Raw genomic sequence first — 119,428 nt, 5'->3', positions numbered from 1 at the left:
GAATGATGGGGGGATAATGCAATTACTACTTTTAATCAGTCTGCTTTCCATTATAATCATGAAGCTGATTCTTTTGATTGTATGAAATGAGCATTGACTAATACTCAGCATGTATTGTGAGATTGCATAGTAGATGGTTTTAATGAATTAGTTGTCTGAATTTTGTAATTTAATTATTAGAAGAGAAAATGTATTTAATTAGAATTATTGTCTCAGATCTCATAAAATGAGTACACTTCACTGGCTCCAGCATTATGTCCATTATGCATCTTCAAAAGTGTTTAGCAAGGATTAACTCTGCTTCCATTGAAGACAATGAGAGATTTATCATTGACTTCAGTGGGAACAAAATCAAGCTAATCTCCATCTCCATATATAGGGAATCCTGGAACCCGTATTACTGAAACTTAAGGTGTGACACTAGCGTAACATCTCAGCAATTTGAAAGGCTCGTGCATGACTTGCCAGACAGGAACTCAGTCATAGTAGAGATGGGCCTGAAACACAATCCCAGATCTGAACACCAATGAACATTGGGGAAGTTCTGATCAGACCTTTGCAGGTTGGATTTCCCTTCTGAGTAGCTCAAGCATACACTACTGTTGGTATATAGTACTGAAGAATTAGCACTGGGAAGGAGGACAGTTATTAATAACGTAATTATCAAGAATATGATATGTTTGAACTTTCAAATTGAGCACACTGATAGAAGTTATGCAGTTAATAGTCTGACTGGTATCATCATCCTTTCCTTTTCCCTATTAATTATTTATATATGTCTTGTCAAGCTAGAGTGTAAGCTCCTGGGACCAGGAATTTTGTCTGTATAGCACCTAGGAAACCCTAACTGGACCCCCAAAGCTCTATTGGAATATAAATTTTGTGGGTTCAGAGGTTCAGGAAACTTTCATGAGATGCAGAAAGAAAGGTACGAAGGGAAGGGGGTTAAATTGAAGCCATAAAACTTTCTGTAAAGTCTAATTTTAAAACCAGTTGTGACTATTCTTCTTATTAATCACTCTAATAAACCTCATGATGCAACAGACCAGAATGCCACAATGAATGGAGTTAGACCTGGAACCACTTTGTCCAATACGCTGTCCTGGAATTCTTTTGTGCTCATCAGGATGTGCTCTTTTAATGGTTAATTTCAAAGATCAGAGTTTGCTTTTTGATCTGCTTAATCACTACCTTTTTCCATCTGCCAAAGGGACAACTAATTTCTGACAAAACCTTGCTTTGAGTGGCTCTTTCCTGTCATAACAGGTGGCAGTCACACTCCTTATGGAAGATGTTAATATCAATGTGATCAGTATTATCACTTATGTATTATGTGCTTCTGGTAAGCCTCGTAGGCATCTATCTGCATACTTAGGCACCTAAATACCTTTGAAAATCTGGCCCCAGGTCCTACAAGTTTTTAGCAGAATAGATCTCATCCTTTCCCACTTAGTTTTTCATCACAAATTGAAAGTTGAAAGAAAACATGTTTCCTTGCTTTTTCAGCTCCCAATTGGTTTCTCAACTTTGAAAGAACTAGTGCAAATGAAGAAAATATTGTCTGTACACTGCTAGATAAACTGAAGCCAAAAGTAATTAAGCCAAATGCTTTTCTGCAGAACAGAAACTGAAATGCTTACATTTGGAAAAATGTAAGTACTACCATTTACTCCATTGTACAGACTGAAAAAAGAGAGTTATCTTTTCCATAACTCGTGTTCTTCAAGATGTGTTGCTCATGTCTATTCCACAATAGGTGTGCATGCTCGCCATGTGCACCGGTGCCGGAAGTTTTTCCCCTAGCAGTACCCATATGGAAGTGCCCCCAGCAACCCCTAGAGTGGTGCCTCCATGGTGCGCGCCCCCCACCCCCCACTGTTCCTTCTTGCCAGACAACTCCGACAGAGGAGAAGGAGGGCAGGATATGGAATAGACATGAGCAACACATCTCGAAGATCACCAGTTATGGAAAAGGTTACTGTCTTTTCTTCTTCGAGTGATTGTTCATGTGTATTCCACAATAGGTGATTCCAAGCTATATCTGTTGGAGATGGGTAGGAGTTCACAAACTCTCGGGATGGAGCACAGCCCTGCCAAACCTGGTGTCTTCTCTGGTTTGGGAGATGATCGCATAATGCGAGGAGAATGTGTGAACTGAAGACCATGTGGCAGCCCTGCAAATGTCCTGAATGGGGACATGGGCTAAAAAGAGAGTCAATGAGGCCTGTGCCCTAGTCGAGTGTGCTCTCACAATCAATGGCGGGCCCTGGCTCTAAAGTGAAGGAAGTAGTCCAAAATGAGCTGGATTGGGGCAGCCCCAGGGGAAATGCCTCGCTCAACCGCCCACCGGGAAAACCAAGACCACTTAGCCAAGTAGGCTCAGCACATGGAGGGTTGCCTGCTTTCCAAGAGGACACACAGAACCCCTTCCAAGCACGTCCTTTCCTCCTGGCCTAACCATTTAGCAGCCATGCTGTGAGGTGGAATGCCGCTAGGTTGGGGTGGAGAAGGCAGCCCTGGTCCTGGGAGAACAGGTCTGGGTGGGACAGTCACGGCCATGGTGGGGCGACCGTCAGGCTCATGGGGATCCCATACCAATGCTGCCTGGGCCATGCTGGGGCAATCAGGAGGATTTGGGCCCTGTCCATCTTTACCTTTTCCAGGACCTTGCCAATCAGAGGGAACAGGGGGAAGGCATAGAGAAACTGGCCTGACCAGGATAGGAGGAAGGCATCTGAGATAGTCCCCCCCCAGTCCCTTCCCTGTTGCAGAACCGAGGATAGTGACGGTTCTGTCGAGCAGTGAACAGGTCCACCTGGGGAGATTCCCACTCTTGGAAAAGTCTGTGCACCACCTCTGAGTGAAGAGACCACTCTTACTGAGAGGAGAAGTCCTTGCTCAAGCGATCCACCCGTGAGTTCTGGGCGCCCAGTAGGTGATAGGCCTGTAGGCAAATGTCATGAGCTATATACAAGTCCGACAGCTTGAGGGCTTCCAGGCAGAGGGCAGAGGATCAGGCTCCGCCTCGCCTGTTGATGTAAAACATCAATGCTGTGTTGTCTGTGAGAACCCAGACCACCCTGCCCTCCAGGTGCAAGCAGAAGGCCACGCATGCCAGCTGGACTTCCCTGAGCTCCCTGACATTTATGTGGAGGACCAGGTCCTGTGCAGACCACAGATCTTGGGTCTTAACAGCTTCCACGTGGGCTCCCCACCCCAGGTCCGATGCGTCTGACACCAGTTCCATTGACGGGGGCCTGCTTCTGAACAGGACCCCACAGAGCATGCTCCCCGAGGAGGACCACCATTGTAGGGAGGGGATCACCGGCTCAGGCACAGTGAGGACCTTGTCCATCCTGTCTCTGGCCAGGGAGAACACTGAGGCCAACCAGAGTTGGAGGGGCCTCATTCTGAGTCTGGCATGGTGAACCACATATCTGCACGCCGACATGTGGCCCAAGAGCTGGAGACGTGCTCTGGCTGGTGTCACTGGAAACCTTGTGACTGTGCCGATGAGTCCTTTCAGGGTCTCAAACCTGTCTGGTGGGAAGGAGGCTCTGGCTGATGTGGCGTCCAGGACTGACAAAACTCTATGTGCTGTACCGGAATTAATGTGGACTTGGTGTCATTCACCAACAGGCCCAGAGTGGCACACGTCAACTGAAGGAGCACCACATGATCGCACACCTGCAACCGGGAGCTGCCTTTGACCAGCCAGTTGTCCAGGTAGGAGAAGATCTGGACCCTACGGCGCCTGAGGTAGACCGCCACCACAGACATACACTTTGTAAATATCCCGGGTACAGTGAGCAGGCCAAATTGGTAATGTTCCTGTCCAACCATGAAACCAAGGAAGCACCTGTGCCCCTCAGATATATGGATGTGGAAGTACACATCCTGTAGATCGAGGGAGGTGTACCAGTCCACAGGATCCAGGGAAGGAACAATGGAGGTCAGGGAGACCATGGAGAACTTGAGCTTCACCATGTACTGGTTCAGGCCTCAGCCCCCCTTTGGCCTTTGGGATAAGGAAATAGTGGGAGTAATGCCCCTTGCGTTTGAACTCCACTGGCACCACTTCCATCACTCCTAGGCTAAGGAGCTGCCCCACCTCCTGCTTGAGCAGGGCCTCATGAAAGGGGTCCCCCAGTAAGGACAGTGGTGGAGGGTGGTTGGGCGGAGTAGAGGTAAATTGGAGGGTGTAGCCCCAGAAGATGGTGCTGAGGACCCATCGGTCCAAGGGTAGCTGTGACCATTCCAGGAGAAAAGCTCACAACCAGCTGGAGAAGGGAAGCTTTATTGTGGGTGGATCCCTGATGTGAATTGGTAGGTCGCCCCAGGGCATCCCGTCAAAACTGCTGTTTCCCTGCTTGTTTGCTCTTGAAGAACCCAGGCTGGAGGCAGACTGAGACTGCCTCTGTGGACTTTTCCTATAGTCCCACAACTTTTTATAAGGGGGCTCATTTTTAGCTTGGGTGGCCTGGGTGGGAGCCTGCTGTGGCTTAAATTTAGGTTTAGCCGGAGCCGGAACATGGAGGTCAAGAGTCTTAAGAGTAGTGCAGGTATCTTTCAGGCCATGCAGTTTTATATCCGTCTGTTCCGCAAATAGAGCCTTGCCGTCAAACAGGAGGTCCTGCAAGGAGCTCTGTGCCTCACTGGACAGCCCAGACAGCAGGAGCCACGAAACCCTTCTCATGGACACCGTGGAGGCCATGGACTGCGTGGCCACGTCCGTTGCATCCAATGCTGCCTGCAGGGTCTCCCTGGCAGTTGCTGTACCCTCCTCCACCAGAGCTTTGAACTCCTTCCTGTCACACTCCTGGAGGGAGTCCTTGAACTTCCTGGTGGGCTTTAGAGTCCTCCTGAGGGACGGAGGGAGGAGGTGTCATAATCGCTTCATCAGGAGAGGGCAAGGAGGTGGGCACGGTACTTTGCTTGTCCACCGGCATTGGAGGATCCACCAGCTCATCGCACTCCAGACACGGTGCCGATGATCCACGTCCCAACCACTCCTTCCTCGGAAGCCGGGAGAGGGAGGCCAATGGCCATTCCAAGGCTCCAGCCACTGAGCAAATGCAGTGGCACCGGTGGAGCAGGCTGTTCGGCCTGACTGGCCTGACCCATCTATGGATGACTACAAAGGGAGGCTGGGCTGAGGTACGACCTGCCACTGTCCCTGGACCAGGAGGAGCAGCGGCACCTGCAGTGGTGCCGACCATGAGACCGTGATCACAATGTTAAGGAACAGTACCGCCGGTAGCAGCTGCTCTGAGATTAGCTTCTGCAGGCAGATCCGCGATGGTGAGGCCCTGGCGATCAACACCCAGGGCTGTGGAAGCAGTGCCGTAGCGGGGTCCTGGAGCGAGACAACGTTTGTGTTGCGACTGGCTACGACAGCCTCTTTTAGACGAGGGCCTTCGGCAGCGTCTGCCTCGGTCCCATCGGTGTCTGCTCCTTGAGGTGGAGCGGTGCCTGGAGTCTCTGTCAGCCAGAACCCAGCCAGACCACCTAGTGGGGGTCGACGGCGACCTGCATGGACTATGCATGGGATGGTCGCTGAGCAGCAAACAGCGTCAGGAACATTCCCTTGACCATGACCGGTACCGAGCTGGGGGCAACTGCGCAGATCCCAGCAGCAGCTTGTCTCTGGACTGCAGGGCCAACATATGCGGTGTTCCTGGTACCAGTATGGATGTAACGTCCCGGGCCACTTGCAGGGGCCACGGCGTGGAGAGCATCCAGACACCTGGGGAAGTCTGCTCCAAATGGGCTGGGCTACTCCGCTCGACCTGAGTAGGAGGCCTAGAGGCCGATAGGGACCGAGGACTTGCCCAACATGGGTCTAGCCTCTCCCTCAGTCTTGCTCCGGTGCCACAGTGGCGAAGGCCTCTTCTTAGCCGTCTTGGCATGCCCCACAGATGGAGATTGGTGCCGACGGGTAGATGGTGCCGGGAGGTCGCTGCACACCGACACCACGGTACCTGGTGCCGACTCGGAGCAGCGCACCAGAGTCGGGGTCAGCCCTGACTCCATCAGGATGGCCTGGAGCCTAATGTCTCTCTCTCTTGGTCCAAGGCTTAAACGACTTGCAAATCTTGCAGTGATCGCCGAGATGGGTTTCACCCAAACAGTGTAAACAGTCCACGTGCAGATCACTTACTGGCATTGATCGCCTGCAAGAGTCGCATGACTTAAAACCCGGGGCACGGGGCACACCTCGGCCCGGGCGCACTAACTAAACTAAACTAATCAAACTACTAACTACAGGTCCTACTACACTGAACAAACGAGAGTTATGGGGAAAGCTGCAGCAAAGCTGGAGCAGGGCAGTTCTGAAGCACCTTCACTAGCGGCAAGAAGGAACTGAGGGTGGTGGGAGCACGCAGCGCCCCTTATACAGCGCCATGGAGGCGCCACTCCAGGGTCGCTGGGCACTCTCCTACAAGTACTGCCAGGGGAAAAACTTCCGACACTGGCGCACATGGTGAGCACACACACCTATTGTGGAACACACATGAGCAATCACTCGAAGAAGAATAATATTTAATGCAATACATGACATCGTGACACTGATAAAGCTTGAGCTGACCTCAAAAGTCGGAGATATTTTTAACCAGGAATCTGTATATAATTTAGAAAATAGCATCCTTTACCTTAACATTTGAGGGTTCAATGACACAGGCTTTTTAAAAATTTATTTTAATAAATTATAGTAAGTCTAGTCCTTTACATAAGTTATTATGATTTCAAATTTAATTTTAAACAGGTTTAATTTGAAAAATAAATGTATTTAAATAAAAGAGCCAATTTATATAAAATCCATTTTTTTTACTTTAAAAAAAATCATCAATTGTTATCGACCCTGATATAGGACGTTGGAAGTCCCTGTCTTCCAAAATATTAATACTACACTAATTAACCTTGAAGCTGGCAGTCGCACATGCACTAGTGATGCAAGAGACCATGGAAATAATAAATAAATAACAACACTCCAGATAAAGAAAAAAGCAGATTCTTAGGGCAGTGTTGGGGAATCTTGTGCTACTGTTGTCAGTACCGTGCCTGTGCCACACAAAGAATTTTTCAGTCTCGAGAGCTCACACTCACTCCTCTAAATTCACTTAAACTATAAAGGTGCAATTACTTTACTTCTGGAGGAATTCTGCACCCCCAAATCCAAAATTTTGCAGCCAAAATGCAAAATTTTGCATATTTTATTTATCAAAATAATCACACCAGTTTCACTTATTTTGGTAATTTATTTAAACTGCCATACAGAAAAAAAAATCACAATTACTGTTCAGCATTTCCTAAACACATGAAAGTTAAGTTACAAATACTTGATAACCAAGACCCCGCATTCAAGTTATAATCCTGGATTTTCATTTAAATTACATTACTTTTATTTTGGTGATTGATGTTCTGTAAAGCAGAATATCGCTTTAAATTGCTCAGACTTTCACACAAGAAAGTCATACAGTTTTACTAATCATTGTCTCGGATTTTTTTTTAAATGGGTAAGTAAAATAGATCCTGAGCTGTAATCTAACCCCATTGTGCCTCTCTGGCACAGGAATAAAAGAAAGAACACACATAGACCTTCCTAGTCGAGGATTATATTACTGTCATTTACAATAAGGCTCCTTTACACCACTCTGGCAAGGTAAAGAAGCTTTAACTGACTAAGAATGAGACCAATTAATGAATATTAGCAGCCTGCCTGCTTAGTTATTACATTTCTGCTCTGCCTCAGGAACAGAGCCTGCTTCACACAGCCCTACGCCTTCAAGCCCAGGATGCAGCAACAGCGAAGAGAGGGACAGAATGAATCTCTCTCACTCTTTCACACACATGCAGGCTCCCAGCCCCACCCCCTTAATGTCTCTCCATGGACACACTCAGCCTCCATTTTTTTTTTTTGCAGAGGAGCCAAGAAATCTGCACAAGGTAGGAATTCTGCGCCCCCCTCCAGGCACAGAATTCCCCCAGGAGTAACTACTTAGACTAGTGGTACTCAGACTGCGGCTCACATGCCACAAGTGGCTCTTTAATAAGTCTCTCTGTTGCACATGATATTAAAACACTGAGAGATTTAATTATTAACCAATCAGGATACTTTTATTATGTTATTAACCAATTAAGTTATCAACTTGCACTAAGGTTTTAACTTATTTACTGTGAGAATATATATACACACGCAAATATTTCCCGTCGCACTGTTTAAGTATGAATAGTACTACAGCAAATGAAACAGTGAATTCGCACTACTGTGGCTCTTTTGGGTAATGCTGATTGCTAATTTGGCTTGTAAACCACTGAGGTCTCTGTATCACTGACTTAGACTATGTCTACACTACAGCTTATGCTGGCATAATGTATGTTGCTCAGGGTGTAAATAAACATTGGCATTGACGCTCATATGCACACCGCTATGTCCGCAGGAGAGCTTCTCCCGCCAAAATAGCTTCTGCCATTCATGGAAGTGGGGTTTTTATGCCAGTGGGAGAGCTCTCCCCCATCGGCATAGAATGCCTTCACTAGATGGGGGAGCTGTACTGGTACAGCTGCATCGCTGCAGCGCTGTACGTATAGACATGGCCTTAGAGAGTAAAAACAGGTATTTAGCTGGCTGAAGCTCATTTGAGTTACTGCATCTAAAGCTTCCGCCCTATCTAATGAGCAAGGGCTCAGCTCAGCAGTAAACATTCATCCATACCACATCATTTCCCAATTAAGTTTAATCATCTAATTTCTCTGGAGTCAAAATATTTACAGGCTTCTAACAAATCAGCAAATATAAAAGGCAAAATAATTATAATAATTACTATGAATCACCTTCTGAAGTTTCTCCCTACTGTTACTCACACCTTCTTGTCAACTGTCTAATGGGCCACTCTCTTACCACTTCAAAAGCTATTTTTCCTCCCTTGATATTCTGCTGTTAATTATTTATCTTCTTAGACTGACCTTACACTTGGCAAAGCAACCCCCATCCTTTCATGTATTTATACCTGCTCCTGTATTTTTCACTCCATGCATCTTATGAAGTGGGTTCTAGCCCACGAAACCTTATGCCCAAATTAATTTGTTAGTCTCTAAGGTGCCACAAGGACTCCTCGTTTTTTCTCCTGAAGTTGTTCTTTTTAAAAATAAATAACAGGTTGCCCTCAGTAGCTACAGTGATGGGCCAAGGCCAGATGGCTACAGTAAAGTAGTGAGAAACAGGTATGTTAGCCCCAGGCCCTGAGGTAAGGGTGAAGTGGAGCATGAGGAAGTGGGGGCTGCTGTGGGGAAGTAGCCCAGGGAATTGTACGTGTCCTGTTCCTAAAAGGTCAGCTACCATAGCTGATACTATTAGGGCCCCTGGGCTGGAGCCCGGAGTAGAGGGTGGGCCTGGGCTCCTCCCTCCCCTCCCTGATTAATCACTGAGACAGGGGGACAACAGAGACTGTGCGAGGAAAGGTTGCTTCTCCTCACCTCCCTTGTTGGCTTATGATGAAAATGGCTCAGTAAGCTGTGACCCTTGTCTCTAGAAAGAGAAGGGCTACGTGGACAGTCACAGTGAGCCTCTGAGGCTAGCAAAATCCACCAGGAAACACAGGACCCACGGAGTCAAGGACAGAACTTTGTCACACTACATATATATGCTTAGGATTTTAAATACTGAAATGAATATTTATATCTCTAAATATTATCTGTCCAATATTTCCACTTACAAATCAATTGGTGACTAAGACTAAACCCAAAGTTTTCAGTTCAGATGAACTGACTGCACAATAGAAATTTAGAAGATGGATAAAGTACAAGGGAAAAGCCAAATTGTAAATGAAGAAAGCATACAGTTGATGGATAATGTATGAACAAAAAAATTACTTATTAGAAATTTTAGGGTAATAAGGCATGCACAGACACTAGAGCTACTGGACCTAAACACAATCCAAATATCAAGTAAATTGGATGCTAACAAAAAATGTTTGAAAAGAACATGTTGCATAAACTTGTTTAATTTTGCATATGGAGAGAGCCTAAAACAGTTTTATGACACAAGGCTTATATTCCACAAAGGTTAACTGATAGCCAAAAGACTTTGTATCCAGACTCTGAGAAGAGATGCTTCTAAATCAGTTTAACAAAAAAATCCTAAATTATACCGAGTGGTGACCAAGTCACTGGCATCCTAGATGATCACCACCAAACATAAAAACTGAATCCAGTGCAAATGATGCACAAGACCTTGTGGCAACAAGCCATAGGGGAAAATGGATGAAAGGAGTGTGGAACAAATCCAGACAGGTCAATATTTGGTGCATGGGCATTTCTTAAGAGGTTATGATGATCAATGCTCTCATGCAACACTATGCTAGAAATCTAAAACCAGAGAGCTGCTGTATTTTACCACCAAAGCACTTCTCTGACACCAAAAAAGGAGCAAATGTAAGGGTTAAAATAGAATGGAAACCTTAAAGATAGTTGCCAATATAGAACCAGATTAACACATGTACTGCATGTATCAGTAATAAAATATTTGGTGATATGCATATGAATATTAAAATTATGAATACAACTTTTCCTTTTAAGAATGAGCAGACAGTAGAAGGTGATTTGAAGTATAAAATGGAGCAGGAGGAAACTTATTCCATAGTACATCTCGCACATGGTTTCTGATGGCACAATCAATTAGATATTGAGTAAGTGATGTAGACACTCTATCATGGTAATATCACCTGGAGACATCAAGTGCATTAATCCACCCTCAAGATGATAAGGAGGGAAATCCATAACTGTTTGTTCTTGAGCTCTACAGTGGCATCCCATGCACGTTACTTGAATTACAGTGAATACACTGACTTAGTATCTGGAAGACAGATTTCCTCCTGTGTACACTTTATAATTCATTTTCTTGAGTACACAATTCCAAAGAAGGCCATGTAGCTAGTCAAGTTCTAGCCAATATACCTATCCTTTGATGCCCACACAAGTTGGAAATATCATTTAGATCACTCCCCTTCAACCTCGCCCCAAGCTCCTTCTATAAAACACCATTTAAATCCCATTTGGCTCTTTGGAATCTTGATTGGTTTGTACTAATTTATAAATTGTACTAATTTATAAATTGTACTAATTTATACAAATACATGTCTCAATACTTACACAAATGTTGCTACTAGCAAAATAAGGGAGGTGACATTTTAAATATGTGATATGATGTGCTGCAGCAAATGACCTTTCAATGTATCAAATTAAGTCTATTACTGGTGTAGTTACTTCTACTAATTCATTCATTTTCAAATATTAAACTTCATTAATCACACAGACAGAAACTGGATGATTTCTAGTGCAAACACAGGATGAGAAATTCTATTGAAGGTCATCTACACATGCATTTGATCCTGGATGAATTATAAATTGTTTGAAAAAGTTTCTTAGTTCTCCAACTCACTTTATACAGCTGACATTTAAAAACAAAAACACAAAATTCAATTCAAACTCCAGTACCTCCTTCACTTCCCTGAATTATGGAAATATTTATGGCCCTTGATAGAAAATGACAGTGCTGCTTAACTAGAGATTGGGCTCCAAGTCTTCCAAAGCCTTAAGCAAAACAACTTGTGTGGTCCACCAAGCTCACACCCTGTCTCACAGCTTTCCTTCCCATACTCCTATCTGTCTGAAGCCAATCTCCACCCCTTAAGATTGGGCTAACCTCCCCCTTCACCCTTGCTGAGTCATCACAATCACCAGCAAAATCCTAAAATGGACCAAGAAACCAGGTTGTGCAGCCAAAGTACAATTTTCTACCTGAAAGTATAACAGAGAGGGCAATTAAGTATTTGAGCATATGCTGGGGTGAGCCCACTAGCACTAGCCAAAAAGGACTGTGGCTAGGGAATTTAGAATGAGGAGCTACTAAACCAGGCCCCCTGCGACTGCTGCTAATTAATTATTACAGTTTAGCTAACAAACATGTTATGGGTGGATCTGAAAAAATATCTGCTGACAGCTGAGTCTAAGTAATTAAATTTAAAATCTCTATCAGGTGTCTGTCCTATTCTTGAGAAAACAGACTCGATGGAAGATACAGGCAGTGTGTCCCGTGAACAGGGCATTATACTAAGAATCAGAGACCTGCATTCTATTCCTGTCTCTACCACAAATTCATTATGTGATCTTGGGATGATCACAGCTCCTCTGTGCCATAGTCTACCCATCTGTACAAAAGAGAATTATAATGACCTTCCTTTGTAGACCACTAAGATCTACAGAGAGGGAAGTGTTACGTAAAAGCTACATTAAAAATGGTCAACTCAAAAGCACAAAAAATACAGGTTTTCCAAATCCCGACTTAGGCACCTAAGTACCTTTGTGGATCCCACCTAATATTTCTAGTTTGCATGTAGCAGCCTTCCTAGGAGTTGCCTGGATTCTTCTGCAAAGACAATAGTCTTAGATGAGCAGAGAAACTCTGCATGTATTATACTGCTCATGTATCCTCAGCTCTCCAAAAACCAAATGGAAAACAGAGAAAATACGTGCAACACTCAAACTGAGATACAGACCAAATAGAAATATGGAACAATGCAGAATTACATTAACAGTTTTCTATACCTTAATGTGAGTTATCATTGCTAACAATTTTCAATATCCAACAATCACCACTAGGTTTCCAAAATGCCAGTTTAATTTAGGTCTAAAACTAGTGTGATACTTTTATCAAGTTCAGGCGTGACACTCAAAACTTACCAAGTTATCTCATCTCCCCCTTTCAATATTTGTATTGATCGCAGTGCTCTCCAACTCTTATGCACTGTATTTTTCATAATTTTGTTGTACTGTAAAAAATAGCATAAATAAAAACCTACCCTCAAATAAAACAAAAATATTTCATTATTGTGATAAAACCTTAACATGTATTTTTAATCACACAAAGAGTTGCCTTTCACAATGTCTGTTTCTTACAAGCATTAGGGGACTTGGCAACTCAGGGAATTAGAAATGGGTTATGGACATTTACCTCTAGGTTTGAACAGAGCCAAGGTTCATTATCTGCAGAAACCATTGTGCCAATGTTTTCTGTTACGCCAGCACAAATCCATAGTTTTCCTTTGACATCCAGTTTCATTCTGTTATCCAGATTGAGTAACTTCATTTCAAGTCAAGGAGCAGAATTCGGCCTGATTCCCTGACAATAATTTAGAAGCGGATGTAAAATAAACTGTTGATCTTAGTCCCATTCCTAGTGGACAAGAATCCACACCACAGACATTGGCACCCTTGTTGGTAGTGTATCCAGAAAGGATAAGGAACTGCTAATCACCAAAAGTGAGTCATGAATGATATAGTTGAGGCACCTTGGTTCAGTAGTGTGGGGCAGCATCCCATTGGATGGATATGGGGCCTTTAAAAAAAAATACAAGTACAGTAGAACCTCAGCATTACGAAGTTCTGAACTGACCAGTCACACACACGCACAGCAAATGCAGTACAGTACTGTGTTAAACATTGAAAGTTTAAAAAAAATTGACAAGGTAAGGAAACTGTTTCTGTGCTTGTTTCATTTAAATTAAGATGGTTAAAAGCAGCATTTTTCTTCTGTGCAGTAAAGTTTCAAAGCTGATTTAAATCAATGTCCAGTTGTAAACTTTTGAAAGAACAACTAGAATGTTTTGTTCAGAGTTCCAAACAACCTCCATTTCTGAGGTGTTTGTAATTCTGAGGTTCTACTGAAGTAAATTCACCTTTAAAATTAAAAATTAATTTAAAAGCCATTTTCTTATACTCTGAGGCAGACATCTCCAGCAACATTCCTTAACTCTAGTTCACAAACCTGCAACAAGGATTAAAAACAAAAGCTTCTTAAAACTTGTATACGGTGTATGAGATGATACAAAGTAACAACACTGTAGTGTTCACCAGTTTTATAAAAATCTGTTCATTACTAGGGCTGTGTTAACATAGGATCAGAAAAGCACTTGAACACAAATTACTTTGTGATGAATTGGTAACACTTATTTTGTTAAGCTAATAAACTGGAAGCAAACATATGGAAGCTATGGCACTTTAATATGGGTTTAGAAATATACAATTTACATTATGAAATATGCTAAATATTTTTTTAAATTTTTCAGTTGACAAAATTTTTGAATTAGCCAAAAATTAAAAACCTCAGACACTAATTACTGTTAACATGTATCAGAGGGGTAGCTGTGTTAGTCTGGATCTGTAAAAGCTGCAAAGAGTCCTGTGGCACCTTATAGACTAACAGATGTATTGGAGCATGAGCTCTCGTGGGTGAATACATGCATCCGACGAAGTGGGTATTCACCCACGAAAGCTCATGCTCCAATACGTCTGTTAGACTGTAAGGTGCCACAGGACTCTTTGCTGTCAAGGTTTTTTTCCCACTCTGAACTTTAGGCTACAGATATGGGGGACCTGCATGGACCCTTCTAAGCTTAATTACTAGCTTAGATCTGGTACGCTGCCACCAGCCAGAATTTAGTGTCTGGCATACTTTCTGTTCCCCCAAAACCTTCCCTGGGAAACACAGATCCAAACCCCTTGGATCTTAAAACAAGGAGAAATTAACCATCCCCCTTCTTTCCCCCCAGACTTTCCCCTCCCTAGGTTGCCTTGAGAGGCTTCACACAGATCCAAACTCCTTGGATCTTAAAACAAGGAAAATCAATCAGATTCTTAAAAAGAAAGCTTTTAATTAAAGAAAGAAAAAAGTAAAAATTATCTCTGTAAAATCAGGATGGAAAATGCTTTACAGGGTACTTAGATTCATATAGACCAGAGGGACCACCACCCCTAGCCTTAGATTCAAAGTTACAGCAAACAGAGGTAAAAATCCTTCCAGCAAAAAGAAACCTTTACAAGTTGAGAAAACAAACATAAGACTAATCCTCCTTGCCTGGCTATTACTTACAATTTTGAAACATGAAAGACTGATTCAGAAAGATTTGGAGAGCCTGGATGTACGTCTGGTCTCTCTTAGTCCCAGGAGCGAACAACGAACAAAACAAAAAGCACAAACAAAGACTTCCCTCCACCAAGATTTGAAAGTATCTTGTCCCCCTATTGGTCCTCTGGTCAGGTGTCAGCCAGGTTTACTGAGCTTTTTAACCCTTTACAGGTAAAAGAGACATTAACCCTTAACCATCTGTTTATGACAACTTCTGTTAGTCTATAAGGTGTCACAGGACACTTTGCTATTATTAACACAAAATTTGAGATTTAGAGATCATTTCAGAAACATGTATTTCATAATCACTTTCTCATTAATTGGTACACAGAAGTGCCATCAATAGAAGGCACCTGCTGTCAGTAAACACAAAATATGGCCCTATACTTGTACAGGAAAATAGGACTCTGTATAGCAGATCTCTTTGGAGGACTGGTGCTTATATTTTAGCTTTTCCTCCATAGAAAATGGATTAATGATAAAGGAAAGGGTTTTTGGGTGAAGGGAGAAATAGGTTAGACATTCATAATAAATGTTGTTTGTAGTGTTGCTGGATATTAGAGAGACACAGTGGGTGAGGTCATATCTTTTACTAGACAAGTTCCGACAGTAAATGAGACAAGCTTTCAAGCTCCACAGACCTGAAGAAAAGCTTGGTGAAGCTCAAAAGCTTGTCTGTTTCACCAACAGAAATTGATCCAATAAAGAATACTATCTCACCTACCTTGTCTTCCTAGTTGCAATAAATGGCATTTGGGAGTAAACATTCTGCAATTAGATTTTTAAGATTCCCTGGCCCTTTTCTTTCAGATAGAACAGGTATTTTTCCAAGATTGAAGGGGGATGTCTTTTTGGAACTCATGTATTTACTTACAGGAGTAACTTCTGTGTGCCAATGGAAGAGTGAATTACCCTCCAACTAAAGGTATTTAAGACAGGAGAATAAAGTAGAAAAAAGCATTTAACATTGTTATCTAAGCTTCTTTCTGCTCACAGAGTACAACAATTTCGATCTTTTACTACTCTCTTCAAAAGGAAGGGAGATTCTGACATCACCAGTATATTTCAAATGTTGTCCAGCCACTTCATTTTTGTAAGTGAAGGCAACCTACCGTTGTCTTTGATAAGAGCATCAAAAAATTGAGCTTCCATTGTTTATTACATCTCATGTCACCCATCAATATATTACATATCAAGAAAGGAATATCTTCATTTTAAAAAGTCTTAAAAAAACCCAACAAAATGAAGTCTCATCCATAGGGGAGGAATTCATTTAAAACAGAGTTCTATCCCCCCCGGGAACATCCCTCTCACCTTGCTGAACAATCTAAGTAATATAGACTGCATTCAAGTACTGTGAGAACATCTCAGACTTTAATTAAACCTACATTACCAATCTATTGTGCTACAGGATCCTGAGCCAAAGTGCCCCTGGTATCACAAATGTATTGTGCTGATATGGCACAACAGTCATTACAGCTATTCAATCTGCTTGTCACTGTGTGTCTTGGTGCCCTACAAGGATGTACTGGTTTGTCACTTTAACATGCTTACATTTCAGACTATCATGTTACAAAATATAATTCAGGGAGGAATAAATTATGACAAATAAATTAAACTCACAAAACTGTAGATAAATTTTAATTCACTATTTTTTTTGTTTTAAACCAAGTAAACCAAAGGAACACAGTATATACTGAAATGTTGTTGCTTCTGCAATACTTATGCTAAAAATCTCATGACTGAAAACACCTTGTTAGACCCAGGTGTGAATGTAGCACCCATTCCCATTTACATCATCCATTTTACATTATACTGTAATGATGTGGTAGATATACATGTGGGAAACAGACTCAGCAGCATTCATTTCATGTAAAAAAAAAAAGAGTATCAATTCTGAGGTGCCTTACTCCTCCTTTACTTCATGGTTTGGGTAAAACTTTTAACCACTCTGGAAGAGGTTTATTAAAATAGCAGCTATGTGATTTTCTTCAATAAGAACTAATTCCAGGGTATTTCCCCTCAGAGTTTATATAACAGAGATGAGAGGCAATGTACCATAACTTCGTTTCAACTGGCAGCCTTATAATGAAAAGCCTCAAAAGGACAATTATATTAAACAATATGTGTATTGGATTTGATAAAAATTTGTTAACATTTTTACCTTGTCTTCAGAAATCTAGAACATAAAGGCACAACATATCTTTCAAGACTAAGGCCTGGCGTACACTACAAAGTTAGGTCAACATATGCAGCATTAAGTCGAATTAATAATTTATGTGTCTACCCTGCCGAGTCCCATCTGCCAACCTAAAGGGCTTGTAGTCAACTTCTGTTCTCCACCTCCGTGAGAGGCGTAGTGCTTCAGTCAACATTCATGTGTCAATATGGGGATAGTGTAGACACTGCAACATTCAATTAGAATGAATTGGCCTTCACGAGGTGTTCCACAGTGCTCTGCTGTGACCGCTCTGGAGAGCACTTTCAACTCCATTGCACTTCAGCCAGTACACAGGAAACAAACGCCCCCTGTTAAAGCCCCGGGAACTTTTGAATTTTCATTTCCTGTTTGATAGGCATGGAGAGCTCGCCAGCACAGCTGTCAATGGATGCTGGAGGCCACAGGAGGTAGTGGATCTTATTGTTGTGTGGGGAGAAGAATCTGTGCAGGCAGAGCTCCAAACCAACAGAAGAAACGCTAACATCTATGCCAAAATCACACAGGGCACGGGGGAGAGAGGCTACACCAGGGACACACAGCAGCAGAGCCGCTTTAGGAGGTGTGGGGCCCAATTCAAACAGTTTCGATGGGGCCCTGGCAGGGATGACTTAAAAAAACACGTGGGGCTTGTACTCACCGGGCAGTGTTCCAAGTCTTTGGCAGCACTTCGGCAGTGAGTCCTTCACTCACTCCAGGTCTTCAGAGGCACTGAAGGACCCACCGCTGAAGTGCCGCCAAAGACCTGGAGTGCCGCCAGGTGAGTAAAAATTAAAAAGGCACCTCTAGCCAGGGAAGGGATTCTCACTGAGCGCGGTGCCTAATTCGGGGGAATTGGTGGAATAGGCCTAAAGCCGGCCCTGCACAGCAGTGCCGCATGAAAATAAAGGAGCTTCGACAAGCGTACCAGAAGACAAGGGAGGCAAACAGACATGCCACTTCTATGACGAGCTGCATGTGATTCTAGGCGGTAACCCCACCACTACCTCAGAATGCTCCGTGGATAGCTCCCAGGAGCCCCAGGTGACCTCAGGCAACAATAAGGAGGACACTATTGACAAGGAAGAGGAGGAGAATGCATGGCAGGCAAGCAGAGGATCCATTCTCCCCAACAGCCAAGAATTTTTTTTAACTCTGGAGCCCATCCCCTCACAGGACCAATTGTCAGCAGACTGTGATGCCAGGGGAACGCACTCTGGTGAGTACACTTTTTCAATCAGACTGTAGGGGTTACATGCTATTATTTTTAATGTTGAATCTGAACTTAAAAATGGGATACAAGTTATTGGTGGCCACTCTAGCTATGTAGAGGGTGCTCTCTAGAAAAAAATGTTTGTGTGTCTGGGGATGGCCCAGGAATCCTCCCTGGAGATCTCTAGGAAGCTTTCATGGGTACTCTGCAATCCTTTGCAGAAAGTTTCTGGAAAGGGCTGCCTTGTTTCCTCCACCACGGTAGGACACTTTCCTAAATCACTCCAGTATTAACTCTTCTGGCATTATTGCACTATAGCGTAAGTACCCAGACACTTGCTGCATCTGCTCCCTTTCCACTTTTGTTACCCTCAGGAAAGTGATATCACTTGTGGTCACATAGGGGAAGGTTTTAAATGCTAGTCCTTAAACTGCAAGCAATTCAATAAATAATCCACCCGTTTGGTGAATTCTGGATCACACAACCATACTTTCCCAAGAGTGGCCTCTTGTGTGCTTGGAAAAGATCACCATGTATTACAGACAGCCTTTAAAAAGGGGAGGGAAGGGCAATGCTTCCTGTTTGTCTCCCTTCCACCCCAACCCGAAGCTGCTTTTGTAACAATCAAACTATTTGTGGGTCTTTATGCTGGTGCCTGTCTTCTAGCACCATCCAGGTTGCTACGGGAAAGGGGGTTGTGCTGAGGTTGCAACCACTGATCCCAAGGATGTCTTAACAAACGTTGCAGCACAAGACCTCTTGCCCTCGCCTTGTGGCCTTACTTACCATGGCTGTAGCAGCAAACTGACTCTTGCTGTAGCCAGTGGTTCTCCTTAAGTTTCGGCTTGCAGGGAAGTGCATTGAGGGATGTTTCTTTTATTAAAAGATTTAACCTTGCACCAGAAACAATGTATGCACTGTCAATGCAACCCCTGTGCTTTGTATTCTTTGCAGCTGAAACCTTGTCCGTAAGTGCATCCTCCACGCCGGGACAGATTTTTCCAAATTAGAAGATGAAAAAAGAAGACTTGGGAGACAAGTTCAATGAGTTAATGCGTACCTCTGAGAGTGACAAAACAGAGCTCAGCGCATGGAGGACTGCACTGTTGGAAAGCCTGCACAACGACCATGAGGACAGAAGAGCATGCAGGGAAGAGAGGTGTGACATGCAGGACGAGATGGTGTGGATTATGAGAGAGCAAACAGACATGTTGAGGCGTCTGGCTGAGGTTCAAGAAAGGCAGCTGAACGCTAGAATCCTGCTGCAGCCTATGGTGAACCAGCTGCTGTCTTCACCAAATTCCACATATCCCTTGCACTCAACTGCAGGGGAGGGTACAAGGACCAGAAGGTGCCCATTCCCACACTTTTGATTGTTGTTGCAGTGCAAATGTAAGCAAGCTGTCCTTGTTTCTCCTCCCGCCCCCATGTTATCAGCCCTTTTGCCCCAGGTTATCTTACTTTTCTTGCTGTCTCTCAGTGTTTGTGAGCATAATAAAAATCAATGGATTGAGTAGAAAAGGCTCTTTATTCATTAAGCACACAGCGGTTAACATGGTTGTAGTTTACAGGGGAGTACATGCAATGAAGGGGACAGCTAGGTAAGTAACAACATTGAGTGTCACATTACTGTGGGTCATTGATGAAACTAGTTTTCAAAGCCTCACGGAGATGCAGTGCGCCTCAATGTGCTCTCCTTATTCCCCTGGTGTCTGACTGCTCAAAATTGGCTGCCAAAGGATATGCCTCCACCCACCATCTTGTCAGAAACTTTCCTCCCTTTGTTTCACAGATATTATGGAGCACACAGCAACAGCAATGGGGAAATTCCTTTCACTGAGGTCTAACCTAGTAAGCAAACTTCACCAGTGGGCTTTTAAACATCCAAAGGCACATTCACCACCATTCTGCACTTGCTCAGCCTATGGTTGAACCGCTCCTTATTGCTGTCTAGGCTGCCTGTGTACAGCTTTATGAGACAGGGGAGCAAGGGATAGGCTGGGTCTCCCAGGATCATGATTGGCATTTTAACATCACCAATGGTTATTTTGAAGTCTGGAAAGAAAGTTTCTGCTTGCAGCTTTCTGAACAGCGTGGAGTTCCTAAAGATGCACACATCATGCACCTTTTCTTACCATCCCACGTTGATGTCGGTGAAATGGCCCCTGTGATGCACCGGTGCTTGCAACACCATTGAGAAGTACACCTTTTGATTTACGTACTCTTTGGCAAGGTGGTGCCAAGATAGACAGAATGCATATCCCTATCGCCCCACCGCAGTTAGGGAACCCCATCGTGGCAAAACCATCCACTATGTCCTGCACATTTCCCAGAGTCGCTACCCTTCTTAGCAGAAATCTATTGATTGCCCTGGCAACTTGGATCACAACAGACCCCATGGTAGATTTACCCACTCCAAATTGATTCCCCATTGACTGGTAGCAGTCTGATGTTGCAAGTTTCCACAGAGCTATTGCCACTCCCTTCTCAACTGTCAGAGCAGCTCTCATTTTAGTATCAATGCACTTCAGGGCTGGGGAAAGCTCTTCGCACAGTTCCATGAAAGTGGCCTTGCACATTCAAAAGTTCTCCATCCACTGCTTGTCATCCCATAGCTGCATAACTATGTGGTCCCACCAGTTAGTGCTTGTTTCCCGGGCCCAGAAGCAGCACTCCACCGTGTCAAGATGATACACAACTGTCACCAGCAGCTGCGAATTGCTCCATTCCATGGCTTCAAGCAGGGCTGCTTGAGTGACATCACGTTGTTCTGCACGGCGGCTCCTGCTTTGGCTGAGCAAATACTGCAGGATAAGGCATGAAGTGTTTGTAATACTCACAACAGTGTACAGCTCAGTGGGGTCCATGCTTGCTGTGCTATGGAGTCTGCACAGGTAACTCAGGCTTAGGAAAAAAGGCTTGATTTGTTTGCTATTGATTTCAGGGAGGGAGGTAAGTGCGTCATGGGAGGCTAATGCCATGTTCCCATAGCCACCTGTGCAAATGTTTTGGTCCTATGAGGCACTGCAAGCCCAACCCAACATTCCATTCGGGTCCATGCACCATGGCATAGCTACCCACAGTGCAGCGCTCCTTGAGTTGATGCAAGCCCTGCTAGTGAGGATGCGCTCCGTTGACACAATGTGCATAGTGAGGCACGCAGAATCGACTTGCTTAAAACGGAGGCTCAGTGTCAACTTAAATAAAATCGACCTAATTTTGTAGTGTAGACATACCCTGAGTACATTTTCAGGAGTCAGAAAAAGTTATGGTCCTTTGTGTGTCATCTCTACTATACAAACAACATAGTCCTGAAGGGATATTTCTAATATTTACACAGAGACGTTATTGCCCTATGCTCTAAAACATATTTTAACAATTCAAAAAGCCTAACTATTAAATATTATAGCTTTTTAAAATAGGAAACATCTTAACTTTGGCTAAAACACCATCAGAAAATTGTGTTTTTTCATTATTGCATTGAGAAGTTCACTGTGGCACAATAAAATGTTATCTTTATTAATTCCATAGCAAAGTGGATGTGCAATTCGAAGTTAGCAGATAGCCTTTTAGCTTTAAATCTAGTCTATCCATGTTTGATATGTGTTCATTTGTTCTAGTAACTCAGCCCAAACTTGGTGCACAAAGCAGCAGCTAACATGTAAACTGTTTAATTTTGGGGTACTCTTAAGGAGATTTCACTCACATATGCAGTTCAGACAGCTGCCTGAAAGAAGCCAAGTTACACAGGAGTACATATATATCTCAACTTTGCATTCAAGAAAGGTCAAGAAGGCACCAGTTGTTTAGTGAAAGCACATGTAGAGAGATGGATGGGTAAAATCCAGATGCTTAGAGGTTATCTGGGGTGCTGGTTGCCTAGAAGGAAGTCCTTGTCTCTGCACATCAGACGCAGTTTCAGATTTCTAAGGGAGCCACCAGCAGTGAAGAAAGCCCAGGTAACCATAAGCATCATGATAATATAAGATGGCACTAGGCTGCCTTCATACTGAGGATTCAGGAAAGTCTGCAAAAGGAAAAGAAAAATCATAGTTCAGTTGAACAGCAACAATTAAATTAACATCCAAAGTTCTTGTCATCAGATGAGATTTTAGAAATCCAGGTTGCCTGCTCTGCCTGGATACTAACAAGCCAGGAGGATAATTTTTAAGACATCAAGAGTGCCAAGTATCTCGGCCAAAATTCTGCATTTGGCAGTGCTCTAACTGATGCTCTTCATTGCAAATGTTGCTGCATTTCAACAGTTAGCTGCTGTGCATCTTGTGGCCCCAGATTATTTTGTACCAAAAATGCTTACAAAAGACCACTTAAGAAGGATGGGGTAGGCAAATAATGCAAAGGACAAATATGTCCCCTAACTGGAAAGTTACTGGATATTTAGAATCAGACAAACAATTGCTTGAGTGAAAAGACTTGTTTGGCTTTCACCCTCCAAATAATTCATTAATTAGCACTTTTGTTTGATTATTAAAGCCATGATCAGCAGCCCTAATCAGAAATGTATTCACTTCTTCCCCTCCCCTCATATCAATCTAGCAGACTTTAAGAATATATCACAATAGGTGAACTCACCAGACCTGATACCAGCAAATGGCTCAGGATGACTAGTGCCAGCGCCCACCACTTCTTCTTTTCACAAGCATCAAAAAATGCAATGCCCCAAAATACGTGCAGCAGAACAATGGCCAAAGTCATGAATGCTGAAAGACAGTATATCATTAGTCCTCATTACTGGTAAGACATTAAATGTATAAACACACATAGTTTTCATTCATCCACACAACCTCTGATTCAAACTTGCAGTATGAATAGCCATTAATACCTGTACAACAGTCTACACAAGAGAACACAAAACTCCATGTATTTTGCACACACACTAGCAAGAGCTGTAAATGTAATATAGCTAGGCAGCCAAAACCACATATATTTTTACCTAAATGATTGGTTCTGATGTGCTTATTCCAGGACTTATACAACATCATAGCAAAACTATTCACACAACTGATTGGATCTACTGCTCCTCCTTCACTATGCATAAGAAATATGGACTGTTTTCCTTGTCTTCCAGCAGAAGATTTCAAATCTATATTTTGGAAGAGGTAGGAAAGTGGGTAAAAGTCACATTTATAACCTGAAAAAACATTTATATCCTGAAGCAAAGACAAAAAATAAATAAATGGGTTTTAAACTTCAAAATTAATTGAAAGAAAGAAAATCCTGCTTACTAGAATTGTACAGCAAAAAGGAGAAAGGAACTAAGGGCTAGGTCCACAAAAGAACTTAGGCACCTAACTGACAATGTAGGCACCTCAATCCAACATTTATGTGCCACCGAGATCCCCCAAATGTCTGCTCAGCTGCTGCCTAGCTCTGTAGGTGCCTAAAGTTGGTAGGCATCTAAATTTCCACCATGAAAGAACCCTGGGTGCCTAAGTTTCTGCCAGTGAGCACAACTGCCTCAGTCTAGGCACTTGGGCATCTGTTGTGCACCTCAGCCCCACCAGATTCTCAAAATAGGCTGTCCCCAATTTATCTTGCATAAGGGGACAGATATGGTAGGCATGCTCAGAGCACACCAAATCCCATGCAAAAAGGCGGGGGGAGCAGAAGAGGAGGTGCCCCTGTCTTATAGCTTTTATCTCAGTGGTTAGAGCACTCACCCAGGATGTGGGCAACCTAAGTTCAATTCCCCTCTCTGCCTGATGTGGAGAAGTGGTTTGAACTGGGGTGTCTCACCTCTTAGGAGAGTGTCCTAATCATTGGGGTATGGGGTATTCTAGGGCAGAGCTCTCTCCTGTTGAAGCTGTTCCATTGCATAAAAATAATTAAATAGTCAATGGAGTGGGGGGGACTGGAACCTGGCTCTCCGTTTCCAGGTGAGTGCCCTAACTGGTGAGCTCTACACTCACTTCCACATGCTCTGGTCCAATTACTATTTTTAAAAATCAAATGTATTTCTTACAATTATTGCTGTTTATTTCTGCATTTCATATAGCTTGGGCCATAATTATACAGGGGAAAATGCTGCAAGGTTTGTATGGCCAAACTGCAGAGGAATAATTTAAATGCAAATAACTATTTGCTTTATAGTATTTCGGGTTTGGGTTTTCTTTTAAATAACCACATAGTATAAAATTCTCTATATTTTTAGAAAATGTAAACTTCAGGCATAATCCACGTGGCAACACCCCTTTAAAAGGAAGCCATTTTTAAATATTCTCAAGATTAAGACTTTATAAAAAGTGCTATGTAACTGGCACCATTAAAGGAAAATCAAACAAGACATCGGGTACCAGTGTTAGTTCCCAACTCAGTCAAGTAAACAGACAAGGACAATTTTTGGATACCCTGTGATTTAATTAAAACACAAGTAAAACCAAATACAATAATACACAAACTACACAAAAATATCCCATGTTTTCCCCCCCAGGCACCACAAAAAAAAATCAGTAATATGATGGACAGTCATATGCCACTTTAAGATGAAAATGTTCAAATGCCAGGAATAGCGCAGGCAGGTGCAGGATGTCTGGTACCTACTGCAAGACAACACACCACACTGAAATTTCACTTTGTTAACATGAATGTTTGTTAAATGCAGAGAACACTATTTTTTTCCTGATAAACAATAAGGTAGCACAGAGGTGGCTTGAAAACATAAGGGAATCAAACATGTCAACTAGGCAGTTACATAATTGGATGAAGTGACAGTTCTGGTTTCCAAAGGATTAGAAACATCACATATGTTCCTTTAGGAGCACACCATGCTTACAGTTTCCTTTCAGGGAAGGTAACTGAAATGGGAATGAGCTAGTGAAGAAAAAAAGAGTTAGCTGTGTTTTGAACTTGAACCAGAGAGGAATAAGGCCTTCCTTTACAGCTCAAATGAGGAGAACTGGGAAAGATCTTACTCCAGAGGAGTCCATTGATTTGGTCCAAGTTACTGCATGCACAAAAAGCAAACTGATATAGGTATCAAGATTTATTGTTAAATATTTTGAGAGAACCCACAATAGTTAGTGTTAGGTTTGTGGGTCATGTATATTTGTTAAATTCCAAAGTCCTCTAGTATATTTTTTTACAGACTTTGCTCATATTTATGTATAAAAAGGTGAAAATAAATCTTTGTTTTAAATGTTACCTCTTGAATGTACTATTTAAAATGGAAAGGTACAAAAGAGTCCAGGTTGCCTGGTTTGAATCGCTTTTAGGACATGCAAAACGATGAATACAAGAGTTATAGGAAGGAGTAAACAAAAAAGGGCATTTCATCCATAGGTGTCTGTTGTTCAGTCCTTTTTCTTAAACCAATAGAACACAGAGAGAGAGGAGAGTAGCCCCCCACCCCACAAAAAAAGGCAGCACTAGTCTCTGCTGGTTGTAGGGCCATTGCTGAAAGATCACAGAAAAAGTACACAAAATATGACCCAATTTTATTGATTCTGAATACCCCGTATCAGTGGTAGAAGCCTGTAGAAGATCTTGGGAAGAACAGTAGAAATGTGAATCCATAAATGTATAAAGTCAGTCTAGATTCTGGCATATTTAAGAACACTATATGTGTGTTATTGATTGCACAGAAAGCTCCATCATTTTTAAACATTTATATTCATGTTGAGGTAAGATGTGTCCAAAATTATGCACATAAAAAAACCTATCATATTTTGTTTTCTGTTTCTAGTCAGTCATCCAGATAGAGGAAGAAGATCTGGCCCCCACGACATCTGAGGAAGGCGGCCACCCAGATATGCACTTTGTGAATACCCTGGGAGCTGTGGACAGGCCAAACGGGAGGATTGTAAATTGGTAGTGCTCCTGTCCAACCATGAAACGGAGGAAGCACTTGTGCCCCTTGAATATATGGATGTGGAACTACACGTCCTGCAGATCGAGGGTGGCGTACCAATTCCAGGGATCCAGGGAGGGGATGATGGAGGCCAGAGAGACCATGAGAGACTTGAGCTTTACCAAGTACTGGTTCAGGTCTTGCAGGTCCAGGATGGGCCTGAGCCCCCCTTTGGCCTTCGGGATAAGGAAATAGTGGGAGTAGTACCTCTTGCATTTGAACTCCACTGGCACCACTTCCACCACTCCTAAGCCAACGAGCCACCCCACCTCCTGCTCGCGCAGGGCCTTGTGAGACAAGTCCTCCAGGAGGGACAAGGGTGAAGGGTGGTTGGGTGGGTTAGAGATAAATTGGAGGGTGTAGCCTCAGGAGATGGTGTTGAGGACCCATCAGTCCAAGGTCAGCCACGACCACTCCAGGAGAAAAGCTCAAAACTGGTTGGAGAAGGGACGCTTTATTGCTGTTGGATCCCTGCCTGTTTACCCTTGGATGACCCAGGCTTGGGGGCAGACCAGGACTGCCTCTGTGGGCATTTCTTACAGTCCTGTGATTTTTATAACCGCACTCATATTTAGAGTGGGTGGTCTGAGTGGGAGCCTATTGAGGCTTAAACTTAGGTCTAGCCAGAGCCAGAACATAGACGCCAAAGGTCTTAAGTGTAGTGCGGGAATCTTTCAGGCCATGCAGCTTCACGTCCGTCTGTTCCAAAAACAGGGCCTTGCCATCAAACGGGAGGTCCTGCAAGGAGTTCTGCGTTTCACTGGACAGTCCAGATAGCAGGAGCCATGACACCCTCCTCTTGCATGCCACGGAGGCCATGGACCATGCAGCTGTATCCGCTGCATCCGAGGCTGCCTGCAGGGTTGCCAGGGCAGCCGCTGTACCCTCCTCCACCAGAGCTTTGAACTCCTTCCTGTCATGCTCCTGGAGGAAGTCCTCAAATTTGGGAAGAGCGCCCCACAGATTTAACTCATACCAACCCAGGAGAGCCTGATGGTTTGCCACCCTTAATTGGAAACTCGAGGATGAATAACTCTTTCTCCCAAATAAGTCCAGCCTCCTTAAGTCTTTATTTTTCGGAGTCAGAGCTGGTTGGCCCTGCCACTCCCTGTGATTGACTGAATTGATCACCAGGGAGTTGGGGACAGAGTGGGTGTACAGGTATTCATGCCCCATGGCAGGCACAAAGTACTTCTGTTCAGCCCACTTAGAGATGGGGGGCAAAGAAGTTGGGGTTTGCCACAAGGCGTTTGAAATTTTTGCCACCCCTTCATGGAATGGGAGAGACACCCTGCCCAGTACTGAGGCCGATAGGATGTTGAAGAGGGAGTCAGAGGTTTCCTCCTCCTACTCGGCCTGAAGGTTGAGGCTTGATGCCACCCTTTTCAATAGTTCCTGCTGGGCTTTAGAGTCTTCCTGTGGGACAGAGGGAGGAGGGGCCGTAATCGCATCATCAGGGGAGGGTGAGGAGGTGGGCGCAGTACTCTGCGAACCCACCAGTACTGGGGGTCCCACCACTTAGTCGCCCTCTGAGCACTGAACCAAAAGTGCACATCCCATTGACTCCTTTCTAGGAGGCTGGGAAATGGAGGCTGACAGCTGTTCCAAAACTCCAAAAACCAACCAACCCCCCCTGTATCAGGAGCCACAGGGCCCATTGGTACCATGGTGCCAGCCAAGGAGCCTGGTGCCACTGCACCTGCTGTGGCACCAGCACAGCAGGCTGTTCAGCCTGACTGGCCTGTCCCATTGATCGATGGCTACAAAGGAAGGCCAGGCTGGTGTACAACCTGTCCCTGTCCCTGGACTGGGGGAAGCGGCAGCAGCGGGAACGGTGCCAAGGAGGAGACCATGATCCTGATGTGGAGGAATGGTACCGCCGGTAGCAGCTGCTCCGCAATCAACTCTGGCGGGAGGATTTGCAGCGGCATTGTGCCCGCGATCGATGCCCAGGACTGCGGAAGTGGTGCTGTGGCGGGGTTGTGGAACAAGACAATGAACAGGAACGGTGTCTATGTTCATGTCACGATTGGCTACGGAAGCCCCTTGGAGATGAGGACCTTCGGTGCCATCTGTCTCGGTCTCGACGGGGCCTGCTCCTCAAGGCAGAGCGGTGCCTGGAACCCCTGTTAGTCAGAACCCAACCAGACCACCTGGTGGGGGTTGACGGTGACCGGTGTGGACTACGCATGGGGTGGTTGCTAAGTGGCGAACAGCATCGGGAAGATTCCCTCGACCACAAATGGTACCAAGCAGGGGGCAACTGCGGAGATCCCCACGGTGGCTTGCCTCTGGACCGGGGACCCAGCGTTGGTGGTGCCCCTGGTACCGGCAGGGACATAATGTCCCGAGCCGCTTGCAGGGCCTCTAGCATGGAGGACATCCAGACATCCAGGGAAGCCTGCTCTGACTGGGCCGGGCTACTCCACTCAACCTGAGTTGGAGGCCTGGAGGCCAATGGGGACTGAGGACTGCCCAACATGGGTCCAGCCTCTTCCCCAGTCTTGCTCTGGTGCCGCCGCGGCAAAGGCTTCTTCTTAGCCTTCTTGGCATGCCCTGCAGATGGGGAGCGGTGCCGATGGGTAGATGGCACCAAGGGGTCGCCGTGCACCGACACTGCAGCACCTGGTGCTGACTCGGAGCAGCGCACCGGAGTCAGGGTCAACGCTGACTCCATCAGGATAGCCCAGAGCCTAATGTCCCTTTCCCTCTTGGTCCGAGGCTTGAAAGACCTGCAAATCTCGCAGTGATCGCTGAGATGGGTTCCCCCCAGACAGTGTAAATAGTCCGCATGCAGATCACTCACTGGCATTGGCCGCCTTCAAGTGTAGCACAACTTGGGGCATGGAGCATGCCCTGACCCGGGCGCACTAAACTAAACTAATCTTCACCTATAGGTACTACTACAATGAACGAACAAGAGGTCGAGAAGAAAGCTGCAGACAATCTGGAGCAGAACAGTTCCAAAGCACCTTCACTGGTGGCAAGAAGGAACTGAGAGTGTGGGGGAGCGCAAAGTGCCCCTTACACCGTGCTATAGAGGCGCCACTCCAGGGGTCGCTGGGACGCTCCTCTGTGGGTACTGCAAGGGGAAAAACTTCCGCACCAGTGCACGTGGCGAGCACACACACCTATTGGGGAATACACATGAGCAATTAGTTGAAAAAGAAATGGAGGTACAGAAACAGGAAGTGGCTTGCCCACGGTCACATTGAAGGTCACTGGTAGAGCTGGGAATGACATCCACATCTCTTGACTCTCAGTCCAATGCCCTATCCATTAGACCACACCCACTCCCAAGGACGACTGATGATTTGTAACATCCACCTACAGAAGTCTTGTTTCTGGGCTCAAGGACTACCTGAGTTCTAACCAAGAACTGCCCTGGACCTACTGTGTGGCCTTGGTCAAGTAATTTATTCTTGATATCTTAATTTCTGATGTCTATCAAGTGGTCTTAATACTCACCTAACTCACTTCATCTTGGCCAGGCTGCAAAAATGATAAAAGTTATACCACAACTCTACATCCGTGATTATATAATGATGACATTATTCCTGACTCACATACTGTAAGAGTTTAGCTAAACAAACAGCTGAATACCATAGTAGTTTACTGCTTGTCACTTGAAACACATCATCTTACTAATAACAATCATTCAGGTAAGCACTAAAGTAGATTCCATTTACAATATTGAGTTTTACAGCTGCTTAGAAAATGTGTCAAAACTGTTTGACAAAAAAACTCTCATATTCTGTTTTCTGACCACTTAAGCAGCCAGTTGGAAAATGTTCATATTAAAAATAGGACTATTCAGAAAAAGAGTGTAGGGACTTTAGGTTTGGAACTTCCTCTAGGTCAGGGGTCAGCAACCTTTCAGAAGTGGGGTGCCAAGTTTTCATTTATTCACTTTAATTTAAGGTTTTATGTGCCAGTAATATATTTTGACATTTTTAGAAGGTCTCTTTCTATAAATCTATAATATATAACTAAACGATTGTTGTATGTATAGTAAATAAGGTTTTTTAAATGTTTAAGAAGCTTCATTTAAAATTAAATTAAAATGCAGAGCCCTCTGGACCAGTGGCCAGGACCCGGGCACTGAGGGTGCCACCGAAAGATCAGCTTGCGTGCCGACTTCGGCATGCGTGCAATAGGCTGCCTACCCCTGCTCTAGGGATTGTAATGTTGATATAAAGCAAACCATGATTTAGGGTTCATATATGAAATTTTGACACAGAAGTTGAATGCTCACTTTTTTCAGCTGTCACTTTGTGTTGCCTTTACTGCATAGAGTTCTTTCTATGGTGTCTTAGGACAAGAGGAAAGCATGTATCTGAGTCACTGTTCTCTCCACTCCATTAGATTGGGGTTTTTATTAATCTAGTCAATTAATACACAACTATCCAAGTTTAGAAAGCAGGAGGCAGACAACTGAAATAACTGAGCTATCAGTCTACTCCAACTGAGCACATTCACAAGATCTCAAGGGGGAAAAAAATCAAACAAATTCATATCAAAAAACCTTGCCTTTTTAATCAAAAAGATCTCATATTTCAAAAGTATAAGCTAAGGTCAAAAGCATCTGGTACGATTAAAACAAGTGCTCTCAAAGAAATCAAACATAACATTTCAATAATGCACTGTTCTTCTTTGAATAAAATATTTATATTTTGCAATCTGAGAAAAGTGGGACTTCTAAAATGGAAATGGAGAGTTTAATTCTTATCTTTTCTCTTAAAACAAAATTAGCAACATTGAAATTACATGAAATCAGAACCATTTGAAGTCACAATGATGTGAGATGGCGCCATCTAGGGACTAAATATTGCAACATTAAATTGGGACACAGTTAAGGACATTTCAGTTTCTTCATAAACACATCTTAACAGTTTGATTTAAAGTTTTAACCACAACAGGAAATTTAGGAACATCTGTTATGCAACAAGAAAGTTGGACACTTTCTTGTTGTGTATTTATAGTTTACAGTTCCTTAAAGTGCTGTGGGGTTACAATATACACCGTATAAATGTATACTAATCACAATACAAAGTGTCTATATGCAGGGGTGGGCAAACTATGGCCTGCAGGCTGGATCTGGCTCCTCAGGGCCTTGGATCCAGCCAGCGCGATTGCCTCCCTTGGCGCCATGGGCGCCACTCTCAGAAGTGGCTGGCACCACTTCCCTGCAGCCCCGGGCACGGGCACAAAGGGCTCCGTGCATTCCCTTGCCTCCAGGCACCGCCCCTGCAGCTCCCATTGGCCAAGAACGGAAAACCACAGCCAATGGGAGCTTCAGGGAAGGTACCTGGAGGTGCAGCAAGGGCAGCACATGCAGAGCCCTCCCTCCCCTCCCCCAGGAGCCACAGCGCTTCCTGGAGCAGCGCAGGGCTGGGGCCAGGGCAGGCATGCAGGGAGACTGCCCTGGCCCTGGTGTGCGACGCTGCCACTCCGAAGCCGCTTTAGGTAAGCGGCTCCAGGCCGGAGCCCGAATCCCTCCTGCACCCCGCCCCAAAACTCCCTGCCCAAAGCCTCCTGCCTGCACCTTGCACCCCTCCTGCACCCCAACCTCCTTCCCTGAGCCCCCTGCTGCATCCCTGTGCACCCCAACCCCCTGCCCTGAGCCCCCTCCCCCAGTCCGCACCCCTTCCCTGAGCCCCCTTGTACACCCCGCACCCCTCCTCTGTCCCAGTACCTTGCCCTGAGCACCTTCCTGCACCCTGCACCCTCTCCCACACCCCAACCCCCTGCCCTGAGCCCCATCATACACCCCACACTCCTCCTCTGCCCCAATCCCTTGCCCTGAGCACCTTCCTGCACCCCGCACCCTCTCGCACACCGCAACCCCCTGCCCTGAGCCCCCTCATACATCCTGCACCCCTCCTCTGCCCCAATCTCTTGCCTTGAGCCCCTTCCTGTACCCCACACTCTCTCCCATACCCCAATTCCCTGCCCTGGCCCTCCGTACAATTTTCCCACCCAGATGTGGCCCTTGGCCCAAAAAGTTTGCCCACCCCTGGTCTAATGGTTGTTTTGAAGAGAAAGTCAAGGGCAGTGACACTTTATTCTCTCTCTCTACACACAAACACACACTTACACTTTGTAAAGTGGCAACAATAGTTAATTAAAGAGGCATCAGGAGATTAATTGTAACACTGTAGCCAATGAAGTTAGCTACACAACTGTCTGTTTTTGTAAACAATGTGCATAATTTTGGACACATCTTACCTCAACACGAATATAAATGTTTAAAAATGATGGAGCTTTCTATGCAATCAATAACACACATATGGTGTTCTTAAATATGTCAGGATCTAGACTGACTTTATACATTTATGGATTTACATTTCTACTGTTCTTCCCAAGATTTTCTATAGGCTTCTACCACTGATACGGGGTATTCAGAATCAATAAAATTGGGTCATATTTTGTGTACTTTTTCTGTGATCTTTCAGCAATGGACCTACAACCAGCAGAGACTAGTGCTGCCTTTTTTTTTTTGTTTTTGGGGGGGGAGGTTACTTTCCTCTCTGTGTTCTATTGGTTTAAGAAAAAGGACTGAACAACAGACACCTATCACAAAGTGACTGAACCACTTATTTCTCAACAAGATATCATGCCATGTGTAAGGGAATTTCAAGTAAGCATTTTACCTTTTGTAAGTCTCTATGCAAAGGAAGGGAGAGGGAATAAGGGAATGTGTTGAAATGAAGACTTTATGTTTTTAACTTTTTCATTAAAATGTTTCTGCCTGGTTCTTTGCTTTCTGCATACACAAAAAGAACAATTTATTGTTCTGTGATGTTCAACAAGCAAAACCAAGTCCCTGGCAACTCAAATTAATGGTAATAATTAGGAAGTAAGGCATTAACAAATAGGGACAACTTAAAATTTGTTAAAACTCATCAAACCTATTGTACCTCTCACCCTGTCATGTCCTACACTGCCAAAATTATTCACGAATGAGTGGACATTCCTTAAAATCATGGGCAAACCTTATGATAGTCCAACAGTTCTGCTCTGCTTCTCCACTATTCATGCCTCTATGAATAACTGATGCTTTCGTAACAGGGCCAGGAGTGATTTCCTTCCTGGCAACCCTGTAAAATCTGCTTTATGGTGGAGAGATCAAAAGCCATTAAGGAAAACAATAGATGAGTGAGTTGGTATTTCTGCAAAGCAGAACAATATTTGGCCCTAACAGAGGCCAGGACCTAGCCAAACTCAGTCAGTGCTGCAGTCAAACAACCTAATTTCTCCTACCAATTTGTAATAAACCCTTTTGAACTTGCACAAAGAATCTGTTCTCTCTACTAGCCACTACACCAGCAGAGAGAGTTTATTTTTCTCTACCAGAGTCTAGCAGCGAGCATATGTTTAAACAGTCTGGCCTGAAGTATGGTCCTTTAATTTTTATTTTATTTCAATTCCAGATGAAATGTCTGCCTTTACAGGATGGCAAGTTTTAATGAATGTACACTGCTTGCATCCACTAGAAGAAAGAATCCCCAATCAATCTCTTTTGAAAACACCACCAGAGACCACGGATAACATAAAGCATATACGCTTTTCAAAACATAACATTTTGGAAATCTATCTTACTATTGTTCTATTCTTCTGCAATAATTCAAAGTTGATCTTTTCATATTACTAGGGGTATTATTTATACAAGATCTGGGTGATCTGATTTACATATCAACCTTGAGATAAACACCCAAGGTGTCCAGCAAGCCTCATTCAGAAAAAATGTGTTTTCCTTAGCTTTGCATTACCTAAAGAGGTACTCTAGTTTTGCAATGATCAAGATCAGAATGACAAACAGATCTGACTTCAAAAAAATAGTAAAATAAGAAAGAACGGTGTCAAAGCCCTAATTTGTGTTATAGTCCTTTTAGACTTTCATATATGGGAGGAATACCCTTAAAGGAAAAGGAAAATACATAAATAAATACAAGTGATTTATATTGTTTATAATTTGATGTCATTGCAACCTCTATTTTATTACACTAAAACAATTTTTTTTAAAGTACACCAAAATTTAAATATTTGCAACAGATTTTAAGTTGCAGAAAAATAACACACCGAATCCTGGATGTTTACCAAAGTGAGATTGACTTCCAATCAGTTGGTGGTCAGGACCCCGAATGTCTAGAGGCAAAACTAGTAAAATATTTCTTAAAAAGCTGAATTCTTAATTAATCTTATGCTTCATGAGCCAAAAATTAACGTAACTGTTTAGTGAAAGTTATGTTTATTCAAACGTATACTAAGATACACACAAATATCTCACAGTACAGTCAGAGCCCTCATAGTGGGTTAAATAAAGTTTTCCATGGGCCACTTATACCAGGAAATGTTAAGAGCTTGTCAGAAAAAGTGACTGAATAAATTCAGTCTTCACTTGCCCCTCAGCCCCCACAACAATCACCAGGCCACACTCCCATGCACAGATTTACCTACCAGAAGACAGGAAGTACTGAGGAGAATCTCCATAAATACCCACTGTGCCTGGTCCCAAGGAGTCAGTCAGGATATTCACAAGAGAAAATACTCCACTCATGATCGCAAAACCCAGGCCAGACACTATGCAAAGAACACACACAAACACACAAGAGACTAATTACAAGTCTTTAGACAAATCCTCACATTACTTGCAGGTGGCAAGATTTTATAAGTGAAGTCATATTCAAAGACAAAAGAATTCTAAGGAATCTCTCCATTTCATTCCTACAGTATATTTTTATTGGAAACCAACTAATTCTTTGGTTGTGATAGAGGAGAAGAATAATACTTAGAACTTACAGAGGACTTTACATCTTCCAAGTGCTTTATGAACATCAACCAACACTCACAATTCTGCTGTGAAGTGAACAAATATTCCCATTGCCTCAAGATGGAAATGGGAGAGAGAGGTTAAGTGATTTTTCGAAGACGATAGAGCAAATCCATGTCAGAGCTAGAATCAGAACTCAGATATTATTGTCTCCTCTCAACTGATGGCAGTTTTATTAGAAGAGACAAGGACAAAACGGGCTTGGAGACTGAAGCACCATCTCACCCCAAAAGATAAGAGATACGTTGGAAGATCAAGGTTGAGGTATGCTGGCTGGGTTACGTGGGCACTGATATTACCTCTATTATATAACATCTCTTCCATAGAGAGAGAAAAGACGGTTACTCACCTTTGTAACTGTTGTTCTTTGAGATGTGTTGCTCACATCCATTCCAGTTAGGTGTGCGCGCCGCGCGTGCACGTTCGTCGGAAACTTTTTACCCTAGCAACTCCAGTGGGCCGGCAGGTCGCCCCCTAGAGTGGCGCCGCCATGGCACCCGATATATACCCCTGCCAGCCCACCCGCTCCTCAGTTCCTTCTTGCCGGCTACTCCGACAGTGGGGAAGGAGGGCGGGTGTGGAATGGATGTGAGCAACACATCTCGAGGAACAACAGTTACAAAGGTGAGTAACCGTCTTTTCTTCTTCGAGTGATTGCTCACATCCATTCCAGTTAGGTGAATCCCAAGCCATACCTAGGCGGTGGGGTCGGAGTGAGAAGTCGCGGCATGGAGCACTGCAGATCCGAAGGCCGCGTCCTCTCTGGACTGCTGGACCAGGGCGTAGTGGGAAGCAAAGGTGTGGACTGATGACCAGGTCGCTGCCCGACAGATTTCCTGGATGGGCACACGGGCGAGGAAAGCCAGTGACGACGCCTGCGCCCTGGTAGAATGCGCAGTCACACGGCCCGTAGGAACGTGGGCCAGCTCGTAGCAGGGCCTGATACAGGATGTTACCCACGAGGATAACCTCTGCGAGGAAATGGGAAGCCCCTTCATGCGGTCCGCTACTGCCACGAAAAGCTGGGGGGATTTTCGGAACGGTTTTGTCCTCTCCACATAGAACGCGAGAGCCCTACGGACATCAAGCGAGTGGAGTTGTTGCTCCCTGCGTGAAGAATGAGGTTTCGGGAAAAAAACCGGGAGGAATATCTCTTGGTTGACGTGGAAGGCTGAGACCACCTTGGGGAGAAAGGCAGGGTGTGGCCTCAGCTGCACCTTATCTTTATGGAAGACTGTATACGGGGGGTCTACCGTGAGAGCCCGGAGTTCCGACACCCGTCTAGCTGAGGTAATAGCTACTAGAAAGGCAGTCTTCCAAGAAAGATAGAGTAGGGAGCAAGTAGCTAACGGCTCGAAGGGGGGCTCCATGAGCCGAGACAACACCAGGTTAAGATCCCAGGTCGGGGCAGGGGGTCGGACGTTAGGGTATAGACGTTCCAGCCCCTTCAGGAATCTAGTCACCGTTGGGTGAGAGAAAACGGAGCGGCCATCCCCACACGGGTGAAAGGTGGAGATAGCCGCCAAGTGGACCCGCAGGGACGGTATCGCCAGGCCCTGTTGTTTGAGGGACCAAATATAGTCCAAAATATTGGCCACCGAAACTTCCAACGGGAGGAGACCTTTCTCCATGCACCAACAGGAGAAACGCTTCCACTTGGCCGAGTACGTCGCTCTAGTGGAAGGCTTCCTGCTGCCCAAGAGTACCTCACGTACCGGGGTGGAGCAGCGCAACTCAGAACTGGTCAGCCACGCAGGAGCCACGCTGCTAGGTGCAGCGACTGGAGGTCCGGGTGACAGAGAGTTTCGTGGTCCTGGGTAGTCAGGTCCGGGTGAAGGGGCAGGGGAACTGGGTCGGCTATGGCCAGGTCCAGCAACATGGGGTACCAATGCTGTCTGGGCCACGCCGGGGCTACCATGATCACGCGGGCCCTGTCCCTGCGCACCTTCAGAAGGACCCTGTGGACCAGCGGGAACGGGGGGAACGCGTAGAACAAGTGGGTCGTCCACGGAATAAGGAAGGCGTCCGCTATAGACCCCGGTTCCCGGCCCTGAAAGGAGCAGAACGCCTGGCATTTCCTGTTCCCCCTGGACGCGAAGAGGTCCATGCGGGGACATCCCCACCTCTGGAAGATTGAGAGAGCGACGTCCGGGCGAAGGGACCACTCGTGAGAGAGGAAGGATCTGCTCAGGCGGTCCGCCAGCGTGTTCCGTACTCCGGGGAGGAAGGAAGCCGTGAGGTGAATGGAGTGGGCTATACAAAAGTCCCAGAGTTGCATCGCCTCGTGACATAGGGGAGAGGATCTGGTGGCGCCCTGCTTGTTGATATAGTACATGGTCGTCGTGTTGTCGGTAAATACCGCGACACAACGACCCCGAAGCTGGTGACAGAACATTTGACAAGCAAGGCGGACCGCTCTCAACTCCCGCATGTTGATGTGTAGCTTCACCTCCTGCAGGGACCACAGGCCCTGTGTTCTCAGGGTTCCCAGGTGGGCCCCCCAGCCGAGATCTGAGGCATCCGTCGTTAGGGACACCGAGGGCTGGGGCGGGTGGAATGGAAGCCCCGCACACACTACGGACTGGTCTAGCCACCAGCTGAGAGAATCCAACACCCCCTGGGGGATTGTGATCAGCATGTCTAGTGATTGCCTTGCCGGCCGGTAATGTACGATGAGCCACGACTGGAGGGGCCTCATGCGGAGCCGTGCGTATCCGGTCACAAATGTGCAGGCTGCCATATGGCCTAACAGGGTTAGACATGTCCGTATCGATGTCAAGGGGGCTGCCAGCAAGCGCTGAACGATCGCCGACAACGCCTGGAACCTTGAAAACAGCAGAAGGGCCCTGGCCACGGTGGAGTCCAGGACGGCCCCAATGAACTCCACCCTCTGCGAGGGAAGCAGGGTGGACTTGTCCACGTTGATCATGAGGCCCAAGGTAGCAAACAGGCCGGTGATCCTGCGGACGTGGCTGCAAACCTGCAGCTCCGACGTGCCCCGAATTAACCAATCGTCTAGGTAAGGGAACACGTGAATGCGACTGCGCCGAAGATGTGCCACAACGACGGCCATACATTTTGTGAATACCCTCGGAGCCGTAGAAAGGCCAAATGGGAGGACTGCAAATTGGTAGTGAAGGCGGCCCACCACGAATCGAAGGAAACGTCTGTGGTGTGGCCATATGGCAATATGAAAATAAGCGTCCTGCATGTCGAGGGCGGCATACCAGTCTCCCGGATCCAGGGATGGGATAATGGTCCCCAGGGATACCATGCGGAACTTCAACTTCACTAGGTACTTGTTGAGCTCTCGTAGGTCGAGGATAGGCCTGAGGCCTCCCTTGGCCTTGGGGATCAGAAAGTAGCGGGAATAAAACCCCTTGCCTTTCTCGTTTTCCGGAACCGCCTCTATAGCTCCTTTGTTGAGGAGCGACTGTACCTCCTGTCGAAGGAATTGCTCGTGAGAGGGGTCCCTGAAGAGGGACGAGGAAGGGGGGCGGGAGGGAGGAAATGATACAAACTGCAGGCGGAATCCCGTCTGCACCATGCGTAAGACCCAGCGGTCGGATGTTATTTGGGTCCACGCCTGGAGGAAAAACGAAAGGCGGTTGGAAAACGGGGGGGAAGGATCCGTGGGGGAAACTGGTACTGCGCCCTCGGGCACACCTTCAAAACGAAGGTTTGGGTCCAGGCGGGGGTTTGGAGGAGCTCTGATTCTGCCCCCCTTGGTTCCCCGACTGTCTGCGCCTTCCATTCCTGCCGCGGCGCCTATTAAGGTCCTGCCGCTGGCGGAACTGGGGGTATGGCCGACGCTGCTGCTGTTGCTGCGGCCGGAAAGGTCTGCGTTTCGTCCCAGGCGTGTGAATCCCAAGGGAGCACATAATGACCCGATTGTCCTTAAGACTTTTCAGTCTGGGGTCTCTCTTTTCCGAGCACAGGCCCTGGCCTTCGAACGGGAGGTCCTGGATGGTGTACTGGAGCTCCGGTGGAAGGCCAGAAACCTGAAGCCAGGAGATGTGGCGCATCGTTACCCCCGAGGCGAGGGTACGGGCAGCCGAGTCTGCAGCGTCCAAGGAGGCCTGCAACGAGGTTCGTGCAACCTTCTTGCCCTCGTCAAGAATCGCCGCAAATTCTTGACGAGCCTCTTGTGGCAGCAGCTCTTTGAACTTGTCCGCTGCCACCCACGAGTTAAAAGCGTAGTGGCTAAGAAGGGCTTGTTGATTGGAAACCCTGAGCTGAAGGGCCCCAGCCGAATAGACCTTGAGGCCGAGGAGGTCCATACGCCTGGCCTCCTTGGATTTGGGGGCTGGGGCTTCCTGTCCGTGACGCTCCCTCTCGTTCACCGACTGCACCACCAGGGAACATGGTGTCGGGTGAATGTGGAGGTACTCATAGCCCTTGGAGGGGGCCATGTACTTCCTTTTGACGCCCCTCGCAGTAGGGGGGATGGAGGCCGGTGACTGCCAGATTGTATTGGCGTTGGCCTGGATCGTCCTAATGAAGGGTAGGGCGACCCTGGTGGGAGCATCGGAGGAGAGGATGCTGACAACGGGGTCCTCGATCTCAGAGACCTCCTCAGCTTGCAGGCTCAGATTCTGTGCTACGCGCCTGAGGAGGTCCTGATGTGCCCTGAGATCTAGCGGAGGAGGGCTATTGGAGGAAGTGCCAGCCACTGCTTCGTCAGGAGAAGAGGATGAGGAGACCCCTGGCAAGAAAGTGTCCAGCGGGGGGTCCGCCTCAGCCCTCGCCTCTGGCTCAGGAGGGAGACCAGGGTCTTGTTGCTTCGATCCTTCCTCCCCGTCCGGGGAGGGAGGGGGGGCGGGACAACGATGCCTCCAGCACCCTGTGCTCTGCCGTTGCAGGCCTAGGAGGAAGCTGTTGGGGGCCCTGGGCTTGATGGTACGCCCAGGGTGTCCAGAACCCCCACTGCTGCGGACCCTAGTTCTGTTGCGGAGGGTCTTGGAAGAGAGCCGCTTGTCTGTCGGTGCCCAGCGCGTATACACTGTCCGCCTGTGATGACACCGACGGCTGTCTGGAAGGCCATAGAGGGGCCGACCGTGGCTGGTAAGAGTCTCCGCGGTCCGGCACCGAAGATGTTCTCGGTGCCGGGGACCGGTACCGGGAGCCATACCGGTGCTGGGATCGGGACCGGGTTCCCGATCGGTGCCACAAGTACGACTGGTACCGCCGAGGGGAGCGGTTGAGTCCCGAGACAGCGCCGTCATCATGGGTTTGCCCCTGGACGCTACCCACACCGGAGGTACCGGGGGTGGCGGCTGAGTTGACTCAGTCAGGGCAATGAGGTCCCATGCCGAGGCGAAGGTCTCTGGAGTCGATGGGACCAATAGCTCAACCCCAGATCTTATGGGGGAGCTCGGCAGGACCGGACTCAACGGACCCACCGGGCCCGGAGTCGACAGTGCCGGTAGCGCCGCGGCAGATACTTAACCACTAACTAACAACCGTAGAACAAGGAGAGCTAGGGACGTGGAGGACAGCTATGCCGCGCTCCACAGTTCCAACAACCGACACGGCGGTAAGAAGGAACTGAGGAGCGGGTGGGCCGGCAGGGGTATATATTGGGTGCCATGGCGGCGCCGCTCTAGGGGGTGACCTGCCGGCCCACTGGAGTTGCTAGGGTAAAAAGTTTCCGACGAACGTGCACGCACGGCGCGCACACCTAACTGGAATGGATGTGAGCAATCATTCGAAGAAGAACTTCATTTTTCAGAGCTGTTAACATGTTATCTTTCACGAGTGCTAAAGCCACGATTGTTTTAAAAAGGGTAATATATTTATTTCTGAAAACTATAGAGACTGAACTTTACTGAAAGAAATATACAGAATTAACATAATGCTTCATGACAAAGTAGAATCATAGTTTTACTGCATCTCATATTTCAGCACAACCCTGGTCATCTTGAGACATAGTGTGGTCTAGTAGATTAACCAGAGAACTGAAAACATGGAATTCCTGAATTCTAATCCTCATTCTCACAGTAATTGCCTCTAGGATCTTGGGCATGTTTTTTTTTTTTAAATAGTCCCATTTATGAAGTAGGGATGAAAATAATTACCTAGCTCCTGGAGCCTTGGAAAGAATTAGTCAATGGTTGTAAAATGGCTCTGAATTTAAGAAAATAATTCTTAGCAATTGTAGTGCTTTTCATTAACAGCTTCCTTTTGATGTTAATGGTAAAATTATTTTGATATCTTTTGCCTTACGTAATCTGAACATCTATAAAGTAAGTTTTTACATGCCTGTTGGAGTCTACAAGACTTTGTGAAACAAATAAAAATGGAGTAGCAAATAAACACAGTCTGCATGCAAAAGTTAACATATTCTGTGGCTATAACATTTTACAAATGACTTTTTTTTCTAACATGACTATTTTGGGTACAAGTTAAATAGTTTTGACTGCATTTCAACTTACCATAGGACAACTGTCTGACCGAGATGGGTATGGTTTCCTCCTGGCTTATAGTCATTAAGCCCTAATTAGCTTTTCTGAAATAAAGACAATATTTTTAAAAGTAATACCTTAATGTCCATACATTCTATTTTTCAACTTTGCTACTTTAAACTAGTCAGATCTTATTTTTAAATGTCTAAATGAAACAAGAAAGCCACTTAAATAATTATATGCAAAGGATGGGGGGAGGCTTTTCAAAGCAAAGGTCATCAGAATTTTTCAATATGGGCAAAACAACTTATTTTCTCGTAGTCCCATTCTCAGAAATGGCTGAAATATTTTGGCTGAAATTCACCCTGTGGTAGACATCCAGCATGGAAAATTTCAGACCATATGGATGAAGACAAAAAAAGTTATACACAACTGAAAACAGGATATTATAACAAGTATTGTTGGGCAGCCTTCATAATAGATGGTGTTACCAGCTCCTCCTATAATATTTTAGTTCTGGATAAACAGACCCAGGAAAAACTTAAGCCAAACATTTCAACCTGTTCAGCGGAATTCCTAATGGGGGGTTTTAGCTCTAACAGTTTCTATATCTTGGTCCTGATCCTGCAAAAACTTACTCATATGCTTAAGTTAAATAACTTAAATGGGACTGCTCACAGTGCATAAAGCTAAACACACGCTTAATTCTTTGCAGGATCAGTGCCCATGTCTACACTCTTTTCGGATACTCAAATGTTAAAACCTCAAATTAATGCCAAGTACCTGAAGAACCTTTATCCAAGCAAAAATCAGTTTACTAGTTTAATAAGAATTTGGAAAAATTTGTTAGAACTTGTTACAGGGTTTATACCAATTATTTTGATGCCAAGAACAAAAATAAAGATTTTCTTCTGGTTTATCTACCCCCATTCACTGGTTTTTGAAATAAAATTGCCAACGCAGATACCTTGATTATTTTGCAAATACTTTTAGCCAACACCTAAATTGTGATGACACTTGTAAAAGAAGAATTTGATATCTGATTCTTTTGCAGAAATGGTAGCAGTGGAGAGTAACATTTGTGTCACATGAAATGATGGCACATATCATCATGCAATGCATTTCTTATTGAGGTCAGTGAGACAAGCTGTTGTTCTTGGTGTCAGCCATGTTCACTCAACTGCTGTTTCTACAGCATTCACAGCCACAGGATGTAAATTATCGTGATCTAAAATGCCATCATATGACACTGTTACTCAGTTCCCCCAGTTTTCCAGCCTATATTAATTTTGTATTCAGACTTAGATGGAATTTAAAGAAATAAAAACATTGTATTTTAAAACTTTTTCCTAGATGCTATATTTCTCAGATTTCATTTTGCTTAGGGATATAGGATCACAGATTTAATCTGAGTTTTTAATAACTAAATTACTGATATAGCAGTGACGAATCAGAAATTCTGGAAAACTCACAAGCAGGGAACGACAATAATTCACGAAAATGTCAAAATATAATGCTGAAACACTGGAGTTTGTTCTAATTAACAATCAATTTTTTTTAATGGAGATCCTTGACAGATGAGACCCAAGTTATTTATTTTTTAGTTCTTTCTATACCCAAGGATAGTCTTATTATAGGAGAGAAAACAGTCATACATTAATGCGTCTATTAGGCCTGTTATTTTTATCTGAATACATCATATAATACAACACTTTCAAACCTGATTTTCAAGTCATGTTTAGAAAGTTTTCTTTGTAACATAAGGACTTATATTAAATCCCCAATTATGCAGAAACTGGTGAGGCCGTAAGAGGAGTGCTGGCATACTACAGGCTACCTATTCAGTATAAGCCTCGAAAGAGTAAGTGTATGTCTTCACTAGCAACGTTAAAGTGCTGCCATGACAGCACTTTAACATGGATGTGTAGTCACAGCACCAGCACCCCCACAAGGGGAGTAGCTACCAGGTGCACTATCTACACTGCCACTTTACAGTGCTGAAACTTGCAGCGCTCAGGGGTGTGTTTTTTCACACCCCTGAGCGAGAAAGTCACAGCGCTATAAAGTGGCACTGTAGGCAAGGCCTAAGAGACACCAGAAACATTTAACTTACTTCAACAGTTTGTAATAGGCAAATCGGAAGATGCATTGACAAGGAAGACCTGTATTGAAGTGGGTTACAAAGCAGACACATACTCTCCCACAAACCCCATTTACCATGCTAATACTGTAAATTATTTGAAAAACTAATTTAAAAAAACAGCTTAGACTAACAGTTTTACCCGCAATGTAGACAGAGCATACTGTGATTAAAATGGTTTCAGAAAACCGTCTGAGAGCCTTGACTACACAAGGAAGCTGAACTGTTGCAGGAAGTGGACTGACCACTCTCAACCATGTTTCCTGAGACAACAGTGAAAAGGTTTTGACTGGGCTATGTTATTTTCAATATGAGTTATGGGGGCACTGTTGCTAAAAACTATTTTTGCTGACATCTATTTCCTACCATAGCCAAAGAACTTGGGAATGGCTGCTAAATGTGGTTTTAATCCTGTCCTTTGGGAGCAAATTCTTGTTAACACAGGGTTGTCATCATGGCTATGTGGTCTAGAGACAGCACCCAGGAGTCTGCCCAATTTAGAATCACAGCTGTCTGGAGACTCACCCCCACCCCCTTCCCCAATCCTTATTCTCTAGTAATAGCCCCTACTCCTGTTGTCTGGTTCATATATATATGACTAGGGGCTATCATTGGAGAATGTGATCCTTTAATAAGGGTTGGTCCTCTTGTGCTGCCCACATCGGGAATGGGGGCTGGGGTCTCCCACATGTGCCACTAAACCCAACACCCTGAGTTGGGGGGGCTCATGCCCTATTATTAGGCTGGTGTTCCCCACACACTTAACTTCTCCCTAACTGCGATGTGTGTGTCAGACCTTTGCAGGGGGTGGGCGGGTCCTGCTGTTTTGCAGAGATGCAACCTCTCTCTGCCTTTAGGGGAACAGGAGGCTGATACACTCAGGTGGGATCTGAGGTCACAACCTCAAATACACCTGGGTCTGGGGGCTTCTCCTGCCAGGAGGTGGGAGGAGAGGTTTGTGCCATGGGGTGAGGTCGGGGGCTTCTACCATCGACGGCAGAGGGCGGGTAGCCTCCAGGCTGAGGACTGTCTGGGGTATCTCCCATCGGGGGAGGGGCTGACACCCAGAGTGAGGGGACTGGGGATTCCTTCCGCCGAGGGGGGGAATGGGCTGACGCCCAGGTGGGGGCCCCTAGGGGCTCCTCCCCACCTGCCCCTGCACAGACGCTGCATGACCGCTGAGCAGTCTCAGGAGGCCCAGGTAGGTGTCGCTCCCTGGCCCGGCCCCACCTGGCTCACACACCCAGCGATGAGGAAGACAAGGCGCAGCGGCGATGGTGCAGACGCACAGGGCCAGTGCCGGCCCGAAGGCGATGAAGCTGCACCCAATGAATACAGCCGCAGTCATGGCGGAGGAACCTGGCCCAGACCCGGACACGCCCCCACCCAAAGCCCACCGCTGCCACCACCCTCTGCTGGGCGGGAGCCCGAACCAAGGCCTTGACCTCCTGCTGGCTCCTCAGAGCAGCGCATTCTCCCCAAGCCCACAGCCCTGTTGGTGGGACCAGGGCTAGCAGGGGGAGGTGGGAGACGCGCACTTGGGGCGGGCTCAGGGCAAGCCTGAGGACTTGACACAAGCTCTGGCTGTGTAACTGGAGTCACACGTCAGGCTGAAGCAGGGAGGCTGGACTAGCCCTTTCTGTTACAGTCCTCACCGCTCCTGACTTCAGGTGCTGTAAGCTTAGCACCCACCAGCTCCTGTAATAGTCTGTTGACAGTAGGAGCGATCCTAACTACCTTCCCAGCAAGCTGCTGGCTGTAAAGCCTACAGGGCCAGCTCACTAAGTCATAGATTCATAGATTCATAGACTCTAGGACTGGAAGGGACCTCGAGAGGTCATCGAGTCCAGTCCCCTGCCCTCATGGCAGGACCAAATACTGTCTAGACCATCCTTGATAGACATTTATCTAACCTACTCTTAAATATCTCCAGAGATGGAGATTCCACAACCTCCCTAGGCAATTTATTCCAGTGTTTAGCTACCCTAACAGTTAGGAACTTTTTCCTAATGTCCAACCTAAATCTCCCTTGCTGCAGTTTAAGCCCATTGCTTCTTGTTCTATCATTAGAGGCTAAGGTGAACAAGTTTCCTTCCTCCTCCTGATGACACCCTTTTAGATACCTGAAAACTGCTATCATGTCCCCTCTCAGTCTTCTCTTTTCCAAACTAAATAAACCCAATTCTTTCAGCCTTCCTTCATAGGTCATGTCTTCAGACCTTTAATCATTCTTGTTGCTTTTCTCTGGACCCTCTCCAATTTCTCCACCTCTTTCTTGAAATGCAGTGCCCAGAACTGGACACAATACTCCAGTTGAGGCCTAACCAGCGCAGAGTAGAGCGGAAGAATGACTTCTCGTGTCTTGTTTACAACACACCTGTTAAGGCATCCCAGAATCACGTTGGCTTTTTTTGCAACAGTATCACACTGTTGATTCATATTTAGCTTGTGGTCCACTATGACCCCTAAATCTCTTTCTGCCATACTCCTTCCTAGACAGTCTCTTCCCATTCTGTATGTGTGAAACTGATTGTTCCTTCCCAAGTGGAGCACTTTGCATTTGTCTTTATTGAACTTCATCCGGTTTAGCTCAGACTCCCTCTCTGTCCTAGCAGCAGTGGCTGCTCAACCATTTAAAAAAAATTGGGGGGCGTTTTTTGGCACCCCCAAATCTCAGCGCCCTAGGCAACTGCCTAGTCCGCCTAAATGGTTGCACCAGCCCTGATAGTGTCCCTTTGAAAAACTGCCAACTCTCCTCAGTTGTTTTTCCCCTCAGTCTTGATTCCCATGGGACCTTACCTATCAGCTCTCTGAGCTTACCAAAATCTGCCTTCCTGAAATCCATTGTCTCTAGTTTGCTGTACTCCCTTTTACCTTTCCTTAGAATTGCAAACTCTATGATTTCATGATCACTTTCACCCAAGCTTCCTTCTACTTTCAAATTCTCAACGAGTTCCTCCCTATTTGTTAAAACCAAGTCTAGAACCTGAAGAACAGTGGTTTTGTTTACTAGGTAAGATGGTCACTAGGTGCAGGTGGATGACTTCCAGCAGGGACAAAAATTTCTTTCCTCTTACAGTCTTCCTCCAGCCACCTCCTGAAATTATGCTTTCGAAATCATACTACTTCTTGGTTAAACGTTTAAGCACAATGAACAAGAACACATCTTTGGCTTTACCGAAGAGATAAATAGTCTCACAGGGCACTAGGACATCACACTGCAGAACTTCACAGTCCATACAATACATTGCATGGCCTGTAGCATGTTTCTTAGGGCTGGCATCACATATCCATTTATACACAGGCATTCTCTACCCCCCTACAGCTTCTATGCCAGTGGTTCTCAAACTTTTGTAGCGGTGACTCCTTTCAGATAGCAAGCCTCTGAGTGTGACACCCCTCCAGCCCCCAAAATTAAAAACACTTTTAAAATATATTTAACACCATTATAAATGCTGGAGGCAAAGCATGCTTCAGGGTGGAGGCTGACAGCTTGCCCCTTCCCCCAGGAATAACCTCATAACCCCCTGAAGGGTCCTAATCCCAAATATGAGAACCCTGTTCTGTGTACTGTAGCCCTAATTACAGTACCTTAAATGATCTAGGCTAGAAGTGAACACAGGGGAATACCATAAGGGGAATCATTACAATCTTTGTGTCACCCCCTAAAAAAGCACTTATAGCCACACTATCTGCCTGCAACTTCAAGAGCTGTCAAGGATCCAGAAGTACTCGGACTATAAGCCATATGACATATACCCCCAAATGAGGGGAAGAGATACTTTTCTCTCTGATTAAGGGAATGCTTTTTCACAAGCACACCTTTTTACTCCTCAGTCTTCAGCCAAGAATGTTTTAGCTGTGTCCCATTCATGAAGTGAAGTTCTCCAGCCACGGGCCCCATAGGGCCAAGTTTGGGTTTAATCCATTTTTCTTGTCAGCTAAGTTTCCCTATTTTACAAGTAGTTTGGTACCATTCCTCCCACTGAAAAGGCGTACAGCAATAGAAGGGGTACCTAAAAGACACAATTGTCTTTAGTGCCTCAGATTAAAAATCTACAGCATGAAGAATTTAAAGTGTGTTAAGATGGTTTGGTGTGAAGTAGATGGAAGAAGAGAGTACTTGAAATTTCACACTTTGCTATGTGTTCACTTAAATTAGAACTATGGCTTCTTCGTTATTGACTAAGATTTTAGAACAACAGTTCCTGACAAATCACTAATAGCTATATGATGAATGTTATAATCCTTGACATCTGATTTGTGTCCATTTATTCTTTTGCATAGAGACATTCAAAAACCAGTCAGAGAACACTTCAACCTCCTGGTCACTCGATTACAGACCTCAAAGTCACAATACTCCAACAAAAAAACTTCAGAAACAGACTCCAACGAAAAACTGCAGAATTGGAATTAATTTGCAAACTGGGCACCATTAAATTAGGCTTGAATAAACACTGGGAGCGGATGGGTCATTACACAAAGTAAAACCTATTTCCCCATGCTTATCATTACAAAAGTTTTTTTTGCTCCTGCTGATAATAGTCCACCTTAACTGATTACTCTCATTATAGTTAGTACAGCAACACCCATTTTTTTCATGTCCTCTATGTATATATATTTTCCTACTGTATTTTCCACTTCATGCATCTGATGAAATGGGTTTCAGCCCACAAAAGTTTATGCTCAAATAAATGTGTTAGTCTCTAAGGTGTCACAAGTACTCCTGTTCTTTTTACTGACACAGACTAACACGGCTACCACTCTGAAATACAAGAGAGAAAACTTTAAGTGACCAGAGTAGTTGATTACATCCCACTTAAAGCGATATGCTAAGAAAATCTATTAAACTAGTTTTATAAAGAGCCAGCCAAAAAAGAACGGTACATTTCAATGCAACTAGGATTCACTAAGTTTTAACATAAGCATGTTATGGTAATTCTACATTTATTATGCTTGGAGGAGTTCTGTATGTGTACAGTCATCTCTGACAACTTAACACAGATGTGTCCTCCACTGAGAATATGCCAAATTTTTTTTTAGAAAGGAAATTAATAAGTAGCGTATCATTGCGGAAGGTTGAAAAGTAAACTCTATGTATAGCATACAGCAGTAACTTTTAGTGGTTGCGATTCCATGTTCCTTCACCAACCTCTACACATGGCTAGTAGATAAACAACTTTATTCAAACTGGTCTTGTAAAAGAGCTCCATTTATTTGGTTTCTTAATGATGGTTATTCATTATGGTATAAATAGTGTTTAGAAATTGAATGTCAACACTGTATACAAGAGCCCTACAGAGTTTTTAAACCACAGTGGGAAAATAAATAAGGGGGGGGGGAGGCTTTCCAAAAAAATTATCTGATTATAAAAACTAGAGAGTTTTCACATAAGAAATTACTTTGAGCGGTAATGATGTTTCTTCGAGATATGTCCCCCTGTGGGTACTCCACCATTGGTGTGTATGTGTCCCTGCACTGCTGATTGGAGAACTTTAGTCAGTCTGTATTGACCATTAATGCACACACTGCTCCCGCCTGTCATGAGGCTAGCCAGCACCCACAGGCAATCCTTCCTCAGTTCCTTCTCTACCGTAGCGTCAACTACTAGAATTCCGAAGTAGGGGGGTCCTAGAGCTCCCATAGGACACATCTCAAAGAACCATTGTCACTGCACAAGGTGAGTAACTTCTTTTTCTTCAAACAGTGTCCCTATGGGTGCATCCCTGTAGGTGACTCTTGAGCAGTGTCCACCACTGGAGGCTGGGGCTTCAGAGTCAAGTCTGTTACAGATGATAGCACCAACTCCAAATCTGGCATCTGTAACCAAGTCCCTGAGGATGGCATAATGTTCTGCAATGGTATTGGCAGATGACCAAATAGCTGCTCTGCAGATTTCTGATATTGGGATATCTTTGGAGAAGGCGATGGAAAGGAGACCAATCTCGCAGAGTGCATACATATTGAAGACTACGGTGCTACATTATGCATCTGGTAACAGAGCTTGATACAGTTGAGACCCATTTGGAGAGCCTTTGAGCTGAAATTGCTATACCTTTTGATCTATCTGCAATGGAAAGGAAGAGAGTCTTGGAGATTTTCTGAAAGCTCTTGTTCTGTCTAAATAGAAGTTCAAGGCTCTCCTCACACTGAGTGTATGAAGGATGACTTCTCTGTTATCCTGATGAGGTTTAGGATAAAAGGTTGGAAGTTGAATAAGCGGATTTATATGAAAAGCAGAAGTCACTTTTGGAGTGAACTTCAGATGTGGTCTAAAAAGTGACTTTGTCAGAGAAGAACACAGTGAAGGCAGGGGATGTGCCATCAGAGCTGCTGTCTCCCCTGTGATTCTTGCTGAGGTAATGTCGATCAGGAATTCTGTCTTTACTGAAAGGTGAGATAATGAACAAGTGGCCATAGGTGCAAATGGTGGTTTATTCAGTCCTTTTAACACCAGGTTGAGATCCCATTGAGGAGTGGAGTCTGGATTGGGGAAAGAGGTTCACTATGTCTTTGAGAAACCTCTTCATGGTCAGATGACAAAAAAAATTGAGTATCCTTCTACCTGCTAGTGGAAGGTTGCAACTGCTGCTAAGTGAAGCTTTACCAAGCTAATAGAGTAATTCGATTTCTTTAGAGTCAACAGATAGTTTAGGAACATCGGTGCGGTGGCTGCATTCGGGTTGATGCCTTTGGGCTGACACCAGATTTGATTTCTTTTCCATTTTTGTAGATAGGTACGAGTAGCTCCTTTCCTACTATGTAATAACACCTTGTGGACCACCTCAGAGCACGATGTCTTTATGTGCTGGAACCATGATAGAGCCAGATATCAGAGTAGCAGAATTTGCAGGTTGGAATGGAGAGTGCACCCCTTGTTCTGCGATAGCAGGTACTGAGTAATTGGGAGAGTTATCATTGGACAGAGTATCAGAGGGGTAGCCGTGGTAGTCTGGATCTGTAAAAGCAGCAAAGAATCCTATGGCACTTTATAGAGTAACAGACGTTTTGGAGCATGAGCTTTTGTGGGTGAATACCCACTTCGTCAGATGCATGTAATGGAAATTTCCAGGGGCAGGTATATATATGCAAGCAAGCTAGAGATAACGAGGTTAGTTCAATCAGGGAGGATGAGGCCCTGTTCTAGCAGTTGAGGTGTGAAAACCAAGGGAGGAGAAACTGGTTTTGTAGTTGGCAAGCCATTCACAGTCTTTGTTTAATTCTGAGCCGATGGTGTCAAATTTGCAGATGAACCGAAGCTCAGCAGTTTCTCATTGAAATCTGGTCCTGAAGTTTTTTTGCTGCAGAATGGCCACCTTAAGATCTGCTATAGTGTGGCCAGGGAGGTTGAAGTGTTCTCCTACAGGTTTTTGTATATTGCCATTCCTAATATCTGATTTGTGTCCATTTATCCTTTTCCGTAGAGACAGTCCAGTTTGGCCGATGTACATAGCAGAGGGGCATTGCTGGCATATGATGGCGTATATTACATTGGTGGACGTGCAGGTGAATGAACCAGTGATGGTGTGGCTGATCTGGTTAGGTCCTGTGATGGCGTCGCTGGTGTAGCTATGTGAGCAGATTTGGCATCGAGGTTTGTTGCATGGATTGGTTCCTGAGCTAGAGTTATTATGGTGCGGTGTGCAGTTACTGGTGAGAATATGCTTCAGGTTGGCAGGTTGTCTGCGGGCGAGGACTGGCCTGCCATCCAAGGCCTGTGAAAGTGTGGGATCATTGTCCAGGATGGGTTGTAGATCCCTGATGATGCATTGGAGGGGTTTTAGCTGGGGACTGTATGTGATGGCCAGTGGAGTCCTGTTGGTTTCTTTCTTGGGTTTGTCTTGCAGTAGGAGGCTTCTGGGTACACATCTGGCACCAACAGGACCTCATCCTCCCTGATTGAACTAACCTTATTATCTCTAGCTTGCTTGCATATATATACCTGCCCCTGGAAATTTCCACTACATGCATCTGACGAAGTGGGTATTCACCCACGAAAGCTCATGCTCCAAAACGTCTGTTAGTCTATAAGGTGCCACAGGATTCTTTGCTGCTTTTATTGCACAGAGTGTTAGCTGTGACAGGTAAGTATACCATATCTGCCTGGGCCAGGTGGGAGCAAATCAGTATGATGTTTGCTTTCTCTCTTTTCACTTTCAACAGGACTTTCAGAATTAGAGGGAATGGGGGATGAAGTGTAAAGTAAACCCTTGTCCCATTGGAGGAGGAGAGTGTGCCCCACAGAGTGTTGTCCAATCCCTGGTCTGGAACAGCAGTACCGAGGACATTTCTTGTTCTGATAAGTAGCAAAAAAGTCTACTGTCAGTGTCCCCACATTGCTAGAATATATAATGTAGGACAATCAAATTTATATCCCATTCGTGGTCGAATGGTAACTTGAGGTTGAGGTTGTCCACTGTCATGTTGCATACTCCCGGCAGCTAGGCTACTGATATTAAGATATTGTGGGAAATGCACCGGTTCCATAACTTTAGTGCTTCCATGCACAGGGAATGTGATCTGGTGTGTCCCTGATTTATATAATACATGCAGGCCACATTGTCAGTCATGACTTTTGTGTGCGTGTCTGATCAGCGGGGGGAAAGAGAGCACATGCATTTGATTGTTCTGAGTTTGAGCAGGTTGATGTGAAGGCACATCTTGGACAGCGAACATTTGTCTTCACTATGAGACCATTGAGATGCACACCCCATCCTATGAGGGATGCATTGGTGGCAGGAGTAACAATGTGGGTAGGATGAACAAATGGGATTCCCATACATACGTTCACTGGATCCAAGGACTGCTTGGATGGTGGGCATCAATAATAATTTGTTTATGCTGTCTCTGTTCAGCCTGCAAACAGAACAACCAGGCTTGGAGATGTCTCATGTGTAGTCTGGCATGAGCTATAACTGATCTGATGCGCCCATGGCCATATGCCCCAAGAATTGGAGGCAGGGTTTGGCCAAAATTTGGGGGCTGATTGTACTGTCTCCAACAGTGTGGAGAGGCTGAGGAACCTGTGATGTGGGAAGAGCACCTTTGCCTGGATGGAGCTCAGGTTGGCGCCTATGAATCCTAGTCTTTGTACCACTGTTAATGTAAATTTTTGTGCATTGATTTGTAGGCCCAGATTCACTGTAGCCTGGGTGATTTGCTGGCTTCTGGTGAAAGAACATGCCCCAAGAAGGCAGTCATCCAGGTAAGGATAAATCATGATGCCCTCAGAACATAAGTGGGCTGCCACTACTGAGAGGACCTTGGAGAATGCCCTGGTGGCCAATGAGAGGCCAAAAAGGGAGTACTCTGTACTGATAGTGGTCTTGGTCTAGCATGAATCTGAGGTAATACCTGCGACTTGGTATGATGGAAATTTTGAAGTTTTGGAGGTCGAATCTCCTTTCTCTAATACTGGAATAATCATTGATAGGGTGACCATCTTGAACTTATGTGCCTTGATATATCTGTTGAGCACTCTGAGGTCTAGTATAGGTCTCCCTTTTTCTTTGGTATTAGAAAGTAGTGAGAGTAGAAGCATTAATCTCTAAGATGTATGGGCACAGGCTCTAAGGCTCCTATACTGAGCCTGTCCATGACTTCTACTATATACCCTGACTAAATCTTGGAGGGGGGACAGCTCGGGGGTGCTGCGGGTGTTCAGGGGAGCCACAGGCATGTGACCCAGTAGCTCTCCTGATGTAGCAGATCTCATGAGAAGGGTCCCTGAAGAGGAACAGGGAAGAGTGTTTGGGAGAAGGGAGGGAGGAGAAATGGATGATGTATCCATCCTGGATGATGTCCAGTACCAACTTGTCAGAGATTATTGGTTCCCAGGTGCTAAAGAATGGACTAAGACTATCTCTGAAGAGATGGGTGGGGTTTTCCAGCACAAGATGGCAAAGTGAATGTTTTACAGGCACCTGACCAACCCATCAAAAACTACTGTTCGAGGTGGATGGCTGAGAGGAAGTTGGCTGAGATCCTGACTGCTTTCATCTGGGGAACCTAGGCTTCTTCCTCTGTAGCTCGTAAGATCTCTGTGACAAGTGTGGAGGTATGCATTGTGATGAGTGGGGTTTAAATGGTGGCTGAGGGCTGTACTTTCTCTTGTAGGCAGGAGTATAGATCCTGAAGGATTGAAGAGTTGCCCTACAATACTTCAACATGTGAAATCAGTCTTCTCAGCAAATAACTTCATCGCTTCAAAAGGAAGGTCTTCTACTGTAATTTGGGCCTCTTTAGGGAAGCTGGATAAATGAAGCCAGGAAGCCTATCTAATCATTATGGCTGCAGAAATCAAGCATACCACTGTGTCAGCTGCATCTAGCGTGGACCGAAGGGACGTTTTAGCCACCAGTTGGCCCTTGTTGACTATGGTCTTGAATTGATCCTTGCGAAAAAAAATCAGGAATTTGCTCAGTAAAAGTGCCATCAGTACCAATGGAGCCGGAGAACATTTTGGCTTGATCAGGGCTCACTACAGGGACTAACAGACCTTTTTATTAGAGACCTTGTGTAAGTAGCTTGTCTCCCAGGACTCTGGCAGTTAAAGGGCTAACTCTACGAATAGGATTTTGAGTCCTAGTGCTCTGTCTTTCCTAGATTTGGGCAAGGCCCACTTTCATGGAACGTACTCTCCCAGGCAGCAAACACCCTATGAATGTCAGTCAGTCACTGGGATAGATACCTTGCAACTGAGGCACTTTTTGAAGCTGAGGGTTGGCGTAAGACAAGCCCTTTCTTTTTTCTAGGGACAGCCAAATAAAAATACAAATGAAGTAACAAAGAAAAAGCTTCAAAAGAAGCTAAAATTAGCTGTTCTAAAGAGTTACTCTGTGGACAGCTATAACTCTGTCTCTAGCCAGGGGCGGTTCAGAAGGAACTAAAGAGGGACTGTCTGCGTGCGCTGGCTAGCCTTGTGGCAGGTGGAGAGCAGCACATGTGCAGGCAGGATGGACTGCTACCAAAGGTCTCTGAACAGCAGCACAGGAATGAAAACACATCTACAGTGGAGCATCCATAGGGACACTACTCAAAGAAGTCATCTTTTTTGAGACGGATAAGGCACTAAATTAAACTAATTTTACCCAAATAAAGATGAGAATTTACACAAATTTTAATAAAAGCACCATTTTCTTTAAATGAAGGGTAGAAGTTTCTATTGGAGATGGAGGGAAGAGATTAGAATAACTGAATATACACAAAATAAGATGCTGTTGTAGGGGAGGAAATGAACAACTGTATCCCCAAGACTTGAGACATAGGGCTCAATTATCAGACATGCTGAGCATCAAAAACCAGTTCAAATCAGGAGCTGCAAGTTATCAGCACATCTAAAAACCTGGCCCTAAGTCTGCAGTTCTCTAACTGGTGTTTAGGTGATTCACAAAAAGTAATACCATGAATGAGCAATGGGGACAAGGTGGTAGTGGTCCATGACAGGAGCGCTTATGAAGTGGTTCTCAGAATGAAGAGGTTGGATATCTTCTTGTGTTATGCTATGCCAAAGGACATGTAGAAGGAAGATTTTAGAAACCGTTTAGGCACTAGTTGCATTCAGTGGTAAATATGTAGTGCACCATGTCTAAGTGAGAATCAAACTGGGAGGCAGGGTTGATAAAAACCCATGATTTTGTGTACTCAGAGCCAATCCTTTACCTCTCTCTAACATTGCAAAGTTTCAAAAAGTTCAATGACTAGACTATTGTTTGGGGTGGAATAGGTCTGGACAAGGAAAAGTCTGGAGATAAATGTGAGAAGGGAGGGACAGGCAAATAGCTGTTTTGTTGCTGATGCTGTTGAGATTTGGAAAGAACTGAGTGAGATCTTAAAAAGAGAAATATGCAATGACAAAGTTAAATTACAAGCATTAAAAAATGAATGGGACAAGCACTATCTCCAGCTCATTTCTTGCAAATATTCTCAATATTAGGTACCAACTGAGACTGTCGGTGCCCCCATAAGGCCTTACGGAAATATTCTTGTGTGTGTGTATATATATAACATAACTAGAATGTGTTTTATGCTACATATGCCACATAACACATCTCTGTAAAGGTTATGATCTACTGAATCTATTAATCCTATTTGTATGCATGTATAATTTTTGTATTTGAAAGTTATAATATTGGTGGCATACTTGTTTGATTCTAAGTAGGCTGTAGTGAAGCAGTTGGTCAGCTTCCTGATAAGACTATTCTCAGTAAGTGTCCAATCACAAAACACTTAAGCCAACAATGAACTGGGAGACACCAATCCAAATCTAGGCTTTCCTAGGAATGTGGCTTGGCTGGTAAGGAACTCAGTCATGCATGGACATGTGACTTGCCCAAGTGACTCCAAAACTCCATTTTGTAGCTGGACTTTGTATAGGAGAGAGGAGGGGTTCTCCATCTACAAGTCTATTTAAGCCCAGGGGAGACACCTCCATTCGGTCTTCAGCTGGCTAAAGAGAGAGCCTCTCTACCCCCAAAAATACCTGAAAGAAACTGGAACAAAGGAAGCATTCTAGAACTGGGGAGAATCTTATCTATATTCAGTTTGATTAGATATAGATTTGCTTGTTTTATTTTATTTTGCTTGGTGATTGTTTTGTCTGTTACTACTTGAAACCACTTAAATTCTACTTTCTGTATTTAATAAAATTACCTTTTACTTATTAACCCAGAACATGTGTTTGCCCATCCAGGTATTAAGAGCTGTGAATCTCTGTCAGTGTTACAGAGGGCAAACAATTTATTACTTTACCCTGTATAAGCTTTATATAGTATACAGGGTATACAGAGTATAATGGATTTATTTGGGTTTAGACCCCATTGGGAGTTGGGCATCTCTGAGTGTTAAAGACAAGAACACTTCTGTTAGCTGCTTTCAGGTAAGCCTACAGCTGTTAGGGGACGTGACCTGAGTCTGGGTTTGCAGCAGGCTAGCAAGTCTGGCTCAAACCAGGTAAGGCACTGAAGTCCTAAGCTGACAGGGCAGGAAAACAGGGGCAGAAGCAGTCTTGGCATATCAGGTGGCAGCTCCCGGGGGGGGGGGGGGTGATTCTGTGATCGAACCCGTTACGCCAAGGTTAAGAAGAGGAGTTGGCTATGACATGGACATCCAGCAATCATCCCTCCATAACACCAACTATAATAAACTTCTGAGCTAAGAGTGACCCACCCATTCAAGAAATATATGTTTGCTGATGATGTTTAAAAGAAAACAACACCAGTGAAAGTCACTTAAGTACTTTGATTCAGAGACTGCTGAAGTGATCATCTCACTTTTAACAGCAGTAGCTTCTTCTGCCAGTGTAGAAAAAGTATTTTCTTCCTTTGGACTAATTCATTCCAAATTGAGAAATCCTATGGGACCTGAAAAAGCAGGAAAGCCTGCTTCTCTTTTGCAGATCATTAACAAACTGGAAAATGAAGGTAAAAACAACTGAATAATCTGCAGAAGCCAATATTTTAAGTTTCTCATGTTGACCTGGCTGTCATAGTTGATTTAATTTGTCTGACTTTTAAAAAAAATAAAATAAAATCATTTTCCTATTTTAGTTAAAAACAAAAAAACCCTGATTTAAAAAAACTTGAATGTTTAACTAAATGCAAAAATTCATACGCTTGTTTTGTTAAAATATGTTTGCTGTTGAAGAAAAAAAATCCAGAATATGTAACATTGTTTTAGTTCAATAAAGCAATTTAAATATCTGTCTGGTGAAGTTCTCCTCCTAATACAGCATGGCAAGAAAAGCCTTCAAATGTTAAATGATGAACCTGCTGAATTGGAGATAGTTTACCTCCCAATGACTTCATAAATATCTGCTTCAATTACCTTTGGCAAATGAAATAACCATTCATTCATTTTCTGATATAGCTGTAAAACTAATCTGAAAAGTTTTAAAAATAAAATCACTTAGAGTGTTTATCCTCTAAAAATGAAACCTACATCTGTGAGTTGTGAAGAATATGAATTAAGAATGTACTTTTATGCAGAAATCCATGATTAAATCAAGTCTTCCTGACTAGTGACTGAAATGATTTAAAATCAGTTTGATTTACACTATATATACACATTCATAAGCCGAATATTTTTGGTAAAAAAGTGATACAAAGAGTGGGGGTTGGCTTATAAAACCGGTCTACACCAAAATTTGATGATTTTAAACTCCATGGAATCATTGAATTGAATATCTAATACACTGTCGTTTTGTTTACCTGGAGTTTCTGCAGGCAAGGAGCCCCTCAGCTCCCATTAGCTGGGAACAGCAAACCACGGCCACTGGGAGCCGAGGGGTTCCGTGCCTCCAGGTAAACAAAATGTCTAGGCCCGCTAGAGGCTTACCCTAATGGGCCAGGAGCCAACGTTTGCCAACCCCTGAAATATAGGGTTGGCTTATGAAAGGGTCATACAGTTTTTGCTATTTTTACTTAACCATCTTAGTGGGGGGGGGGGTCGGCTTATAAACACACGGGCTAATGAACGAGTACATATGGTAAATCAAATCCACCCTGCTGGGAGGCAGAAAAGTTACATAAATGGGTATGTTATGGTGCCATTGGCAGAATCTGAATTCAGTAGAGGTTTTAAGTTTGGAGACAAGAAGTAATGGTGATGACCTCTGGGGAAGATTTTTTTAAAATAAAGGATACTGATATTATAGAAAAGTGTTAAGACAAGATGTCTTTTGTTTGTTCATTCATTTTTCCATTTTGATGCAATAGATTCAATCCTTTCCCGAACAGTCCCTGTTTAAAATTACAACTCCATTGCTTAGATACGAGTGACAAAATTAACTGTATTAACTGCCAAGTTCGGTACTGCTAGTAAGGTAATTGTTAGCAATTAATTTTGTCAGATACCTCAATACTCATTCAGCATTTGAATTAGCCTGGGCAGTCCTAGTATTTGCTGGGGGCAGTCAATTGTATGTGCCTCAGAAGGTCAAAGTCTATTGGAGAATGAAAGATTTTTCTCCTCCTCCTCACATAAGCTTATTTAATCACAGATGTTAAAGATTGACTAGATGGCCCAATACTTTCCACTTCTTCTCCCACCCCACTCATCTCTCTGGTAATGCAGGATTGCACCTCTCTTTACATCTACTAGTATTTGTCTAGTCTTGCTTTCAACACGTTCTTGCTTTCAACACGTGCTTTGGGAGAATATTCCCACTCTTTACACATCTTTAAGATACTCAAGTGTTCCCTCCTAGTAATTACCTTAGAACTTCCCCTTGTTCTGATGCAGAAGGAATTAGAATAGGGATAGAAGTTCTTGAAGAAGCTACTCCCAAAAAAGTCAGTTTCAGAAGCAAGCAAGCAAGCTATTCAGGAAGTTTATTGAAGTTAAACAAAACCTCAGGCATAAGTTAAATTGGACCCTCCCCAACATAATCATGTGTTAGAATAGAGTGGAAATGCAACTTGCATAAGACTGATTACATGGAGTTACTTCATAGAAGAAGCTGAATGTTTTTCATTATGTAATTTTATTTGAGATGCACATTGTTGTAAAAAAAGTTCACATGGATTAATAAAACCATTCTTTTTTAAACACAGTATCAGTACACAATTAATGATTAAGTTTACAAGTTAACATGACAAGTCCACTTAATCTGCAGGATTTTCACATTACGCCTTTGGAGCAGAGATCAAATGTGCTTAAACACACATGGTAGAACAATTCTATTTGAAAACTAAGCATTTTCTTTAGGGCCATACTTTTTAGTCTGAATTTAGTAACTGTATATTGCATTAAAATAATTGTAATCCCAAGTAAAAGTGTCATTTGCAAAATATATGTTTATAAGGCCATAGGAATGCACTAAAGTTTAAATTCACTGGAAACAAAGAGAAAGTGGGAAGTCCTGCCTTTACATGGCATTTTGAAATACAATGTATATTAATAAGAGTAATGTGGCATAAGCAGCTCAAGGGCAGTAGAGGGAAGGAGCCAGTATCTGTAAACAGCTTGTTCTTAAAAACTTTAACATGGCAAATTTCACTTGATTACATAATCAGATGACTGATGCTTTTCCACAAATTAGCAATACATTTATGCATGTTATATACTATTGGTGTATCTTCCAAGTTGTTACCCAAGAGTTCTTCTCAAAAAAAAAAAAAATTTTCCCCTCAAAAAATACACCCTCCTCCACTTTTGGCTTGTGAAAATAATTATTTGACAAACAAAAGACTAAAAGAGGAAATGCACTTGTGACAGGAAATACCCCATTTATAAAACTGCACTTTTAAAAAACCTTGACTAGTACTGTAGAAACCCCCACATTCAATAAAGGTAAATTGCATTACATTTAATAAGTGGTTTCGAAGTTTTAACATTATTTAAACTTCAAGAGATTTAATAACTAAACCTAAATCAAGTATTCTATGTCTACTCAACAAGAACTAAGTATTTTATGTGCATGGTTTGCTGATCACAGGATTGAAAGCTATACCAAAAGAAGCACTGAGACCATATATTTTCAGGTTCTGTTTTCTCACCATTTAGAAAAAAAACAGAACTCACTGCACAAACTGGGAGGGAAGAAGAGAGTTGTGGGGGGGAAAACCCCAAACTTGACAGCAAGTAGCTTCTATTCCTAACAAAAGCCAAAGAAATGCCTGCCTTTCCTTAAAGGCTAATGGAGGTCTTTAGAGCAAGGCAGGCTGCACATTTTCTGCTTTGTATAATGAATAAGAGTTGGATCACTTTTGTTTTAATGTATATTAGAATATTCGTTAGCTGAGGTATAGTTAAAGAGTCTTTCAAAAGTTAAGATTATAGGTCTTGAGTAAAGTTATAACAAAATGGCTGCACAAACCAATCATTCTGGTATTAGGAAAACCTGCAGCACCCAGCAACTGATGCTCAGATATAACATAGTTATTTGTCTGCTTGCCTAAAGCAAAATATAGCTAGAAAAAAAGTTCCCAGTGAAACATAATCAGCTGATTTACATGCTAAAAAACAGCACATTTTTCAATGTCTGGCAGACTGTATGAGTAAAGAAGTCTATGTTGACCATTATCAAAAGTTAATATACTGATAAAGTGCGGCCCCTCAACCACTTAATACTGCTGCAAAAAAAAATCTGTTTTACCTTATCCATAAGACCATAATGTTTTCACATGAAACTGGAATTCTTCAGTTTCAGCGGGGGACAGAAAAAATTATCTGTCACTAAGTCCTTCTACAAATAGAGAAAGATGAGCATTATATGAACATTAAGCGAAGTGAAATATTTACTGCATCATTTTATCATGCATAAAGTGAACTTCCTATGGTCTTACCTCAAATTTATGTACAGTTTAGCATAGCTAAATGTAAGAAAATAGCAAGGATTTTTCTCTCTCTTTTTAATACAACAGAGCAGATACCCCAATTTGCTGCTGCGTCAAGAAGCACTTTATAGACTCTCACTTACAAGCTCTTTCAAAAGGAAGTTCATGGAGACTAATCTTGTTTGTACACAGAACCAAAAAGAAAGAAGACAGAGGAAATACAACATAAGCAAAGCATTCTGTAAAAGTTGTCAACCACAGAACATGTCAGTACTGGTTTGCAGACAACCCCAAGATAAAAATCTATGTGTTACAACACCAAGTCAGAGGTAAATTACTGAAAATTAAACATTCATAACAACTGAAGTCATAATGGACTTTATCATCATACAGAAAACTTAACTGCATTAGCCTGTCCCAAAAAAAATGCAAAGTATAGGCCAGAGCAGCTAGGGTTGTTTTTTTGTTTTGAACATTCTTGCTACCTCAAATATTTTGCTGTGCCTTCTAGTTCAGTAAGAATAGGAGACTGTGACTCAAAATTTAATTACAAGGATCACTTTAATTGTAATTAAGTAGAGGTGTGGGGAGAATATGTAGAAAGCCACTGAATTAGTTTCAAAATATTTGAGATAGACCCCAAGATGACAAATTCAATATGAGACATCCCAAACCAAAACAGAGAGAAACATTAACATATTAACCAGTGGACTGGTTGTTACCACAAAGTTAAGTGACTGTAGTGAAACAAGCAGATGTGTCAGAAAAGTTAGCAGTTTGTCAACAAGACAATCCACCTGCACCTTATAATCAAAGTGGTGGACTCTTAAATATGTAGTTAAAGCTAACAATGGTCCAAGTTTGGCACAACAAACTAAAGCACCAGTTTTAATCACTCATGGAGAGAGATCTTTGAAAAACACATAAGTGATAAAATACATAAACTAGGTAGCAGGTGTTCAGAGGAATGAGAAAGGCAATTAATTTTCAACTTGGCTTCTAACAGTCTAAATCACTGCACCAGTTTCTGATGATTAACTTCTGTAATGGCCTGTGCAGACAAAAAGCATTACACATTCAGTATCAGCTGCATAATATTGCATTACAAGCCTTGGTGTGCCATTTTCTTTACTGATGGGGCTTAATAACTATAGTGACTACACAGGAAGCTAGGGTCAAGGTTTAGAGGTGTGAAGCAAACATCCTCAGCATCACTAATTACTCTTCATACACTGGAGAACAGAATCATTCACTTTAGCTACCACAAGTCACTTAAGTGAAAGCTAGGATGCTCACCTGTGCTATGTTAAAAATCTCAACTAAAGTGTCATTAGAAAGAAGAACAAAAACAAAGGAGCAGATGGGTTGGGCTAACAGAAGAAAACTAGGTGAAAAATGAATGATCACTGGGATTCATTCACATGCTTTAAGGGTGCATTCAACAAATGAAACAAAAACTAGGTCTATTTAGAAGACAACTCTGCTCTAAAAAGATTTTCTTAAGTTTGGTAAAAACCAATAGAAAAAAGAAACGTCCTACACTCGGAAAAGAAGACGCAGTAGTTTCTGTATGAATGGATTTGTGCATTTGTGAGAAAAATGGAATAAAAACCTATACAAGTTCTTAAATGCCAATTTGTTTTAATAAGCTCCATTATGTTAAACATATCCATATAGCAGATATGATCACATGTGTAGAGCAAAGACTACTGGAGATGTGGTTTAATCTATTCCTTCTGGCTTTTTAAAATAAATTTGTAAAAGAATGCACAAATCTGTTAAAGAACTTACTTACAGGACAATAAACTGTGCAAACAAGTGTTAGATTGTGCGGTAACAGACAATAAAAGGCTAATATGGATGTGCAAAGTTAAAAGAAATGTAGCAGCTTTTGCAACAGGCATTAAAACAGAAAGTAATGAAGAAACTTAAGTCCTGCATTTGTGTGTCTCCACTTCATTGCTTCCACATTTGAGAAAAAGGAGCCTGACAGGTCAATGGGCTTAGTGAGCAAAATCCACTTGGTATTTTGTTTAACGCAGTCAACATTCATTGAAGCTCTCAGCAGCAGCTTGGTGGTATAATTTCTGAGGCTTTGTGACCCTGTGCTTTCAAAGAAGCAGAAAAGGTTCTTCTAAGTGTGCTGCAGTCTATCATTAGGAGTTCATCAAAGTAGCGTGCATCGAAAGAAGCTGCTCTTCTTCGAACGATTTTCAGTTATTTTCACCGGCCCACCGGCCCCTGGTGAACTGTTGTCATTCTGAAAAAAACAAAAACACCTACATTATGAATGGAGAAAAGCAGCCTTAACATTCCCCCTTCTCTTTCACTCCCCAGCATCCAAAGCATAAGTGAAATATTGGCGTCAACTGTTTTTTTGTAAGCAGAGGGGCAGCTTTATTGGGTAATTGACAATCTCTTGGGAGCTGGATAGTTTGGAAACTAAAATTACCATATTATTAATACATCCATATGGAAATCCCAGCCTGAAAGAACAGCCAACTGAGTTCGTAAGACAGTTTAGTGGGGCAAGGACCAACTTTATGATTTACGTGAAGCCTGCAGCACAGTTTAGGACTTTTTAAAGTCTTCATGTTCTAAGATTTATAAATATAAATTCAACAAGTACCATGCACCTCTCAGCAGGAGATGGTTGTTTAATGGTGGGTAAAGAGATACCATATATAATCTGTACACAGGATGTAGACTACTATGGGATCCACAGATTTTAATCACACTACAACATTTTTTTTCTTCTGAAGTTTTGTTTAATAAAGGAAAGATATTTGAGGAACAAAGTTTGCAAAAATGGTTTGCATAACTCATAGACTCTAGGACTGGAAGGGACCTCGAGAGGTCATCGAGTCCAGTCCCCTGCCCTCATGGCAGGACCAAATACTGTCTAGACCATCCCTGATAGACATTTATCTAACCTACTCTTAAATATCTCCAGCGATGGAGATTCCACAACTTCCCTAGGCAATCTATTCCAGTGTTTAACTACCCTGACAGTTAGGAACTTTTTCCTAATGTCCAACCTAAATCTCCCTTGCTGCAGTTTAAGTCCATTGCTTCTTGTTCTACCATTGGAGGCCAAGGTGAACAAGTTTTCTCCCTCCTCCTGATGACACCCTTTTAGATACCTGAAAACTGCTATCAGGTCCCCTCTCAGTCTTCTCTTTTCCAAACTAAACAAACCCAATTCCTTCAGCCTTCCTTCATAGGTCATGTTCTCAAGACCTTTAATCATTCTTGTTGCTCTTCTCTGGACCCTCTCCAATTTCTCCACATCTTTCTTGAAATGCAGTGCCCAGAACTGGACACAATACTCCAGTTGAGGCCTAACCAGCGCAGAGTAAAGCGGAAGAATGACTTCTCGTGTCTTGTTTACAACACACCTGTTAATGCATCCCAGAATCATGTTTGCTTTTTTTGCAACAGTATCACACTGTTGACTCATATTAAGCTTGTGGTCCACTATGACCCCTAGATCTCTTTCTGCCATACTCCTTCCTAGACAGTCTCTTCCCATTCTGTATGTGTGAAACTGATTGTTCCTTCCTAAGTGGAGCACTTTGCATTTATCTTTATTGAACTTCATCCTGTTTACCTCAGACCATTTCTCCAATTTGTCCAGATCATTTTGAATTTTGACCCTGTCCTCCAGAGCAGTTGCAATCCCTCCCAGTTTGGTATCGTCCGCAAACTTAATAAGCGTACTTTCTATGCCAACATCTAAATCATTGATGAAGATATTGAACAGAACCGGTCCCAAAACAGACCCCTGCGGAACCCCACTTGTTATACCTTTCCAGCAGGATTGGGAGCCATTAACATTAATAGGATTTGCATAGCTAAATTCTTGTCCACTGACTTCAATTTTCAGTATTTTGTCACTTAAGTAGTTTACCCATAGGACATTTGGACAAGCTTTTTTTAGAAATCGGTAAAGATGACTAATCATTGTTCTATGTATCCTGTCCCTCCCATATAGAGAGGACCACTTCTTATTGATCATGTAAATTTTGGGTCAATTCCCAAACCTCTCATGTTCAAGAGTCATTCAAGTAAACTATAGCTGAAACTTTAAGGTTAAACATTTTCCATGTTAAATATCTCATTGTCAAATGCATGTAGCTTTGCAAAAAGTTTCTTTTAACAAAGCTTTTCAGGCATGATATCTGCCTGAAGCTGTTTTTTATTTTTTGAAAGTGAGCAAAAAAGAGGGTCAACCATTTTTGTGTATGAGAAGGAAAATGAATGCTTACTGAAGGGAAAAAAATGCTATTTGTAAGAATAGCACCATAATAGAAACTTGTACAATGTAATATATTTTGCATAGTACCCTAGTCTTAGCAACAGAAAGAGCAAATGAGTTGTATCTGAGAAATGTGTGATCATGCAATAAAGACTGCTGCTATAATGAATGCACACAAGGGGGCAGAGTGGAACCTTAACTCTGGCATTTCTCATTTAAAGAAAGTTTCTGTGCAACTTTGATGTTCTCCGCATAGTTTTGAAGAGAATTTAATCACAAGTGCTGAACAGTAAGAGCAGCATTGCCAGCCTTCACTTGTCTACGCAGAGACTGCTTCTTTTGCCAGTCACAAAGCTGCTAGTTAGATTACCATAGAAACAGTGGGTTTTCCTAGAAGTTTAAAACTGAAGTGTTTTAAACACTGTCCTTGTAACAGCCTGCACCATGCATAAAAGTTAACGTACTGCAAAGTAAAAGGTACAAACCATTTTTCTGTTGAGTTTTGTCATTATATCCCGTGCAAGTGTGAAAAATGCCTGAAACCAAGGAGAAGGGAACATTAGAGACAAAATAGATTGAATGATTTAACACGTTTAGTAACCATGGTCTACACAATATGCAATATTAAAAATTATATCAAAGGCAGTAAGTGTGCAATGGATACTCTCATATTCGTCAACAGTCGTTTTATAATCTAGTGTTTAGGTCAGCATCCTTCACCTCATCTCCTGCTGTTGAGCAGCTCTGACCATTGCTGTATATTAGATTGCTTTGCAAAGACTCAGGGCCAGAGTCCAAATTCAAAGATGCAGCATGTGCCACATTGTATCAAGTTGTGTGATGTGGTTAGAATCTAGCCTTTCAGAAGCACCATTCAAGGTGGAAAAAGCTCAAAAAGTTAGCTGGTAACAGAAAATTCAAAGCTCATTTCCTTTTGTCCCTGCCAAGGCTTTGTGCATGGGTTCCCAGACAACCCACCACCTGCTCCCACAACCAAAAACCACTTTGGCTTGTATGTGCCATGCTGTGTTTGACAGTTGGACTAATCAGACACGGATACAAAGTTGAGTAATGGCCAGAATCTATTTTTTAAGGCAATAGAAATCCTTGATTGAGAGAATTTGAATTCTCAGGGACCAAAAGGAAAGTGGAATTTCAGGAAAGGGCTTAGAACTGGAGACAAGGTTCTCAAGGGAAGGAATGGGAGTGATTATGTGTCAGGGGGCTGAGGAGGGGAAGCATGCATTTATAAAAGGAGAAAAAAAATGACACCACCACAAACTGAGTTCCATACATGATTCACTTATTAACAGAATTAAGTATTAACCTCTAGAAATTAAGTGGTTGGAAATAAGATTCAAGATTTACACATTACATTTGAGTCTGACATGTCTAGGCCAGCTATGTAATAAAGATGAGAGGAAAACATGAAAATTCTAGAAGTTACTCCGGCAGCTAGCTTGGAACTCTGGCCCTTGGTGCCAATGTATTCCCTGCATTTAATTATGCAGGATAGGAATAATGATGAAATTACAGGATGCTCCTGACAATTAAGCAGCAAAAAAAGAAATACCACAGTGTACCACCAGTGAACAACTGGAATAAGGGATATGCTTTTATCTAAAGTCCACTATTAATGTTACTTTTAGTCTCACAATTCTGCAGATCATTACAAACAAAGCATTGATATAGTGATAACCTTAAATAAGTCAAACACTATCCCCAATGCAGGACAATGAAAACAGAAATCCATTCTAGCTATAGACTATATACACTGTGTCACACAGATTTCTCAATTTACAAAATTACTTTAGTGCTATCGTATATCAGTTGAGCTATTTTAAAAAATGCACAGGTTAAATTTCCACAATTGTGAACTTAATGCTTATTGAGGCCTTAAAAAAAAAACACAAAACAAAAAGAAGTGTCATATACTTTGGAAAGCTTTTAGAACACAGTGGCCTCCAGAAGAGAGTATTTACCAGCTGTCCTGCCTCTTATGCTATTTTTTTTTCACCTTCAATCAATATTAGTTTTAAAAAACACTCTAAAAAGATTGCTATATGTCATGACTAGTGGCTTAAATGTACAGATCTGTTAATGACTAGACATCTGGAATGAACTTATACCTTAATCCTGCCTAAAGAAAGCACCAAAGTAACTGCTCTTGGAGTCCTTACTATTTTCCTCTTTTAGGTCATTTTAAGAAACTTATTTTGTGTGGGTCTATATAAACACTGCTGTGTGGGATTCTCCGGCAATTCAGCATTGACAGACTCAAGCTTCATTTCCTTTCCTCAGACCTTTACAGGAAGAGGATATCAGTGCTGGTGTGGTCCACTCAGTGAGCTCAGCTATTTGCAGCAAAATATATAGTTGTCCTGCAGGACGGCAATCATAATTTAAAAGTAGGAAAAACGTATAGCAAGTGAAGCTATATGACAGCCTGACCTACTCTGAGCTCCTCTTTCAACTTAGTCAGCAGACTATCTGCTAGCCAAGATATATTTAGTCCTCTTGGCAAACGACAGGGAGAAAATGCATATGTACGGCGTATATCCAATAGTAATATGAAATCTCTCTCTAGGAAAGAGAAAATACTAGTGTACTGTGGTAGCACCTAGAGTCCAGGACCCTACTGTATCCTAGTACAATTTATACACTGTATAACATAAAAGTCTGTTCCAAAAACATGCACAATTTAAGTATCTTGACACCTTTTAGTTACTAGTGAGCGTACGACTATACTATCTGCAACATTAACAAAAAAAAGTCACTATTAACACCCATCTACAAATGTAGAAATATTACCAGAAGACATCAGGTGATTTGGATGCTACAAGGACATACTCAAATAATGCAAAATTGACAGCACATGAAGACACAGGAGCGAAGTGGTCAATACCACATTATGCATCAGGTCAGAAAAGCTAGTAGTTAGAAACCACATTGCAAGCAACATTATGTAACAGTATTTAAGTTGACAAAAAAAAAAATCTAATTCCAATCTTACCTCTTCCACATTTATGCTGGATTTTGCACTTGTCTCCAGAAACTTGATTCCATAATCTATTGCTAACTGGAAGACAGGTTTTAAAAAGTTTTGGTATTTATAAATTAAATTTGCAAAGTGACAAGACATTTTTAGGTCAGCTAATAATGGAGCAGTGGCTCCATTAAGGGTGTAACCAAGTTTATATCATAATCCCAAATTTACTTTCTTTGTCCTGGAAAAGTGTTAACATTACCTTTTTACTGAAGAGCTGTATAGCATTTAATGAAGGACTATATCAACAGTTGCTATAGACGTTTGAATAGCTCCTACAGAAATTGAGAGAATAGCTTAAGGGTTTTCTGAACATGATGGACCAGACCCTCTGCTGGTGTAAACGGATGTAGCTGCACTGAATTGTATCCCCACCATAGAATACTCCCAGAGGCAGAACCTGATGTAAACCTTGTCTATTCTGTAGCTTTTTTTGAATTATTGTATGGAAATCACTCAAGTTAAATAGGACTTTTCCTATGGATACCAAAAGTTTAATTAAGGAAAAAAAAAGTCTTAGACTACTATTAAAACATTCATATGCAGGTACAGATAATCCTACCAGTGACCCCTAGCCAGTATCACAATACTTGGATTGTGTAAACTATAATTTCATCTGTGCAGCCTTACTTCAGGATCCTTAGAAAGTGTCCCAGAATGTCAAAACTAACTTTACCCTTAATATGGCTAAATTTAACATTCATAATTCGCCACTGCAAAAAAGAGTCTGATTCAGAGAATGATCAACCACAATACAATTAAATGACATCTTGATTATTATCCCTTTCAGGTTCCTTCAAAGGGAAGAATTGTGTTATCATAGGGAAGGCCAACATTTAGACCATCTCACTTGAGACAAGTACTGAAGCTCAATTGGAGTCCATATATTAAGTACCATCTTAACAAATGGTTGACATCCTAGGGTGAGTAGAAGATTCTAAAGAATAAAGGCATTCAAGACTCATTTTGTTTGGTGTTGCTAAAAGTAGAACAAGCAGCATCATTAGGAACAGTAGATAAGAGAAAATATTAGGCCTTTACTAAAGAATTTAGTAGTCCAAAAAATTTACCTTCTCTCCTTTTTCTTTTGAGACTTGTCTCTTCTCATTCATATCACATTTATTACCCAAAATCATTCTTTCCACATCTGAAGAGGCATGCTGAAGGGAAAAATAAGCTCTTGTAAAAGCAGCATAGAGTTAAAGATAAATCTTCACCTATCAGAAACAGATCCTCACATTAGACAATAAGAGCTCTAATAAAACCCTAATAAGGGCATCAGTGGGGAAAGAGAAGAATAAACTTTTTGAAAGGCTTAATGAAGTATTTTTCTTAATTTTGAATGTCTAGGGCACTAGCATGTAGATGCTTTGCTTGACTTCAAAATGAAGTTATTAAAACAAGACTGATGTTTACTGGCTTGCAAAATGGTCACAAATTGCCTGATTAGATCAGTGTGCTTCCATTCCTGACTAGAGTGGAAGGCTTCTCTAACCCTTGTCACCAGTGACCAGTCTGATGTGATGGTATCAGAAGTCTCCTTGGGATAGTCCCTTCTTTGCAAGGTCCAATAGTCAAATTGACCAGAGAATGGTGGCAGGTTTCTTTTTCTTTCAACATCTCTCATTTTTTTTTTTTTTTTTTTTTTTGAGAGCAAGTAGAATAAATTTCTGTCACCATCAGATTAAGCCTTATTTTGCTTGGACCTAATGCTCAAGGCTTCCTATTCCCAATTTGTCTAGCACTGCCTTCAGATTCAAGTATGGTCAATGTATTTGCTATTCAAATAACTTATAAGGTGAGGGAGAACAAACATACAACTGAAGTTTTACATAAGAACAAAGGCAAAATTTGGACAACCAGGTATTGAATGCATACAAGCAGGTAAATCTACACTTAACACTACCAAAGTAGTGTTAGGCATTTCTCAACTTCACCAAGAGATACTGAAAATAGCTCTCCTTCTCATCTCTTCAAAGCAAAGGTTAAGCTAAAGGCACCCACTGGAAGCAAGCGATTTTGAAATCCTTGCTTTGCATGATCATTTTTTAATGAAAGTCTCTAACTTTCCTCTTTCCAGCCCATGGTAAACCAGAAAGCCACCCTGTGCTCAAAGGATGACTACTCTGGTTTACATCCATTCTAACCTGGCTAGCATATACACCCCTCCATTGAAAGAAAATAAAATTGCTCGGACGTTGATCATTGCTTTGGAGAAGTTAGAGAGTATCAATAGATGCAGCTTATTTTCCCAATCACCTACCTCTTCTATGTTCCTTATCCAGTTTTTAATGTTGTCAAAAGACTTCTCATTTGTGATGTCATATACCAGCATAATTCCCTGTGGGTAAAAACAAAAAACAAAAAAGCTAATCTTAATATTAGTTTAGATTTGATGTACACATTGCTTGTTTGTGGTTAAAACTCCTAAAATGTCAGTAAGCCACATGTACCTTTATAATTAACAACCCTTTCTGAAGGCTTTAAATTATCTCAGATTAAATTTTGAATGGTCTTGACCCAATAAATATCCATTAATTGTCACCAATTGTTTTTACACATAATTATGCTCTTAACATTAAGTTACAACTAGCTAAACTATCAGCAAGAATTTGTAAATTCTATAACTAAAAGGCAGCCAGCAGTCGGTCTTACTAGAAAGAAAGGTTGTGATCACCATAAAGTAATCATGACCTGATATCCTATTTGTCTTAAGTAAGCCACGTTTACAACATGTATCAGTGTTCATTATGCATCAGCCCACCTCTCAAAGGGCCTGGGAACAGCTTTTGTAAGATTCTGCTTGCCTAGGGCAAGTAGCTCTGCTTAACAAATGAATAGAGTTTTACAGCAAGGCTGATGCTGAATGCTGTCAAAGCAAGTCTGCCTTCCATAGCTGTGTGTATGCACGTGCATCGCCCTATAATATGGTGGCAGTAAAATAAGCAAAACCAGACTACTGCATTAATGCCTGACCTAGGATGTCTCAGTGATGGAATGTTGTGAATAGCTCTGTCGCATATGGCGTGTCAAAATGTAAGGAACTATTCAGAAGTCAAATAGTTGACTAACTAGAATCAGTAGCATTTGCACTAGAGAGACAGTATATACTTGATCATGTCTGAATCTAGCTGCTGCATTCTAGAGCTGTCAAAGTGGGGGACACAGCAGGAAAACCAACTCCGTCAAATGTACTTTTAATATTAGCAGACATATCACCTATCGTGCTATCACTTGAAACAAGGAAAGTGTTGTGATTTTATAAAAACAAGTTTCTCAAACACAACTTTGTGAATTAAGCTTTTATGTCCACAGAGAGATTGTGACTAGATACATAAGATGGAGAAGCAGAAAACTGGAGAAACAAAAAAACAGACTTCACAAAAACAGCAATGGTCCTGAAATAATCTGTTATTCCCTACCTTTGAGTTACAATTTCTCTCTAGCAAGACAGCTTGAACCCTTTAAACCTAAGGAAGCAAACTATTATGATTTTAGTCACACCTGAACAGATATACTCTGAATACTCACTCACCATGGCTCCTCTGTAGTATGCTGTTGTGATTGTGCGGAATCTCTCCTGACCTGCTGTATCCCTAGAATTTGGTGAAAATAGACACTTGTTTGTTTATTGTTTTTAAACCTTGTTTTCACTACTTTCAGAGTTCATAAAAAACAAAAAAGGTAATGGATGTGTTGATACTCCTGGATATTAAGAAAAGTACCCTTTAAAAAGTTAAGTAAGTATATCTCTTTCTCCTTTGCGCTCAAAAAGGTACCAGTAAACCACTATACTAAAACTGATATTTATGAGGGGAAATAGAGTGGCTATAAATAATTAATAGATTTTATTTTTTTAAACTGGATTTTTTTGATAAAATGCTTTTTGAGGAAAACAACTTCTCTAAAGATAGTTTTAATTAAGATACATTATAGCTGAAAGATCTCTCATCATGGAATAGGGATTATAAATTCTAATTCTGTATTATGAGACAATATATTCATGTAATGCTTAAGAAAAGTTGTACAAATGAGTTTGAACAGTTCATGGATTAGGGACCCAATCTTATGGGGTTTCAAGGGCTTCTGTATAGATTTAGGTTAATCTTTCTATCCACCTATGGGACTCAGTGCTCAGTCTAGAAGATACCATGAGAGATGCTTACTTTTACAGTTCTCAAATTGTGGATTTGTGTCTCCAGAGAGAAAACATTTTTTGCTGTTAACAAGCATGTTAAACTAATTAAATAAATAATACATAGAAGTGAGAAACAACAGACCTCAACCCTACTGTCCCTCTGCAAATTTGTGTACACAGAGTCAATCCTTTACCTCTCTCTAAAGGTGCAACGTTTCTTATACTCATTGAACTTTTGAGTGCTGGGGGCGGAATAGATCTGGACAAGGAGAAGTCTGGAGATAAATGTGAGAAGGGAGGGACAGGCAGTAGAAACAAAAGTGAGACTATTTGAGCAGCATATTCCAGAAGTCCTGAGATCTGAGTGTAGCCTTCATTGATTTGAGATCTACCATACCATTCCCTCACTAGAAGGGAAGACTGATAACACTGCTCTACAGCCAAAATGCTTCTGAAATAAATGTAGTCCAACTTTACTAATTCTGGGTCACTAAGAACAAAAATGATGCTTAAAATTGTTGATTGGCTCTAGTTTTCAAGATATGCTATTGGGTCTGTATATACGACCCTTGACTTGGGAATGGCAGAGGATAAGTGAGTTATAAAGGGAAGAGATCTCAATTTAAACCAGAAATGACTAAAATACATCTTTGACTGGATCTATGAATAAATCTATGACTGGGTTTGGACAGTACGTGTTTTTTAGGCAAAAAAATGAATGATGCAATCTGAAGCTGGTATTGCGTCATACATTATACGAATTGCATCATGTTATTCCTAGAAGTCATGGATGATGCAATCATAATGAAGCTTACATCACTCTGCTGAACAAATTGCCCTACATCAGCTCTAGAAATCATACAGTGTCGTGCTCTCTCATTTGTCAGTGTTTGATTTTGCAAAGGGACACATTTCTGTTTAGCCAAAGTGAGCAGAGATGCCTCGTACTTGTGTGAACAGTGCAGATAACTTCTGCTATGTTTGTGGGGAAGTAAAGCGCAGTATAACCACTATGGTTAAGAAAGCCTATCACCTTTATTTTGGCTGCAAAATTGGAGATCAGGACAAGAGGTGGGCCCCACACATATGCTGCAAAACTTGTGCAACAAATCTTTGCCAGTGGTTGAACAGGCAAAGGAAATCTATGCCTTTTGCAGTGCCAATGATTTGGAGAGAGCCAACAGATCATACCAGCAATTGTTACTTCCGCATGGTGCCTCCAGTTGGGAAAAGGTGTGTCAAAGAAGAAAAAGTGGACTGTGCATTATCCAAACATTCCATCAGCTATACGCCCAGTACCCCACGGAGAAGGACTGCCGGTTTCTGATGCACCGGAATCACTCTCACTTGAGTCAGACGAGGAAGAAACTTCTGGTCCTGAACCATCAATGTCACAGGACCCACATTTTCTCCCATCCTCCTCCTCTGAACCACACCTCATAACACAAGGTGAACTGAATGACCTTGTCAGGGATTTGGAACTACCCAAGAGTAAGACAGAGCTGTTGGGCTCCAGACTACAGCAGTGGAATCTCCTGGCAGGATATCAGGACAAATGGAGCCCATCAATGCTTGCAGACTATTGCTGGACAGTGACAAGAGATGCTCCATTTAATGAATACAAGAGACAAGCCAAGAAGCACCGAGTAGACACTGAATAGGACTAAACTATGTACATAATAGTTATTTGCCTTTTGTTTCATAATAAATTTTATTTATATAACCCTTTTGCTGATTTTTAAAGTGTTACATAAACAGGACAGGTGAAATGTTATCATGTAAAGCAACCATAAACACATGAAAAGACCTAGGTTTACAATTTATGATTAAAACTATCTACACAATATTCATAGACATAAAACGTAAAAACTTAAATATCTTAGAAACAATAGCCAGTTGTTTTGTCATATTTGAATTCAGTACATCAAAATCCATAATAAATATCACATTTTATCTCTGAAGCAGACGACTTCTCAAAAATTGTAGACCAGTGTAATTGCAGCAATCCGTAAAAGAGACCCAGTTTGGGAATATTTTAAATGAAGTTCTTCTACCTGTGGGTAAGACAGGCATGTGTGCAAAATGCAAACAGTGCAACAAAGAAATGCAAGGCCAGTCGCCCGAATGAAACAACATCACGAGAAGTGTTCCTTCTCAGGAGGAAGCTGTGTTGAAGATGATGAAAAGAACATGTCTGAACATGCAGGATCTTCAGGTTGGTAATTTTTTTTTATTTCATACTTTTCTTAGGGCTGCTTGTCTTCCTTCTGTATGATCCTTGAGTTCTCATGTTTGAGCAAAAAAATATAGTTGTTACTCTATGGTACTAACATTTTAGATGCAGTTATGATAAAAAATAAGTAGTCGAAATAGGCAGATCTTCCTTTTACAATTTCACCTTTAAAGCAGTACTGAGTGCCAGTGAATGCAATGAGTAAGTAATACTAAATGAGCAATATGGTAATAATTAAATAACTGCATTGACTTATTTGGTTTAGGAAAATCCATCCTCAACATACAGGATTCTGAAGACTATCCACTTTCAAGATCACCATCATTTTCTATAGTTTCAGAGTTATCTGCCAATGATAGTGTTTCAGTCACATCATGAATGTCACATAGCCACAGTATATCACCTGTAGCAAAAAAAATCTCTCCATCATCCAGAAACAAACCATAAATAAGTTTGTGATAAGAACCAACAGATTACAAAAAGAGGTAATAGATGAAAAATTGCCTGGTTTGTTTATGCAACAAACTCTCCTTTCCGTATGATTGAGAACCCACACTTCATTAACATGGTTCAGTCATAAAGATCAGGATACAGTCCACCCAACAGAGCAGATGTCGTAGGCAAATTGCTGGATAAAGCATATGAAAGAGAAATTGAGCAGTGTGCAAAAGATCTAGAGGGTGAAATTGTTAACCTGAGTCTTGATGGATGGAGCAATGTCCACAATGATCGTGTTGTATGTGCTTGTGTAATAACATAAGAAGGGAATTGTTTCCTTACAGAATCAATCGATACATCAGGAAATGCACACACAGCAGAATACTTACAAGAAGTAGCAGTAAAAACTATAACAAACTGGAAAAAAAAATCAAGTGTCTAGTATGCAGCTTGGTCACAGATAATGCTGCAAAGTTTCCCAGATAAGGAATTATTTAGAAGAGAGTTCCAAGCTAATAACATACGGTTGCAGTGCTCATTTGATGCATCTCCTAGCCAAAGACTTCAGTGTTCCAGAAATAAAAGGCCAATGTTGTTGAAATTGCAAAATGCTTCTGTAACAACCACTTTGCAGCAGCTGCTTTGAAAAAAGTGGGAGGAACCAAGTTAACTCTCCCACAAGACACGATAGAACTCAATAGTGGGCTGTTTTGAGCACTATATCAAGAACTGGTCTAATATGATGACAGTGCGTGAACAAAATCGTGAAAAAAATAAATGGCACTGTCACAACCAAAGTTCTCAACACTGGGCTTAAGAGAAATGTTGAACACATGCTGAGTACTTTGAAGCCTATTTCTATAGCCTTGACCAAAACACAGGGAAATAGCTGTTTTATTGCTGATGCTGTTGAAATTTGCAAGGAACTGAGTAAGATCTTAAAAAGAGAAATATGCAATGACAAGAGTTAAATTACAAAACATTAAAATAGTGCATGTCCCATTCATTATCTCCAGCTTTCAGAGTAGCAGCCATGTTAGTCTGTATCTGCGAAAAGAACAGGAATACTTATGGCACCTTAGAGACTACCAAATTTATTTGAGCATAAGCTTTCATGGGCTACAGCCCACTTCATCAGATGCATAGAATGGAACATATAGGGAGGAGTGTGATACAGGAGGGCCAGGGAGCAGTTAGAGAATGGTAGAGGGGAAGTATATAAGCCCTAGGCTAATTAAGGCATGGTTCCCTGTAGACTAGGGAGGGTTGCTACAGGTTAATCGGAGCACCTGTAGTCAATTCAGGCCCTGTTAGCAACTTAATAAAACCCCCTGCTTCAGGCAGTCGGGGAGAAGGAGGAAGGAGAGAGGACTGGAGCTTCGAGGTGCGCTGTAAGACTTGGAAGATCAGAAAACTGGAGTAAGGGAGATTCCCTCCTCCGGGGTAAAGGACCAAAGGTACCCCACCCAAAGGGGAAGAGGGTAAGAACGGCAGGGGTTGAGAGGGGCTGTGGCTCAGAGTAAGGAGCAAACCCAGACCCCTCACCCGCTTCCCTTCTTTACCACCTTCCAGGGCCACTAGTGGGGCCCTCGGTGCCCCAAGAGCAGGAGGGCATCTTAGCCCTCCACCAAGAAAAGTGCAGGACCCATCATACTACATTGGCCATCTTCTCACAGGAGCTATATATACACACACACACACAGAACATGAAAAGGTGGGAGTTGTCCTACCAACTCTAACAGACTAATTAGTTAGGAGAAAAAACTTTTGTAGTGAAGTTCATTTTCTTGCAGATATTCTCAATACTCGGTACCAGGGTCAAACCTTAAAAAGCTGAAGAAGAGGAGTTGGCTACGACATGGACACCCAGCAATCATCCTTCCATAATGCCAACTACAATAAACTTCTGAGCCAAGGGTGAACCATTCAAGAAATATGTTTGCTGATGATGTTTAAAAGAAAAAAAAAAAGTCACACCAGTAAACTCATGGAAGTCACTTACGTACTTGGATTCAAAGACTGTTGAAGTGACAATCTCACTTTTAACAGCAGCAGCTTCTTCTGCCGGTGTAGAAAGAATATTTTCTTCTTTTAGACTAATTCATTCCAAATTGAGAAATCCTATAGGACCTGAAAAAGCAGGAAAGCCTGCTTTTCTTTTCCAGATTATGAACAAACAGGAAAATGAAGGTGAAGACGACTGAGTTAGCTGTAGAAGCCAATATTTTAAGTTTCTCATGTTGACCTGGCTGTCATAGTTGATTTAATTTTTGTTTTTGTTTTTAAAAAAATCATTTAACTATTTTAGTTAAAAACAATTAACAAAAAGCCCCTCATTTTAAAAAACTTGAATATTTACTAAATTAAAAAACTCATATGCCTGTTTTGTTAAAATTGTATGTTTGCTGTTGAAAAATCTAGAATACATAACGTTGTTTTAGTTAAATAAAACAATTTACATGTCTGACTGGTGATGTTCTCCTCCTAATAAAGCATGGCAAGAAAAGCCTCCAATTATTAATGATTAGCCTGTTGAATTGGAGATATTTATGAAGTCATTGCGAGGAAAACTATCTGCTTCAATTGCCTTTAGCAAATGAAATAACCATTCATTCGTTTTCTGATATAGCTGTAAAACTAATCTGAAAAGTGTTCAAAATAAATCACTTAAAAAAAGTATCGTCTGTACCTTCTAAAAATGAAACCTACATCTCCGAGTTGTGAAGAATATGTATTAGCAAGAATGCACTTTTATGTAGAAATCCATGATTAAATCAAGTCTTCCTGACTAGTGATTTAAATCAAATCCATTCTGGGAAATAGTAAAAGGAGAAATCAAATTTTCAGTTAAGAAACTGACATAGCATCAGTCAACTGAGATTCAGTACTGCATGGCCCTGCTTACAGTAACAAGTGTAAGCAATTCTTCTGAGGCAGGTTTTATACATTTTAGCCCTGTATTAAACAAAAACGTGTGCCCCAAAACGTTATTAAAAACAAATATAGGATAGGACAATTTCATGCACAATTAAGTATTAGGACCAACTACCATAGGATAGCAGTCAGTAAAGTATCTTGGATGCTGTTTCAAAGAACCTGGCCATCCGAGGACAAGACCAGATCTCACTAGTGAGATCAGAAAGTTTATGAATGCCAATTACATCCAGAGACAGCTAAATCCCAGATATCTGTGGAAGTTTGCTGGCTGATTTCTCAACACTGTATGGATATGGATAACAGCTGGACACCAACAGATAAAAGAAGGTTTAGCTATTTAGTTATTATGATGTTTGATTACATGCAAATGTTAAACCAGTGACACTCAGAAATCAGCGTTTCAGGAGCCAAATTAGCCATCAACATTACCCAAGAGACACAGTAGTGTAAATTCACGGTTTCATTTTCTAGAATACTATATATATTATATATAATTCTCACAGAAAACAAGTTAACTAATTACATTATCATCTTGCATTAAGTTAAGAACATAGTTAAAGCATCCTGACTGGTTAATAATTAAAGTCACAGTGTTTTAATATCATGTGCTGCAAAGAACTACAGGCAAAAAGCCACTTGCGGTTCATAAGCCTCAGTCTGAGTATCACTGTGTTAAAACAAGTGTCAGAAAGGGCTCATTCCAGCCTTGCCCCCTTAAAATATATCAGCAAGCACCTGCTATTTTAAGTGGGAAAAACTGTGTAACATTTAGCAGGGATCATCTGTTAGAAGTTGGCCTGCACTCATCTGACAATTCCCAGTGATGACAGGAGACCAACAATGGTGGACACCAGTCCTTCCTTCCCCCACAACCCAAGAACTTTTGACAATCCTTATTTCCCATTATGCAGTCTGACTCCAGGCACCAATACATTAAACATCGATCCAACAAATTAGATTAAAAACAAACAAACAAACAAACAAACAAACTAGCAGCTCTCACTACTTAGTCTATGATGACGCAGTTAGGATCTCTTGCCTCTGGAGTAGCAAAACCCTTTAAATGCAGTTTTAACAAACTTCCTTTTTTATCAGGAGCAGTCAATCATAACTAAAGACAACTGACTCAATGTGTTCGCACATGCACAAATGCTATGAGAACCTTTGCTCCAAGAACAAGGTGGCAGACAGCTATCGTGCCAGAGTTTACCAACAGTTTTACAGCTTCTCCATCACTATCACGCTGTACCACCCATGAGTAATTTAGCCTGACAGAAAACTTATTTTATTTAATTTTATTCATTAATTTTATTGAAATACTTACCATATTTGTAGCTTAATTTTCTTTCCATCTAGTTCTATTGTTCTGATTTTAAAATCAATTCCTGGCAAAGAGAAACATATATTAAGTTTAATGACAAAAGGAAATAAAATATTCAATTTGCTATTGATTGCTCTGAAATAAAAGTACAGATCATGGTAGGCAAGCAGTAAAGAGTCTGAACCTGTTGCTCTCAAGATTACTCTGCTGAATTGATACAGAAAACCAGACACTGAAGTTAATGGTGATATGCTAGTTTACACCAGTTCAAGATCTCACCCCAAGACCCTTCTGAAAGCTTTGGTCCTACAGTATAAATAAGTAGAAGTAGTCACTAACTTTGGGGGCCCAATTAAGAAAGGCCCACTGTCAGAAGTTCTGACTACCCTGAAGTTAACCAAAGACCATGGGAGTCCTGGGTGCTCAACACTGCTGAAAAATTAGGCCTTACAGTACCTCAAACTGGCCTTCTAATATTAGTGGCTACTTTAGAATGAAATAAGCCCAAACTTTCAAATTAGAAGCTGCAATAGAGGGGAAAGGGACTTCATAGCCAAACAAAGGAAAAAGTGTTACTCTTATCTGCAGACCAGATATATAGGCTGGTCCATAAATGAGACCTACTGCAATAGATCATGGATATTTATACATTATATACATTTCATGGATTATATACACATACACGTTATATTATACACACACACTATATAAAAGCACTCAAGGCTTACTTTTCAAAATTTTACCCCACGTCTTGTTTTCTAACAAGTCATAACCTCACAAATGTCGTAAGGAAACATTACATGTTAGTTCTGTAGTTACAAAAATAGAATAAGTTGCATACACTGACTAGAACTGGCAGTAACTCCTATATAACTTTTGGGTAGAATTTTCAAGATCACCTAATTAGAGTTTGAGAATATAATCATGAAAACAACAGATCTAGGCGTTAAGACCATGATTTCCAAACTGATTAGTGATTTGGGCATCTTGGTTTTTGGATGTCCAACTTGATAGCTTGATTTTTCTGATTGCACCAAGCACCCATCATTTGTAAGTCAGAACCCTTTTAAATCTGCTACAGTCCCTAGATTACCAATCCATTTTGAAAATCATGACCCGTTTTCGTAAATAAGTTACCAACATTTAATAATGGTCTATGATCCACATGGATTTTCCTCTAATATACATTTGACAATAGCCATTTAATGGACAACTACATTTAGTGAAGAAAATTCTGTTTCTAGCATCAACGGCTTATATACAGCTAAAAACAGGAAGTGACAGGATTTTTTATATTGCAATTGAGTTTGAAGACAACACATCAATATACAAATGCATGAATCACTTGAACTTTGACTTACACACTCAGGAGGTGGAAACATTTTGATTTAGTGAAGATGCCACCAAATTTTAGCTGTTCAATATCAGGTGCAATGAAGTGAGGATATGAAATTTAAAGCAACACTAGTTTGTAAGAATGTTGTCATTACAAACTTCACATTAATATTTTGATACTATATGAACTTTTACTGATAACAGTTTTAACTTAATGTAATGACTATTTATAGTCAACTCCAGATTTTTTTTAATTATTCATGATTCATTAACAAGTTGCAAAAAGTTAGTGAAGTTCATGAACTTCACTTTTATGTCAATTTAGTGGGGCACTCCTGTTACTGATTTTCATGTCCTTACAAGTTACACCCGAGACTACTATAACTGATATTAGAAAAGATATATATTTTCACTTAACATTTGATAGCAGTGTGTCCCATGCACCCTGTTAGTTTCTATAATCAGAGTCTCTTGTTTATTGGAGAGGTGTGTGTTTACAGCAATAGGGGAGAGGAAAAAAAACCCCCATGTTAAAAATATGAATAGATCTTAAATTCAAATGTTTCTACATTTGGAAACATTCTGAATGCCATTGCAAAGCCCTTCACAGATGCTGGAATTTAAAATTAAATGTTTTACTAAAACTGAACACATAAATGCAATATCCACTTCTCTTCTTAAAAAAAAGAATATTATGGAAAATAGCAATTTAAGTCAGAGGGTTTTAAGAGTTCCTTATTCATCATCTCTAGGCCTGAAGTTTTAATGCTAATTATAACAATGGTCATGCAAAGAAAAAAAAAAAAAAAAAAAAAAAAAAAAAAAGAGGTTCTGAAACTAGTGTGGTTTAAAATCATTAGTTCACAATGCACAAGAAACAAAACATCACACCAACAAGAGCTGAGTTTAAGATGTTTCAAATAAAGCCCCAGAAGGAGCAAGTTACCTGAGGAATGGCATATGTTACATGCTCAAACCAAGCACACTGTGTGCCCTAATCCACTCTGGTGAACATTGGATATTCTCTTATGGTTAGTATTTTCCCCCCCATATACTACGAATACGAAAAGATTTATACAACCATAACCTGACCTACTCTAAAACTCAGGATTTCTTGGCACAAAACAGCACCACAGAATTCAAAAAGACCACGTTAAATGTATCTGCACTGAAAGTGAAAAATGTTACTCTAAAAACAAGGAACAACAGGTAGTGAGAAAAACCATGAGCCTCACAGTTACAATGAAAAGTGCAAAAAAAAAAATCCAATAAGTGACTGCAGCATTCTGAGAGGGTAAAGTGAACTAGACACTGACATTTCCTTTGTTCTTCACTACATTAACAGGAAGTGGTGAGCTGCACCCATTCAGTGTCGATCTAGTGACATGTGCTACCACTTCCTGCTGTATACACTGCATGGCTAAGCATGTGCAGCACTTTGGTTACTGAAGACAGGTTATGGTGTAACATAGCTGAGGCTCTAACAACATTTCATAGGCTGTATCATAACCTTAGTCCCAGATTTGGACCTTAGCGTCCAAAATATGGGGGTTAGCATGAAAACCTCCAAGCTTAGTCACCAGCTTGGACCTGGTACCTGCTGCCACCACCCAAAAAATTAGAGTGTTTTGGGGCACTCTGGTCCCCCTGAAAAAACCTTCCCTGGGGACCCCAAGACCCAAATCCCTTGAGTCTCACAACAAAGGGAAATAATCCTTTTTCCCTCCCCCCCTCCAGGTGCTCCTGGAGAGATACACAGACACAAGCTCTGTGAATCCAAACAGAGTGACTCCCCCTCTCCGTTCCCGGTCCTGGAACAAAAAGGACTTTCCTATTCCCCCAGAGGGGATGCAAAATCAGGCTAGCCAATTCAACACACACCGATCTCCCCTGATTTCTTCCTCCCACCAATTCCCTGGTGAGTACAGACTCAATTTCCCTGAAGTAAAGAAAAACTCCAACAGGTCTTAAAAGAAAGCTTTATATAAAAAAAGAAAGAAAAAATACAAATGGTCTCTCTGTATTAAGATGATACAATACAGGGTCAATTGCTTAAAAGAAATATGAATAAACAGCCTTATTCAAAAAGAATACAAATCAAAGCACTCCAGCACTTATATTAATGCAAATACCAAAGAAAAGAAACCATATAACTTACTATCTGATCTCTTTGTCCTTACACTTAGAAACAGAAGATTAGAAAACAGAACTACTTCTCCAAAGCTCAGGGAAAGCAGGCAGCCAGAAAACAAAGACCCCAGACACACAATTCCCTCCACCCAAGTTGAAAAAATCCGGTTTCCTGATTGGTCCTCTGGTCAGGTGCTCCAGGTGAAAGAGACATTAACCCTTAGCTATCTGTTTATGACAGGCTGACATACCAACTCTTAAAAAGCTATTTTCATTTCAGTAACATAGCAGATTTACACACACACAGGTTTCCATCCACTGGAAATAAAAAAATCTCTTTGGAAGATTCCGTACACTTTTTTTAAACTGTAACCAGATACCAATACTCCAGTTAGGCCTCAACTGGAGTATTGTGTCCAGTTCTGGGCACCGCATTTCAAGAAAGATGTGGAGAAATTGGAGAGGGTCCAGAGAAGAGCAACAAGAATGATTAAAGGTCTTGAGAACATGACCTATGAAGGAAGGCTGAAGGAATTGGGTTTGTTTAGTTTGGAAAAGAGAAGACTGAGAGGGGACCTGATAGCAGTTTTCAGGTATCTAAAAGGGTGTCATCAGGAGGAGGGAGAAAACTTGTTCACGTTAGCCTCTAATGATAGAACAAGAAACAATGGGCTTAAACTGCAGCAAGGGAGATTTAGGTTGGACATTAGGAAAAAGTTCCTAACTGTCAGGGTAGTTAAACACTGGAATAGATTGCCTAGGGAAGTTGTGGAATCTCCATCGCTGGAGATATTTAAGAGTAGGTTAGATAAATGTCTATCAGGGATGGTCTAGACAGTATTTGGTCCTGCCATGAGGGCAGGGGACTGGACTCGATGACCTCTCGAGGTCCCTTCCAGTCCTAGAGTCTATGAGTCTATGAGTCTATAAACAAAGCAATGCTGCAACTGAAAGGGGGCAAATAACTGCTTCAGCTCTAAAACACAATATGTAGTGTTACACAGCCTTGAAGAAAAACGTGTTTGGTTATATACATGCCACTGCTCTGCTGGGTGATCTTGGGCAAGTCTTCACCTTCAGGCCTGTTTTTCTCCTTCTGTCAAATAGGGTTAATGATCTTTGGAAAGTGCTTTGAGACTGGCAGATGAAGAACTCCATCAGAGCTAGGCATATCAACTTTTCCAGTAGAACTGGGTATTTATTGCAGGAATAATAAGCTCCCTACCACACAGGCCAGCCAAAACTTAACTAGAAGAAAAATCCAACACCTCTGGACAAGCCTTTCAGATTTGGAGCAGAGAAGAGCAAGGACTGATATTACTTTGCGATTCCATGCCATCATATTTACCCCAAGTAGGGGATTAAAAGAGTAGATATCTTGATCCACTGGGCCCAAGTTCAGCTAGAGGTTTCAGGTAATGTGGTAACATCCCTTTCCTTCCTTTGGGGGAATTATACAAGATTTGGGGGCCTGGCTGACTTTGATAGCATCAAGCTGAATCACAGATATATTTCCACTCTGCATCTTTCAAACACAACGATGTGGATGGAATTGAGCTAGGCACATTGGAGAGAACATGACTATGAGAGCCTCGCTGACATGGTGGACGCGGAGCTTAGGGAGCCCTGTAGAAGGTCTTGCCCTCTAGTAGATAACACAAGATCTATAAGTTCTCTTTAGGTTTTGGAACATGAATAAGTTGGGATGGTCACATGACCTGTCTGGCAAGCCATATTAGGAGGATGTAGATACAAGTCTAAAACTATCAAAACCTCAGACATCTTAGACAAAAAAAGGAGTAATCAAATCAGTTACTCTAGGGCACTTTAGCCAGCTAAGGATTTCAATTGATAGTATACAATTGATTGCATATCGGTAGTTAGCATACAACTTCTCACCAATGCTGGTATAATACTTGAGCACCTATTTAGCTATAATACCTAACAAACAGTTAACAGAAAAGTTTGTTAAAAACCAAACAACTCCACTGCTTCGATTATTAATTGGGAAAGCTTCCCTCAAGTTGAGGTCTTTCAAGGAAGATCTATCAAAAACAGAGGGAAAGGAAAAATATTTTTACAGTTAAAACCCCCAACTACCATACCGAAGAAGCCTTTCAGGCCTTTTAACTCTATCAAAGTGAAACAAGGGGGTACAATTCTTTTTCCTTTGCAGTTTATCTTTAAAGAAGTTGTGTAACGCTCTTAACGGGGGTAAGGCAGTGAAACAAAAACAGCCAGCCTCAATCCAACTCTTTCTATTCAATAAGTTAATCAGAGTGGAGAAGGCTTTGTAATAATTTGTCATTACTATTACATGAAAGATAACTCTGAAGTGCTAGTCAAATCTCATGACTGAGAGAATGTAACCCCTTAAATGACAAAGGGTAAACTCCTGTTTCGACTTGATACTGCCGACACACTCCAAGTACAGTAGACCAGGTCTACACTATAAACTTAGTAGTATAATAATGATTTTTATAGTAACAAAAGCCCTAATTAAGGTGCAGTTATTACCCCAGCATAAAAGTGCTTGTGCCAGTATAGCTTATTTCACTCAGGGAATCAGTTTATGCTGCAGCTACCCTAGCAAGGTTTGCTGGTACAGCCGGCAAACCTTTTCTAGGTTAGCACCTGCCTTAGATCTGCACGCAGCAAGAAGAACTGCAGGAGCCTGGTCTTCAAGTAATCTGATTTTTCTTTTTGAAGAAGTTCACACACCCCCTCCAGAAAAGTCACAGGGGAGCAACATGCAACATTTGGAGTTTTACATTTGTGTGGATCAAAGCTAACGATCTAGTAGCTCATGCTAATATTTCATATAGTTCACCATCAGCATCACAGCAGCTGGAACATATCCTGTGAAAATGCCACATCAGTTTTCAGTCTGCTCTTTACTCAAGCTGATTTAATCCTTAGTTTCCTATTTCAACAAATCTACAGAGTATTCACATTTCGTAATCACGCATTTACTATTTGGTGCAGTCTTTATGGGAAGTCAGTACTGTCAGGAAATGGAACCTTCAGTGATGCAGGGAAACTGCACCCATCTGTCATGGTGTATGCTGACCTACACTCTACATAGTGTAAACAGTCACAATGCTTCCCATTTCTAGCAGTGGGATACACGCCCAGTAAACTCCTAGCACATAATGTGTTAGATATTTAAAGAGCCAATACTTACTTCTTGGCAAGTTGATGTAGCAGAAACAAGTGTCCATGTAACTGTCAACCATCTGCACGGAAGCAGTGAGGAACCAGTTTTTGATTTACTGATTAAATACTGAAGGCTCAACTACTACACAGTGCTTGCTCAGAATCCTAGTATACAGCAAAATTGTAAATGGCGGAATATGACATACTTACCGCTCAGTAAATAGCTATTTCTAAGCTACTTGGTCAGAAAGAACTATGAAAGCATCCTTCGTTTGATAGAAATAAAAGCCTTCAACAGTGACAACCAATAGCATATCTGAACTACAGCATACGTGAGGATGGCATTTTATTTGTTCTGGGGTGAGGACCTCAACTGCATAAATACACACAGCCACTGTAGTGGAAAGGGAAGGGAAGTTAGGTTAAATATCTATCAAGTCTTGTTATTAGCTGTTTGCCATGAACTGCTAGTGCCTCTGGGTACAGCTTTTATGGGATGCTCCTGTGAACTCCAGCTGCAGCAACAGCAGTTCCAGTCAAGTAGCTAGTGTAACTCAATATATGCTGTTACATAATAGGTGTATCATGGAACATTTAGGATGGCCATCATGGCTAGGCTAGAAACTCAGTTAAGAGCTTCCCTCTGGGATTTCCACAGATTAACCATGTGTAGGTTTAGTGCTGAATTAACATCCCATGCACAGCTAACATTAGAAGTTGGTTATGGACTTCATATCATTGCTTCTCCAAGTAAAAGCCATTAGATCTTTGTGCATGGTATATAAATGCAATCCCGGCCTTTTAAATAGGCAGTTTGACAATTCTATTAGGATTCTTGTTATCTCAACAGACCATTCTCTCCTTATTTTTCTGAAAATGTCAATGGACAGAGACTATAGACCAGAAAAACCAAGAGGATTTTTCAGTGGGAGTTTCCCCAGTATGAAGGGCAGCAATGCTCTACTGCCTACTACCAGAGAATATGGGCTGCAATAAATGGGAAATTACAAGAGGGGAATGGAGTCTCAGAATAGAAAGCTGCCTTCCCCTTTAAGGGATGTGACAGCACTATGATCTAAGTCCACACAGCAGCCTCCAAGTTAACATTGTTTCACCTCTAAGGGGTCTCTGGTCTTTGTATAGGCTTGCCCTCAAGTGTGTGTTTTGTTTTTTTAGACAGGGTTGAGAAGGCAGAGGAAGACCAGGCTTGCTGTCTCTTGTTAATAAACAGGACAAGCAGTCACTTTTGGGCCACCCAGAGGAACACAACAGGGAGGAGAAACTCCAGTAACAGCAAACAAGGGATACCTACACCAGAAAGTTTGTAAGACTTACTGAAACAGGAAATCAGAACCATTAAGAAGAGGAGAAATATCCACTGCTGTTTGACTGGAAGGCAGCAAGCCTTGAGTGATTTTTTTAAAAAGCTGTACAAGCTCCTGAACATACAAGATTTCCTTATCACTTAGATCAGGGGTCTCAAACTCAATTTACCTTAGGGCCAGTGCCAGTCCTCATATCTTCCCAGAGAGCCAATGTCATTCATGCCACCCACAACCCGCCCCCTCCCTCCCCCAAAAAACCTCCATCCTTCACCTGCCTAAGGCTCTGGGATGGAGTTTGGGTGAGGGAGGAGGTCTGGGGTAGGGGATTGGGGTGCAGGCTCTGGGAGGGAGTTTGGGTGCAGAAGGAGTGAGAGGTTGGGCTCTGGGATGGAGTTTGGGGGCTGAGGGTGTGCGTGGGAAGGGGCTGCAGGCTCTGGGATAGAGTTTGGGGGCAGGAGGGGGTATGTGGGGACGGAGTGCGGGCTCTGGAAGGGGGTTGGAGGTGTGACCCTTACCTGGGGCTCCAAGGCGGGGCAGGCCAGGTGGCCTCTGCGCATTTCTGCCCTCAGGCAGCACCCCAGCAATGTCCCATTAGACGCAGGGGCGCTCAGGGCAGGGGCAGCACATGGAGGCACAGCCCTGCCCCTTGGCTGCAGGGAGGGGCTGGCAACCACTGGAGCGAGCGAGCAAGCACATGCCACTCGGCTCCCCTGTGCTGCCAGGGCCCCTGAGGGGAAGCACCTGGGAGCAGCAGGTGGGGCCAAGAGAAAGACCCGGCCCCAAAAGTGCTGGAGCCCCACAGACCACACTGGGGAGGCTCACGGGCCACTGAGAGTTTGAGACTTAGCTCCTGACTTGCATCCTTGCCAAAAAAAAAAAAAAAAGAAGAGTCCCATCTTATTTGTATAAGCTACAAATGAAGGCTTCAGACAGAATTTGGGCTCTAGAGAGTTGCATTTCCATTCAACATTGGAAGTTTTCACTTAAAATTAAGTTTCAAGTATTTGCACTTTAACTCAGCATATTTTTACGGGAGGGGAGGGAGAGGAAAGTGACGGGGGGCAGGGACATGCTGCAACTAGTCTTGTGTTCCTTCGGCTCCTGTAAGCAGCCAGAGTGAAAATTTCCAAAAAAAAAAAAGGTGTCTTAGTGCTTTTCAGGAGAGCAAGATTGTTAGATTGTTGTATGGGCCTGCTCAGAACCAGAACACAGTATGAGAAAAGGTACATGCACAAAAACAGCACCCTGAAGGGTTCTACCCCCAGCTTTTGTATGGCATCAAGTAACAGCTGAAGAACTCTACCACTTGTAGTACAATACTGGCAATGTAAAATTAAACAACTTTTAAAGGTAGATCTAAGCTTTGGCCTACTTTAAGGAGAAGCAAAAAGCTATCCAGCCTAACCTATTTAGGTTTTATTTATTTATTTAAAAAAGGTCACCCATTACTTTAGCATGTGAACACTATAAATCTACCAATCTAGACCTCTAAGGAAATTAGCTGGGAAGAAGGCTACTGAGGGTCTATCAACCTACTACTGTGGCAGTGATAGCAAAATCCACGAACTGGTTTCTAAGTCAGCTGTTCAAAGATAATCAATTATGTTCTCTCTTTCCACCCCTCACTTAAGCTCACAATAGATTGGAGACAAAAATATTGTAGAATTCCTGATGAAAAAATACTTCAAAGATATATGCTCATTACAGATTCTGCCTTTTGGTGACAGCAAGCAATTGATAGATGTGCACATAAATCAGTGCTATTCAGCAGTAACACTAGTGATAGTTTAGATTCTTCCGAAAGTCAAAGTATGTTCACAATATAGTTAATATTTTTTGCTGATTCTTAAGTGGGCAGATTTGAATTCTGCAAGACTATAGCACACTCCAAGATATTACTAAAGCATGAATCTCAGAACATGCTGCTGCCAATGACATTTGCTTTTAATTATACTTTGAAGAGTTGCAAGTAAGCAATGCTAAACCTTAAGCAGATTCTAATTTACATGCCTTGCTCAGTGCAGGAGTACTAATCATGTGCAGATGTATCTGCACGATTATACACACATGAGTCTTTTGGGAGACAGTGGAAAAGTTCTAATACCTTCCAAGCAGATTCCAAGCACCAGACAGCCAGTTGTGTTGCTCTCTGGACAACAAGATATTCAAGAACTCATTACTAGCTACATGCACACCTCACACCATTTCTAAAGAGTTAAGGATGCCTGCTTCATTCCCTTAAGGGGAAATCTGTAGGTAAAGAGTACATGCCTGCTCCAATTTAGACTCTCTGAAGCAGATATATATTATCCTAGTTTTGATACATTCTTAGAAGCATCAACTAAGTTGTATTAAAAAGGAAAGTTTTAGGGAACATCTTACTCTGCCTCATTATTGGACACAAGATATACTGGGCCTATAAAATAAAAAAAAAAGATGTCAGCTCACAAAAATTGCATTTATATTAGATCCTAATGGGTTTTGAGTAATGAAGTGGCATGTAAGAAAGTTACAGCATGGGAGGCATAGTCAGAGTATAACAGTGAGGGTGGAGTGCACTTGCAACATCTTAGTGTCATACAGTGCCGAATGCAAAAGAGCGAAGTCTAATCATTTTGAACTTTAACATTTGGGTTTACTCCCAGACATCTGCAAGACATTTGAGACACAAATGCAACCAGTTATTTAGCCTTTTGAAAGTTAGGGACCCATGTTTTTGGTGGGTTTTTTTCATTGCGTTTTGTTTTAAAAGAACAGTTGTTACTTCCATACTCTGGAGGACTCAGTAAAATGCTCTTTAAAATGACAATCAGCACTAGTCAGCCAAGAGCAACTTTAGGCACTCCCTCTCTTTCATCTTACTTCGAGCTTGGGCAGCAAGAAAGTCAGGACAAAAACTCTGGGTTCCCACATGATAGTAGATGGAGCAGCTACCACCTAGCCAACACAATAGAGGCCTAATGAAGCTGATATTTCAAGAGCCCTGATCATGGCCATGGTTCAGTGTCTTGAACCCGAGTGGAATAGTTTTTCATGAGGGCAGCCTACCTCCCATTCAGCCACATTTATCTCACCTTGCAAGATACTATAAAACCCTCCACCTCATGGAGAAAAAGGTTAAAGGTGGAGTAGGAGGAGTCATAAAATAAGTATAGTTAAGGCCTATTTAGATAAGATGACAAAGAATGCAAATACATGTATGTAGAATATGCTTCCTACTCTGAAGCACTTGAGACTCATTAACCAGATCAGACCAATGCTTACAATGGAGTAAAGCTAGCTGTAGCTTCCTCTAGCACCTGTCTCCTTGGCTAAGAGAAGCTATCCTACTATCGTTTGAAAGAGGAAAGAATCTAACTTCAGAGAAGGGAAGTGACATACTCTCTGTGTTAAGTATATAACCATCAGCACAGAACCATGATTTTCCCCTAAGGTATACTTGGAAACTATTAGTCTTTTACATGTCAGTGACCTACAGCATAAACAGGTCAGAATACCATGATCTCAAATCTAGTGTTCAGTGGACTGTCTCATGGTTCAGCTTCTTATTTACATCAGTGATCTTGTCAGGACCACTGCCAAAAGGAATGCATGTACCAAGTGTTTTACTATGAGGAACAGGAGAGGCCTGTCCAGAACCAAATTCAGTTTCCCAAGCAAGGAGCACAGCTCTCCAAAAAGGTCTTTTGGCAGAAAGCAGAGCTCACACACCATACCTTGGAGTGACCTTTGCACCAAATCTGAGACACTGAAAGCAAGCTGAGTCCAGCTTTTAAATTGCAAGCCACAATAGCAGTAGGAACTTTCAATTGATTGTAACTTTGTTCGACATGAGTTAAAGTTCACTGTCCCCCTTCAGCAACACTTTTAAAAACATGTTTTAGGGTAAGGGTGGTTTAACAAACATGTACAGAATAGAAGTTTCATATGAAAAACAGGATTTCTGGCCTCTGAACAACTCCCCATAGTGTCTGCAACTGAGGTACTGCAACATTATGCTAGTGCATTATAAAAGGAAAAGCAGCTAATCTGTTTTCACTGTATTTTCATGAGCAAAACAGAGTAAACAAACAGCAACTGGAGAAGTCATCTCAGCCTGAAATGTTTATGTTGTAATAATTTAAGAAAGTATTAGCAACAAATAAGTGATTGCTTGTTTGGGGTGTATTGTTTTTAGCTCAATACCCTTTAAAATGGCATCACTAACTTAATCATTTAGAGTAGTCCCTACAAATGCGACATGCAATTTTCATAAGACATTCCAAAGTCAATCAGCTTGCTTCAAACAGTTAATGTATTGTTCAAACATAACCATGCATGCAAGTGACCTCTCAATAAAATGTATGAAGATTCCACTCTGAGAAAAGCCCATTGCCTAAGCAGGATGGCATGCAACATGAAATTTTAGGTCTTGAACACAGGACACTGGCCTTGAAGATTAGTTCTGTAGAAAATTACTTTTGCGTCAGAGAAATTTTAAAGCTTTCTGAATCAAGGATTTAAACACATCCTTTAGTGAGCTTGACAAGAACTGGCCTCTTACATCAGAATGGCATATACTGGACCCCAAGTCACCAGTTAATTTGAGACTCCTCCCTCTAGTCAGCTGAAGTCAGGATCACTGCAGAGATACTAGCCTTTGTTTTACATTTTTTAGGCAAGTACTTAAGTAGTACTGCTCCGAAGCACCTTTTGGTAGCAGAACTGCTTGGAAGTCCAGTCCACTCTTCCTATTCCCTCTTCTGCTTCCTCTATCAGCAGTAAACTGACATTTAAAAAGCACAGGCTAAAAGTCATTTTGAAAAGCTGTTTTCTTTGCCTATGGTTTCAGTGGTAGTCATGTTAGTCTGTATCAGCAAAAAAATGAGGAGTTTTTGTTAATTGATTTATCTCATTAGACTGATTTAACATTTGGTAAAGCAACCCACATCCTTTCATGTATTTATACCTGCTCCTGTATCTTTTACTTCATATATCTGATGAAGTGGGTTCTAGCCCATGAAAGCTTATGCCCAAATGAATGTGTTAGTCTAAGGTGCCATAAGGACTCCTTGTTTTCTTTGCCTATGTTACCCACACAGTTTCTGACTATTACAATCTAAAATTAATTCTTCCACATTTATATATTTTTTTACTCAGTTGGGAGGATGAAGACAGCTTAATGTTTCAGTTTTATCTAGTTAATTTCACTTCTGGATCTCCTTCTCCTACCAAGTTACAGAGTTTGCAAACACTGCAGGGGATTGTTTAGAGACTATTTCCATGGGAACTTTAGTTTCACAGTAACAATCCTGCCTATGTCTGGTTCTGAGTTGTTAGGTTTTTGTTTTAGTTTTAAAATAAGTCACTGAAGCAGGTAGATGAGGGCAATATAAAGAGAAGAACCATCCAAACCATCTATAGGCTTAGCTGAGGTCAAATTGAGGGTATGAAAATCTTATTATTCTATATCCCACATTTGTAAAGGTCAAGCTCTTGCCTAAGGAATATACAAAAACGTATACAGTCATAAGAAATCATATTGATGGACTCCTGACAAGGACTTTTTATGAGGACTTTTAATAAGGCTCAAATAAAATTAGGACCTCAGAAGACAAAATGCTACCTGAAAAGAGGCCAAAAGTTCATCACATATTGTAATTAGACTTGTGATATTAAAGTAATCCTAGAACACCACAAGTGGCACAACAAAATGGTTAAATTTGTTACAGACAGCCCCTCAACCTGAAGCAAATACTCACCAACAACTATACACCACACAACAAAAACACTAAACCAGGAACCAATCCCTGCAACAAACCCTCTGCCAGTTCTGTCTGCATATCTATTCAAGGGACACCATCATAGGACCTAACCACATCAGTCACACCATCAGGGGCTCGTTCACTTGCACATCCACCACTGGGATATATGCCATCATGTGCCAACAATGCCCCTCTGCCATGTACATTGGCCAAACCAGACAAGTCTCTACACCAAGGGTCAGCAATCTTTCAGAAGTACTGTGCCAAGTCTTCATTTCTTCACTCTAAGGTTTCATGTGCCAATAATACATTAACATTTTTAGATGGTCTCTTTCTATAAGTCTATACTATATAACTAAACTATTGTTGTATGTAAAGTAAATGAGGTTTTTAAAATGTTTAAGATGCTTCATTTAAAATTAAATTAAAATGCAGAACCTCTCGGACTAGTGGTCAGGACCCTGGCAATGAAAGTGCCATTGAAAATCAGATCACGTGCCACCTTTGGCACACGTGCCATAGGTTGCCTACCCCTGCTCTACACAAAAGAATAAATGGACACAAATCAGACATTAGGAATTATAACATTCAAAAACCAGTAGGAGAACACTTCAATCTCTCTGGACACTCAACAACACACTTAAAAGTGGCAATTCTTCAACAAAAGAACTTCAGAAACAGACTCCAACAAGAAACTGCAGAACTGGAATTAACTTGCAAATTGGACACCATCAAATTAGGCCTGAATAAAGACTGGGAGGGGATGGGTCACTACAAAAACTAATTTCCCTCTGCTGATACTCACCCCTTCTTGTCAACTGTTTGAAATGAGATACCTTGATTACACTGGCCTCATTAGCACTACAAAAGTGATTTTTCCTCCCTTGGTATTCACTCCTTCTTGTCAACTGCTGAGAATAAGCCACTTCCACCTTAATTGAATTGGCTCATTAGCACTGATCCCCCACTTGGTAAGGCAACTCCCATCTTTTCATGTGCTGTGTATTCATATCTGCCTACTGTATTTTCCACTCCATGCATGTGATGAAGTGGGTTTTAGCCCACGAAAGCTTATTCCCAAAGGATAAAAGACATCCACAACTTGGAGCCAGCTAATATGTGATGTATCAGAGGGGTAGCCATGTTAGTCTGGATCTGTAAAAGCAGCAAAGAGTCCTGTGGCACCTGATAGACTAACAGACATATGGGAGCATGAGCTTTTGAATACCCACTTCATTGGATGCATGTAGTGGAAACTTCCAGAGGCAGGTATAAATATGCAAGCAAGAATCAGGCTAGAGATAACGAGATTAGTTCAATCAGGGAGGATGGGCCCCTCTTCTAGCAGCTGAGGTATGAACAACAAGGGGAGAAACTGCTTCTGTAGTTGGCTAGCCATTCATAGTCTTTGTTTAATCCTGAGCTGACGGTGTCAAATTTGCAGATGAACTGAAGCTCAGCAGTTTCTCTTTGAAGTCTGGTCCTGAAGTTTTTTTGCTGCAGGATGGCCACCTTAAAATCCGCTATTATGCGTCCAGGGAGATTGAAGGGTTCTCCTGCAGGTTTTCGTATATTGCCATTCCTAATATCTGATTTGAGTCCATTTATCCTAATATGTGAAGATGTTCAGAAAAAACCTCATCCCTTTTATGTTTCAGTATCACATTGAACAAGCTATTGCTCTGGTTTATCTTCACAAAATGTGAATGATCATCAGCAGAACTTTAAAAGTTTACCTGACAACTGTAACCCAAAGAAAGCCTGCAAGTCTGGATCAAAGATACCCATGTCACCAAATCTCTTGAAGTTTAAAGGAATAAACCTGTTTGAAAATGTATTACAATTAAATACAGTACTTAATTAGCTCCAACAGCCTTTTAAAGGAGTAGCTCCATTTTTCACTGCATCTCCAAGAGCTGAATATATCACCGGAAATCTTAACTTAGCCCTGAGTGTCCTACTAGGGTATACAGATAAACCATTCATGTAAAAAAGTGAAGCCATACAACCTAGCTGTTGGGAATCACATCAGGATTGACCTTGGAGACTACAGGTGAAATCCTGCTTTATTGAAGTCAACGGAAGTTAAGTTATGGAGCCAGGGTTTTACCACTTATCTTTTGTAGCCTTCAGCTAATCAGTGTGAGAATTGTATAGCCTTCCAACCCCTTTTGGCAGGAAGAAGACATTTTCTTATCCCTACCACCAATGGAAACACTTAGTTCTTGCAAAAGGTTTGAGCAAGGCATATCTGCTACTTTATCACTCCCCCATGGCCTCCATTTTTGAGTACTAACCCCAATTAACATCAAATCCTGCATCTTTACCTCGCTCAGATCTTGCCAAAGCCACAACAGAGTGAAACTGACTTCACTCTTATCAGTTTCACAGTTGCCAACAGCAATGGATTCCCAATAACACTTGTTAAGAACATAAGAATGGTCATACTGAGTCAGAGCAATGGTCCATCTAGCCTAGTTTCTCATCTTGTGAGAACAGTGGCCAGTGCCAGATGCTTCAGAGGGAAAGAGATCCATCCATCCCCTGTCAATCAGTCCCAGCTTTTAGCAGTCAGATTTAGGAACACCCAAAGCATGAGATTGCATTCCTGACCCTCTTGGCTAATAGTCAATCTAATTATTTCTTAACCCAGTAATACTTTTCAGCCTTCACAACATCCTCTGGCAATGAGCTCTACATGTTGACTCTGCACTGTGAGAAGGAGTACTTTCTAATGTTTGTTTTAAGCTTGCCACCAACTAATTTCATTCGGTGACCCCTGGTTGCTGTGTTATGTGGATGGGTAAAAAAAAACAAACAAACAAACAACTCTTCCTTATTCACTTTCTCCACAACATTCATGATTTTACAGACAACTCTTTTCTAAGCTAAATAGTCCCTGTCTTTTTAATCTCTCCTCATATGGCAGCTGTTCCATACCCCTAACCATTTCTGATACCATTCTCTATATTTTTTCCAATTCTAATATACTTATTTTGAGATGAGATGACCAGAACTGCATGCATAATGCATGTATTATGATATTTTCTGTCTTATCTATCCTTTCCTAATGGTTCCTAACATTGTGTTAGTTGCTCAATGTGTATCAGCAGGCAAAATGCTAACAGTCATTTTATATTCTGCTGTTTCAACTTGGGAGAAACAAAAGGAGCCATCTTTACAACTATGAGAGGGTTTTTTTGTTTTTGTTTTTTAAATTGAGATCTGATTGTACAGAATTTGACAGCTGTTCATGAAAGCTTCCTATAGGCCATTATGCAACAGGGTTATCTGTTGTTAGAAAGCTCCAGGGAAAAATACATACATACACACACCTCAGGACCTCAAAGTCCCTTTCTACATCCTCCAAGGAAAAGAAAGAACTCCTTCCAACGTGAGGATTTGGGTTTTTTGATTTTGAGTTCAAAGTCAAGAAGCTAAAATGAATGAGGCTCAACTCTATATTCACACACAAACTTTACACTCATGTAACTTCTTAAAAATAATGGCGTTACTCCCAATTACCCCAAGTGAGAACTCATCTAACACTGAAATGTTTTGAAGATAAAAGTTAAGTGACGGTTTGTCCTTGGAGGCTTCAACGGGAGATTTTGGATGTTTACATAAATAACGTTAATTTGTACTGCAATCTCAAAGATTAAAATCAAGCAATACCTCACTTTAATGACAGAATGTGTTCTTCACTATGTGAATCATAGTATGAACTTCAGCCAACTTTTAAAAAAGAAAGCCAGGTCAAGACAAAATACCACCACTAAAAAGACAGTTTAAAGTGACAAAACTGCAGAATTGTTAATTCTCAACTTTTATTAAAACAGGAACAAGACAGTTAGGAACCTAGATAATAGTAATTACTTTTTAAAAATGCTTTACAATACTTTCCTGATAGCATATGCTAACAAACTACAAGTTCCACATTTGTTCCTAAATTCATTAAGTGTTAATCTATTCTTAAACAAGAATTGTTTATTCAGAGCAGGCTACCAACACTACTTCAATCTGCTCCTCTGTTGGTCAAATAATCGGGCAACACATAACCAAGACAGCTCCATCTGCCAGTTAAAAGTGGGGATGAAACAAACAATTAGACATCTGTCATGTTATTTCAAGGTAACACGCAAAGACAAAGCGGCAATATCATTTTTAATACAAACCAAGCAATTTCACTCAACATTGATTTGCTCTTATTGTAGAGCACAGAAAGGGAAAGTAGTGTCATTTTAATAATAAAAAATGATTTCAACCAAAGATGTCCCCTGTACTGATTAATATACAATGTGGAACATTCAAGGCTGAAGTGAAATACTCTATGTACCTCAATATGTTTATTCACCTGTATGTACCTCAATATGTTTATTCACCTGTAATGTACACAGAAGATTGTTTCTCTTGACAAAGAGAAGTCTCCTAAATAACACAATGCCAAAATTTCCTGCTGACTCAGGCTTCACATTTGTCTCTGAAGCGTCATTCTGAATCTTCCTCTTGTCACATATTTGCCTATTACCACCCCAGTAATGTTGTTTGTTTCTCCCAAGCAAGCCTTCACCTCCTCACACTTCGACCAGTCTTCAAGTCCCACGCCTCAGGACTCCTGCACACATAGCCCATTAATGCAAAACAGCATCCTCTCCAGACAGTTTCAGTATCAGTGTCTCCTTCATTTCAAAAACCCTAATTTTAAAGAGAAGACAAGTTCTTGCCACCAACTCACTCCTGAATATTATTTCCCTATTCTTCCATCACTGTCTGTTTCCACCATCTCACCAGCAATGAACTTTCCATCTATAGCTCCTGCCATCAAGAATAGCCCAACTGAAATCTTCCTCTTCATTAAAGCTTCTACACTCCCTCTTTTTGGCCTATGACAATTCACTCTCTCTTTACATAACTCTGCCTCACTAACTTGTACTTGTATTCAGTCTGGTATAATTTAACAATAAAATGTGTTAAAATAGTTTCTATTAAAGGCTATTACAGGGGCTGAAGTTTCATTCTAGGGAGAAGGGGATAGTTTTGTATACTTTGGATTAAACTAATTTGATAAGCTCAAGTCACCATACATGTGCTTAATTTTTTTCTGGATGGCCCTGTTTTTCAAGAATGAAGCCCAAGAAAAAAGTGAGGCAATTGGTTCTAACCATCAGATACAGTACACTCCGGATGATTTTTTGCCACATGTTGATGATATCTTGGAGAAAAAGTAAAACTTTATTTTGCAATCAGTAATCACTATTAAACAGGAGAAAGATGACCTACTATTCTCACGGAAATCCAGTCATACAAAAGAGTAAAAGGAACCCAGAGAAATCTAAAGAATAAGCTTTCTAACTCTAAATAAAATGGATCCCGTTCTGCTGGCCAGCACTACTCAAACAGCAAGGAAGAGAATTGCAGACTATTAGACTGTCATTCAATACTGTGCACAAGTATATTATGTAACAGGACTGTATGAACTTTAGGGCCCAGACTTCAGAATTAGTAATTGATAGGACCAGCAAACTACACACTCTATATTTTGGATAAATTATCTTTTATCAGTTTTAACAGGAATTTAAAGTTTTTATATTGACTTGGGCTGAGCAAACCGGCTCATTTTATTTGACTGAGTTTTACTTCCCTTTTAGTTCTGTATGAAAGCAAGAGTTTCCACTCAAGGAAGTAGAAGTGACAAGTCCATGTTAGCAATGAGTTTCCCCTGCAGGAAAATGTTTTTAAGATGTGAAGAGTGGAGCCCTACTAATGATTAGAGTAACTGAGGAAAAGGGACCTCTTTCTAAGAGGTAGAAAGACAAAAAGGTAGCTAAGTAAAGAGACAGCATGAACACAATTGTAGTCGGGGAGAGAAAAAAGGGGGGCAAGAAATCAGGGGCACTAGTTGCAAGCATCCAGGCAAACACCTGTATTCAGCATGAGGTATATTCCCCTCCTCCCATCCCCATCACCAATGTGGGCAGGAGAAAGAGAGAGGAATCCATAAAACCAAGGATTGGGCACATCAACAGAGCACCTTCAGTTTTGAAAGGCCCATACAACGACAGCAAGGATACAAGCATATAACTTCAGTGGTGATTCAATTCTACAATTGGTAGAAATGAAATTGACGGATTACCACATTCCCCAGCTACTTAAAAAAAAATCAGACCGAATAACTTCCAATGCTGTGGTGACTGAAATTGCTAAGTGCCGATGCAAGTCTTGATTGGGAAACAGTAGGAGCAACCAGAGAAATGTCTTGCAACAGCACTAGGCAGGCCTAAGCTGCTATGACACAGAGAAGGCAGAATTCCGTAGCTAGGAATGGATCTGAAGCTGAAAAGGAAAATTTAAAGAGTAACACAAGGCAGTCAAAACCAAAAACCCACACACAAAACACCTCATCAAATCCTCTTCCGCCCACCCCCGCTCAAACGAGGACTAGCATAAGGCTAATTCATACAAAGAAAAAGACAAGATATGTCAGATCTCAAAAATTAAGTCAGCTCCAGCTCAGTACTTGAACAGAGACTAAGTAAGGGTATGTCTACACTCAAAGCAGGAGGGGTGTGTGTGTGATTCTCAGCTTGCAGGCTTGCACTCAGGGCAGATAGCAGCTCCATTCTGATGAGAATTAGGGCTCCATTCTGATGAGAACTAGTGCAAGTATGTCTCCTTGAGCTGGGACTCACACCCCCAGCTCGAAGTGTATACATATCCCATTTCTCCTAAGAGTGCCACCAAGTAGTATTAGGTGGTGCTCCAAATAATGGAAGATTCCATGCACAACATGGATACTAGGGGACACCATATTGTTGGAGATACCATCTTCTGGAGGTCATGTGAAGCCAGTATTCTGACAGTTTCAAATTCATGTAGCTACATTTTACCCAATTTACTCCCATTTAGAAACAGCATTGTGTTGTTCCACTTTTGAAATAGCTGCATTTTAGTCATGGGAGAAATAATGCAATTTATTATACACTGCATTCAAGAGCCTTCAGGATGGACAGCACTACATGTATGATGTGTTATTTAGCATTGTAGAACTGATTAAGTTAGATCAGACAGCAAGCTTTTAAGAAGATACCATCCATTTAAGTAGAAGTCTGGACATTGTTCTTAACCAGTGGTGGGCAACCCATCATGATAAGCTGCTGGCGGGCCACCAGACCGTTTGTTTACATTTGCACAGTCGCCCACAGCTCTCAGTGGCCATAGCTCGTCATTCCCGGCCAATGAGAGCTGCGGGAAGCAGTGGCCAGGCCCACACTGCTTCCCCGCAGCTCCCATTGGCTGGGAATGGCGAACCGCGGCCATTGGGAGCTGCAGTTGGCTGTGCAAACAAATGGTCTGGCAGCCTGCCAGCAGCTTACCCTGACGGGCTGCATGTGGCCTGCAGGTTGCCCACTGCTGTTCTAAACAAACAAACAAGCAAAAGCCACACGGCATACACCCAGGTGTTAGAACACTGACCTACAATTGAGATTAGAGAATACTTTATTTTGTGCAGTATTTCTGTTTGGGCATTTGTCAGCACTTTGCATAGTCAGTTTCCCCCTAGGGTAACTCAGTTTCCCTCTGTGAGGTCTTCCATAAACCAACAGGGGAGGAAACAATTACAAAAAATAGGAAAATGAGATTGTAAAAGCCCAATCAACTGGGGAGTCAAGGCAGATCTTAAAACTACCCGTAACTGTCAAATTGATGAGACTTAAAGTTAGTATCCTTTTAAAACACAAAATAAAAACCAGGGAGGGAAAGAATACATTAAGCTGATGTAGGCAAGACAGAGAAAAGTAGTGTCATATATACAAAGTATCTTTAAAATCCAAAGCAGACCAATGACATTGCACTTAAGCTTTAAGGAACTAAGCAGAAGGCCATGAAGTATAACCAGGAAAGGTTGTGAGAGAGAATTCTGAATGCAGCTCAATTTACTTTATCCAGTTCTTTCTGTAACTATAAACACAGAAATATGTTCAGTGTCTAACCTGTGCCTGGGTTTTTTGGAGGTGAGTATGCTGCTTGTTAATAACATTTCTATAACCAAAACTTCTTATTCAACTGAATACACAATTAAAAAAACCTTCAGAAAAGCCATCGGACGAAGCAGGTATTCACCCACGAAAGCTCATGCTCCAATACGTCTGATAGTCTATAAGGTGCCACAGGACTCTTTGCTGCTTTTACTAATCAAACAGTTATTGGTAAACAGAATTGTTAAGATTACATTCTGAAGATGGCTGCAGAAGAAACAAGGAATATTTTCCCTTCCTCACAAAGAATTTAAAAAGTATCTAACCTTTGTGCTTTGTTTTAACCCCCCTTCCCTAAAAAAAAAAAAGTCTAGGTCTTCCCTGGAGATTTCTTGGGACTCTGATGTGGATGATCTGCTCTCAGTCCTTAACTGAAGGGTAGGAGTTTTAATCTTTAAAAGAGACATCTTCTCTCCCAAATGGTAGTTTAAAAGAGACATCTTCTCTCCCAAATGGTAGTTAATTAGTCCTAACTCAAAAATATCATTCAGGCTACTTCCTATCTTAGTCAGGATTCACTTCCTGCATAGCCAGCATCTCATAACACCAGCAGTACATCAAGTCTCCAGGATAACAAAACATGAATCATTAGAGTAGAACACATTTCAGGTTGTCTTTATTCACAACACACAAGGAGCACAAGCTTTGTTTCTCCACTCCAGATCACCTTTACTTATGTCTCCATTAAATAAGAAGTTTTAATCTTTCAGATGAGCATGGATTTCATCTTGCCAAGCACCAGCAATGTGCATGAAGATTTAGTCTTCAGTTGTAAAGATATCATGCATATCTCTGCTTTCATCATGCAAGTAGTATCAGACTACTTACATGAATAAAGTTAAGCATGAATTTAAGTGTTTCGAGGATTGGGACATAAGCCTGATATTTCAGTAACAACATATTTATATCTAATACAGTAACAGTCTTATAAAAATCCCCTTTGCTCAATTTAAAACTGACAGTCAATGTTTAACGTAAGAGTCTGTTGTATTAGATAATTAAGTCATGCATAGCTCTGCTTTAAAAAAAAAAAGGAAGATACTGCCTTGAGAAGTTTTATTACATAAAAACAGTAACTTTAATCATAAGAAAAGCCACTCCCAATCTCAGAAACTTAATATACACATTCTACTTTTATGGAACTAAAAGTCTAAGACAATTATTAATATTACCCATAACTAATAAAATCAACTCACCTTCAACTGTGACTACTAATTGCTAATGTTGTTTACGCCAGTATCAGAGGGGTAGCGATGTTAGTCTGGATCTGTAAAAGCAGCAAAGAGTCCTGTGGCACCTTATAGACTAACAGATGTTTTGGAGCATGAGCCTTCCTAGGTGAATACTCACTTCGTCAGATGCATGTGACGAAGTGGGTATTCACCAAAACGTCCAAAATGTCTGTTAGTCTATAAGGTGCCACAGGATTCTTTGTTGTTTACTCCATGTAATCAAGCAATTTGGGTTTTTGTTTTTGTTTTTTTAATACAACTTGAGCAATACCCAGTTTAAGTTCTCTTCCATTTCCTGATAACTCGCATATGCACATCACAAAGAATTTAGCAAGCAACAGTTATGAGGACAGCTCCTGAACAGCCTAGAAGAGGCCTCTCCCAAATCTATTAGTGTCATGTTCCGGATTTTGTTTTCAGTTCAGTCTTCGGTCAATATTTTAAAGAGCATTTCTAATACATCCTAATCCATTAAAGTGATTTCCATTACTGGGAGACCAAGACAGTCCAGGGAGTTTGTACAACTGTCATCAGTTGGTCATTTCTCAAGTCACATGAAAACATTTTCCATTCAAAACTGGATGATCGGATTGAAGAAAGAGTTAAGACTGTAAGTGTCAGAGAAACTGTTTTGAGGGGAAAAAGAGGTGTACTTATTGGGTTTCCTGCAAGACTGAACTACGATAGTTTATATTTATCCATTATGGTCTCCACTCCATTTAGAGATCCCAGAAACTGTCCTCAGAATTTAACTCCTTAGGGGTATGGGGAGTTTTTGTTCATTGTGCTAGGTGCTGCACAAACACAGAAGTCCTGATGAATGACTGGGGCTCCTAGGTCTTATTTTCCTGATTTAACAACGAAGCAAGCAAAGTTCAATGTTTTGAGCAGATTGCCAGTCACTGCTACAAGGTTTGGGCTGAGAGCTCAGCAAAGGGCACCTCCCTAATGACTTGTCAAGTTGCTAAACAAGAGGGAAATGCACATAGCGATCACGAAGCCGCAGCCGGAGATGAGCAAGGCAGCCCGCGGTAATGCACTTTGCCAGAGATAATGCGAACCGCAGCTTAGAGCCAGCTACGAAGAGGCGGCCGAGAAGGTGCTGAGCAGCTGGGAGCCAAGAAAGGGGGACTAGGGAGGGGAAATTTCACTCCCTCCTGCCTCCCGCCAACGGGCAGAGCGTCCCGCGGCCACTGCCAGGCAAGCCTGGGATGCCGTGGAGAGGGGATGGCCCGACCAGAAGGCTTCACGGGGCCAGAGGAAGTGCCCCTGGCTGGCATATCACCCCCGACCCCCCTGAGGGCAGAAGAACCCGGCTTCCCCCGCACTTGACTGGCTCCGAGCGAGGCGGAGACCCACCTCAGGGGCACTCGCTCGCTCCATGACAGCCAGCCCGACGGCCGGGCCAGCACGAACCCGCCTGTCCTCGCGGGAAACCAGCGCCAAGAGGGAAAACCCCGGGCCGCTTCCCCTCCCACTCGACTCTCTCTGCCCAGTCCCCACAGCGGTAACGGGGGCAGGCGGCATTCGGGCAGCTAAGTGCCCTCTCTCGCCGCTCCGGTTCCCCCGCCACCCCGCGAAGCCCCTCACCAGGAGGAAGAGGACAACGGTGAGGGGTGGCAGCCCCGTCCCAGCTCTCCGCGCTCGGGCTCCTCTCCCCAGCCCAGCCCCTCACGACGGGTGATGGGGGTGCCGAGGCAGCCCGTGCCCCTTTCCCCTCCCGGCCCAGCTCCTCAAGGGAAGTGATCGGGGGGTTCCGGCGCAGCCCGTGGCTCCGTTTCCCGCCCAGCCCCTCACCGATGGTGGAGATGAAGGTGGTGTTGAAGGCGTCCTCGCTGAAGCGGAACAGCAGGCAGGTCTTGCCCACGCCCGAGTCGCCGATCAACAGCAGCTTGAAAAGATAGTCGTAAGTCTTCGCCATCTTCGCTCAGCCCAGGCTCTGGTTTACCGGGAGCTGGGGAGGGGGAAACTCCACCGCCACTCCCCGCCCACAACACTGACGCGCCAAAGCCGGCGTCCAATCACCCCCGGCAACGCCCCGAGGATAATCACTGCGCGCCGGAAGTGCGCACGGGGCTGATGGGATATGTAGTCTCCGACGCAAAGGCCACCCCAGACTCATTTCCGGAAAGGGAAGCAGTGGCGGCGCTTATGCTGGAGCGAGAGCTGCCTGGGCAGGGCCGTGTAGTGTCAAAACTCACTCACTTTATGTGGAGGGGGAGGAGGGCAGGCACTGCTGCCATGAGGCGCCTTGCGGCCAGGGGTGCTGGGGTAAGGCCCCGGTGATGTAAGGAGCCTGGGTGTGCTGAGCTGAGTGGCTCTCGGGCAGGGAAAGAGCCCTGCAATTTAATATCGCCTAACTCATTAACTGAATTAGTTCTAATGAATGTTACCTAGTTGCCAGACGACCTTGCTTGAAAACCTAGACTCCCTCCTTCCAGCCCCCAGGAGGGATTCATTTCAGAGGCTGTCACTGCCGGCCTGCCCCACTGCCATCAGGGGAAATGTTAGAAATGGTGAACATGGGGGTTTCTGCCCTGCTCCACCCGTATCTGCCCTTCCCTTGAGTGTAATGTTACCAACACCTCAAATAATTTTATGTCAGTGGCATTAGCCGTGGTGGATGTTCATGGTTTGGTAGCCGTGAAGGCACAAGCTATCCCTCTCTTCAGAATACATGTAGTATCAGAGATTGTGGTGGTGGCCTTGTGCTGCAAACGTGTTCATGGAACCACCTAAAAAATGGAGAGATCACCCTCCATGACTATTCAAGCTTTAATCTCCCTACTAGATTTTCCTGGTAATATGGATCCCTTAGCACTAGACCCAGGACAGGGATCAGCATACATTTCACATTGACACAAAACATCTGTGAGGTGGCAGTGACCTTCAGTTAGTATCAAGCTTATTTTTAACTAATGCATCTTTTAATACCATGTGATGGAGCACTGCAAACAGACGTGTACATTTCATCATATGAAAGGCTTTTTTTGCATCCAGTGGTAGAAGTGAGCCAACTGCAGACTTTGTGGTTTGGGTAAATACATTTAGATACCTACACTTACTTACAGAACCCATGGCTTCCTTCTATAAGCCTATTTGGTTTGAGCATGAAAAATTACATCCATACAGACTCTATTAGCAATTCTTCATCAATAATCTAATTTTATTTTTATAACACAGTCATCACTCTGGTATCTGAACACCTGAATAACTGCTATGTACCTAGAGTTCCTATGTATACAAACATTACACTGACTGCTTGTAAACCCTACAATGCACAACAATACTGTTTTAAATAGCTGTAGATATATTTGTGTATATCAATGTTTCACCAATGGCCTGTATATAAACTTTAAAAAGTACTGCACCAGATATTTGTGTTTATCTGTATAGAACAATCCTCGACAAAAATTGTTTTTAAGGTGATGCAAAGGTTTCAGGCACATATCAGTGTTTTGGGTGTGTATTACCTTTCATAAACATTAAAATTTAAAAAAAAATTAGAAACCCAGGAACTGCAGAGTAGAAGTTTCACTTCTGAGCTGAGGCATCCCATAAAGATACCAACATGTACAGTATCAAAAATGTGCACCAAGAACATGGGGTTTATCAGTTCTTTCAATACCTATATATCTCTGATACTATTGGTAAGCATGATGACTTGTCAACATACTAACCTTTGTTCTTTTTATGTAAGTGCTCTGATTACACTTCCCAGGGATATGAGGTTTGTACATGGAGACATAAGAACTCAGGGTTTAATGACACTTGGATAATTGGCTGCCACCTGGGATCATACGGCTTCATCCTGCAAGGTATTAGGGTCAATTCTGCATCCACAATTTCTGCCACTTGGAAATCTAAATATCTAAATTAAATTTGTGGGCATAATCAGGTATTTAGATGTTCAAGTGATAGAAGCTATATCCACAAATAAATGAGGACATAATACTTCAGTTATATGCACATAAAATTTTGCGGTGCAAAAAGAGATCTGGTGAAAGCTGATTTAATTTTGGCAGTAAATGTTTCACTTAACCACCTTAAATGGTGATATATTTGTGTAAAGTGAGATAAGAATTGTAACATAGATTTTTTCCCCCAAAGTCTTTTAAGTACCGTTAATATGTCAGTATTTTCTTCTTTCATTTGCTACCTGTAATGTTCTGGAGTGAGTCAGCATAACTTCTAAAGTGTCCTTCACAGGATGTCACAGGGTTCTATCAAAATAAACAAAACTATAAAAACAACTGACAGCAATAGGAAAGAACTGCTCCTTTAATTTACTTTCAAAAGCTGTAACAAAGTGAGCCCTATGAACAGAAAGAGGGAGTTGTACAATTGTAAATCATTGGGACAGATTGTTCTCTCCCATGGGAAATCCTACAGGAAATGGTTTTGGGACAGTTTGCTCCAAATTATTCAGTTAAGGATTGCCCCTTAGCTGGAGGGGAAGAGTCTGGTCTTAAAGACTCCAGGTTTCCCTTCCAATCCTGTATGAGCTCTCCCTCACTTTCCTGTAACTATGGCTCCAGTGGAGCCCTGCTGACAAAGCAGTGGTGCCTGGTACCCTTCTTAAAGGATATTCTGCTCAATAGTTAATCTGTACTAACCTCTGAGAAGGCCTTCCACAGTACTGGTGGAGATTGTGGAGATGATGTTCAACCATGACCCCTCATCGCATACAGATTCTCAAGTCCTCAAGAGAAGGGGTTCCAGAAATGTGGGGGAGATGGGGAAAACCCTCCCTGACAGGTAGTCTAGGGCCAATGTGTGTGACAAGTGTCCCAACTGCACCAAGATTACAGGGCTAGGACCTGGCCCATAGTTGCTAAAGGTCCTTTCTCACAGATGTACATTAGGATAAGCTATGTTACCTGCTGACTTTGAACTAAGAAAAGAACTTGAGATGCATGGGGTTCAGTCATACATAGATGTGCATCAAACATCATAATCACTCTTTGAAATTAAACCATTATTTGATGGGGGAACCAACGTAGGGGTCTTAAAACAGGGCCAAAGCATTCTATTAATTGGTCACCTACAAAAATATGGACTGCTGCATTTGAATAAAATATAATCAGGAGCTGCCCCAAACAATGAAATACATTAAGAAGAAGTATTGAAGAAACAAATGCAATCAGCATGATTCCAAACCTTTCTTGTTAAATAAAGGCTTAAGCATGGTAAGATTCCTGACATGGGAGCAAGATGTACTAGTTACAAACTATGAACACAAATCCAATGACAAATCCGGTTTCAAATTCTCTACAAGTTGGAAGTCTGTTTCAACAAGAACTTGGAACTAATCTTTGGTTTACTATATTAGGATTTAACATTATATGACCTCCACAACTGGGTATCATGTCAACAAATGGGCAGAAATCTCAGTCTGTTCAGCTGACGAACACCTCAGGAAGATCAGGATATCATCTGCAGAGCCAAAACAATGGAGCAATACAAGATTTTTTTCACACTTGTAATGCTCAGCATTGTTCAAACTGAAATTCTGGAATACGGTTGCTTAGTTTGTTTCTTTCTACATCAATGGTAGTGGGCTATGTGTGTGTTATTAAGATGGGCTCTTAGGCTATTTATTACAAGATTTAAGATTATAAATGATGACAGCCTAATCTGGCACTGAAGCAATAAAATTGAATAGGTTAATTATTTCAGACTAGCATGAACCATCAGATTAGGGGAAACTACTAATGAAAAACTAATCACTGAAACATTTTCCATTTATTTTATTTTCTGAGGCCTGAGTGGCTACATAGCCTAATTAGGGCCTTTTTAAAGATTACCACATCAGCTTAGTTCGAGCAACGAAGAGAATCACTGAGGCTTTTATGGAACAGACAGGTTTTCATATGTCTCTGGAGCAACACGTTTGTGTTCACCATCTGCTACTCAACAGTAGTTTTATAGAAAAATAATGCAAATTACTTCATTCTTTAATTATTGTGGTGCTTTGCAATATTGTACTCAGTTCTGAATGGGAAAAGTGCCAGTTTGCTAGACTTGCAAGACAGATGTTTATTTAACCACCAACTTAAAAATTACCTTAAAAACAAGACATGAAAACTCCCCGATATTTACATTTTTTCCTGCCTTTGTTTAGTATGTAAAAACTGCAACTGTACAAACTGTAAACTTCACAAAGCTCTTAAGGCTGTTAGGCCTTAACAACTACCATGACGTTTGCCCTGTAAAAATTTCACTCTTTCAAACCCAATTTTTGCTATAGCATTACATTAAAAAAAAAAAAAAGTTGTGCGTCACATGCTAGACAAATGTGAGCAATGACAGAAAATTTTATTTCTGTTTGACAGATATATTTCTATCTACTAATGGGGGACTACAGGGTTTTTTTGTTTTGTTTTTAGGGATGGTGGGAGGTAGAAGAAAGTTAATATTATGAGCATCTAAAGAGTTACACTTGCACAGGAACAAAATAGAAAAGATTGTCTGTCGTGCTGATTTGTATGTTGAAGGAATGGTAATGCAGTCTTTCTTAAACCCCAAATCAAATATTAACCCTAGTCAATTTCAACTTTAAACTAAATTTCCCTGGTCATATCATCTGATTATAAATAGTTTTAAGTAAACCCATATCTTTTTGTACTGTTAAACAGCTGCTAAATCCCACCCAAGAGATGGCCACAACTCATCAGGGATGAAGTAATACACATGTAACCCTTACCTTCCTCAAAGAACTGTTGTAAGATTTAATGAAGTACAGATGGTTTGTAAAGCACTGAGGTGGGGATCCTTGGATGAAAGGCATGAAAGATGTGCATAGCAAAATAGTCCTTTATATCATATAAAATGTCACAAATATAAAATCTAAACAAACAATTTTATGTACAGAGGAAAAATACAAAATGTTTGTAACTGGTCTGCACATACTCAAATTATCTGAAATCCTTACGAGAGTAATGCATCTAATTCCACTTTCATTCCCATTTCTACTGTCTTGGTTGGCAAATACCATCACTTCCCAATTTTCAAAAATCTCTTTCCTCTTTGTTCAAGGGAAAGCCTGACTGGATACAAAACCACTAGGCCCACTGAATGCAGAACTTGTTCAGTAGTGGCAAAACTCAGAAAATCAAGATCTTTTGCTCAAGGGGTCAAAAATTCTGGGCGCCTTTAATTCTTTGTTGTAAGACTATAAGATTTCAAACACCAACAGAATGGTTTGAAATATGTGGCTGGCTATGGACCCTTCTAGATGTTGTTATTTTAAACACTCGTGGAATCCACAGGTCCCAGAAGTGCTTCAACCTTCCACGAACACCTTCTAACTGCACATCATTATGAGCTTTGTTCTCCAGCTTTGGGACTCTACTAACTAAATATAGTAGTATTCTGCACTTAAGAATGACTGGTTTGGGAAGATGCTATTATGAGTTAAAACCAGTTGGTAACCATCACCTGAAATTGTTACATCTATTATTACTTCAAAACAATCTGCCATTTTTTTCTCAGTTGTAGTAAGCAGGTCCTGCGTTGCATCTAGGTGCTTCTGGGTTCATTCTAGGCCTTGTGACAGTGCCTTCTGTAAGGCTTGCTGTTACTTGCAAATGGATTTATCTGTATTCTTAATTTTTTGGTCTTTAAGCAGAGATGTGCTCTTCATTACACAAAGGATGGGCAACTGTGAACTCTTTTCATATGCATATTAAAAGAACTCTATCTAGGAAGGTGTTACATGCACTCATTTAGTAACGCAATGCAAAGTTAATTACATATGCATGTTTCAATTTGCCCATACCCCAAGTAGGAAAAGCATTACTTTGAATCTTATAGAAAAAGATTGGAGGTATACCAATCTCTTAGAGCTGGAAGGGACCTTGAGGTCATCAAGTCCAGTCCCCTGCCTTCACTAGCAGGACCAATTTTTTGTCCTGATCCCTAAGTGGCCCCCTCAAGGATTGAACTCACAATCCTGGCTTTAAGCAGACCAATGCTCAAACCACTGAGCTATCCCTCCCCCCAAGAGATAAATTGCTACAAATTGCATGTGTGTGTGCACGCTACTGAATCAGTTTAGTTAAACCAGTGCTATCTTTGGTGTGCTACTAAATCAATTCAGTTAAATCAATGCTAACTTTGCCTGGATACTCAAATAATTGTAAAACTGCTTAAAATTTCCTTGTCAATTTAAGCTAAATCAATATGACAAGTTAAAATCCATTTAAGAGTCCACTTAAAATCAATCTAAAAACAGATTTTTCTTAAAGTGCTTCAACTTGTAATACAGATAAGACCCCAGGCCAGTAGAATCTCCAGATCAAACATGCCATTTAAGTGAAAACACAGTTACCTTTTCAGTAACTGGTGTTCTTCAAGATGTGTTGCTTATGTCCATTCCACAGTAGGCATGCGTGCTCGCCACATGAACCGGTGCTGGAAGTTTTTCCCCTAGCAGTACCTGTATGGAAGCACCCCTAGCGACTCTAGAGCTCCGAGACCCTCCTAGCAGACGTGATTGCCACAAGAAAGGTGGGACCATGAGCATGTGTCAAGCAGCTCAAACAGAGGTCCTGTCAGCCTAGCCAGAACCAAGTTCAGGGCCACCTGTGGAACAGGGCCAAACATAAGGAAAGAGGCGATCCAAGCCCTTAAGGAAGTGGTCTCCAACCTTTCTGAGGCCAGTAGCACATTCACGTTTTCAGAAGAGCACGGCAGGCGCCAACAATTTTTCAAGGCTTTTTTTGTATTTTTACATTAAATAATACAAAAAAAATCATATTTAATATTACATAATATATGAAGCCATAAGATTAAAAAGGGTAATTTTACATGTAAAAGATATTAATTAAATTATTCGACAATGACTCTTTCACCTTACCATGTGAATTTGCTCTTTTTTATCTACTTGTGAGAAAAATTAAGGAGTTTTTACAAAATAAATATCATAAAGTTTTCATCTTATTTATTTAAAAAAAGTAAAACATTGTTGAACTGCTGGTCCAAATATATTTATTATTCTTACTTTAATACAGAATGAAGCCTGCAGCTGGCGGGGCCGTGGTTTCTCTCCAGCTTAAGCCGCGGCCCCGTCCCTGCCAGGGACCAAGAACACTGGTGCCCACAGTCTGCAGCCCCAGATTTCTCTGTCCCTGGCAGGGGTGGGGCCACGGCTTCTTTCTGGCTTTGAAGCCAGAGAGAAGCCACAGCCCAGCGCCTGCCAGGGACAGAGAACACCGGCGCCCACAGCCCCGGAGATGCCAGATAGAAGCCGCTTTTCTCCCATGCTGGGCACTAGGTGGGCCCTGCGCCTGTCAGGGACAGAGAACACCAGCACCCGCAGCCCCGGAGTTCTCTGTCCCCGGCAGGCGCAGGGCCACGGTTTCTCTCTGGATTCGAAGCCGTGGCCCTGCCCCTGCCGGGGACAGAAAACTGCGCCTGTAGTCCTGGAGAAGCTGCAGAGAAGCCGCAGCCCTGCGCCTGCCAGGGACAGAGAACACCGGCACCTGCAGCTCCGGAGTTCTCTGTCCCTGGCAGGCATGGGGCTGCGGCTTCTCTCCCCTGCTGGGCACTAGGTGGGTGCACAAAAATCCCCCGGCAGGTGCCATGGTGCCCGCAGGCACCACATTGGGGACCACTGCCTTAAGGAATCAACCAGTCATGGTGTAAGAAAATACTGTGTGGCCTTGCACAGGCGAGTGAAAGGCCGATATGGCTGCCAGTTGCACCTTGATGGATGAGTGTGCTAGGCCTTGGGCTCGGAGATGAAGGAGGTTATCCAGTATTAACTGGAGTGCGGCAGCCACTGGTGAGACGTTGCGATCGGTGGCCCATCGAGAGAACCTTGAAGGGGCTGCTCTAGGTATTTTGCCGCCCCAAGCACGGCAAGCAGGCTGCCTTCGGTGGCTTGCCTGCAAGAGGTCCCCGGTCCCGCGGATTTGGCGGCAGCCTGCGGGAGGTCTGCTGAAGCCTCGGGACCTGCCGCCAGCAGACCCTCCGCAGGCATGCCATCAAAGGCAACCTGCCTGCCGCCCTCGCGGGGACCAGCAAAGCACCTCCTGTGGCTTGCCGCCTCAGGCATATGCTTGGCGTGCTGGTGCCTGGAATCGCCCCTGGAACCTTGACCATTTTGCCAGGTAAGCTGACGCGTGGAGGGCCTCCTGCTTTCCAGTAGGACTCGTCGTACACCCTTCGGGCAGGTCCGTTCCTCTCGGTCTAACCATTGAACAGCCACGCCATGAGGTGGAGGGCTGCAAGGTTGGAGTGGAGGAGGCGACCTTGGTCCTGAGAGAGATGGTCTGGGCGGGTTGGCAGTGACCACGGGCGGGCAATGGACAGGATTGTAAGAGTTGTCTGGGCAATCATGAGGACGCGAACCTTGTCCGTCTTGATTTTTTCCAGGACTCTGCTGATCAATGGAACTGGGGGAAAGGCATATAGCAGCTGACCCAACCAGGACAGAAGGAAGGCACTGGAAATTGCGTCTTTGCCCAGGCCCCTCCTAGAGCAGAACTGGGGGCACCGGCGGTTCTGCCTGATTGTGAAGAGGTCCACTTGGGGAGTGCCCCACATTCGGAAGATCATGTGAGCCAGTTCCGGATGGAGTGACCACTCATGCTGGGAGGAGAAGTCCTGGCTCAGGCGATCCGCTCGAGAGTTACGGATGCCCAGTAAGTGCTGGGCTTCCAAGTTGATAATGTGGGTGATATTGTGGGCAGAAATCCCATAGCCAGAGGGCTTCCTGGCAGAGGGCTGTGGAGCAGGCCCTGCCTTGCCTGTTCATGTAGAACATCAAGGCCGTGTTGTCTGTGAGAACTCTGACCACCCTGCCCATAAGGCACAAGTGGAAGGCCACACAAGCCAGACGGACCGCTTGAAGTTCTTTGACATTTATATGCAGGTCTAGTTCCTGTGCGGACCACTGGCCTTGGGTATGGAGGTCTCCCACCTAGGTTCCCCACCTCAGGTCTGATGCATCGAACACCAATTCTATGGTGGGGGAGTAGCTCCTGAAAGGGACTCCTTGGAGCATGTTGTCCAGGGAGGTCCACCAAGGAGGAAGGCTAGTACAGATTCAGGCACAGTGACAACTTTGACCAACCTGTCTCTGGATTGGGAGAACATCGAGGTCAGCCAGAGCTGAAGGGACCACATTCTGAGCCTGGCATGGCATACGTCCATGCATGTTGCCATGTGACCCAGGAGTTGGAGGCATGCCCTGGCAGTTGTCACAGGGAACCTCATGATTGCCCTTATGAGATCCCTCAAGGTTTCGAACCTGTCCAGCAGGAGGGAAGCTCTGGCCGATGTCACATTGAGAATCGCGCCAATTAACTCTATTTGTTGAACCAGTACCAACGTGGATTTGATGCTGTTTACCAGCAGCCACAGTGTGGTATATTTGGACAGGAGGAGTATTATGTGGTCCTGTACTGGAGACCTGGCTGGAGCTGCCTTTGACCAGCCAGTTGTCAAGGTAGGGGAAGATCTGGACCCCCCGACGTCTGAGGTAGGCTGCCACCACAGACATACACTTTGTGAAGACTCTGGGTGCTGTCAAGAGGCCAAACGGGAGGATGGTGAACTGGTAATGTTCCTGTCCTACCTCAAAGTGGAGGAAACACCTGTGGCCCTCAAATATGTGAATGTAGAAGTACACGTTCTGGAGATCGAGGGCGGCATACCAGTCTCTGGGATCCAGGGAGGGAATAATGGAGGTCAGGGAGACTATGCGAACTTGAGTTTTACCATGTACTGGTTTAGGCCTTGCAGGTCCAGAATGGGCCTGAGGCTCCCTTTGGCCTTCAGGATAAGGAAATAGTGGAAGTAGTATCCTTTGTACCTGAACTCCGCAGGCACCACCTCCACCGCTCCCAGGTGCAGGAGCCGCCTGACCTTTTGCTCGAGTAGGCTCTCATGAGAGGGGTCCCTGAAGAGGAATGGGGAGGGAAGGTGGAGTAGAGAGAAATTGGAGGGTTTAGCTCTGGGAGATGGTGTTGAGGATCCATTGGTCCGAGATCAGTCATGACCACTCCGGAAGGGGCCCATTGGTATGAGGGCGCTGGCCACGGAGCCTGGTGCCATTGCACTTGGTGCAGCATCAGCGGGGCAGGCTGCCCTGCCAGACTCGTGTGGACCGCTGACTGCCAGCTCCAAGGGGAGGCTAGGTTGGCATACGAACGACCGCTATCCTGGGATGGGGACCAGTAATGGCGTCATGAGTGGTGCTGGGCTCGAGACCATGAGTCCAGTCTAGAGGAGCGGGAGTGCCATCTGTAACAGCTGCTCCGTGAATGGCTCCGTCAGGCGGATCTGTGGTGGCCCATTGCCGGCGATCTACGCCTGGGGCTGCAGGAGTGGTGCCGTGCTGGGGACCTTGACCGGGGCGAAGAGCATGAGCGGTGTTGACATCAGTACTGCGAGGGGCTATGGTGGCTTCTCGGAGTTAGCGACCTCCAGTGCTGTTGGACCCAGTCCCAGTGGGGCATGCTCTGACCTTGAGGCCTGCGCTTTCTAGATGTGGAGCAGTGCCTCGATTCCCTGCTGCTCAGCACTCAGGCAGACAATCAGGTGGGGGCTGACGGAGACCGGTGTAGGCTGCAAGCAGGTGGTCACTCGGCAAAGAGCAGCTTCGGGAACCTTTCTGCGACTGGTACCACCCATGTGGTGGGCTTGCCTCTGGACCAGGGAGCTGCTAGGGTCAGTGCAGCCAGTACAGGGAGAGACATTATATCTTGAGCTGCCTGCAGGGCCACCGGCGTGGAGGGCACCCATGTGTGGCCACTGGCATCTGGGGAGGTTGGCTCAGAGTGGACTGGGCTACTCCGTTCTGCCTGAGTCAGAGGCCGCGAGGCTGAGGGGGATCGAGAGCTGCCCAGCATGGGTCTAGTCTGACCACTAGCCTAACCCTGATGCCTTGATGGAGAAGATCTTCTTAGAGTATCCCGTGGATGGGGAGCTGTGCTGGCGGGTGGAAGGTACCGCTGGGCTGCTGTGCATCAATGCTATAGAGCTCAATGCCAACTCGGAGCGGCATTGCGGTGTCGGAGTGAAGGCTAACTCCAACGATATAGCTCGGAGCTGTATATCCTGCTCCTTCTTGGTCTGAGGCTTAAATGATCAGCAAATTTTGCAGCGGTCACTTATGTGGGTTTCCCCAAGACAATGTAAACAGCTAGTGTGAGGGTCGCTTATGGGCATAGGCCATTTACAAGTATCGCACGACTTAAAGCCTGGGGCACAGGGCATGCCCCAACCCGGGCATGGTTCTTCTACTTTACTATCTATACTTTTTTTTTTTTTAAACTATAGGTACTATCTACAGAACTAAATGACAGTCCAATCAGGGAAAGCCACAGAGCAGAGCTGGAGTACAGCAGTTCTGAAGCACCATCACTGGTAGCAAGAAGGAACTAAGGATGGGGGAAGCGCGCAGCATCCCTTACACCACGCCATGGTGGCGCTACTCCAGGGGTCGCTGGGGTGTTCCCCTACGGGTACTGGTAGGGGAAAAGCTTCCGGCACCAGTACACATGGTGAGCATGCACACCTATTGTGGAATGGACATGAGCAATCACTCAAAGAAGAACTTAAGTATTAATTGAACTTAGTTCTACAGTGTGGAAATCTGCCTGTAACATCAATCTAGTTACACTTGTATAAATTTCCCTCTTCTAAACAAGCCATTAGAAATTAAAGTATTATTGTGAAGTCATTTTAATGATCAGTCAATAAGCATTTCTTTCAAGGGATTTGTCTACAGTACAAAATTAGGTTGACTTAATTTAGGCCAATCTGCTACAGCCACAGCAGTAATTTAATTGTCTGCTGGTGCCCACACTACTCTCCTTCTGCCAGTGGTGCATGTTCTCACCAGGAGAGTTTGCTGTGAATACCACTCAATTTCCAGCTGTGAAACTGATATTCTAGTCAATTTCACAGCTCCAGCTAGGAGCCCCATGCAGCTCTTAGCCAGAGGTAGCTCTGAAACTGACAAGAATGACATCCAACAGCCAGTGTAAGTAAGGCAGTGTCTACACGGACACTACGTCACCCTAACTACACTGACAACACCAGGAAGCAAACACCAGAAAAATATCCCAGCTCCAGAAGGCAGTGAATAGAGCAGAACTGAGTGAAACGGGGGTAAGTTCTGCCTTGCAACCGCAATGGAAAAGGATTATATGCAAAAAGGGATAGTCCAGAAAAAAGATACTATGATGTATGTGTTTAGAGAAGCTCAGCTTCAGCTGTTAGACAACAAAAAGTTTTCAGTCACCTTTTCCTAAACATACCTATTATTATACTGGGCTTTGATGTTTCCAGTCCATCTTCAGGAATCTTTCAAGTTATCTCTTTAAACAGTTGCTGTTCAACATCTTTAATTTCCTGTTCCTATTCTGTAACAAAATAAACTTGTATTTTATTTTTTTAAAGTTTGAATTGCAGCTGTAGTGTTTGCTTTTAAGTATCAGAGGGATAGCCATGTTAGTCTGGATCTGTAAAAGCAGTCCTGTGGCACCTTATAGACTAACAGACATATTGGAGCATGAGCTTTTGTGAGTGAATACCCACTTCACTGGATGCATAGAGGGATCTATAGAGACATTCTGAGCACTGAGCTGACAGTGGCAGGCACTCACACTTTCACACAGTAAGCAGTGAACACTACAAAATGAAGCTCCAAATAAACTCAAAATAGAGAACCAGGTCAACTGTGGTGTGGACATCCTACTTTTCAACCATGCCGCTGAGCCTCTCCTTCCCTAAAAACCTCTATTTTTAAGGTAAACGCTAACTCAAAAATCTTCATACGGCATTAGAGTGTCCTAGCAGGAGAAAAATTGTAAGAAGGGAATGGTAATGTAGGAGGGGAAAATGAGGATATTTCAAATGCTTTGTCATTCCTTTGCTGTGTTATGGATAATGAAGGTATTGTCTTGGTCGAAGGATTTTATAATCCTCCTCCCGAAACAGAACCATCTGGTTGTTACATTTTTATTTTCAACCTACAGGTAAATAGGATACATTTGAAGGCAAAAGACTGGAAGAGAGAGGAGTTACAAAGCAAGAATTGGAGTCAGCTGCTCCATACTGATAACTTGTAGGACAGTAAAGAGAGCAAAGTGTTAGCTGAGTCTTTTCAGATTAAAGCATTTATAATGCAATTTGTATTATAAGTGCTTTAACCTAAAAATTATACAATTGTAACCCTTCTGCCCCTCTGAGTTGGCAGCAACAAGGGCCGGGTTCAGTATCTAGGGGTTCCGTTTCAATAACACAATGCATAACCGTCTCCAGCCCCCACCCAGTGACCTGGGACACTTACATACCACACCCCCCTGGGCACCTCTAGGAGGCAATACTTCCCCTCTTACAAGCACGGAGTCTGAGTGTAGCAAAATCCTTTTAATAAAGGAAGGAAACAATGCAGCATCCCATTGGAGGAACACCACAAACAGGATTATAACACAAACCATAAACAAAAACCCACCTCCAAACACATTTGGCAATGTTCTTTCCCCCTTAGGGTCTCACCCCAAAGTCCAACAACCCAAAAGTCTCTGGTCAGTGCTACCCTAGAATTCAAGAGTTTATCTGCAGGGTTTTACCCCCTCTGCCTGGGTGGAAATGGGGTGGGGGGAAGTCCACACAGGGAGTTAAGAGGCACCTTACATGTACCAGGGCCAACTGCTCCGCCTCTCCGTGGAGTTGTGCTGCAGCCTTCAGCATGACCAGCTCCACACCAGCTGTGCCACTCCTCCAGCTGTCCCTACAACCCACTTCACTCCACTCACTGTTCCATGGGCTGCTCCAACACACTGCAAACTGCTCTGCTCTGCCAGCCGCTTAACAATAGGTCTTCAGGCTCCCCCACTAGTTAACACAGCACTCAGCTCAGCTCTTTCAGTGATTTCAGCTCTTAGCAGGGGAGCCCTGGTGCTGGTGCACCATCAGCCCAACATGAATTCAGCTCAGCAGTCTCTAAATGGACTCCTAATAGAATAAAAATTAGCTCTACTCTTTAACAGTGGAGAGAGGAGAATATACAATTGGTGTTCCAAGCCCTCAAAAAGGGACCCATACTATCACATATACACACACCAATCCCCACTCAATTCACTGGGTATTGGAAACCATGTCCCTTGTTTAGCAAGTGTCACTTAAGTTATATTGAGACATTTCTGTCACAAAGCAGTCCGGTAGCTCCCCATTCACACAATCAGGTGGCAACACTTTATTTATTCCGCCCCAACAACAAAGAAACTGGGGACCCCAGAGCCGCCAAAATAACCATCCCAGGCTGCCTTGCTGGTGTGCCCATGTAAATATCTGACTTCCTGACATTCTTTCCACACTTCCTATAATTCACCACCAGATGTCAGGGTAGAGCTCATCCTGACTGCTTACACAATAAAATTTTTAAAATGCCCCTACCATCAACATATCAGATCATTGAGAAACACTGTCATCTTAATGTTATTGTGTCATAACTCAGTCTGTGTGCCCTAGAGAAGAAACCATTAAAAGTGGAATGGCCCGAAACCCTACTGCAGTGTTTCTCAACCAGGGGTTTGCATACCCCTGCGGGTACAGAGAGGCCTTCCAGGGGGTACTCAGCTCTTCTAGATCAGTTTCTCTACCTGGACAGGTTAGGGGGTTGCAAGTGCAGGGCCAGTATTAGGGGATAGCAAGCAGGGTAACTGCCTGGGACCCCACACCACAGGGGGCCCAGAAAGCTAAATTCCATGCTTCAGTCCCGGGTGGCAGGGCTTGGGCTTCAGAAAAGGCTCAAAAGTGAAACACAGGCTCAAGTATCACACTGAAATGTAAGTACAATATTTATATTCCAATTGATTTTATAATTATATGGTAAAAATGAGAAAGTAAGCCATTTTTCATTACTAGTGTGCTGTGACACTTCAGTATTTTTATGTCTGATTTTGTAAGCAAGCCATTTTAAGTGAGGTGAAACTTGGGGTATGCAAGACAAAACAGACTCCTGAAAGGGATACAGCAATCTGGAAAGGTTGAGAACCACTGCACTACAGGGTCCTCTCCTGGGGCACTTCCTGTAGAAGTATCAGAGGGGTAGCTGTGTTAGTCTGGATCTGTAAAAGCAGCAAAGAATCCTGTGGCACCTTATAGACTAACAGAGGTTTTGGAGCATGAGCTTTCGTGGGTGAATACCCACTTCCTCAGATGCATGTCTGCATCATGACATG

General features: G+C 42.7%; 2 protein-coding genes across 2 annotated transcripts; both read right to left on the bottom strand.

The window, feature by feature from the left end:
• Window positions 1-20,913: 20,913 nt before the first annotated feature.
• On the bottom strand, window positions 20,914-44,967 carry APH1B (aph-1 homolog B, gamma-secretase subunit). The gene is given in 5 exon segments (XM_030577985.1): window positions 20,914-22,402; window positions 22,969-23,096; window positions 34,703-34,858; window positions 44,861-44,892; window positions 44,894-44,967. Coding segments are annotated over 5 exon segments (558 nt in total). The 3' UTR covers window positions 20,914-22,234.
• Window positions 44,968-59,081: 14,114 nt separating this feature from the next.
• Window positions 59,082-104,218, bottom strand: RAB8B (RAB8B, member RAS oncogene family). The gene is made up of 8 exons (XM_030577776.1): window positions 104,022-104,218; window positions 79,270-79,330; window positions 71,735-71,795; window positions 70,463-70,540; window positions 69,270-69,359; window positions 68,167-68,232; window positions 65,639-65,689; window positions 59,082-63,155 (listed from the first exon to the last, which is right to left on the bottom strand). Exons 1-8 carry the CDS (start codon window positions 104,143-104,145, stop codon window positions 63,063-63,065), a joined length of 624 nt encoding a protein of 207 aa, XP_030433636.1. The 5' UTR covers window positions 104,146-104,218; the 3' UTR covers window positions 59,082-63,062.
• Between the last annotated feature and the right edge of the window lie 15,210 nt (window positions 104,219-119,428).

Source organism: Gopherus evgoodei, chromosome 10 (genome assembly GCF_007399415.2).
Source record: "Gopherus evgoodei ecotype Sinaloan lineage chromosome 10, rGopEvg1_v1.p, whole genome shotgun sequence".
Lineage (NCBI taxonomy): Eukaryota > Metazoa > Chordata > Testudines > Testudinidae > Gopherus > Gopherus evgoodei.
The sequence above is the reverse complement of the archived record's forward strand: the minus strand, read 5'-3'. Positions and strand labels throughout refer to the sequence as shown.

What these genes read in the sequence shown, in the direction of transcription:
- RAB8B (XM_030577776.1), bottom strand. Translation starts at nt 104,145, where the DNA reads ATGGCGAAGACTTACGACTATCTTTTCAAGCTGCTGTTGATCGGCGAC. An exon ending in CACCTTCATCTCCACCATCG is followed by an intron (nt 79,331 to 104,021) that starts GTGAGGGGCTGG and finishes TCTCTTTGCCAG; the next exon opens with GAATTGATTTTAAAATCAGA. An exon ending in GGATAAGGAACATAGAAGAG is followed by an intron (nt 69,360 to 70,462) that starts GTAGGTGATTGG and finishes TTTTCCCTTCAG; the next exon opens with CATGCCTCTTCAGATGTGGA.